At 42.1% G+C, this 106,213-nt stretch overlaps 9 protein-coding genes across 12 annotated transcripts; 5 read left to right on the top strand and 4 right to left on the bottom strand.

Moving 5' to 3' along the window:
• Positions 1-7,295: 7,295 nt before the first annotated feature.
• Positions 7,296-25,611, bottom strand: LOC117725835 (mothers against decapentaplegic homolog 6-like). The gene is made up of 4 exons (XM_034525732.1): positions 24,227-25,611; positions 22,512-22,565; positions 21,998-22,075; positions 7,296-8,302 (listed from the first exon to the last, which is right to left on the bottom strand). Exons 1-4 carry the CDS (start codon positions 24,966-24,968, stop codon positions 7,653-7,655), a joined length of 1,524 nt encoding a protein of 507 aa, XP_034381623.1. The 5' UTR covers positions 24,969-25,611; the 3' UTR covers positions 7,296-7,652.
• Positions 25,612-37,477: 11,866 nt separating this feature from the next.
• tmem208 (transmembrane protein 208) lies at positions 37,478-41,971 on the bottom strand. Its single transcript, XM_034529565.1, has 6 exons — positions 41,738-41,971; positions 40,770-40,865; positions 40,048-40,107; positions 39,824-39,960; positions 38,982-39,066; positions 37,478-38,555 (listed from the first exon to the last, which is right to left on the bottom strand). Exons 1-6 carry the CDS (start codon positions 41,741-41,743, stop codon positions 38,418-38,420), a joined length of 522 nt encoding a protein of 173 aa, XP_034385456.1. The 5' UTR covers positions 41,744-41,971; the 3' UTR covers positions 37,478-38,417.
• A 2,040-nt stretch (positions 41,972-44,011) lies between these two features.
• Positions 44,012-48,225, top strand: slc39a1 (solute carrier family 39 member 1). The gene is made up of 4 exons (XM_034529544.1): positions 44,012-44,287; positions 45,265-45,395; positions 46,130-46,438; positions 47,633-48,225. The coding sequence occupies exons 1-4, from the start codon at positions 44,173-44,175 to the stop codon at positions 47,984-47,986; spliced, it is 909 nt and encodes a 302-aa protein (XP_034385435.1). The 5' UTR covers positions 44,012-44,172; the 3' UTR covers positions 47,987-48,225.
• Positions 48,226-53,610: 5,385 nt separating this feature from the next.
• LOC117725158 (retinaldehyde-binding protein 1-like) lies at positions 53,611-57,035 on the top strand. Its single transcript, XM_034525170.1, has 7 exons — positions 53,611-53,650; positions 53,969-54,126; positions 54,217-54,421; positions 55,732-55,910; positions 55,988-56,146; positions 56,697-56,807; positions 56,889-57,035. Exons 1-7 carry the CDS (start codon positions 53,611-53,613, stop codon positions 57,033-57,035), a joined length of 999 nt encoding a protein of 332 aa, XP_034381061.1.
• A 1,767-nt stretch (positions 57,036-58,802) lies between these two features.
• LOC117749436 (monoacylglycerol lipase ABHD2) lies at positions 58,803-74,605 on the bottom strand. 2 transcript variants are annotated; one of them, XM_034559977.1, is made up of 11 exons: positions 74,433-74,605; positions 72,901-72,983; positions 71,853-72,067; positions 68,711-68,886; positions 67,977-68,144; positions 67,270-67,453; positions 66,002-66,094; positions 65,332-65,433; positions 65,125-65,194; positions 64,934-65,018; positions 58,803-62,535 (listed from the first exon to the last, which is right to left on the bottom strand). In XM_034559977.1, the coding sequence occupies exons 3-11, from the start codon at positions 72,059-72,061 to the stop codon at positions 62,327-62,329; spliced, it is 1,296 nt and encodes a 431-aa protein (XP_034415868.1). In that variant the 5' UTR covers positions 72,062-72,067; positions 72,901-72,983; positions 74,433-74,605; the 3' UTR covers positions 58,803-62,326. The 2 variants fall into 2 exon arrangements, with proteins under 2 accessions (XP_034415868.1, XP_034415875.1); XM_034559984.1 differs by lacking the exon at positions 74,433-74,605 and adding an exon at positions 74,005-74,132.
• Positions 74,606-75,701: 1,096 nt separating this feature from the next.
• LOC117728347 (EGF-like repeat and discoidin I-like domain-containing protein 3) lies at positions 75,702-85,458 on the top strand. Of its 2 annotated transcripts, none has more exons than XM_034529231.1 (10): positions 75,702-75,922; positions 78,480-78,605; positions 78,697-78,828; positions 82,040-82,153; positions 82,479-82,660; positions 82,749-82,904; positions 82,990-83,134; positions 83,630-83,832; positions 83,928-84,083; positions 84,587-85,458. In XM_034529231.1, exons 1-10 carry the CDS (start codon positions 75,847-75,849, stop codon positions 84,728-84,730), a joined length of 1,434 nt encoding a protein of 477 aa, XP_034385122.1. In that variant the 5' UTR covers positions 75,702-75,846; the 3' UTR covers positions 84,731-85,458. The 2 variants fall into 2 exon arrangements, with proteins under 2 accessions (XP_034385122.1, XP_034385127.1); XM_034529236.1 differs by having other exon boundaries at positions 83,648-83,832; positions 84,587-85,374.
• A 1,454-nt stretch (positions 85,459-86,912) lies between these two features.
• LOC117728367 (hyaluronan and proteoglycan link protein 3-like) lies at positions 86,913-90,033 on the top strand. The gene is made up of 6 exons (XM_034529237.1): positions 86,913-86,932; positions 87,486-87,656; positions 87,757-87,979; positions 88,062-88,207; positions 88,688-88,990; positions 89,679-90,033. The coding sequence occupies exons 2-6, from the start codon at positions 87,530-87,532 to the stop codon at positions 89,963-89,965; spliced, it is 1,086 nt and encodes a 361-aa protein (XP_034385128.1). The 5' UTR covers positions 86,913-86,932; positions 87,486-87,529; the 3' UTR covers positions 89,966-90,033.
• A 608-nt stretch (positions 90,034-90,641) lies between these two features.
• LOC117751234 (clumping factor A-like) lies at positions 90,642-93,102 on the bottom strand. The gene is made up of 2 exons (XM_034562928.1): positions 93,012-93,102; positions 90,642-91,871 (listed from the first exon to the last, which is right to left on the bottom strand). Exons 1-2 carry the CDS (start codon positions 93,033-93,035, stop codon positions 91,491-91,493), a joined length of 405 nt encoding a protein of 134 aa, XP_034418819.1. The 5' UTR covers positions 93,036-93,102; the 3' UTR covers positions 90,642-91,490.
• A 7,284-nt stretch (positions 93,103-100,386) lies between these two features.
• mibp2 (muscle-specific beta 1 integrin binding protein 2) lies at positions 100,387-102,839 on the top strand. 2 transcript variants are annotated; one of them, XM_034529415.1, is made up of 8 exons: positions 100,387-100,646; positions 101,231-101,321; positions 101,534-101,582; positions 101,762-101,951; positions 102,044-102,115; positions 102,208-102,314; positions 102,405-102,499; positions 102,586-102,839. In XM_034529415.1, exons 1-7 carry the CDS (start codon positions 100,621-100,623, stop codon positions 102,488-102,490), a joined length of 621 nt encoding a protein of 206 aa, XP_034385306.1. In that variant the 5' UTR covers positions 100,387-100,620; the 3' UTR covers positions 102,491-102,499; positions 102,586-102,839. The 2 variants fall into 2 exon arrangements, with proteins under 2 accessions (XP_034385306.1, XP_034385307.1); XM_034529416.1 differs by lacking the exon at positions 101,534-101,582 and having other exon boundaries at positions 100,620-100,646.
• The last annotated feature ends 3,374 nt before the right edge of the window (positions 102,840-106,213 follow it).

Raw genomic sequence — 106,213 nt, 5'->3', positions numbered from 1 at the left:
GAATGTGTAAATTCAGCATTAATGAATATCAAACACTCTCCAAATAAGGCTGTAGCTCATCAAAAGCCAGGTCCAGTCTTATAGATGGACGTCCAGTTTAAGAGTTGAAATGTTTCTCTCCAATTACTAAAAGTACCAAACTGAAATGTAAAACAATAAAAAAAAAAGGGGCTTGAGTCTCTACTTCCTGACTTTTATTACATTTTTTATTATGTTGGTAATATGAGCGTATACAAACCACTTCTTTTCCCTATTTATCCATCCGAGTTGTCTTTAGTTTTGGCAGTTATATTCTCGTTCATTTCATATGTAAATATTCACTCAAATGTCAATAGCAAATGCATTTAACTGCATTCCCTTGTTGCACCTACACGTACCACAGTCGTCATCTCTGAACCCCATCTTCTAAAATCATGTTCTTGTTACTTGTAACACTAAACATTGTTTTAAGAAACATGCAATATTATAAGATGGTGTGGATGAATTTGTATTGAAGGTATCTGCAAAACATTCACAGTCAACACGCATGCACTCAAACGAAGAAGGGTCGTTTTTTGGCAAAGCAAATTTGTCAAAATATTTTGCCGGAGTCACGCAACCATATTTTCTGGAAGCAACCTTCTCCGTGGACTTCACTGCGCCGCTGTTACGTCACATTTTGGAGGAGGACATCTCCCCTCTTGTTCTACCAAAGAATGTGCAGTCATTATGTTACGCAATCCGTTTCCAAAAGGTTGTTTTCAAACATTCAAGTTGGAAGGAAATTTGGGGAGACACTTGGTGTTGTAGCAAAAGCAGAGTATTATTTTTCAAGATGAAGGGGAAGACGGTATGCTGTTTGCCATCTTTAAAAAAAAAAGTGCTTTGTTTATATAGTGTGCTTATAGAATGGTTGTGGGAGTGACTGTCAAATATTAAATAAAATTTTATGACAGAAGAATGTAAAAGGTCAATGTAGCTTCAGGCAGCAAACAGATTAAATCATAGTATGACGGTGTCTGTAAATGTTTCACAAGTTATTAAAAAGTGCAGAGATGGACATTTTGTGACATGTCAGATAATTACTTATCATTAATGTGATTGTTTAGTTAATGAAAAACCATCTTATAAACTGCACGTCGGTCACTTTCCACGGCCTTCTCCGGTTCGCCTCGGCCTCAGCCTCCGCCACCTGAGACCGCCAGGTGAGTTGGTGAGAACTCGCTGGGTGATCTAAGGGGTTAAAAAGGGAGTCGAAGAGTCTCTTGGCTTCCATTCAAGAGGCGAGCAGCTTCAGGCGGTACTGGTCGCGGCTCACAGCAGCTGAAAGAGAAGTTTGTCTCCGACGCCTCCCCCTCCTGTGTCTCTGTCTCCATATAATTACACTATGGCTGACAGACATGGTGCTTAAAGTAACAAAACAAAAGACGGACTGGAAAATAAACAGCTCCTCAGTCATTCATTGAAAGGGCGAGCCTGAAATGTGTACGTCGCCGAGTTGTATAATAATTTAGCAGAGAGGGGAAATAGTTTCCAGGGAAAGCCGAGCTACGTCCTTGGAAACCAGAAAGGTGACAGTCAGTCATCCTATTACTCATTTCCATGAATTAATGAGGCCACAAGCTCAGCCACAACTAGTATTATTGTTTCATTTCCGGAGACACACGTGAGTCATGTTTATTTAGTCTGTAATTACCTTAGAGTGAGTTCATGTTTGTGAAATTAAAATGTGTGTGTGTGTGGTTGTGTGTGTGGGGGTGTGGATGGGGGTTAAAAAGTGGCAGAATAAAGAGAGGTGAAGGAGTGCAGCTCATAGACTGCAACTGGACAATCTTTGCAGATTAAATTATATATATATTTTGTATACAACACATTCAAATGTAATGAAAAATAAAACATCTTACTGTATTTGACATTTTAAGTAAATCTAATTCAAATAAGACCCTCAGCCAAGAATTATAAAATTGGAAAAAAATTGACACAATGTTTGGAAAATGTATCTGTTAGTTGATCTTAAGAAAATTAGATAGTCAGACAGGTACGGTAAGACATAACCCAAAGACTGCGGTCCAATTGTCTTTTTTGTTACCAACTGTGAAATGACTCAGAAGGTTTTAGGTGGCAGTCATGATAAGAGCTGGTCGAATTCTCTAAATGTTAATGAAAGGAGCTTCAATGCTTCCTTTCTTATATTCTTTGGCATAGGTAACCATCCTTTACAAAACAAAAGGAAATAATAGCGTCCCACAATTCCTTGCGGCAGAAACATTTAAAGTGGTTGCCGTCGCTGTTTAATTGTAGGTCACGAATCCTGCTTCCGAGGTGCGATTCGGTCTTGGACCGGATTCCTTGCTTTAATTATACAACATTGAGTTTGTCACTGATCTCAGTTTCTATTTGTTATAAATAAAGTCGCTTTAAAAGAATTACCTGTAAGCCATTGTGTGGGTGCAATGGGATTTCTCTCGTCCTTCTTTACATGACGTCTTCCATCGAGGTCAAGGGGAAAATAGCTTGTAATATTTTGGTGACTATTCAAACACAGCTATCCAGATATCGTTGTTCAAAAACTCTGGAAAAGTGGATACAAGCCTTTTCTTTTTTGACACGTCGGAGTAGGAAAAACACAGGGGCGTAATTAATACATTACCACAAAGACTAAAAAAAATGAATGCAGCTGCCTCCGTTTCAGGGTTGTGACGCAACAGAGCCGTCGTTACTGTCATTAGTAACACCTGCTTTCCCCACTGGGACAAGTCAAAATGTCTGCCTCGAAAAAGTCCTCTTTAAACCAAAACTGATGACTTCATCCTGACGTTAAATTCACGGAGCACAGTCATCTAGAAGATATAACCATTTTGTCGGGAAAAGTTTAAAAAAAAGAAAATATCTTGATGTGTCCAAAAAGTCAACTTTATACACAAAGTCCTTCATGATCTAGTGGGCAGACTGCCTACATTCATTGTTACCGTCTAACCAGTATGGAATCACTGGACTCTTCATGTGCATTAGTCTGGCCTTTACTTAAAATATCTGAGTTAATCAAATGCATTAAGACATAATCTGCTTATTCAGCCATAAAATCGTATCTTCATTGACGCTTAAGCTTAGTTTGTACTCAAACATAAATTAATTTTGAACTGTCGACTGATGAGATTAAACTGCGACCTCGATGTCATTGGGCATTTACTCTAACTGATGACTCTGCGAACACCCTCCATGTTTACAGGACATTCACTTTAATCTCCGAGTTGGTGGATTCATCTTTGCATCTTCAAGGATTACAAACACAAACTACGTGCGTGTGCTTTTTATGCCTTTTTATGTATGTGTTTATTGGCTGCTTCGGACCTGTCTGTCATCATTTCTTCCGTTGGTTGTGAGGACATTAATAAACACTGACGTGCAATCATCAACGAGTCAGCGAGGAGATGTCTGAGCTGTCTGCGGTTTCACACAAGAGGACTCGCTCACAGCGGAGGTATCGATCCACGTGCACTCTGAGCAGCAAAGTGACAAAACACCGTCAAGATGATGGCCAATGAGGGAAGAAGACTTTAGCGGCTGGACTGTTTCTCCTCCGGTGATCCGGCTCGTGCCGCTTCAGATGTCTGCCCTTGTGGGATAATTCAGAGCCGATCATCTCTACTCTCCTTCTGTTTCATGGATTGGAGTTCCATTCATACATTGTCATATTTATTTGAATGTGTTAACTCTGTAATGCTGTTCATTCTGTACACATGACATCTATTGCTTCTGTCCATCCGGGGAGAGGGATCCTCCTCTGTTGCTCTCCTGAAGGTTTCTTCCCTTTTTTCCCTGTCAAAGGTTATTTTTGGGGAGTTTTTCGTGATCCGATGTGAGGTCCTGGGACAGGGATGTCGTATGTGTACAGATTGTAAAGCCCTCTGAGGATAATTTGTTATTTGTGATATTGGGCTGTACAAAATAAACTGAATTGAATTGAATCTGAAAAATATTTAATTATGGATTGACTTGAAAATTGTATAACTTACGATTATGATTCATTGTTATTTGTTGTGCGCACTTAATGTCGATGTTAATCAGTTTTATGAATTCAACCGAGTAAATAGGATTGTTAAAGGTTGCTGAGAAAGAACAAGTTACTTTCCATTATTCTGTTGTCATAACTTAACAAAATGAATCTAGAAAAGTGCACAAAGTAGAGTACAGATCTCCGCCGGGTGTGTCCTCAACGAGCACTGCTGTATTGTGTGATTGAATAAAGACAGATGTAACCTCCTACAAACAATGGTCTCGAAACTGTTCGAATAATACGTTTGACACAACCGTGCCAAAACACAAAGGTAAACTCATCAAGCTATCTTGCTGCTTAGCAACGAGGACCAGCAGTGTGTGAGTGGGTGGTTGTGTGAGTCACCTCAACCAGGAGAGGCCACATGAGCATGCAGCCATAACTGGGCATCTAGCATTTCATGCACTTTGCTGCAGCAGAATGCGAGATGAGGCGTGGACAAACAGAGGCGCACACCCACTCAGTCACGCACGCACGCACACACACACACACATGATCAAGCACATAACCTCTTCCCCGGCGTGCGCCTGCCGGAGATCATAATACAATTACATTTGAAGTGATCTTAACGAGGATTTAGATATAAAGTAAATACACCTTCAAACTAATATTTACTTATACCTTTCTCATTTAAAATACCCCCCCCCCCCACACTTTGCTGGGCTCAAGTAGCTGCAGTGATGTACAGATGTACTCCAGGACACCGTGACATCCATTGGCATGACATCATCTAACTTGCAGGCCTTGAAAGGGCCCCCACTGCTCCAGACCACGCAGTAGAAAATGACCAACGAAAATACAAAGCATGCGTGATTTGCAGTTAAGGAGTTCAAACTTGTACGCACCCTGGTGTGTTCCCTCTAAGCGATCGCTCATCTCGCTTGTGGCAAAAACAGAAAATGCCTTCCATTAATTACCCATCCCTGATGTATTAATTAACATAATTATAACATCATAATCTGGACGGGGTAATTACACGGTGAAGGGGTGGAGCGCGAGAAGCCAACGGCCCATTTTCATTCAGTTCAAAGTGAGGTCAGCACACACCGCAGCCCGGAAGACGAGGGCCCGGAAACGCTCCTCCGCCGCTCGCCACCCGGGATCTGCTTCATCGTCTCCGCGTCTCCGAATCCTGACAAAGGAAAGCGGTTAAGACAGAAGAAGGTGAGGCAGGGGTGTTTTCAGATGAGAGAACCACCAAAAAAGTAGACGGAAGAGAAACATGGCACGTTTTTTGGACTAGTCCTGCCAGCAACAACTCTCCCACCCAGATCCCTCATCTGAATCCGTCCATTCTATCCTAACCACAAATCCCCACTCTGGAAAATCAGAGGAGACTTGGTTTTATTAAAGGTTTGATCCAGTTCTGGTTGTTGTTAAATGCAAATAAAAGGTTAGAACAGTACTTCCGATACACCAATGTGTATAGTGTCCATAGGATCCATAATGCTTCTTCTTCTTCTTCTTCTTCTTCTTCTTCTTCTTCTTCTTCTTCTTCTTCTTCTTCTTCTTCTTCTTCTTCTTCTTCTTCTTCTTCTTCTTCTTCTTCATACTGTAACATTGTAGAGATGTTTGAACTCTGCAGTTCTCCATGTTCCCTCAGGAGTGCTGCGACTTTGTAATCAACCCCTCTTTACTTTTACAGCTAAAGTTAATTGCAGGTTTCAGCGAGCAGCCTGCAGAGGTTCAGGGTCAAAACAAAAAATGCCTGAGCTGAACGAGGTGCTGCTGCTGCGTCTTAAACACACACTCTCAAAAAGGTTATAGCTTTTTAACTGCTTGAGTTGCTTTTACATTTCACTGTTCTCGCTCTGTAGCCCAAATATGAGTTTCCATAAGTAATTGTGCTGTTGAAAGAGTCAAACAGGATGCCGTTACACTATAAAACAGAACTTTCTCCCATAGCAGAGTCGATTTTGGGCCTGAGTGCCTCGCTGTGGTTTGTTGTGCACTCTCTTAAGTTATGCACTTTATTTTCTCACCACTGGCACCGTGAAGCTTTTTACTGTTTTCATCCCAACTGCTTCCTTTTAATGCCAAGATGTAATATGATTTATGCAGTTTGAACACATTTTTACAACGTATTTCCTCTGTGCAAAATGAAAGATATACAGACAAAGAACACAACATTTGAGCACGAGAGTTACACCTTGAACTTTGGGAAGAGTGTAATCCAAACGAATCTAAGCTCAACGGTCCACTTATTTGCTTTTCAGAGATTTTAATTGCGTCACATATTCTTCCTCAGGGAACAGAGCCTGCTCAGGCGTTATCACATGACCCAGAGTTTTACATGACAAAGGTGTCAGATTGTACAAAGCTGTGTTGGTCTATAATTATATTTGACACACGGTAACTGTGTTTACGTTCTTTCATGTACTTTGTGATAGGAGTGACTGTGAGCTGTACACATACTTTGAGAACTGGAGTTACACCCGATAACCTCCAATTTGCCTGCTCTCTTTACTCAAAAGGCTATTGCCATGCAATCTCTTTGTTTATGTTCTTCCATTCACTGTGGTAGTGGAGATGAAGGTGATGCTGTGTGTTTAATATCTTGTCTTCACTATTAAAGAACTTCAATGGAATTGGTAAACCTGTGAGATACAGTTGAGTGCTCCAAATAGCTGGAAAATGGATCCTTGAATATACCCTCCACCTTCAGGTGTATAAAGGAGAAGTTTGTATTGTGCCATTGTGGAATGAAAATATTCTATACAGATATCATTTTCTCTTTGGATGTTGAGGTGGGCCCATTGTTTTAATTTAACGATGTTTGTCACCAAGAAAAATATCCTTAGCTTACAAATTGAGGTTAGCCCTCTCCACCTCTTACACTTACATCAGTGTTTTCCAAACTGCTTCCAGACCTGAACTTTAAGAGAAAGCTCATAATTTACAGTGCAGTACACATTAAACTCACCTATTAAAAAATACTGTCAAAATAGGCCTTATTTTCTGAAATCGTTAACATTCTGTCCATTAGGACACAAGATAGTTAGCTTAGCTTAGCATAAAGACTGGGCGCAGGCGGAAACGGCTAGCCTGGGTCTGCCCAAAGGCAAACCAGCTTCTCGAACCATTCCTGTACACACTGAAAAGAGCGCCTGTGGTGTAAACAGAAGAATATGTTTGTTTGATCTGGGAGGAAATAGCCAAAGTGTTTATCAAAGATGTAACTCACTACGACGCCATAGGAGTCAAAGAATACCAACCATAGCTTAGGTAAAAGCACGTACGACCACCACAGAAACCTTCATTGAATACAAATACTTTATTGACAACGTGTGTATGGCACACCTTTCGATGGAATCGCTAAACCATGAGAACATAAACCAGGTGTGTCTTATTTTTTTACAGTTTATATTTGCAAAATGACACTGAGAAACTGTAATGCATATGTAGAAGCAAAAGTGCATGTTCTCGTTCCTTTTTTTGTTTTTGTTTTGTCCATATACACATTACACTATACATAAATAATTGCATTGTAAAAATGACTCAAGTATTTACATGTATAATATATTTTATATAATATATAAATTTTATATTAAATCTAGGTAGATTACAATTAGGATACCGGGTCACGACACCTCATGTGAGTCTGCATGTCCGTGTGCTATCTGTGGTTGTTGAGGAGCACCTCCAGCCAGCACGGACAGGAGGTGATGAACTGTCTGGAGTAGCAGGGGCCCCAACCTTTAGCAAAACTGATGCGAACACTGTGGGGGTCCCAGGGCCCCTCCTGGCACTCCGGCTTCACGCCGTGCTCCGCCATCCAGCTGGAGCGCTCATAGTCAAACACTTTAAGGGAGAAGCCCGGCATCACCCTCTTGACGCTCAGCCCCCGGGCCCTGGGTGGGTCCAGAGTGGGCGAGTGGACAAACACCGGATGCTGGCTGCGATTGTACAACCACACTCCGTCCGTCTCCCGGCTCAGCACGATGCCGTAGCCGATTTTACTGCGTATCTGTTGAACGCCACTGCTGCCTCCGCCGCCGCCGCTCCCTCCGCTTCCATGGCTGGGGTGTCCGTGAATACCCGGCGTGCCGTGGCTGCCCGGGTCGTCGCGGCGGCTGTGGTAGGCGTTGGCGTGGAGCTGGCCCAGACAGAGGCCCGTGCCCTGAGGTAGGTCGTAGAAGATGTTGAGCGAGGGCTCGTAGGCGGGGTAGAGGCGACCCACGCGCGTGCGCTGCTCCCAGTAGGCAACGCTGCACCAGTGAGAGCGATGGCCGCCGGAGGTCGAGGAGCCGATGGAGGTACCAGTGTCTGAGGAAAAGAAGAGAGGTGGAGGAGTTAATATTTGCATCTGAAACAAAGAGTGCATATTATTCCTATTGATGCAATCTATACTCAATGTAGAAGGCTTTCATTCAGGCAACAGAAAATAAATGATGTAAAACTCCTTAAATCTACAGACAAGTGACATAACAAAGGACTTAAGGGTATTTTTAATCTTTTTAGTCTTAATGTGCAGATCGCTGTTATGGCTCCTGAAAAGATTTGAGTACAAGATTAATTACATCTCCATGTGGATCAAACCACTCAGTTATGCTCTGTAGGGAAGCATCCACACTCACTAAGTTTCTTCACTCGTGCATTCACGTTTTTCCTGTAATTTGTCACTTGTGAATATTTTTGAAAACGTGGCTAAAACTGTCAACACTGAACAGCCCACTTCCTCCTCATCACCTCCCTCCATAACACTCCTTCAGGTCCCGGAGTTAAAGAGGAGCAGCAGCGAGGGAAGAGGTGAGGGGGTGGAAAGCATTCAGCTCTCTGACAACCTAGCACAACCCCGTGAACCCTTGACCCCCCCAGCCTTCATGCTATCAGCTCACATTAACTCCCACACAGAGTGATGCCATTATTTTGCTCCAGAGACTCTATTGACACAGAGGATTTAAAGACCCATGTGCCCGTGGCCCCATTCCTTTCATATTCCTGCGGGAACCCCCTCTTCATCCACCAGGGGCCAGGATGGCTGCGGCCCTTCTCCTACTAACAAGCGGCTTTTGGGCGAAACCAGGACCAAGATTAGGCTAGGTGTGTATTGTTTGCACAGCGGCCATTTTTGTTTCAGGGAGGAGGAAGAGGCACTGGTGGTGCGGGGAGCAGAGAGGAAGGAGGAGGGAGGAGGGAGGAAGGAGGAGATGTTGGAGTATTTGTACAATACAAGCACGCACGCACACACACACACACACGCAAACACACACACACACACACACACACACACATCCACTAGATGGTGAGATAAGGCCCCACACATGCACATGTACACACACAAATTGCACCTTCTGATCCAAACAGTATGACTATAACACACACACACACACAAACACAAACACACACCAAATTGAACTTCTCATCTGAGGCCCACGTGTGTCATTAGTGAATTCCAGGCTGGCAACTCCTGCGGTCTGGAGTTTTTACAGCTCTCCAATAAGAGAGCAGGCAGCTCAGCTAGCAGAATCTCTCTTTTTCTCTCACTCTATCTCTTTCTGACTCTCACACACACACACACACACACACACACATACACACACTTTTACAAGCCATGCTCTTCCCTGTAATAAGGCAACACAAACATGTCTGGGGAAACACAGGGAGACTTTACGAGCTCACGATAAAATTAATTCCCTAAAGGAGACATAAAACAAACTGGGACTTTTTAGGGTTTTTTAGACTTAGTACACTTTAATCTCCATCATATAATGAATGATGCTGCAGAAAGTATAGTATTAAATCCTTGCTTTTAAGTTTATAATGAAACCTACAGTCAAGAATATGACGCAATTCAGTTTTTATGTCCCACATATCGGGAAGAAACTCCCATAAGTCCCGTTTAACCAGTTGTATTCACTTATTGTATTTAACTCATATTTATATGTCTTTTTATATGGTCTAGCGTTTCTTTTATACCTGGTCTTTTACGTCTCTTGCACTTTGAATTTACTTGTTGTTGAAAGGTGATATACAAATAAACTTGCCAATGCCAAATAAATCTTCAGTACTTCATATTCATGCTTTTCAGTTACTGTTCAGCATTCCTCACAGTGTACATATGTTTTTATAGTTTTCTGCCATGAATATCTGTCTGCACCTCCTCGTGCAAGAGCAAGTTTTCACATGAAGCGTCGGCACCGCCGTCCGTTGAAGATCGAGTGACGCGTCGTGAAGTCAAAACCACTTCATCATGATTCCCAGCGGTGTTTGACGGAGCGAGTGGTACGGCATGTCATGTTTAATGTTTCTGGCACGGCCCTGAGTGTCATCACGCTCAGCCTGGCTACCATCCAACGAAAGGTATCAGGAGCTTGTGCGAGAATGTCGAGGGAGAGCAGGGAGGTAAGGAGGTAAGGAGGAAGGAGGGGAAGGAGCGGGTGGGCAACCCAACTTCTTCAATGGAATTTTAAAAGACGGGTTCAGACTGGAGGTTATCAGTGTGTTTATGTTCGAGCGGAGGAAGTCGAAGAAAAACCGCGTGTCAGAGTGTGACTGTGTGAATGTGCATGCCTACATCTGCATGCGAGGCCTGGCAGCAATTACAGCGTCCTGCAAGCGTTTACGCCAACCACCATTTAACAGCTCTGTTTACCAATTAGATAAGTAGCCTTTGTTATTACATTTCAAAATCACTGTCTCTTAGTGCCAATCTCACGGAAACACCCCGGTGCACTTCACAGTTGTTTTTATCCGAGGCCTGAACAAAGGTGGGAAGAGAGGTGGGATATAAAACAAATGGCTCGCTGTAATGAAATCACAATGAGCCACAAGTTAAATTTATGGACTACTCTTGTTTGTTTTTTCCTGATAAAACGCAGTGGCAATCAAAGTTCAGGAGGTCAGACGGACAGTTAACCCCCACAGACCATTGAACCTGGACTGGAAACAATGACGGCAACACTCATCTTTCCTCTTTCTTCTCCTCCTCTTGACTAGATATTAAAGGAATAGAGATTTTTTGGGGGAAATATCCTTATTTGCTTTCTCGCTGAGGCTCAGATCAGAAGATTTTTATCACACTCATGCTTGGTAAACGTAGCCGGAGGAAAAAGATGGTTATCGTAGCTCAAGTTGCGCTTCCTCATACAACCGCCCGTATGACATCTGAAGAAAAGTAATTCCTCACATTGCATGCAGTCTCCTTCAAAATGTCCAGCAACACGGTTCCATTTTTATTAGTTCACAATTAGGTGGATTACATACAAATGGATTTTCTTGGTATGTACGACGATTACAGTGTATTCGTTACTTTTTGTGAGTATAACACAGTGTATGAGAACGGCATGCTTAGCAAAAAGACTGAAAACAAAGCTGTCCCAAAGGTCACAACATCTGCCTGGTAATATCTATAGCGCTCTAGAAGTAGAGAAACACTTTGTGGTTTTATGTGGCAGATTATTTGTCGCCGTGGAGTCTCCGTCCAGGAAGTTATTTTCCCTAAACCAGCACAATTTTAAACTGTCATCTTTATACTTTTTTTAATTTTAATTTTTATATGAATGGACACACGAGGTTACACAATTACTATACATGTTCTTTAGAGGTGCTGGTAAATGTTTTTTACCTATGGATAGAGGTTGTTTCCCCACCTTTTCCAGTCTTGACGCTAAGCTAACTAGGTTCATTTTTAAAGGACAAACAGGAAAGTAGGATCAATCTTCTCATCTTATTCTCAGCTGTAAAATGAGCAAAGTATATTTCCCGAAATATCAAACTATATCTTTTCCTCTCTCCCTCCAGTCGGAGCAGTGGAGGCTTCTCCTCCTGCTAACCTTAACCTGCACAGAGATGAAAAAAAAAAACTGGGGGGCGAAAAAAAGGGGGAAGTAGGGGAGTGAAAAAAAAAAAGAGATCGAGAGAGACTGGGTGAAAGAGGGAGCGGGAAAATGAGAGGGAAGGAGAGAGAGAGAACCTGCCAAGCATAACCAGCATCCACGGAAAAAATGAAGAGAGAGAAAGAGACTGTGAGAAAGAGAGGGAGGGAGGGAGACCCCCGTCTTTCATCCAGTGCCAAGGATTAGATTCCCCTCCAGTTATTAGACTCTTCCACTGTGCTGAAAGAAGTGGGTGGGTTGGGCAGAGGGTGAGGGAGGAGGGGAGGGGAGGGGAGGGTGTGTGTGTGTGGAGGGGAGGGAGGGGATTCAGCTACTGACCATTGTCGGCCGCCTCTAAGGTGCTTTGTTTTGATTCCACTTCCTTAAATTTCCCCCAAATGCTCAACAAAAAAAAATAAAGTAGAAATAAAAGAAAATAAGGGGGAGTAAAAAGAAAACAACACCCCTCCCCGGCTACAAATGGTAGGTTCTGTGTTGTTTGAGACAACTATCATTACAGGGCAACTTCAATCCAGCAAGCCACATTTAAGCTGGCGTCTCGACTATCTCTGCCATCAGAGGGCGGCGTTATCGCCAGACATGGGCTTTACAATCCAACACAACTGGGCTCTCGCTCACAAACACAAACACACACACACACACACACACACACACACACACAGACACACACATTCTTGCACACACACACTCTTTCCTTCTCCCTCTCTTTCCATTGTAAAGCGGATTTTGTGCTGCAGCCTGCTTGCAGTGTGCGGCTCAACATCTTTCTCTTGCGTCCAAGAAACACATTTCTCTAACATCAATCCATTATTTTTTTAATGCGAACAAACGACCACATTCCTTGAACCTCGCAGGTCAACGGGGCCACAGGAAAGTGAGCATGCTGTAAAATTCGTGTTTGGAGGTAGTTTAGAAAGCTCCTCCAAGAGGAAGAGAGAAAGTAACCGGTTTCCTGCATTTCTGCTGCTACTTCAAAGTGCCAGACAACCTCAGCCAAGGAATGTCTCAGGTTCTGCATCCATCGTTACATCCTAGACACGCTCTGCTGTCACATCTCGTGACGTCCACCAGGCCGTGGTGTCATTGGGGACGTGAAAACCCAGGAAATACAAACGGTTTTCTCTTCAGTTTCATGACTGATGCTCGTGAGACTCATAATGAAGGCGGTCACTTTGTAAATAAGTGGTGGTTTCAGAAGATTTGAAGTATCGATGATATACTCAATTGATTATGCACCATTGTTGACATTTCTTCCTCTTTTGCTTAGCGAAAAATTGCATTTGATCTTTACAGTTGTAACAGTTGAGTGGTTAAGATGAACACATGTGATTGCTAGTAACCTTTGTGGCATGGCATCCCCCGTTTTTCTCTATATACTGTTGGCAGCGCTGTAACAAATAAAGACAAAAACATAAACAAATGTGTGTTTGTTTGAAACCAACATGTGCTTTTGTTCAGACTTTCCATTGCCAAGTTCATAAATGTGTTAGTATGCACAAGTAACGTTGGACTTGGTCCAAATTTAACAAACTCAGATTGAAAATCTGGTCACGGCACATGATAACAACGCTCACTGTCAAGTTTCTCCTCAACAACCTTTGCCATTGGAGAACTTTCTGCAGTTAAATGCTCGTAAAATGTTCCTCGTCCACAATAAGGATCCACACTACATAAGCAGTGAGAGAGATTGCCCACGTGGTCGTTCCCATTTGACAGTGAGCAAAAAGAACCAGCTAAAAACGGAGTAAATCTGAGTGAACAGATCTAACTGTGTGATCGTTTTGCAACCGTTTCTAGTGCAACTCTACCAGCTAAACAGGAGGAGGGTGGGACTGGATCCTAAATCATACTTTTACAGCACATCAAGGTGTCACAACTGTGTCGGCGCGTCGTGATTTATTGTTCTCAATCACCCGTCGTTGCTCCAGGAGGACGGTTTGCTCAGCATTCCTGCTGTTCATGACATAATCGTGTGCGTTCATACACAGGAGGTGAAAACAAGCACATCAAAGTCAACGTTTGCAACGGAGATGGCCTTGATCGATAAGGATCAGCGCATCTGTTTTTGATAGCGTCTGCATAAGGTGCCGCCTGTATAGGTGGCGTCTGCATAGGTGGCGTCTGCGTAGGTGGCGTCTGCATAGGTGGCGTCTGTATAGATGGCGTCTGCATAGGTGGCGTCTGCATAGGTGGCGTCTGCATAGGTGGCGTCTGTATAGGTGGCGTCTGTATAGCCCGTGGCGTCTGTAACACACGCATTCGGGTATCGCAGAGACATAAATCAGGCTCGACTAAAACACTTCAGGGAGAAAGACGGTATATTGCAGCTCGAAAGAATATCGGGATTTTAGTTTTACACAAACGGCGTATTAAAATTAAATGATTTTAATCTGAATAGAGAAACAAAAGGAGATGCAGAGAAGCGGAGCTCTGCAGCTGACAGGCCTCCCCTCCCACACATTCCTGGACAGGCCCTCTTCCTCAACACTTCCTCCCCCCGCTCAGCCAGTCACCGGGGTCAAGTTGACAAGTCTCTCATTGAGCCTCACGGGGTCCCACTATAGGGCCTTCACTCCTCACAACGTAATTACACACATGTATTGGTGGAATAGATCCATTTGTTCCAAATTCCTTCTCAAATTTAATTTGGGAGAATTATCTGAATGAAATGCCAGTTAGGAACGCAACGATATATCAAAAAAATAACTGTGGACTGACAGTACAATACATAACTCATATGTATGTATGGGGGGGGGGGGGGGGGGGGGGGATATGAGACCTGCAGTGATTGAATAGAGTTACCTTAGAAAATGTGTATGAAAACAATTATGAAAAAAAAATCATTTGGTAGTGAAGCAACACAACCTGACGTACACACTCCGACCTCATTGACTTAACATGGCCAAACAGTTTCTTATTTACACACCCAGCAAATACGGAGCAACATTAGCATACATTTGGTGTCTGATGAAGTCAAACCCAATATTCACACATCTCCTGGGTAAAATACCAGCTCTTTAGTTTTGTTTATTAGCTAGTTGCTAACTTTGTCGATCTGTCATTTAGTGCAGGTAACGTGCGGACAGTTCATCAGAGCTTTTAAAAAATGTTTTGCAGAAAGCAGCTCCGTGGCCCGCCTGGAAACAATGCTCTGAGAGCCAACCAAAAAAGAAAGGTTGTGGGCAGTAAAACCAAAACAATGAGCTGACAGATGCTGTAGAGCTGCAGAGTCGGATGATCGGTGGGTCACATGACACACACGACACATATTTCACAACTTCGAACAGATCTTTTGTGTTTGGAGACCTCTCCCGACGATTGCTGTTTTGTTCACGTGGCATTTAAACAACCGATCTTCAGCTTGAGCATTTAAGCAATGCTAATACGGGAGTTAACTGAGATACACGTTAGCCTTCCAGTTTCGAAGAATTTAGAGCAAAAGAAGTGGCAATTAACATGTTTTTCAGAGATTCAATTTTCAGAGATTCAATTAAAAATAAATAAAAATAAAAATGTTTGAGTCTTGTGTGTCTCTATATATATATATATATATATATATATATATATATATATATATATATATATATATATATATATATAGACACAAGACTCAAACACACTTGTATATATATATATATATATAAATATATATATATATATATATATATATATATATATAAATATATATATATATATATTATTAAATAAATAAATAAAATAAATAAAATAAATAAAATAAATAAAATAAATAAAATAAATAAAATAAATAAAATAAATAAAATAAATAAAATAAATAAAATAAATAAAATACATTTACTTATATGGCCTTACACTCCTTATCAAATTTAGATCCCGAAGCTTAAATACAGTAGGCTACTGTGTATGTTTGTCAGTGTAGTTTCCAATACCATGCGTGAATGCCCAGCACAAACACACACTCACTAACAACCGGCAGCTACATCGTCTGAAAAAAACCCCTGAAAATGTTGCTTCGGTCTTAACTGAGCGTTACACTGAGAGCTCACAGCACAGGCGACAGTTTCCTACGTTTCAGAGTCAGAGAGCCTGTCGACATCTGCAAAGAATCTTTAGGTTCAGCGGCATGGCAGGATTCCATTAAAAGCCAAATTGCGGGTTGGCAAAATCTCTGAGGGAACAACGGAAAGCCACAACCAGTCCTGTAATTTAAACCTTATTTTAAATTGTGATGGCTTGACAACATGGACTGAGAGAGAGGGGGCGAGAATAAGAGTCACAAAGACGGAGAGAAAAGAGAGTAACAATGTGTGTACAACAAACCGTGGAGACTGCGAAGGCAGAAGTAGAATTAACTCAACAAAGAGCAGTACAAGTGGACTAAAAGGAGAGGGGATAGAAAAAGAAGGGAGCAAAGTTTGTGTAAACGTGATTGTGATTCGTGACAATAAACGACAGTCTGTTCTCGATGATCAGGATGGTTTCTGATGTGTAACACTTCCTAAATGGGAACTGGGCGAGGTCAAGGGATGAGTCATTCAAAATGGTTGAAAGTATAAACACGCTTCTGTAAATGTCAACACGGACGCGTAAAGATGGAATGGGAGAAGATTCAAGAACAAACAACGTAATCCCTCAAAATAAAATGTTAAAAATAATAACGCAATTAAATAGAAACATTTGTGATTTTTCGTCTTTTTTTTGTTAGTTCCGTGTCGAGCAAACCGCGATGTCATCGGGTTTCCAGTCCTGCCCTCAGCCTTGGCTACCCTCAAGTATTTGGAGCTAAGTATTTTGAAGGTGTGACATACGTTTCTTGTTTCTGTTTATCATGTCGCGCAACGACATGTTTTATTTGCGTCTTCGCTGACAGACAGTGCAGCATCAAGGACTGGGAGGTGAGTTTTACAGCGTATTTATTATGCGTATGATGATTACAAACGAGAAAGACGGGAACCGAAGACACTGAATCTTTGTTTCTTCTAAATTGCAGAGTAAACAAGGAACAGTCAACTTGTTTTTCAAGTCAAGTTTAAGTTAAGACAGGATGCATTGATCACGTTATGAAACAAAAAGGTTTGTTTATTCAGCCTTGCTAAAAGTTCAAAAAGTTCAACTTCACACATCGTTCACACATTGACTAAGACGATTGTAAGAGATGAGCATCCTGCCAATACGTGGAGTGAAGAGCGTGAACATATCTTTCATCTCACCTCTACCTTAATTCTTAAAACCTATATAAGTATATATATATATATATATATATATATATATATATGTATATATATATATATATACATATTTATTTATACTGTATATATATTTATTTATATTTATTTATTTTAATATATATATATAAATATATACATAAATATATATATATATATATATATATATATTTATTTATTGATATATATATATATATATATATATATATATATATATATATATATATATATATATATATATATATATATATATTGGGAAATAAGTAATCCAAACTTACTCTGGTGTTACTGTGATTCTTAAGATAATAACAAATGACGTTTATTTATCACTATAAATAGTGTTTCCAGTGCGCTACACGTCTCCACCACTGGAGTCGGTAGTCGCGGTGGGTGACGGACGCACAAAGAGCGTCACTTTAACGCCAGAAACAGAGGTTTGCTTCTGTGGTGACGTTAAGGCAACAGAAGCTCTTTTGGTTCAGGTCAAGGAAAGATCGTGGCCTCTGGTAAATGTCAATAATCACGCTGTGATTTCGTGATTTAAATCACTGCAGACTTATTTTCGCAGGAAGCCAGACCACAACCTTTCCTTGGAAACAGTTGGCATTGCCCGAGTTCAACCATAAAACGTTTAATAACGAGGTAGTCACTACCAACGGATATTGTAGCGCCAGAGTTGATTTTTTATGGGGGAAAAACAAATCAAACGTTGTCAGAAAACATTTCACTGTTTAATTCAACAGCAACAGTTACTCATAATTTGCTGTTGCACATTCGCTGCACATAAACTTAATTTATAGGAGGCGAGGAGAAGTTTTTAATTACAGTGTTAACATCCTGGCAGTCTAAAATATATAAAAAACGAAACAACGAAAGGACTTCAGAAAGAAATGACCAAACTGACATGAAAGAGCTCTGGGCGAGTTATGCGATGGGTCCTCAGCTCGTGTGCTGAAAAAAAAAGAGCCGTGATGGAAAATACTTGAGGAAATGGTTAATGGGCCAGCACTTGATGTTGAATTCCATAGTCTAATGTGTCTCAGTCAGGCATAAGAGCAAGTGTTGTGCGCATGCCAGCCAACAGACTGGAGGTTCAGGTCACCGAGAGGACCCGTCTCCGACTCAGACGGATAGCGGCACAATGTGGGCGTTTACTTTTTGTCCTTGCACTTTTCTTACACCTCGAGACATCGATCACAATGAGAGCCTCGGCGGATGATTTACAAAACCGTGTCCGACGACTGTGTCGACCCGGAGGAGCGTCACACGCACTTTCTAAAAACCGAATCTTAAAACTGTCTCCCCGAGCTTCCAAGAATGTCGGCTCAGCTCCGTGATTCTTAAGTATTAACGGCGATATGTTCAAACACGTATCAGATGTCACTCTCCGGAGTCGGAGCCCCTTATCCCGCCCCCCTCCTCCCACCTTCTTTCACTCCGAGACCCCTACTCCCCCTCACCTTCCCAATTTCCCAACATTCCTGGGCCGTGCCCCATCAGTCAAAGGGCCAATTCATGGGGTTAATGCTGCCGCGAGTGCAGACAGGGCTTTGAGACAGGATGTTTGGCTGATACCTCGCTCCGTTTAAGCAAACAAGCCACCAAAATATGATTACCGAGGGCAGAGAGGGAGTAGTCTTCTTGTCTTACTTCGGTGCATCCAGGCCACACTAATGTCCACTAAGTATCATTGCTTTGCTTGTTTCCACATGTTCAAAAGCCAGAGCCTAATGACAACAAGGTGGACAAATGTTTGAGGAGTACAATGATGTCATATGATGTAATAGCCTACAAGGACATCGCTATCTCTTTGGGCCTCGTCCTTCGAGACGCTCAACCCCTTTAAATAAGAAATGGTAACTTAAGTTCATACACATTTTTACTCATACATGTCCAAGAGTTTTTCATGACCTGAAAGGTCTGCATGTACATGAGAAGTTAGAGTAAAAGATTGGATTTTTACCCTGTTTTTTCTCAGTTGATCTCAGCTGAACCACATACACTCTATGACACAGGTATTTCCAAGGTTTATTTATTGTTTCCAAACTTCTCTATGCCTGGAAACAACTTCTCTATGCCGTATTTTTTTTTCATGACCGTACGAGTCCCGTTAACTTTGCCCTATCGTCTCACTTCAGTCTCAGGTTGTGTTCACGTGAGCTGGCTTCTGTTTTGTTTTGTCCGGTAAGTCACGCTCAATTCCCGCCTACGTTATCGTCAGTCGGCGTGGGAACCTGCAGTAGCGTTTGCTACGGGAGCAGTTAACTTATTGGTTTTCAAAATGATCAAAATAGCTGATTTGCTCGACCTACAACAACCTGTGCAGCTGTGGCGGTGATTCAGATGTCTGGAGCTGCTTACGTTATAATCACGGAGGTGCACGGGAACTCCTTTCGGAGACTCATCTTGTGTTAACTTTAAGTTTTGATATGTTGGTTGCTTACTAAAAGAAAATACACCAAATTATTTCATCGAATTCAAATGAACAAACAAAAAGTACTTTATGTATCATCGAAATAGAGAAAGTATGAAGCGGCAGTAGAAAATAGTTGAGATTGTCCAAATAATATGTGTTTAGAAAAAAGGTTATACATCAATTGTGAAGGTAAAAAAACCAGAACTGTGCCTCCCTTCCAGCTAATCGCGTGATTGGTGAATGTGTGTGTGTTTGTGTGTGTGTGTGTGTCCGTCCTGAAGAACCCCTATGTGAGTTCTCTGAGACGATCTTATCACTGAGTCAGACAGAAATTCCTCCCTTTCTCCCCCCCCTGTCTCACTCTCTCACAAACACACACACACGCACAGGGACGCTGACAATAAGCAGCTGAATGACTCGTTTTGTTAGAGTCCGAGAGCGACGGTCCCAGCAGATATACTAAACTTACAGTAGACATTTCCCTTTTCAAAGCCTTGCCGCTTGCTGCGGTTTAAAGGGAACGTTAACTGATCGGAGGATAAAAGAGGCCAGGGCAAAGGTATGTATGGACCACACCCTGCTGCCGCCTTTTCCCCCTTTAAAGCTTGGGTAGATTTAAAAGGACTACAAAAAAATAGATGCTGAAGTGCCGGAGCACATGTTCAATGTTTGCTTTTGTTGTAAAGAAAACATCACCGGCTTTAGAGGATCACCTGCGCAAAAAAGATCCATTCACACTCTTGAAAGATCTGAGAAACATCAAGGTTTTCTCTTTCTGAAGCAACAGACAATTCTTTTGATACAAGCTTCGTGTTCAGCTTATTTCCTGCTCATTATACGGGCCGTAACTCAAAAGAGGAGTCTTAAAACCTGACAAAAAACTACACGCAGAATTCCTGGCCGCCTCTGTTTAGTCTCTTTCCTACTCGAGCTCTTGGCCTGAGCTCCGGTTCTCGGCTCCAGCGTTCTTGTGTGGGGGGCAGGGGGATCAGAGACCACACACACACACACACACACACACACACACACACACACGCACACAAATAATTACCCAAACACACAACACATTTTAAGAAAACTGATCTATTTCCACTCATTTCATGAGGCAGACATTAGAAACTTTAAAATCACAACAACTTGATCTTGACTGAACAGACTTTGGATTATTTATCTCAACCCTCTGGTCGACACAAAAACACTCTAAACGGGGCCGAATAGCGACCATTGTCAATTAAAAACATACACACTGTGGGTATCTAATAAAGTCATTTTTACACCAGATGAATTCAATGTATCACCTTTTAGGCTAAACATGAATAAGAGGTTGGAGAAGACTTTAAAGCAGCATTTAGACCCTCATTTTTGGAAATAAATGCTGAGAAAATCAAATCCAAGTAATGAAAGTATCTTCTTTTTTCCTCTCCGGTTAGGTGTGCAGTGGGAGGAGCTCAGTGATTCTAAATGGCCGCCAACGGCCTTGAGCCTGAACGCGGAAAGCATACGTAACAACTCAATAAACGATTTCAACTTGAAAACATAAACTTTAAGAATACGTTTCTGGTCACCATCGAACCAAAGAAAGTGTCATTTGGGTGGCAGCTGAGTCTTCAGACAGCTCCTGTGATGCTGCGTCGACACTACACAGACTTCATAGGTGCACGTTCACCTTTCAACACCGTCCACAAGTGAGCCCAGAGAGGCTTGATGGAGTGGGTTTGTGGGTTTCTTCTAACGCTTACAAGGACCTCTCCACCCGACCCCAGCACGTAAACAAATAAAGCTCCAGTTTCATCATCTAGAGGGGGCTGTTTCCTGTCCAAACGCAGACTTTCGGCCCCCACCCCGCTCTCTTTCCACATATACACGCACACAAAACTCTACACCTCCGCCTCATCAGAGCTGCTCGGCTCCCCCCGCCCCCAAAAATGCCAGCCTCTTTCCACTGCTCAATTGCCAAGAGGAATGGAGGGATTTGAGGGAAGAAAGAGGGAAAGAGGGGGGATGGGTGGATCGTGAGGCAAAAGGGGATTGGGGAGTATGCATGGGGATCTTATTGCAGCTTCATCCCAGGGAAATATTTTGCCGCGGAGAAAGCGTAGGGAAAGAGAGAGAGAGAGAGGGAACGAGAGACAGAAAGGCTACACTGCTGTGGCATCTAGATAGTGAGAGACCCCCAGACCCCCACCGAGCCCCCCATGCCTCTCTGACAATAGAAGCTTTATGCACTGGAGTTTTTGCTTGTCTTAACAGCCTTTGAAAGCACAACATAATAGCACCAGTAAACGTGATTTACTGTTCCACGTTAACGTTCAGAGAGGATGCACGCTACGTGGGTTTGCATGCATGAGTGTGTGTGTGTGTGTGTGTGTGTGAGCCTGTAAGTGCAACTCCAAAGGTTCTTCAGGGAATACAGATCTACATCAGACCTTATAGCTGAAAACAAACATCTGCCCGGTCACAATGTTCATGAAACCTCTGCAGTACGGCGATGCGAGTTCCTCACCTGTGTAGTCTCTCGGCGTAATGTGAGGCGTATTGGGGGAGAGGGGGGGCACAGTTTCAGTGTAAGACAGAGTTGAGTCTGGGGAGGGAAGAAAAAAACACAAGCACACAGTAGAAGAGTGAGCTTTTTTTTCGTGGCCAATCGTTTGTTTTATATGATTGTACATATTTGGGGGTTTTAAACGATTTGAAGGCCACCTTGTAGGCTTTTGAATTACATGTTTTTGATAAATGAATAAGGGGAAAAAAAGAATTACAGCCTTAATAAGTCTCTTAAAATACAGCGCAGACTGTCTGTCTGCACACACACAGCCTCCCTATTATAAACTCTAGATGTCAGGCTCTTCAAAAGGGGAGATGAGCACAGATAAGACTCCACTAACTCTGTGTCGCTTTCAACACAAGCAGCTTTTCAAAGATAATCTGTGTTTCCAGTCTAAAAATATGATGGTGACGACACCCTCTGTCATTTACTGGTTTGCAATGTGGTGGCCATTTTTTTCTTCCAAACTCACCCAGTGGCTTGTGTTCATCTGAACGGGACAGAGAATATGGGGGAGGAGGTGAATCTGGAAATACAACAAAAGTTAATTAAGGTTAAGTTGAAGGCTGTATGGCCTCACTGCTAAATCATCAGATGAGAAAGAAAAGCACGGAGATAATCACTCCTCGCGTTGTATTATTAGCTGCTGAATGAAACAATCGAAAACGTCGAGGCTCGCACGTTAGTGCTACAAACTGTGAATTATGTGAAATGCTTTTCTTTAATGTATCATGAACTTTGTCTTTTGTTCCAAATGCTACCAATAAAATCCTCCACAATAAAAGCTCTTTAACTCCTCAACCAAGAAGAACATTTCAGCAAAAAAACATCTTTAAATTGTATAATGCACAATAAATGGACTTTATCTTCAGTCTCACATAAACCCCATTACATACAAAGCCTTTTCACTTCAGGAAGACCATGAGACCCACCGGTTTCTAACACCAATGATAATCAATAGACTACCTAATGATGGTGGATCTGCATATGTTCTTTTACATGAGGTAATATGTTCACTGTTTTGATTTGTATTGACAGACCATCATTCCTTATACCTAAGGAGCTATTTGAGTGCATAATCATACACAGTCTTTCTTTTGAACTCCTAATAAGTATAATTCCACAAATGCAATCTGAACCTGCAAGTATTTCCTTCTGGTGTTTTCTTTTTCAACGTGTTCAGGTTGATGCTCTGCTTTTATGACATCTTCATAAAGTCCTTTTTATTTCATTGACGCGGACTCACAGGGTGACTTCAACTGTAAAGTAGACGCAAATGCTGCTGGGAGAGTCCCTTCAGTCCAAAGTGGACATGGGTTTGTGGCTGCGGCCCCTTTAAGAGCAGAGCCAGTAATTGCCGGAGTCCTCAGTCAGTCAGATACCCAGCGAGTCAGTCTGGCGCCAGCACTATGCAAACTGTATATTATCGGCACTCCTTCACCTAAATAACAAGAGGAGGACCTCCTTGTCAGAGAAAAAAGAGCCTAAGTGCAACTTGAGAGCGACCTTCAATGGGATGATGTGGGACGCAGCAAAGTTTTTGCGCAAATTTAAATAAATGTGTAATGTGTTTGGAATGTGGAGGGGAAATCAAAGTAATGGTTGACCAGAGTCGAAGCCAGAGTTATGGAAATGTTATAACACTGCAGGGCCGGCGGTGACACGCGAGAAGAGAATACGTGATATTTATTGTCTGGGATTTCAGTGTTGCACAGTGTGCTTTTATATATTATTGCAAATGTAAAATGGCTCCATCAACACCATCTGAGGTGCTGTTTCTTTTCTCGCGACTGTGACGTTGTTTGACACTTCAATCAACAATAACTACATTATTATTTAGGTTTAAGGCTGCAGGCAAAAACAACAGTGTGACAGATCGGAAGCTCTCATTAATTTCATGCTGTGACATCAATAGTCACGCTGCATAAAATCTTAGTAGATCCATGACGCGCTTCACTTTTATGAGAATAACTTTATTCTCGGCAAAAAAAAACCTCCACCTGAGTTTGGACTAGAGGTCGAAGGTGATGGTTAATGTTGCGTTCATGGGACACAACGACAGGAACATATTAGTATATCTCGTTGTAACTCGTGCAAGGGAAAGGTCTCTTCTAGATCGAGTCAGGCCCCTCTGAATTAAAGCCCCCCCTAAATACCCCCCTCCCCATCCCATGTTGATGTCCTTACCTGGCCCACATAAGCGGCTGTAGTGATAGGGGTTGCAGCACACCTTGGCGCCGTCCACTGCGCCGAAGCTCTGGCAGTGGCTGAGCGTTTTGAGCCGGGCTGAGAGCGGCAGGTCGCTCCAGCGGTACACCTTGGACACGAGCCACTGTGGAGATATGTGATGAGCCCCGAGCCGCAGCTCAGTGCTGGGCACCATGACGCACTCGCTGGGTATCCCTCCTTTGGTCTCCACGGCCTTCACCAAGGTGTCCAGAGATCTCTCCTTGAGTCTTTTCAGAAAAGCATGAGCGGTGCTCGCGAGTTCCTCCTCCAGCGCCGCGTGCCTCGGTGCGCAATGACAAGCGCACCCTCCGTCTTTTCTCGGGCCCCAATAAGGGCTCCGGGGTCTGAGATCCCATTCCCCAAACAAACAACACGTCACCGTCCTACTGTCGCCCTCCTGTCCCCGCCGGGAGCCTCTGTGCTCCGGGACGCACATGGCGCCCCGGTCATCGTCAGGCTGCTCCTCTTCCTCCCTCTCCGCGCTCTCTGTCAGGTATCCAGCCTCCCCCGAGAGTCCCGGAGCCGGGTCAGCGTGTGTCACCGACCGCTGCTCGTGTCTGTGGAGCTTTCCTGAGTGTCGGCCACACGGACCGTTCCGTCCTCCCTCACCTCGTCTGCTTCCATCCCGCCCGTCGCTCTCGGTGACCAGACGGCTTCTCCAGAGTCGCCGTACAAGACCTGAGCGTCTCGACTTGAACATACGACAACCTAGACCGTTTCGGATGCGTCCTGTCGGTCCCGTCCGGGTCTCGGGAGATGCCACATCGATTTACGCTCGTCGCGCACTACCGTGGGTTTGTGCACGGTGCGCGCAGCATGCGCAGCCGGTGGTCACCGTTGTCTGGCTCTCCCGCAGCATTAGAAAGTAATATCAAGCGCGCGTGGCGTGAAACATCACTGAGCGTCTGCAGAAGAAGGCTCCGCGCAGCCACTGCGCAGTGACCTGCTGTCGCCAACTCAATTAAGCCACAACTTGTGCCAGCTCGCGCACAAAGCCTTCAACTCTCCAACACTGCGGAGATCCCAATCCACACACCATGGTTAGACCTCTCCGGGAGTAGGAGCAGTTCACGTGAACATGAAAAAGAGCATCCGAAACATTAAAATCCCCCAAAAAAGTTTCCAGAGTTTCTCCTTGAACTTTGTGAAGCTCTAGAACCTTAAAAAAAAAAAAAAAAATCCTTCCTTCACCTCCAAATAAATCCTCACAACACTGAGATCCCGATGATTTCCGTCGCTGTGGTGGAAGGCGATAATCCCGCTGCAGGGTGCCGGGGTGAAGCGCAGATAGTCGGGGACTCCGGTGCCAAACTCCGGGACGGATTCCGTGCTGAGAAGTTGTTTTAAAGAGAGCTGGAATTACTCCACTCTCCACTCCCCTGCAAGTCCCTTTCGGACGCACACACACACACACACACACACACACACACACACACACACGCACACACACGCGCGCGAGCACACGCACAAACACACGCACACGCTGCTGTACACGCCACAGTCAAGCCGAACAGAATAAAAGCAAGTTTATTCCACTGAGAATTTCAAAACAAAAGCGTTAACGGTGAAAAACAGTGCAAGAAAGGATACTTTTAAGATCAATGTAACTTTCTTGTGTGAACAAAACCTCAATATACATATTCTAAAATAGACATGGTTAAGGCTCATTCAGGCTTCACTTGAGGGGTTTGCAGCTTTATATGTGCACATATAAAGCTGCAAACAAGTGAAGTCACTAAAAGCTTATGGTGGCTTTATTCATAAAATAACAATGTCCTGAAAAGTTTAATGGAAAGACATTTTAAAGGGGATTTAACTATTTGTTTAAATGTGAATATATGATTGACCAAGCATAGGAAATTGTTTTCATAATATATGTCAGGACATGTATTATAGACTGTTATTAGGAATAGATGCCAATCAAGCCTATTGAATTGAATTGAATTGACTACTGAGAAAAAAGGAAACATGTAGTTTTCCAAAACCTGAACGTGATGCTTTTATTTTGAAACCCAAATCACTGAGCCTGCCTTCCTTGTAATTCTGCCGGAATTTACGCTCTCTCTCTCTCTCTCTTTCTCTCTCTCTCTCTTCATTTTTCTCCCTCTCTCTCTTCTCTCTCTCTCCCTCTCTCTCTCTCTCCCTTCAACCCCCCTTTCTCTCTCTCTCTCTCTGTCTCTGTTTCTCTCACTCGCTCTCTTCATTTTTCTCCCTCTCTCTCTTCTCTCTCTCTCCCTCTCTCTCTCTCTCTCCCTTCAACCCCCCTCCCTCTCTCTCTCGCCCGCTCTCTCCCTCTCATACCCCTCTCTCCCTCTCTCCCTCTCATACCCCTCTCTCCCTCTCTCTCTCTCTCTCTCTCTCTCTCCCTCTCCCTCTCCCTCTCTCTCTCTCTCTCTCCCTCTCCCTCTCCCTCTCCCCCTCCCCTCTCCCTCTCCCTCTCCCCCTCCCCTCTGCCTCTCCCTCTCCCTCTCCCTCTCCCTCTCCCCCTCCCACTCCCCTCTCCCTCTCCCTCTCCCTCTCCCTCTCTTTCTGTCCCCCCCCCCCTCTCGGGGCCCCAGAGGAGAGCTCTGGAGCCATTGGTTGACTCCCGCATCATGTGCCAGTCTAGACACTTTGGCGGCTGGGAGCCGCTCTGATTGTTGCGCAAACACGGCTGGTTTCAAGTTTCTTAACTCTTAACTCTTAAAGACGCAACATCCTGCTGCTCTGGAAACGTTCTGCAGCGTGGACATCACGGTGAAAACCACCACTTCCACGATGAACATATGCAGATTATGATATACATAAATAAATGCCTTCATGGTCTTTAAATGGGCATGTGAAAAGAAACTCTAAAACTCAACAACAACAATATAATAACTTTAAATAAAAACACATTTAACGATTATAAATGATTCTGGACTATATGATGAGATCCACATATTATTACTGTTGCCTTCATATCATAGATACATAATAAAATAAAATAAAATATATAAAAAATAGCCTAAAATATAAACAACATCTTCCTCTGATATGCAATGGAGTAGAAGTATGAATATACTTCATGATGGTTTGAGTTACAGCTTCTTTTCAGAGTTTAAGCTTTTACACAAACACATTGAGTATTTATATCATGAAGTATTTAACAAAAGTTAATAATAATCACAATACATTGTGAATGTTATTAGACATCACAATGAGTACTTCTATTAACACATTTTACTGCACATTAATCAATTGCAATATAACAATGATAAAGGATTTAAAGAACATTCAGTAAAAGAGTCTGAAAACATAAATAAAGGTATATTGTACATATCAAATCCTGCTGTGGTGAAGGAATGGCACGCCCTACGCTACCTGACTGGCTAGTATTTGAACCTTGGTTAGTTGGTTGGGTTATGGTTTATGCATTAGGGGTGAGATTGGTTAGGGTTTATGCATTAGGGGTGAGATTGGTTATGGTTTATGTATTAGGGGTGAGATTTTTTAGGGTTTATGCATTAGGGGTGAGATTGGTTAGGGTTTAGGCACTAGGGGTGAGATTGGTTAGGGTGGCATTAGGGGTGAGATTGGTTAGGGTGGTATTAGGGGTGAGATTGGTTATGGTTTATGTATTAGGGGTGAGATTGGTTAGGATTTATGCATTAGGGGTGAGATTGGTTAGGGTGGCATTAGGGGTGAGATTGGTTAGGATTTATGCATTAGGGGTGAGATTGGTTAGGGTGGCATTAGGGGTGAGATTGGTTAGGGTTTATGCATTAGGGGTGAGATTGGTTAGGGTGGCATTAGGGGTGAGATTGGTTAGGGTTTATGCATTAGGGGTGAGATTGGTTAGGGTTTATGCATTAGGGGTGAGATTGGTTAGGATTTATGCATTAGGGGTGAGATTGGTTAGGGTGGCATTAGGGGTGAGATTGGTTAGGGTTTATGCATTAGGGGTGAGATTGGTTAGGATTTATGCATTAGGGGTGAGATTGGTTAGGGTGGCATTAGGGGTGAGATTGGTTAGGGTTTATGCATTAGGGGTGAGATTGGTTAGGGTTTATGCATTAGGGGTGAGATTGGTTAGGGTGGCATTAGGGGTGAGATTGGTTAGGGTGGCATTAGGGGTGAGATTGGTTAGGGTTTAGGCATTAGGGGTGAGATTGGTTAGGATAAGAATCTGCAACCACACCACTAGATGCCACTAAATCATACACACTGTGCCTTGTTAAACTACAAATCCAAAATAAGTGACAAAACAGTGACTGTACAGAGTTTAGTAGAGGGACCAAACATTAAAGAGCACAGGGGGGTAGACCGGGGGTAAACAGGGGGTTAGGGTATCCCCAAGTGGCATCACTTGGGGATACCCTAACCCGACTCTGTGCCAACGTGACCACCTCCACCACGGCTTGAGAGTGGCATTTTAACAACTCTGCAAGCATCGTTACGACAGAATGACTTGGACAGCCTCCCCGATGGGGCTCACACCTCGTATGAGAAGAGTTCACCCTGCGGTTCAGGGGCTCTTCCAGTTACAGTATGTGAGCCGGGTATCAGGACCAGGACTGTACTGGGGTATGTGAGGGACATGGGAGTCAAGTTACAATGACAAGAGAAGAGAGTTGTGTGTGTGTGTGTGTGTGTGTGTGTGTGTGTGGCTGCAGTGGGCACCTGTTTAAAATGTGTTTCTCTGTGTAACTCAATCACATCCAGAGAGGGAAGTGTTTTGGAAAAGCTTCGTCCACAGTTGAATGTTTCAGTGGCGACAAAAACACCACTGGGACTGACAGCCACAGGGGATTTATTGGTCGTTAAAACGATATATAACCTTTTTATTCACAATTTAAAAACATATATATATCACAGACACATGAGACGCTTAGCAGCATTGATTAAAACCCTGGTGTTGTTTTCTATTTATTTTTGTTTTCTACATTAATCAAATAATTAAAGTATAGTCAGATGGATTTATTACGCCAGCCGAGTCAAACACATAAATCAAAGTGGGTGTAACATACATTCCTAATAGTCAACACTCAGTTGACAAGCTGTCAAAGAGGAAACACAGCCTTTTTATTACCAGGTCAGGTGTGAACGGAAAGTCTGGATGCATTTTATGATACAAATAATTATTCTTATAATACGTAGTACTTCAAAACACAGTCTTTTCAAAATATCAGGATACTCATGACACTCATTAAAGCAGGCAATGAACAAAACATTAGGATCTGCTTTTTGTCATATTGCTCTAAAGCATATACATATATATATATATATATATATATATATATATATATATATATATATATATATATATATAAATTCAACTGTACAATGGTGTAATAATAACCGCAGCAATGACGTCAACAGACCCAACCCAAAGTTTACCCAAGTGATAATTAGTGTGAGACCGGATGGCAATTACCTGAATAATATTTCATCCCTATCACATCCCTCTCCTCTGGCACTCCGGTGCATTGTTGGACAAATACAGTTCCAAAGAGTGCAATAAAATATGTGCAATATGTGTACATATGGAGTGGCTAATGTACACAGAGACCAAGACCAATTTGTTTATGTATTATTCACAAATAGATTCTTTACCGTATATATTGTCATATTCATATTTCCATATCTCTGTGTGGCTCAGTGCGTGATTGGAAATGCAACTGTAATCACATTAGAGACAATGACAATAAAGCTCTCCTTAAAATGACCTGAATCCTGAATCAATAGTCAGAAAACTGTCTGCATCACTAAAATATAAAGAGGACAAACTGGCCGGCTGACTGGAGGGATACTGGTTATTGGACACTTGACAAAAAAGCAATATTCTGTGCAGCCGCACCATCATTGAATTACCTGCTCGCTCATTATTACTGTTGTGTGTGCATTGATCCCTTAAACAGAAATAGAAGTTAACAATGGAAGGAGAGTAGAAGAAGATGAGAAAACCCATTTTTTTAACTATTCTTTTGGACATTTTTATGTCATTAGATACAGTAGAGCGATGACAAGACGTTAGAGGTCAAGAGTCACCTGATGGATTTGAACCAGGGATACACATTTGTCAAAATAATAAGAGCACTATAATCAAAAATGTGCTTCATTTGGAGTGGATTGGAGACAGATGATTCAAAACCTGTTTTTTTCTGTCGGTTCAACAATTGTTATTGGCGCCATGTCCAAAGCGTAGTGGTTGCGTGTGTGTTGGCGATAAAGTGTGTCCGTGTGTGTGTGTGTGTGTGTGTGTGTGTGTGTGTGTTTTGAGAGTTGGAAGAGGGGGGTGGAGGTGTATAGAGGTCGGTGGGAGTGTAGACAGGGTGTCCGGCACCAAACCACCTCCCAAAATAAACTCAGTCCCTGCGTCTTTGTGTCTGTCCAGCAGCAGACCCGCGGGCTCCCACCGCTCCACCAGAGAGGAGTCTGGGGCCCGGCGGCCTGTCACAGGAACAACATGTCATCAGCTTCATCGCTCCCCTAATGGCTCTGCTCTAGACCAGAGACAGTGTGTTGCCCCACCAAGGCGGCAGTTTACTCTGCACTCACACACACACACGCTCTCACTTACACACACACACACACACACACCCAAACACACGCTCGCTCACATGCGTACATAAACATTCATGCACGCACAAACACTCCTGCTGCTCACTCCCAGCCACTTACAGGCCAGCGCGGGAGAGACGAGGAGGCCCCCTTATCAAAACATGCAGCGGTGCTGGAGATAATGTCTAGCCATACCTCTGGGCTCATGCCAGGCGGCCCTTCTGACGTCCGTAAAGGAATCCCTGGACAGAAATACTGGCACGGGTTAGTAACGTTAACCAGCGGAAATATTCATCTGTTTGGAGCAAATCCTGAGGAATAGTTTTAACATTTTGTGAAAGACACATATTCGCTTTCTTGCAGAGGAGTTAGATGAGAAGATCGATACCGCTCTTGTATTCTGTTGACTTGACTGAAACAGAGAAGCAGCTAGCCTGGCTCTGTCCAATGGTAAAAATGTATATGTATATACCAGCCCACTAATTCATTTTAATTTGGGTTGTTATACAGACTAAACAAACAACGTTTGGACAGTTTCCGGTGTTTATGCTAAGCTAAGCTAAACGGCTGCTTACTGTAGCTTCATGTTTAACTAACAAAGATGAGGGTGGTTTCAATCCTCTGATCTAATCCTCTGCAAGAAAGCAGATAACCATATTTCCCAAAATGTCAAATCATTCTTTTAAATATTAAATTACAGCTAGCAGCAGATTAGCTTAGCTTAGCAAAAAGAAAACAAGGAGAAACTGCTAGCCGGGTTCTGTCTGGTTACATTGTCAGGTTATAACTTGTTGGCTACAGCTTGATATTTAGCATTCACACATGAACGTGGTCTTAATCTTGTCAACCGCTTCAACAATTACATTAAACAGCACCCGATATTAATTTGTGGTAAGCGTTTTTGTGATTTTTTCTGAGGACGCAAAGTTGAATCAATATTCAGCGCAGTCCCAAAATGTTACGCCTGCATGTTTCATAGAGCCGAGTCCTGCTGCGGTGTCTCGTCCCAACCTTCAAGAGAATGAACTTTACACCTTCAGAGAGCAAATGCAGTCAAGAAGTCGCCTGAACCGCTTCCCCAATAACAGTTCTCCGTTGAGCAGCACACACCCATCCCCGTCTGCTGGACCTCTGGCACCAGAGAGGGCGTAATCAAGCCTCTCTCTGCCCTCTCTCTCTCTCTCTCTCTCTCTCTCTCACACTTCAGCTCTAATGTTCCACAATCCCTTTGAAACTGCACTCAGCTACCCTTTCAATGAATTTCCATGCACTTTTTTTTTTTTTTTTTTTTGTCAAGGGCCACATATTTATTTTCTTTGCCTCTCTCTGCGGGCCCGACTCTTCTCACGCTCACCACTGGAGCTAGGCGAGCCGCTGGCTGCACTAGTTAGCTCATTAATCACTCTTCTGCTCTCCCTCTCCGTTCTGAGAAACAGAGTCACTAATTAATGGAAAGCACTTTATGACAGAACACAGGGGTTTCCTGGAAATTAACAATTAATCTAAGACTTCCATTATAGGTCTTAATAGCATGAGGTGGGCGAAGGATGGATGGGATCGAAGTGGTGGAGAAGGGGGGGACAAGAGCTGCGTAAAAAGTGTGTAAAAGCTCATTAATGTTAATGCAAGCATTAGCCGAGTTAACAACTGCGCAGGTTGATGGATGCTGGGGACATTATTCAAGTGTTTATGTGCACCAATGCAGACTCACATGTTGACTACTTCTGAGCATTTATTGAAGAGAAAGCGGGATAACATGCAGTGCTAGTCCTTACCTGAACTCACTCAGTTACATGCCATGTAGACCATGAGGTCATTATTCATTCTCATATAGGATGCATCATATTTCTGAACTGTTGAGCATAAAATTCCCCTCAATTTGATATCCCATTATTTTTTGGGGGTTTGACATTATCCTTCCTTTAGCATTGGACACACTGTTGCTAGAAAACACTTAACAACTCAATAACATTATATTCAAGAACACTTTGTGATAAGTTTGGCCAACAGCTATTTAGACATTGAAGGTTGGGAACAGTGTATGAGATCAGGATTTAAGATCTGATGTAAATCTGTTGCTCTGAAACTAAAGTTAACACACAAGTGGCCGTGCAGCTCTTTTTATTCTGAGGCAAAGCCACCTGCCTGTCGTCCAATCATTAAACCACCTTGTTTCTTTTTGAATCAGCACGCTCACTTGAATTTAGTGAACATATGCAAAAATAATATAAAATAATCCACGTGTCACAAACCACATGGAGTTCCAGCCGGTCCCTAATGTTGCTAGGGATCCTTGTGACTCTGGGTCTGGTTTTAGTAAGGGCCGAGACATGATATGTGTTGCGTTTGTTTACTTTCACAGTATTGTATTTTGTTTAGACTTCCATGGGGGGGGGAAGGGGGAACAGTATCTGAGAAAACGAGGAAGGAAACGGGAGGAAAACAAAGGAAGAGGAAGGGAACCCAGTGGGACGGAGCCTGTCCCTCACTGATCCTGGTTCAGCCGGAGTCATGCGGACAGTGGCGCCACCGCTGCAACTAATGGCTGTGGTCCCTCACGGAGGACCTTTTAAAAAAATAAATAAATGAAGACTATGTACTTGAGAGTTTACAACACAGTCTGTGGATTTGTTATTCAATCGCCTCGAATACACTCATCCACAAAATGAAGCACTTCACGTAGATGATGTTTCTCCAAATCAAGAATAATGTGACGCTAACTCGCACTGACAGTTATAGTATTTCTTCATGAGACTGCAGCTGCATGGCGTTGCTTTAGCCAGCAAATGTCAATGTACAAAACACGACTTTTATGCCCTCAAGTGCAATAACCCTGCCAATGAGGATTTGGCAGAAACAACGGTGAGTAACTTTCTATAAATGACCTCACAAAAAAAAAAAAATTCGGCCCAAAAAAATTCCTCGTTTGTGTAAACATTTCTGATTCTGATTCCGACAATGCTGAACCGAGAGTGATGACTAAAACAAACATTGTGATCCGCGGGATGTTTCAGTCTTGATGTTGATGATTTTGTAACAGTGTTTGTAATATTGCATTGTATTCCCCTTACTCTGGATGTGCTATGATGTTCTAACATCCCGATACATTGATTTGTTATTATATTGCTATGCAGATTACATCTGTAACCCAGTAAGCTACAAGACTTCCAGGTCAGATGTTTTGACGCGCATCACCGATACCGTCGTCAAACTCCACCGAGCAAACAGAAACATCAAATCCATTTATTACACTGTGGAAATATCTGTTACAGGAGGACTCCGCCGATTAAGCATTGCACTCCTATTCCTTGTCGAAACCATGTGCCTACATTACCCACAATACAACTCAACTGCGGACACTTCGGTCTGAGATCGAAGTGCCAGCCTCAACAGAGATGAGGAGCGGACTACAGAGGCCTGGAAGACTCACGTCTTTCTAGCTCCACATCAACATATTTATATCTCTTTCAAACACAGTGCAGTGTCTTTATCCCCCATGACGCTGACTCGAGGCAACTTATCAGATGGCACACAGCTCCTTCTGGAGCCACAAAAGGCTTCATACAAATGTGTTCACATTATGTAATAAAACTCCCCTAGACTTTAAGAAATGTCCCCCTGGGGATGAATAAAGTATAATGTAATCTAATCTAATCAAACAGTCTTTATTGTGTAAAATCGGTGGAGTACCCCTTTAAATGTACTCATCAGGCAAGAGATGTAGCACCTTATATTTAGATTAATATTAACAGGAGACCAAGTGTTGCCTTACAGTGAGGATCACACTTTGGCAGCAGAGCTACATTTGAACTACAATTATTTTTGATTCATGTAACAGCATGACGAGGAGATAGATCGTTTTCCAGGGAGGTGTTTACGTGCAGACACCTAATTCTTATTTAGATATGTTATACTCCAAAAGCATGCTGTTCCATGGAATAAACAAATATAGTATATCAATCTGCTAACGGCTCTTGTGGCACATTAAGAGAAGAGACATTACGTCTGGGCTTTCATGCCTTCAGGTCGTCGTTGGGGACAAACAGGAGCAGATGACCGGCTGCCGAGCGAGATGTTAAACAGAGGTGACAATCTCTGAGGAGGATTGAGCATTTGCCACCAGGTCAAACACACGAGCATGCACGAACACACACACACACACACACACAGTCAAACGCAGCAGGAATTCTTTGAAAAAAAAGCTTCCTTTTAAGGCCACGTCGGGAGCTGTGAACGCCGACTGGCCGGTGTCGTTTTTTAAGTTAAAGGATAATGCTGGAAAAGGTAATGCTTGGATGTTGTTAGCGAGATAAAGCACGACTACTAATACCAGCCGGTCCTTCGCGGCAACCCAAACTGTGAGAGGTGCTTAGGGTCAGTTTGGTTCGAGTCAAAACAAGGCCAAAACTCAGCATAGATCATAAACTCTAAGCAGACTACACCCAGCGCTCTGCCAAACACACTCAGAGAGCTCTGATTCTGTTTACACAGCGAAGGCTAAATGTTCAAGGGAAGGCACTCTGCGTCGCATGTAATTGCTTGTGATTCCCTCTCTTCACTTCAAAGACAGGGAGCGCTGTGGTTCAAGGGTCAAAGGCTCGACGGTTGCCCAAATGTCCCCCAATTTCCTGTTTTGTCTGTCTCAGTGAGTGTAAAGGGATCTAAAATGTGAGGGCCATGATCTGCTGGAGCCAGCGAGACAAAAGGCTCCACTTCAACTCTCTATCTCACGTTTAATGCTTTTTGTTAACTTAAGCATTTATTTTCTCTGGCTTGTATAATGTTTTTTTTTTTTTCCCGTCTTTTTTTCGCACAAAAAAAGCCTGGAAAATGGAATGCAGCTTTGACTCCCTCATTACATCTCGTCAGGATGAACCCTTTTTTTTCTTCTTTTTACTGTTTTTCTCCCACTCTTTTTCTTTTCTCTCCATCTTAAATCAGCAGCCAAGACAGGCACTCTCACGGGCAGCAGGTTATTTTGGGAGACACTTCTCCGTTTTGTGTCGCACCTCAAAGTAACAGCGGAGACAATGCCGTGTTATTGATAAAAGGGAGAAGAAAAAAAAAGGAAAATTTGCATATGAAAAAGTTTCGAACAAAAACAATCGCGTGTTCTTTTTCCACCACAAGGAACTTTTTAAAAAATTTTTTTTTTTTTTAAAGCTTTCACTGGAGAGTTTTATTTGTAGACAAGTGGTTCCGATAAACATGTAAAATCTCCATTTCTGCATATTTCTACTTCCTAAAAAACTGCCAGAAAAACACAAAGTGCATATGTGATTTTTGAGGGGGTGGGGTTACATGCAAAAGGGCCCCAGTGCTAAATTACACTGCAACATGGTCCCTCTCAGAGCCCACATCTGGGATTGGCCCTGACAACTGGATGCCGTGCTGCTCTAATTTTGGTTACTTTGTTTATAACCCTATAATAGAGACAGTATCGGACCACACGGCAGGAATGAAGGAGGGCAGGCCGCTCGCAAAGTAAAAGCAGTCATTTTGAAAAAAAAGCTTTTAGAGACTTTAGGATCAGTTTAAAGTTAGGTAAAAAAAAAAAAAAAAAAGCGCGGTTTGAATTATTGTATGTAATAAATCAAGGCCAACTTTGTAAATGCCTTTCGGCTTTGTTTCCTTTTAACAGGATTCACAGCATCACAGTGATTCCTCTTGAAACCTGACGGCAGGTTTTTGCTTGTTGAGTTGAGGATGAAACAATAATAAGAGAAATCTGTAATTATATCGGGAGCAGATCTGGGCTTTGACAGCCCACTCACGATCTCTGGAGTCGGAGCATGAACATAATCTCTAAATGCACTTTGTCAACACTGGAAAGAAAGAATACTCTTCGCAGACTTGATGATAAATAACATTTTTGCCCCCTGAGGACGAGGCTCAACCCACCGGATGGAAACAGAAACGCGGTTGTCATTTCTATCGTATTTTGGGGATTAAACTGTCATCTAGGCACTGATTTGTCAGCTTTAATCTTAAATCTCTAATCTCAAATATGTGAGCAGTTTTAAGAGCCACTGGAGAAAAGAGACAGGTGGTGACGTCTGAGTTGTTGCAGCCAGTAACGTTAATGTGATGTTCCACTACGTTGTCTGACATTATCTCAAACTGTATTTAATATTCGAATTAATAACAACCTGCTCGCTCTCTTCTGAAGTCTGACGCTGCCACATCGTTCTTTGACTGCAGTGCTCACGTCTTTAATTCAATCTACAATCAAATATTGAGCAGGAAGTTCCAACTAATTATTTAAAAGGATTAAACAAGGTATTGTTTATGTGGACAAACCGCTGAAATCAAAGCAGGATTACTTGATTATGAGAACGTCCTCACAAAACACACTGGATGATGTCCAGAAGTCAGGGAACGCTGTACTATGTATACTATATGATATATGCTGAAACACTGACTTACAACAGGTAAATAGAATATTCCAGGATTTTAAAATGTTAGACTGAAAAATAAATCTACTTTTCGAACATTGTGATCACCAATTTCGTGATATTATACAAAAACTGACGGGTGGAAAACGCATGAATCTATAATGAAAATAACCGTTAGCTGTGGCCCAAACATTACAAAGAATATTCCTCTGAATTGTTTTTAGATTTAAGTGACATTCAGCTTTATAAAACCTGCCCGCTCTTCATAAATAAAATGACAAGAAAACCAGGATGTCAGGAAGATGCATTTATTCCCCAAAATTCATGCGTAAACCAACTCAAATCTCAGTTGATTAAGTAGCCATTTTGGATGAGTGAACTTTTATATGTTGTTGTTGTTGTTGCCAAATCAAAACAGAAGTGTTTATATGATTAGTTTCACTTCAGTAAAGATGTTCACAAATTAAATTACTGAAATTCTTGCAAAAGTTATTAGTGGAATTTATGGATTAAGTCCAGTCTGTCACAGCCTTTACGTTACACTCGACTGAAACATACCTACTTCTGAGTAAGGAGGCTAAAAGTCAACATTTCTCTCTGATAATTACATTTTAACCGCTTACAGTTTGTTACAGAACATTTCAGGTGGACTGGCTATTTTAAAATATGCTCCATTAATATTTCATCAGGGCCCCAGAAAGCACATTTTAGCCTCCTGAGGAAAATGTGAACTATCGCTAAGTACTTTAAGTCGTGACTGAACGTTAATAAAAATACAATCTTGAAACACGTGACGATCGACATTGAATGATTTCTTCTTTTTTTTTTTTTTATTGCAAAAAATTTAATTCTATCAAGTTGATTCTTAGAAGACTTAGAAGCTCTGCGATGGAGAATAATTAATTATTTTACAATCTGCAGATTGTGTGGCGGGTTTGTGCAAAAGCCAACAAATATGAAATCCCTGCATAAGGATAAATGAGATTTGGACCGTGACATTGTCTAAATAGGGAGCATTTCATTTAATAGCTTAGGGAGAAAATTGGATTTCAGAAGAAAGCGGAAGAAAAAAAAAAACTACACAAACAGGGAAAAAAAGGTTTCCACAGTATCAGATTTGGATCGAGTTTAACTTAATAACAAAATGTCTTCCTGAATAATTTATGAGTTCCTTGCCATCTGTATATTAGATTCTGTATATAAAAAAATACTGCTCCGTCTGCCCTGCAGCATCAGAATCTCTTCATCTGTCGGCGCTCTTGTCTTCTCTGCTTCTTCTCATTCACTTCCTCTGGTGCCGACGGGCTTTCTGCCATAAACCAGGGGCCCAGGAAGTTCACCCACAGCAGGTAGAGGGCTCGGAACGGGGCCTGACACACACACACACACACACACACACACACACACACACACACACACACACACACACACACACACACACACACACACACACACACACACACACACACACACACACACACACACACACACACACACACACACACACACACACACACACACACACACACACACACACACACACACACACACACACACACACACACACACACACACACACACACACACACACACACACACACACACACACACACACACACACACACACACACACACACACACACACACACACACACACACACACACACACACACACACACACACACACACACACACACACACACACACACACACACGATCAAGTTATGAGACGAAGAAAGCAATCAGGCAGAAAATGAACAGCCATCTCATTGGACTCATTAGGGACATCGTCTTACCAGCATCCAAAGATACCAGAAATAAGAGGAGAGTGTGCTGAGCACTTGTACTATGGCTGTGAGCAGGACGACGTCCTTCAGGTGCCTAAAACCAGAACACACACACACACTAAAATATCACCAAAAGAAATGACATGTTTCTGTGCACACAGAAGAACAACGTTGTCCTCTTTACTGAGGACTAACAAAGCATGTGACTGCTTGTTTTTACATACTTGAATATCATGCAAAGATATAATAGATTATAATCAAAATAATATCCATCCATAAGCCCAACAGAGCTTCTATGTTATTAATGCACAAAACTCTACTGAACATTACATTTTGTTTCTTTGAAAGAGAAATGAGACAATATACTGAAATATTTAACCACAAATTGAATGTACGCAGAATACAAAACAGCAAAAAGACTCAATTATAATTGGAGGAAGAATTGTATAGGTGTGTGGAGGCTCTTTATATGCTCGGAATTTTGAATTTAGCACCTTTAAATTAAAAGATTAAGACACCGACCACACATTTCTCGGGGGTCATAAGTGATGAGGGAGAGGGATTATTTTAGTAGGAGTCCAGGAACATGTTATTCATTGTGCCTATAAGCATTGTCACCTTTAAACAAAGATATAAATTCAGTAATTTACGCAGTGGAGGAGGGCGAGCCGTATTTACAGCCCCGGGTAATGTCTGCAAAGCTTCTGTGCTCAACCAATCAGGACAAAGCCGATCACAAAACACACCTGAAAACCATGTTGTTTCACATAGTAAAGTTGTTTTTAATGTGACGTAGACCTGCTCTTCCCAGTAAACTTTAACCCTCTTTTTGTATTTTGTATTTTACTTACTCCGCCATCCCCTGCTCCATGTTTAAGTCTATTCCTCCGTCCAGGAGACTTCCGTCCTCAGCGAATGCTGGCTTGGCCATGGCAGACATGGAGCGGTAACTCCCGACATACACTGCTAGTGCGAACACGAGCAGGAGCTGCAGGAGGCATACAAGGCATTAGAGCTGAAGGGTCAGATGTGTGGTACAGTGAGATATTAAATTATATTGATTAGATGCACTCACCCATGTCGAAAATGTAGATGAACTGTAGAAAACCAAAAGATTTACGGCGGCATATATCGCCTGAGAAGGAACAGCAGTATATTTATGGGTTTGGATGGCAGTGTGGTGGTAATCAATTAGTAGATTTGGATCCGCAGATATTAGGATAATCAATCATGTCAATGCTGTTATTTTCACAATTTTCTAACATTTCATTCTAACAATCTAACAATTATTTACAAAAAATACTTTGCAGAATAATCCATTTATATAATAATGAGTTTAAGCCTTACAGTAGATACTAATATTCTAACATTGTTGCAAATCAATGAGCAGGACTGCATTATGGTGATTTTGCTACAAGTACCATCCTTTTTTAGGCATTCAAATTACTGTAGTAGCCAAAAATAGACAGTTTGTTTAATTTCAATATATATATATATATATATATATATATAACTATATTGTATTATTATTCCAATTAAAAAGGACTAATTTCTAACTGATAAGACATACAATAATGTGAAAGTCATAAAACATACTGTGATGATTTGCAGCTAGCGTGAGATTCAACTTGCAGAACTGACGTGTGTTTTTAAAGTAAAGAACAAGCTTTGATCCAGTGAGAGTTATGTTACCACAGACAAGGTGACGCCACTCGGTCGAGGACTGCAGCGTCCCTCACCGACAGTTAAACGTTTCTTTTGACTGCAACAACACAAAGACAGCATCGAGGTTCTCACGTTAGCTCCGAGGATCACTCGGTTGTAGAACTTCAGAGTCGCCTCGTTCTCCTCATAGATCTGCTTCTTTCCTTTTGTGCCAACTTTCCCTTTGGGCTGAGGGGCAAAAACACAGAGAGTAGAATCAGCGTTATCGGGTTATCGGTTTTTTTCAACGAGACCAACTAATGAAAGCATTTAAATAAAAGTGTAAAACAGCTTTTCAGACACATTATTATGGTGCTTCTTGCTCTCAGGAGCCAGTAAATATAACTTAATATCTGACATTTACCTCATAGAAACTGCAAATTGTATGTGTTCTGATATCTTAAGATGTATTAATATACAGTCTACAGCTAATCAGAAATAAAACCTGATTTTTGGGAATTTGGGAATCCCAACAAAATAAAACTGGTGTGATGTTCTTCATTGACATTTGATTATTTGTCCTTAAAGATGTTTAAGATTGGTATCTAATATTAGAAGCTTATCTTTAAATCATCCTATGTTTTCTTTAAATAGGAGCTTCCGCATACTTAAAGCCAATTTTGTAGCTCTAGACCTTTTTATTGTATGTAAAAATGAAATGAAGGCGTATGAGTGATTCATTATTTCCCAAAAATATAAAAATCACAACAACAGAACTACTTTATTTACAGCTTGTGTTGTAGACCTGTCAGTGTGCATGCATCATTTTGCTGTTTGTAGCTATACAAAAATAAATAAACTGAAGACGTGAACTAATGACCTAGAAGTGTTTCACCATTTTGACGCGTGAAATATGGAGTCAATGGGGAGGAAAACTGACATATATCACATTTCCTTTCATGCACACGTCTTCCTCCACACACAGAAACCATTTAGCAGCGCGTGGGGGTCTCGCTGTCACCTCGCACGCCAGCTGTAGTAAACCGTTTAACCGAGGCAGTGACTCCGTCACTTGTTCCCGTCTCGGTGGGTCTCTCTGTTGTGTCTCTTTTTCCTCTCACCGCCATTCCCTCTGCGAGCCGCTGCCGTTGATCTCTTCCGCTGCGTCTCCTCTGACATCGACCCGTGACCCGCCGCCGCTTCTCTCCGTTGTTACGTTAGCGCTGCATCAAGGGAGAAACTCACAAGTCTCCCTGCGGTGAGCTTTCTTGTAACACATCAGCATTTGGGGCTTCTGATCGATGGGAGAGGGAGCCACGTATCCGGCGCACAAAAATGTCGTCACCGGTTATCGTAGCGCGCGCGTGTGCGTGTGTGTGGAGGCGAAAGCGGGTTTTTAAGATTTGGTGAGAGGGCGCCATCTGGTGGTTTAGAAATGAATTAATAAATGGTCAAAAGAATGAGGTTACCAACGTGATTATAAGAATATTTTACTTTTAGGTAATTATTCGTATTTATTAAAGTGATTTTATGTATTATCAATTGGTAAAAACACACTTACATTTTAGAAAACGGTAACAAAAAATCTACATTGGTGTGGTAGTTGACCTCTTCAAATTATTTATTTTGTCAGCCCAGCAGTGCAAAAGTCCCAAAATGTCCAATTCATAATGATGGAAAACAGAACTAAAGCAGCAAATCTTCACATTTGAGAAGCTGGAACCAGAGAAAGTTGTGTGTTTTAAATTATTTTTTTTTTTTAACCTGATCATTTACAATCAATCAATTGTCAGAGTGTTAATTGTTTTTAATCAATAGGTTAATTGGCACACAATGTAAAGATTACATTTGCCATGCAGGTTAAGTAGACTGTGTGTGACTGGGAGCGGTTGTATTTACTGTTTTATTCTCTTCAAGAATAAATAATAGCCATATTTATTCTTTGACATGAAAGAAGGAAACAGCAGACATTTTTCTGTTCTTCATGAATTAAACCGCTATTACTGTTGTTTTTCGACTTAGCACTTTTAGATATCCCATCCTGGAGGTCCTGCTGGTCTTTGTCGACACAATGGAATATAATCTGTTCACAATCAGCGCTTCCTTAATCTTGATTTCAAGGAAGCTTTCTTGTTCATGCACGATTCAATGTTTTTATCATACTGTTCAGCCCAAAACAAGGCTCCCTGGTGTAAACTAAAATGAAAGAAAGAACACTGTTTTATTAGATATTATTAGATTAAATACACTTTATTGTTATTGCACATACTAATGAGACAACGGACGTGTGCGTAAAGCAGTTAAGTACAGAGTAATGTAGTAATGTTAATAATAAGAAGTGAATAGATGAATATGCTCAGAGGACTTTAGTATGAACAGTGTGAAAGGTGCAGCAGTTAGGCAGTGCAGGTATGAGTATGAATAGAATATAGGCACAAACGTGTATTTATATTAATAGTATGTATGATTTATTTGACTAATAACATAAAGATAATTTGAAAGTAGTAAATAAAAACGTTGGAGGGTACCAGTTTAGGAAAAATCCCCCACCTTGACTGTTGTTTGCTCTCCTCCAGTATCCTTGCTTTATCTTTAAAGCTTTAAATTACCTATTGACTACACTTATCTTCTAGAAATTACCATATAATATGAATAACATGCTAACTAAATGGGTTATTAAAAAGCTACGCTATTAATGGATTACCAACATTTTTAACTGTGTTTCTTCTGTCCTCAATTTTTGTGTAGTCGCACAGATATACAACTAAACATACTTTCATTACCAATAGAAGTCAACAATTGGCCTTTTACTGGAAGGAATCACTCAAAATATATTGAACAACAAAGTGAAGAAAACAGTTACACCAAACATATTGTAGAAAAAAGTTACTGGTTTTATTAAAGCATGGACTACAATTTAGTCTTGTGCCCCCTTATTTATTTTACGTATTTAAAAACAGTGCCTTGTTATTCTTATAATGTATAATACGATATCAATCAGAGAACATTATACTGAAGTAACAAAGTAACTTTTACTTTTGATATTTTAAGTACATGTTTCTGATCATACTTTTACTTTAGTCAGACGTTAATTGCAGGACTTTTACTTGTAGGCCTAACATTATTAAGTAATAGTATTAGTTGTATTTAAGAACATCATTTGAGTACTTTTTCTACCACATATTAGTATTAAAGGCCTGACAATTAAAAAAAACCCAATAATAAATGTGTAGAATCCTCTTTCAAGTCAGTACTAACAGAATATTAAACTTTCTACAACAATGTTTTGTCATTATAAGTAGGCTAGAAAAAAGGATTCGCCTTGATGGGGGTTCCCTGTTTTTTCCCCGTTTTTTTTCTTCGCGATTATAATTTTTACCCTTCTCGGCCACCGTAGTCTGAACAGGAGACCTACTCCTAAATAAAAACAGTTGCTGCTCTCTGTGAAAACTCTTATCTTTCGTATCGCTTAGCGAGCTCCGGAACCCCTCATCGCTAATCAAATGAGAGTCCAGTTCGGTCGCGAGCCTCAGTCTTGACACGTTTATGCCGCAACATGGACTACCTGCTGCAGGTGAAAATAGGCGCTCTGGTCGCATTATTGCTCCTAACTCTGATTTTTGGATTCATCCCTGCTCGAGTCAAATGGTTCAGAGACACCAACGGAACAGGTAAAGTACACACAATAAACTACGAAGATATCATTCTTCGCTGTTGACTTGTTTTCATATTTCAAAGAAGCCTGGTTCGTTAAGGTCCTCTACAATCTCAGTTAAACAATGAGGATTGTGGCGAATAAAAACCAATAAAAAAGGTTTTAATATGATTTTTTTTTTACTTGCCGAATTAAAAAGGAAAGGTCGCCGATTCATTCGCGTTTTAAAATTTTTTTTTTTTTATTCTACGATGTACCACAATCTGCAGACAAATAACGGTTCCTTAAATGTTAACACCTTTTTGATTCGATTTGGCGGAAGGATCCCGCCCATGATTAGAGGAAGACGTACGGTCTAGATAAGGGGTCGGTTTCACGAGCCGTCGGTCTCACCGCATCACATGTTGCAGCTGTAGATAGCGCCGTAAAGGCAATGCACCGCTATTGATTTGATCAACATGTGACCCAGAAACCATCGACCCGCTGATAACAGAACAGTGGTGAAAATAAGCCAGATTTTTAAACTAATTCCTGTAACATTGTTATTCATGTCAATCTAAATGTGTGAGGTCACTGCTGCCATTAACAAGCCCTCCTCTATTGTCACCTGACATCAATGTAATCTGCAATAAGAGACTCAGTGGGGGATGAACTTTGACTGGAACTTGGAAGTGAGAGTATCATTTCTCTGCTTCACATCCGCATGTGTTTCAGTGCTCTGCTGATTCAGGCAGACTTTCATGATCACGATGTGTCACATGATCTAACAATTGTTCCAACTTGGGAAGGATAGCAGTGATTTTATTAACGAGTCACTGACAGATGTTCTCCTGAGAAATAAGCACCAAAGCAGAGTTGACGGAGGCTACAATTGGAAGATATACTTTGTTTACTCGTCACTTGCATGGCATTTTATGTCAGTGATAATCGAGCCACTGTGTGTAAATTCATGTCGTAAAATAATACATGTGTTCACTTTTTTTGCGTTTGCAGAGCTCCACCGAACGGTTCTGAGCCTCATCAGCTGCTTTGCCGGAGGGGTTTTCCTTGCAGCATGTCTTCTCGACATCATTCCAGATTATCTGTCCGACATAAATGCGGAGCTGGAGGCTCGGTCGGTGAAGGTACGTCCACGACTGATTGAACTCGTGGTCTGAATAAATCATCACATAATACATACACATGGGCTGCAACTAATATTTATTTTGATTGTAAAAGTATCCCAGTCGTGTACATTTAAGTAAGTATTTTTTCTTGATGAATCTGTTGGTTCTTTATTAGTCTTTTTACATTTTAGAAAACGGTAACAAAAAAAAATCTACATTGGTGTGGTAGTTGACCTCTTCAAATTATTTATTTTGGCAGTCCAAAAGCCCCAAAATGTCCAATTCATAATGATGGAAAACAGAACTAAAGCAGCAAATCTTCACATTTGAGAAGCTGGAACCAGAGAAAGTTGTTTTAACCTGATCATTTACAATCAATCAATTGTCAGAGTGTTAATTGTTTTTAATCAATAGGTTAATTGGCACACAATGTAAAGATTACATTTGCCATGCAGGTTAAGTAGACTGTGTGTGACTGGGAGCGGTTGTATTTACTGTTTTATTCTCTTCAAGAATAAATAATAGCCATATTTATTCTTTGACGTGAAAGAAGGAAACGGCAGACATTTTTCTGTTCTTCATGAATTAAACCGCTATTACTGTTGTTTTTCGACTTAGCACTTTTAGATATCCCATCCTGGAGGTCCTGCTGGTCTTTGTCGACACAATGGAATATAATCTGTTCACAATCAGCGCTTCCTTAATCTTGATTTGATCTAACTGAGATTAATCTCTCTGTCGGTCTCAAACAGACCAGCTTCCCTCTTCCAGAGTTCATCATGGCCGCCGGCTTCTTCATGGTCCTCATCCTGGAGAGGTTTGTCCTGAACTGTCGGGAGATGCAAGGGGCTCCGGAGGAGAGAGCGCCCCTCATGCCGGACAACAGAAACGGCCACGGCCACGGGCACAGAGCAAGCCCCGATCCGGAGGCCAGCGGCCACCACGTCCATGTCGACTTTCAGGCTCACTCGCCCTTCCGCTCCTTCATGCTCTTCCTCTCCCTCTCGCTCCACTCGATTTTTGAGGGTCTCGCAATCGGCCTGCAGAGCACGGACTCGAAGGTATGAAGACACAAACACCTGATGTTTAAATGGGGATTTCCTGGAGACAAAGACATGTTTCGATTCAGTGTTACTCGCCATAAAGCATTTTCTTCTTCAAACGCTTGTAAAACCTCTTTTTGATTTAGTGGAATAATGTAAAGGGGGACTCAAAATCAGCTCCAGAGCCCTTCATAAGGCCTTTAATCTGCTAGAGAAGGTGCAGCATTTGTCATTTTCTCCTCTTTCTTGTTCCACGTTTAAACGCATTTTATTTAAAGGTACCCCTCTATTTCTTCTGGCTTAATTACAAGTTATGCACTTTGTAAACATTTGTCTTTTTAGAAAAGTGCCGCACTAATAAAGTTGGAATCTCATTCGCAGCATTCCTGTGAAGAAAGCAGGGTTTCACTTCATAGCTTCGGGACGCTTTGACGGCAAAGGAATCCGGTCATGAGTCAGATCTCGTGGTCACAAGACCAGCGAAGCAGCCTGAGCAGACTTTTCAATGTCCCCCCCCTGGGGACTTTTCATCTGCGGTTGTGTGTTTTTGTTATGTCAATTGGACATTTTCTTCACTAATCAGAAAATAAAATCTGATAGTTACTTTATGGAAAAAGGGAGTCGGCTTATCGAGTAATTTCACACGTGCAGTGGTTTTATTTGTGGAATAGTCCTCCAGGAAATGAGTTAATGTTCATGCAAAATTGTGGAAGTTGTCCAAAACGGAACAATAGGCTCACATGACTGATATATTCATTATTCAGTCACTTCCTGAAAGTGGGTGATACATTATAATATAGATCCTCTATTGCAGTACATCTAAGATATCCAGATATGTTGTTACATTGTACATTTCATGTAAGATGAAATGAGAAGCAGTTAATGGATGAAATAATGATAATCCAGAAAATGAAACGCCTGAAAATCTGAACACTTTGTCGATAAAGCTAATATAGAAATCTAATTTAGCTATAAAGCAGACCTCCTCTTTGAATTGCATCATTGCCATCAATGCATTTAAATGACTAGAGATATCAAATGCATGGCTACCATGGTTACAGCAGTGTGGCAAAGACCTCCAATGGTTGACAAATGCATGTAGTAGATATTGTCATATTGCCCAATCGTAGCCTTTACATACAAAATGGCCAACATTTTCTGTTTGTGTTGCTATGGAAGCTTTTAAAGGATGTGTCGTTTGTCGTCCTCCAGGTATTAGAGATCTGCATCGCTATCCTCGTCCACAAAAGCATCATCGTGTTCAGCCTGTCGGTGAAGCTGGTCCAGAGCGCGGTCCGCCCGCTGTGGGTGGCGGCTTACATCGGCGTGTTCGCCCTGATGACGCCTGTCGGCATCGCTATCGGCATCAGCGTGATGGAGGCTCGGCTGGCGTCCGGGGCGCTGATCCAGGCCATCCTGGAGGGGCTCGCCGCAGGGACGTTTATCTACATCACCTTTCTGGAGATCCTCCCGCACGAGCTCAACTCCCCCGGGAAGCAGCTTCTCAAGGTGCTCTTCATCGTGCTGGGCTTCAGCATCATGGCGGCGCTGACGTTTTTGGGCTGAGACCGAGGTCGGTCGTCGTCGTCTCAGCCGTGGGGACGTGACCCGAACGCTTTGCGGCAACGACTGCGGCTCACACAAACTTGACTTTTGTACTAAAAGACAAACTTTCTTCACTAAAGAAGAAGTAGGTTCTACTGTGGAGCCGTTACACCCGACTCTGGAGCTTTTAATGTCCAAGGGAGCGTGACAACAGATGTTAATCTTGTATTGCTTTTAATATATTTAAAAAAAAAAAAAAATTCCAAAAGGAGGAGTCTGGAAGATTTATGTTTCTATAATTTCTTTTCAAGAGGTGTTTATGTAAAGAGGAACCACTGACTGCAATAATGGGTTTGTTGGGGAAAGAAGGGGCGTTTCACAAGCCTTGTTTTGAACCTGCAAACAAAACAAGAGCCTATAACCTTTGACACTTTTGAAGAATCTATTGGAAACAGGGTGATTTTGTACATATAATTAACTCCGTTCCACCAGATCTTTAATGTTGACGTTTTACTTGAAACTCATTCCAACTGGAAGCTTCTTATTTCTGGAACGGTTTAGCTGGTTGGTTGGTTTGTACCTTAATGGTGTTTCCTCTGACCCAAGTTTATTTGGTAAAACCTGGGATTTTAGTGCCCTGCTTTTAGATGTAGTTTCTAGCATTAGGCTGTTAATACTTCTCGAATATCAACATGTAATATATTTGTCCAGTAAACTGACTTTATGATGCCTTAAGTTATATACCGCAAAAAACACAAGGGATGCAATGATGTCGGATATATTTTTATACTGTTTGCAATTTCCCTCCTTATCTCCACCAATCCAAAAAAAAATGTAATTTACTTTTAACAATCCACCATTTATATAAGCTGATCCCTATTATTTACATTATGTTTACCTTTTTCCCGGTTTAGTCCATTTATGTCCGTGAATTCAAACAAAATGCTGCTTAATTAAAAACATTTTCTGAATGTAAAGGTGCTTTTAGTTCTCTATTGTGACAAATAAAGAAGCTTTAATTATCAGCACAAAAAGAAGCGAAGATAAAGTATGAATTCTGCAAACTCGTGATTTATCGTATTTGACTTGTGTACATACTTGTGTTTGTGTCTAGAAGTCAAACCAGCAGGACACCACAGTACTTCACATCGGGTCCATTAGTTCAGCCTGCAGTGAAGTCCATATGTGTAATTTAATTATTGTTATGAACCTCTTTTAGTCATGTGATGGTCAGATGTTCGAACAAGTAGGAGGGCGGTGTTGGTTGGCACAAACACTTGCACAGCGAAAAAATAATATTTATTGATTCGTGCCTTATGATTTGTTTATTCCATGAGAGAAACAACTGAGTCGTCTGTTTATGTAATTTTGATCAGAGTAAAGATGAAGGAGGAATTTTCTGTGTGCAAAAGTTGCTTGTATTCTCTCTCTCTCTCTCTCTCTCTCTCTCTCTATATAGATATATATAGATATATATATAGATATGTGTGTATGTCCTCAAATTACTCTTTCAGGGATATATAAATTATATTTATTGTATCGTAAAAGTATATTGCTAGGTTTCTAAATTATATTAGGTAATACAATTTGAATATACTCTATTCTGAAACACTGAATGATGTCCCAAAATATCAGTGTAGTAAAGTAGGTGTTGTATAATAAATTAAACATATTAGTATGTTAGAGACACTTTAGATAAACTAATCAACGATGGAAATGCAGGACAGCAGAAAGTCTCTACATCTTCCATCACAAACTAAAAACACATCTTTCTCGACTGTACCTTGAATAGGGAAGGTAGCGCCAGTGGCACTTTAGCAGCACTTAAATGTCTCTTACTAATAGCACTTTGTAGTTTAACTTTATTGAAGAAATTGTACTTTCTTGATTCTTGTTGTTCTGAGTTTGGACTCATGGTTTAATGCACTTATTGTAAGTCGCTTTGGATAAAAGTGTCAGCTAAATGACATGTAATGTAATGTCAATGTAAAAATGCACATTCACGTTATCAAGGGCAGGGGGTAATTAAAGGGGATACAATGTGGTGTGATTCTCCATTATGTGTGACTACAGAGCACCATCTAAAACCAGCTTATCTTCCTCTACTTGTTATCCAAAGGAAGCTTGAATGAAATGGCAGGACAAGCTGCTCCTGAACGTGTCTGACTTGTGGGGGATTTGATTCCATGTGGTTTAAAAGCGCAGCCAGACGGGGGAAGTGTTGAGCCTCTCGTTGATAAATCCAACCAATGAACGGAGGACTGGAGTATTAGGCCCTCAGAGGGAAAGAGCACAGGTGTAAATGATAAACATGATGATCACAAAATGATGGAGCCATCGTTAATGTTATTAGTAACACCTGCGCTTTTTCCACCAAGTCGACAGGTCCAAATGTCTGCTGTGAACAATGCTGCGTAAAGCATCCCTGTGATTATAAGTCAGAGTCTTCAGACAGGCTCAGCACCACTTGTTTAGGCTAATAATGGCATATTTAATTTGACTTATTTGACAGACAGAAAGACAATCACTGTATTGCACTAATATTGACCTTGAGCTTCAAGCGGTTCGTTGCGTTGCTCGATTCAAATCTTTTTCTCTTTCAACCTAGTATAGCTCATCCGTCATCTGATTGGTAAAATCATATACGGGTATGCTGCACTAATAAAAAAAAAAAAAGGCATCTCCCCCTTCAAACCTTCAAATTATAGATGACATGAATATTTTATTCCGCCAGAACAGTCTGACTCATTTGTATTCATGCAGGCCTGTTTGTTGGCCTGCAGGGTGACATAACTGTCAGGACATCAAAGAACGTAACCGTACACCAGAGACTCGTACGGCCACATGGAGACATTGTTAGGATATAGGAGGTTATTCATGAGCATCTACTAATGAGAGGTGCTGGTAGAGGAAGTCTGTCAGTTTGGGATGATAGAGGCCTCAGTGTGAGACTCAGCATATATATTTTTTATATCTAATTACATTTTTTAAACAAAACAATGTTTTTAAATGTTAATTAAATACAAATAAAAAATGTATTTTATTACACAAAAGAAAATACTTTTTTTTACAAAACAATGTTTAATGTTTTTGTGTTTAAAATAAAAATCTAAAATGTTTCTTTTCACACAAAAAAAGAGATTTATTTTACAAAACCATTTTAAATAACAGCGCAGTACAGTAAGGCCTCAGTGTGTGCAGGAGGGAGACTCAGCATATACATATTTTTACATACAAAAACTGATTTCTTTTTTAAAAAATGAAAAAAGAAACCCAATAAAAGAAATATAATTATTTTTTTTTTTTTTACACTAAACAAATATTTTTCTTTAAATGTTGTGGCAGGACTTCCTTCACATCAAAGAACGTAACCGTACACCAGATACTCGTACGGCCACACGGAGACATTAGGACATATAGGAGGTTATTCATGAGCATCTACTAATGAGAGGTGCTGGTAGAGGAACGTACAGTAAGTCTGCCAGTTTGGGAGGACAGAGGCCTCAGTGTGTGCAGGAGGGAAATCCAGCAGAGCCTCCAGCCTCAGTGTCGGATGGGCGTTTCCTCTGTTCACCCACAGCTCATTAACCTCTTGTCAGCTCGGCGATGGCACCCAACTGTATCCTCCCCCAGTTGCTCTGGTTCATCAGACATGATGCACGGTATATCCTATACTGTTAGAAAGAGCCACGGTTGCTCATTTTAAACTTTTCAGTAACATAAACAATTATATTAATGCTTTATTATAGTATAAAGACATCTCTTGAAAAACTCTCTTCTTAAAAAGAGGTCTGAAAAAGGTTAAAGGGCAATCTTAGCGCGGGGACCTGGAGCACTTAACCCCCCCCATCAGCTGTCACTTACACTTTGCGTTTTGTTCGGATTCATTGATGTACATGTACATAACTGAGGTGCTTTTGGTCAAATCCTTTTCTTCTTTTGCACGGATCTAAGCTAAATGTTAATGTTAAAATGTTAACATTTGCTTTTTAGCTCTAAACACAAAGCATATAATGTTACTGTGATTAACTTAAACTTAAAGTATTTGGTCATGAACAAAGTAGTGGAGATATTAAAAAGTGCATAATAACCAGTTACTGTAAATATTCACTGCATTTGCGCTATAGAAGAGAGGCCAGTCTGTCTGATGTTGCGCAATCATGGATAAGTAATCCATAATGATGGTCCCAAAACAAGTGGCGAGGATTTCAAAGAATGTGCGGAGAGGAATGTGTAACGTGAAGTTGGAAGTGGGAGAGCTTCGCAGGTGGTCGTCTCTCTCGTGTGAGATTCCCACAGACTATCGGGCTCAAATTCCACCTTTCATGTCACGTGTTCTGGGTCAAACATTCCTGTCGGTGTGAAGTGATGTTTACGAGGTAAACAGCTGGAGCTGGAATCTGAACACGAATGAAATACATAAAAATCACCCCAGAAAACTCTAATTATGTGTCATCACATTCTGCAGTTTCTCCATGGGTTGTATTTGTAATTGCTTTTGATTCAAAGTACAATTCAGTGTGATGAAAACCGGTCCAGAGGTGTAAACACACAACACTGGGCAAAACACATGAACAAAAAGGTTTTATTTTTGTCCGTGTGTTTACAAACATTTTTTTTTCTATATGGTTGATTTGTTTTCTCTAACTTTGTTGTGTTTTCTTGTTTTATTTTTCTTGTTGTTTTTTCTGTTTTTTTTGTTGTGAAAAGTGTTTTCTAAATTAACGCGTTTCCATTCTGTTTTTTCCATTTTGTCGATATGATTTCTAAAAAAGTTTTCTTTTGTTCCGTCAAACTTTTTGCCCAACGGTACGACCCCCCCGGTGGTACCAGAGTGACGGTCCAGACCTGCACGCCTCTCCTCCCCCATCCCATCGCGGTTTGCATCATGTAGACCTCTCATTGTAATCCACTGTGTCATTTTAATCCCGCTTTGAGTGTTATAACTCCTCCCCTCTTGATCCACTCTCCTCTTGTTGTGTCCTCTGCCATTTCGTCTGCTCCTCTCCTCCCGTCTGCTTAAAGGTAAGGCTGCTCTGCTCTTTGGTTAAGATAACCCCAACATTGATAAGGAAATAGTGATACATGACGAGCGTTATAAGGATATTGGTATTGTACTGGAAGTAATCAATAAAACAATATTTGTTTTCATGTGAAAAGACAGATAACCATTGTGATGCCTAATTTACACCCACCAAGATTTCATATGTAATCGGTAACAAGTCTTACACTTCAACACACAGCTGGCATCTGTGACTTAACTAATATCAATATCAGTATTTGGCTTTATGCCAGTAAATTTTGTTTTTAATTAATTTTAAGTGCATGGGAAAGTAGCAGTCAGTGGACATCTGCTGTGTTGTTACTGTATTGTGTCTGTAAGGTGGGAGGACGTCTGCTCCACAGGTGAGAAAAAACATATTCACTGATCCAAAGGATGTCTTTGCCTGTTTCATGTATTTATAATCGTCATTTGTGTTGATTTTGTAACATATACCAACAACTGGATTAGTGCCTTTCTGATCCCGTGGCCTCTCCTTAACAAACTCTTGACACGCACAAACAAAATGTCTGAAAGAAAGGTTTCGATGTGCTCATGTTCTGTTTCTTTCTTCTCGGTGAAGCTGCCGTGAGACGCTGCGACCATGGCTGCTGTAAGTCTGACTCCAGAGAAAGCACTCAAGGGTCACGTTGTCTCCGTTTAAGTCGTTTTCTGTCGGAGTCGGGCCTCACTTCACTGGTCGGTGCTCCGGGAGATTTCTCTGTGAGCGCATAGTGCTGGTATAGCAGTGGATGCTTGGCTCTTGGATGGACCCTTAAGCTGTTTTTAAGAAGTGGCCTCGAAGTCTCTTCTGTAATCATGTGAAGCAGATTAACAAGCCGTTCACTGCCGTACATCGCAACTTTAAAGTCATTGTAATGAGCTCCGTATTGTCTCCGTATGGTGATGTTTACCAAAAAGCTGAAGATCGATAAACCGTCTCGTCTTTTAAAAAAAAAAAGAAAAAAAGAAGCTTCTCTTCCTTATTCAGACTGGATCTTTCCGTATGGTGTCAGAGGAGGAGCAGGCCATGAGGTCCAAGCTGGAGCATTTGACAGTGAAGGATCATGGGCCGGTGTTCGGGCCGTGCCACAAACTGCCCGGACACACCGTGCAAAAGGTGAAGCAGTAATAACTGGAAGCCACATAGTTCGCTTTGTCCCCGCAGACCCCAACATTTATGCGATGTGTTTGTCTATATACGTTACAGGCAAAGGATGAGCTGACTGAGACGGTTGAGAGGCGGGCGTCGGCCCTGAAGGAGCTGCGCACCCTGATGAAGGAGAGAGCGGCGGAGGGAGACGACCTGCTCAAGCTGGTGCTGGAGCACTTTGGAGACCAACCGGACTCTCTGATACTTCGCTTCCTCAGAGCTCGCAAGTTCGAAGTCGTCAGAGCCCACGAGCTCATGAAGGGTCAGTCGCTGGTCGACTATTTCATTTCTGTCGCAGAGAGACACAAACCAAGAAGATTCTGTTTCTGCAGAAATTTTCCAGTATAGCTTCATTAATTGAGGGTGAGATCTCTTTTGTGCTCCTGGTTTGCATGAATCCTTCCCATCAATGAAACCGGGCGGCATGTGTTCATTAATTGGGGGCTTTGAGATGCTTCTGATGTCCCACCCCCCCTGACAAAGCCCTCCTTTGTGTCCAAATGAGACGGCAAGTTTGGTTTACTCATGAACTCACCGTGTTCTCCAGAGAGCATGTGCTGAATGTGTCGATCTGGGAGAGGAGATGACAACCAAATCAGAGTGGGTTCACACTCCTGTGAGAAGACACCAAGTGTATGACTCATGTGTGCTTAGGACTCATTGCAAAATTATATTTGTAATTGTACAACCAAAACTAATTAGCAATCATCCCAAATGTAACTTTCAATCAGCCATATTTAATAATAATAATAATAATAATGCATTTAATTTATATAGCGCTTTTCATAATACTCAAAGACACTTAAGACGAATAACCTGCATTTAAATCTAAACCCCTCATTTTAAATCTAAACTTTAGGCTAATACTCTAAACCTCAACACTACTATAGACGTAAACTGTAACCGCAGACTCTAACTTCTCTTTGCCAAAAATAACCCAGAATTCACTTGGTCGAGGCCAATAAACACAGTTTAAGTTTGGATTTCTTTTCTCTTGATATTGCTGTGAGAATATAGGGTCCTCACAAAGACATAAGCCCAAGACACGCACACACACACATTTATGAATATAGAGAAGCAGAACTTGTTAGTGTGAGAGGGGAATGTGAACTTGTTTTTGGGGTTAATTGCTACTTGCAAGTAAATACACACACACACACACACACACACTCCCTCTGGGTTAATTGGTGCATCGGTATGAAGAGGCCTAGAGCAGCCTGTCGATGCATACTGGTGTCATTGTGTTTGGCACATCAACCTGCACTGAACACTCATACTGTACACAAAGGGTTTGGGAACCATTAGCACTCGATAAGAGAATGCAGCTGAGGTTTTAGTTGTGATGTGTGTGTGTGTGTGTGTGCGTGTTTTACCCACATTGTGGGGACATATATCTGATTACACAGTTAGTCCCTTGTGGGGACTTGCTTTCTTAGGGGGGGTAAACCATTTACATTTGGATGAAGACTTGGTTTAGGTGAGGGTCAAGGTTAGGATTGGGCTGAAAATATGTGCCCAAACTGTGTGTGTGTGTTGTGTGTGTGTGTGTGTGTGTGTGTGTGTGCCCTGTAGGTTATGTGCGCTTCAGGAAGGAGTATCCCGAGCTGTTTGAGAACATGACCCCGGAGGCCGTCCGCAGCACCATCGAGGCCGGTTACCCCGTGGTTCTGCCCAGCAGGGACAAGTACGGCCGCGTCGTGCTGCTCTTCAACATCGAGAACTGGGACCTGGAGGAGATCACATTCGATGAGGTACGACACAACTTCAAAAAGGCTGCAAAATAAATTAAGTTATTTGTTGAAGAAATAATTATTTTTGTGTGTCACAGATCTTAAGAGCTTACTGTGTGATCCTGGAGAAGTTGCTGGAGAATGAAGAAACCCAGATCAATGGCTTTGTCCTAATTGAGAATTTCAAGGGCTTCACCATGCAGCACGCCTCGGGGATAAAGCCGGCCGAGCTCAAGAAGATGGTGGACATGCTGCAGGTGAGGACAGACTCTCCAAGGAAAAGAGGATGATTTCTTGATGTGCAGCAGCCCCTGTCCCTTCAAAAGTACATGAATGTATGATTCTTATACAATGAAATTGCATTGTGAACTTAATACGTTTCGGGGGAAACTTATTTTGTCACGGATTACGTTCGCTTTTAACGTATCACAAATAAGTCTCAAATGAGTCTGTGAAAGGCTGAGTGTAGAAGAGGTCGGGTCAAAAACAATAAAGGGCTTCTGTGTGTGTCCAAAGGGAATAAAGCTCTTGTGTTAACTTAACCAAGAGGGTTTGATGGCGAAACATCAGTCATTTTATTGTGTTTTGTCTCAATCATGTAGTCATTTAAAGCAAAACCATGACGTTTTCTAACCTAACCAAGTGGTTTTGTCACATTTTTGTTGTTGTTTTGTTTCAATGTACAACTTGAAGCACGTTGTTTCAAGCTGCGACCGTAATCCGGTAGGATCCGGTAGGAGGGTGCAGTTTAGCTGTAGGGACCTCAGAACTGTTTTTTACCCAAATCTCGCGTGTGTTTCTGTGCAGGACTCGTTCCCCGCCCGTTTCAAGGCGGTCCACGTGACCCACCAGCCCTGGTACTTCACCACGACATACAACGTGGTCAAACCCTTCATGAAGAGCAAGCTGCTGGAGAGGGTACGGATGGAGGACTGTCAACCCTTTCATCTGAATACAACATCGAGTGTCGTCTGAATACTCTTCTTAACTTCCCTTCAGGTCTTCGTCCACGGCGACGAGCTGAACAACTACTTCAAAGAATTTGACGCGGACATCCTGCCGGCAGATTTCGACGGGAAAGCCTCTGCTGCGGACTGCCAGGCCATCGCCACCAAGCTCTTTGGCTCCGAAGACACTGCGCTCTGAAAGTCTAGCCATGTTGAACCCACGAGTCATAGTGTCCTTCCCCACTAGATGCTTCAGATCCGGTCTATTTTGAAGCTGGGTTGACATTTTGTATTATTAATATCATCTAGATTTAGGAGCAGGGGGCAAATTATTAAATATATGGTGGTGTGAATGTGAAAAGAAAAAGGATGTTTAGACGTTACGGAGAGAATAATTGGTGGTTAATGTTCGTTACTTCACAGCGCTGAGTAGCTCATGTGAGTCAGTTTGGTTTAAGAGTTCTTCGCCTTAAAATTCACCGGAGCAGCCTTTTGCCCGTTGATTCAGCCGAATGAGAACAGAGAGGTGTTTCATTCTCAGGGTTCAGAAAGATAAGAGGGAAAACTGATTATTGTAATCGGGAGCGACAGCCTGGTGCATTGCCATGGAAACAGTTCTGTCTCAACAGCCTTGTTCGAGTTGCGACTCTCGGGATGCCTGATGTACCACGAAAATCTATTCTGCAATTTGGGTTTAGATTCTTTTATTTTCAATTAAATTGTTGTTTTTTTCGGTGCGTCTGTAGTTCTACATGAATTGTCATTTCTACTTCACTGGTGGTTTATTTTTCAGCTAATTCTGTTTCATAAAGGAGGTTGAAATTAGTCTGACTTGAGTTAACCGTGGAAACCCATCCCTCTGGACCAATGGTGGAAGTCCTCAGATCATTCACTTAGGTCGCAATACCAGTTTAGAAATACTAGTAGAAGTCCTACACTCAAAATGATACTAAAGTAAAAGTACAAACATCAGATAGTACACTTAAAAAGGACCAAAAGTAAAAGTATAACCATTAAATCCTTTTTAGATTAATTTATGAATCTTATGTTGGATGGTAAAAGTGGAGGTAATTTTAATTACTTTCTACTGCTGTGTAGCTTTATCTATAACAATTATATTTGATTTGTTGATACTATTTTGCAATTAAAATCTGTAAAGTAACTAGTAGCATATCAAATAAGTATATAATGAAGTGAGAAGTATTTGCTTCTGAGATAAACCAGCTCCACCTCAAACAACTAAAATGCAACTTACACAAGTCTGATAATGTAACAATAATATGTTACATGGATAAAATGAGTATTCTTTACTTCTTACATTGTTGCTTATAAGATTTATGTATTTTTAGTTAAGGCTTAAGAACACAGGACTCCTATAATGGAGCACTTTTACTAAAGAAATGATCGGTCACGTTTATAATGTTGCTCAACTGTTTTAAATTAACAAATCCCATACAGTAATAACTTTGAACAATGTAAGCTATAACACTTCATATTAACCAGGTAATATCTTATTCAACAACATTTGTGTTCAAAATGTTTAAAAATCTGAGAGAAACGAAATTTGTTTTTTTCTTTTGAGAAAATAATTTATTTTGGAACACAATAACATATTTCCTCACACAATTAAATCTCACACACACACACACACACACACACACACACGCACACGCACGCACACACCACTGGTTTTCTTCAACAAAAACACCCAGTGTTCAATATCAGAGTACATCATGTGTGACTACGTGTGCCCCGGCTTCTCGTCCTCGTCACATCCCGTAACCATCTCCAAGTAGATGTTAAAGTAAAGCTCTATAACGGTTACTGTAGGTTAACTCTAATAAAAAATAAAACATTATAGAGGAACACAGCACTTAGCAATGCTCATCCCCATCCAATGTTTTGGATCCGTTGACATTTAAAAGTCAAAAAGATGTTTATATATTTGAATTCTTCAGTTTCCAAACATGAGCCCACGATCTTTAATAATAAAATATAACAAGATGACGCACTGGGGATAGGTTGACTACACAGGAGCACGTTCTCATATCAACACAGTAAAGCAACATTTCAGATCCCACACTGCATGAACAAAAGAACATGTTTTGGTCTGACGTACTTTGACACTACATGAGGACACATCAAAATGATAAGAGAATCCCTCCTGGTCAGGTTATTGCCCTTATTTTTTCACACCTGTTCCCTCACATATTTTAATATACACTATACTCATATATTTCTTTAGTTTTTTAAATTGTTAAAGTGAAGAAGTTTTGGTTTTTGTCAATCAGAGGTGGTGACAGTATACATGTACACTATGTTTACTCAACACTCGCACTCTGACGCATATGCACAAACAAACAAAAAACACGAATAAAGTAATAAAAACAGTACAAAATACAACAAAAAAAATACTCCAAAAAATTGACAAGAAAAAAAAATACATCTAAACAATAAATCCAAAACCTGCATTTTTGTGCAAAGTTGGGGGGGAGGGGGAGGCAAACATGTCAAAAAGAACACAGATGGCTCTCACTGCAGAAACTGGGTTTGTGCTGGTGTTTATATTCATCCGATTACTTTGAAGAGCCAGAGTAAAACCCAAACTACAGCCGATTTTGTTGAAATGAGTGTGAACCATGAAAATAATCTCAGTGCAGACGAATGACAGGATGTTTGCAGTTGTAGTTTGGTCTCCAAGACAACAGATGGCGACAGTCATTTGTAGATTGAACGACGCAAGACGACCGTGTTCAGAGGCCAAGATGCACCGACCCAATCGCCATAACGATGTCACTGACCCAAATTTACTACAGTTTGGTTTGGCGGGATTACAGACACATATTGGCCAGATTTTTTAGGAAGAACCTGTTACAATTTGGAGCAGTAGTAGGGCGGATACATTAACTATTTTTCACTTTTGTTAACATTGTGAGAAAGGACATTTGGCCGTGGCTCTCAGAGTTCCCTTCTACTTGTTAGTTTATTTAATTCAGTCATTGCAGGCGGCTGACAACTGTCACCGCTCTCATTTGATCTGAGAGTAAATTCCCCTTAATGCGGTGTACAGATAATAAATGTGAGAAGAGGACACAGGTATCGGCTCGGTGCAGAGCCGTGGGTATTGGACAGACAGCGGCTCGCGTTACCGCAGCTTCACGAGCGTGCCAGAGAACCACGGAGGCCTTCAGGTAACCTAGAACCTTGAAACGCTCTCGCTGGAGCCAGTGTTTGCTTTGTCTGTTCTGGGCTACTTTAGAAACACAGCAGGGACAACATGGAAGTCTCTGAGAAGAGACTACAGTACCATTTACTGTAGATATGATGGGCTGAACCAGAGATAATGCCAGGTCATCATAAAAATATAGTTGTGTATATTATGTTCCATGTCTGCGATTAAATCCCACACTGGCCCGTTACAACCTAGATTTTATAGTATTCGCCCAAAATAATCTAAAAAAAGTGGAGAATTAAATGTAAAATCTCCATAAACTGTGGTTATGAGATTGTCCTCAAGCCAAAGAAGTTTGATTACTGGTGCTTGTTAAATGGTTACGATGTAACCCAAACTACTATTTCCGGAGGTCAAGAATGAACTTTAACGCTCGGGATGATTATCTTCAGTCATAATGTTGCAAATAACAGACAGAAAAAACGAATATGAATTGTCTTGAAATGCCAAACTTTCTGGAACTCAAACAAAAGCCGCTTCTTTCAAATACTATCAAACCCAGATCTCATCAGAGAAAACGTTCGATCACTGCCTACTATCACAGTGTTCAGTGTTGGCTGGACTTAAACCTGGGGAGAAGCTTCCTTAGCCCTTAAACAAGGTCAAAAAAAAAGAAAGAAAAACTCTATTCAAGTCAGGTTTTGAAGTGTCCACAGGTCCCATTATTGCAGTAAGCTTTCATCCAGACACGTTTCAGATAGATTTCAACAAACGGCCAGTCCAAAAAAATAAAAATAAAGAAAAGCTTTTCAATGCAGTCTTTGCAACAAAAATATACCCCTGCGATAAAAATCTGTCTCTTCACCCTAACGTGCAGTGTTCTCCATTTAGTTAAACAATATAACAATCACTTTTAGAATTACCAGTAGTACAAACAATCCACTAAATAAACATTTGGTTCAGCGTCGGTGTCGTCGGCCCTCCTACTCATCACACCTCCCAGCTCAGATAAGAGAATCTGCTTCACACTGCTGAACTTTCCCCTTTTCACAAGACCGCATTTGCCACAGAATCATCTGCTGGAAAAGGCAAAAAGAGTCACGAGATGTTTGAGCCAAAGCAGTGCTCGTGTGGTTAGAGAAAGGTATCACAGTCTTGGCTGCAGCTGATCAAAGGCAGACGAAGAGTAAGAGGGCTCAAAGACAACAAACAACACGGGGAACACTCGAGTCATCTAACTTTTCGTTATCATCCTCGCTCCCTTCGGTCCTTCCTCTCGGTCACGAGGAGAGCTAAACCATCAATAATCTCCATACCTGCGCTTCGGAGGAAAAAAAAATAAATGAAAAAAAAATAAAAGATTGTGTCATACAAGGTGTAAAGTGCACTGAATCAAAGTGATAAAATGCGACCGCGGGAATGTGCGTGGATCCCCTCTGAGGTTGATCCCTGGGCACGTCTTCTAAGCACTGAACACTTTCAAGTGCCAAACGCAAGTGCCATGGGGATGTTATGAGCTGGAAATAACGTGTTAAATCCCACCATAATACTTAACTTTTCTACTGTACATTTTCTACAAACAATGGAACAGTTCACCCAAAAGAAAAAAGGACAACAGAAGGGCCAATAGACCATTGCGGGGAAATTGGATCACACCGATCAAACACAAAGATCACATGCTCCATCCCGGGTCTTTAACTCTCAGTCTTCACAGGCGCACACAAACATACACACAAACATACACACAATCGTACATACATACTACAAAGACGCTGTGTTGGTTAAGACAGCAGACTAGGCTACATGGCCCTGGCGGTGATAAGCAGTGAGCTTCTTACAGGTGCATTAAATGGGCACCGACTGCAGCACAGTCCTCGATTACTATAAGAGGCTTCTTGTGTGCTCTTGTCTTTCACTGTACTACCTTACTTTTTAATGCCAGCTTGACGTCATCACTTGTCATATTTGGTCAATGCCTTCATTAGCCAAAGATCAAAATGTTTCTGCTCGGAAAGTCAAAGTCTTCGGAACGGAAATGAGCACAAAAAGGCAATTAGTCGTTTTTTGTTTTTTTTGTTCCTTTACATACTGTAAGGTGATTGTGATTACAAAGGGGAACTGTGGAGAAGGCGTGGAGACGTGTTTGACCGGTATGTGTGGGTCGGGAGCGGAAGGTAGCACCAGAGGAGAAGGCAGACAAGAGAGAGCAGTTTAAGGTTTAGGTGTCTCCTCAGTGCTGGGGCAGTGGTGTTAAGGGGGAGGGGGAGCAGGAAGAGAACGAGGGAGAGAGAGAGACAGAGATACAGAAGTTCAGAAGTTTACGCTTTTTCCTCTGCGCAGGAGCTCGGACTCAGGGGGCCACTTTGGCACGGCGGTTTCTGTTTCTCCCACTGGCACATGGCGTTGGCGTAGCCCACTATCACCTTGTCCATCCAGGTGAGGGGCTGGGGGAAGAGCACCGCGCCCTCGAAGAAGCCCAGGTGACCTCCGTGTAGTGTCAGAGAAAAGATGACGTTCGGCTTCTTTGCTAAAGGATGACACACGGCACACAGGAATCACTATCTGAAAACCAACACTGGACACATGTCCAAATATGGGTTTGCCAGGAAAAAAAAACGCCCATTGCAGATTGTGAGGGTGTGTTTGCTTGGACAAACAGATAAAAGCATGACTCAACGTCTGGCAGGTGTAGTTAAGCAGCCACTATTATAGCTGAAGGTTTGAACCAATAAGTTACTAAAGATAGTTTCTGTAATGGCCACCAGAAAAAACAGACTTAACTGAATGACAACAAAAAAACAACACAACTTCAATGTTGGATTATTAAATCAGTACAATAGTTCCAAAGATTAGGCTTGAAAAGGTTAATTTAGTTCTTTTAATGTGTAACTTATAGGATATAAATACTTGAGACGAGATCACACACTCAGCCTTGTGCCTGCTCAGCTGCCACAATACGACCAAAAGTATGTGGACACAACAGTCCATGCCTTTGTGTACAAACCATTGTCCATCAAGAATGTGGTTTCCAAGTTCGCTGTGCAAGAACTTGACAGGTCTGCAGAGCTCTGATCCCGAACCCCATCATTCTGTTTTAGAGTGAACTTGAACACCAACGTAACGCCCAACATCAGTGTTGGACCTTCGCCAACGGTCTTTAGGCTGAATGGGAGCAAATCCCTGCAGTCAAAATGCTCCTGCTTTTGGAATGAGATGCTCAACATTCGTGTGTGTGTGTGCGTGTGTGTGCGTGTGTGTGTGTGTGTGTGTGTAATTTTCAAATGTCATACCTTTGGCCATGTAGTGCACTCATTACCAACCGACACGACTGGATTAAGTGCTACACCTACACACACACACACACAAGGTTTAAAAACTCTACTAAGGAGACATATGGGTGATGACTGACGTGACGTCTGTGTTTTTCTACAGTCTCTAAACATCAAATTCATTCATACTTTGTATTATTTAATAGTAAATAAATCCTGACGTCGGGGTAGGCCACCTCCATGTATTATGAATCTCTTCTTTCTAAGCTCTGATGGTATGAACCTATGCAGAGAGACCACCAGCCACAAAGTGGTCTCCTGAAAAGAGACGGCCTGAATCCCTTTATTCTCCTGCTCTTATCTGGGTTAGTGGGGTAGCCCGACGCGGTTGACTTGTGATTAAGATCCCACAGGGCTTCCACCACTCTGCACTCTTCTTGACGGCTGCCGGGACAACCGAGTGCTCGTCCAGACCTGGAGACACCGGCTCAGATCGCGCCGAGTGACCGGTGGAAACGTTCTGGAGAACAGCTCGAACGAAAAAGAAGACGCTCAAGCCTCAAAGACAAACGCTTACGTACAACACTGTTTCATGGTATAAAAGCTGTTCCCTCTATAAGATTTATTTTACATTATACCAAAGCCACATTATGTACATTAATACAGTAATGAAAGAGGAGACTACACTGTGTTTAAGCATTGTAGACCAAATGTAACACTTATAGTTTTACATTACTATATTACTGCCGTAATGGAACGCAGTTGACTCATCATCAAACGTATGTAATCCACGGTAATTACAGCACCGACACAGCAAGTGTATTTCTGTTTAGTCCCACCCTGGTAGACATGGGTCTGAGTCACTGTACATTTTAGGGCAAAGGGCAGCTGATGAACTGTTGCTCTCTAGAGGCGCACGAAGGATAGTCACGTGTACTTCCAGTCAGGAGACACACACACACACACACACACACAAATGATTTTCCTTTTCCAAAAATAGTTAAAGTGGCCAGTAAGTTTAAATATAGTACAGGCTGAGGAGAACTTGTGTGTGCATGCGTTACAGCTGCCGGAACCAAAAGCCATTCCTCGTAGCGTTGACCTCTGTGCCACACCTTGTCCTGTTCAAGCCAACTCGTCATCAGAGGTCCCTTTGACATTGCAGAACCGATTCTGGTTTAAAACCACAGCCGCCATTTAGAAAGAACTCCATAGTGGATCAACGGTAAGTTTACTACTTAACAACTCATGTACTGAGCTGAATTGTATGGAGCCGAGAAAAGACCATTAAAGTTGGTTTGTATTTTTGGTGAAATCTGGGAATTCGTCTGCAGTATTGCATATTCAATATAATTGACTGTTATACTTTTTTTTTGTGAGCAAAACTTTTCTTTTCTTTTTTTACATCTGTTGCAGCCACAGCATGGTAACAACAAGCCCTTCACTGAAATGCGAGTGGAATAATATGAAATAGATGAAATTCAATGTTCATGTAAGCATGTAAATGGCCAATAGAAGATCATAAGAATCTCTGAGTGTAGATTTTGGAGTGCTACAGTGGACATGGTTAAAATATCAGTTTTCTAACACAGGTTTTAGCCAACAGGGCTTTGTGCTGCTGCTGCTGCTGCTGCTGTGACGCATGCGGTTTGTTACCTGCTAGTGTGCGAGGGATGGTGAGCAGTGAGTTATGAACCAGAGGGTCATCTGCAGCATTTACTAGCAGCAGTGGCACGTTGACCTGGAACATAAACCATACAAATTCATACATCAGACACGTGCAAAAACAGAGCAAATAGAGAAACATAACATGAGATGATGTGAGGTGGACAGAGCAAAGTTCTTACGTTGTGAATATAATGGACACAACTCTCCTTCTCATAGTACTCTTTGAGAGAGCTGTGGCCGTGGAATTTTCTGTTGAAAGCCCAAAACAGGAAGTGTCAAAAACATCACAGATAATGAACATTACTGGAAGACTCAAAGACGGAAATCTGCAATGTACCACATTGAAACACTGGAAGCAATCTCCAATGCTTTGCTCCTCCACATACCTCATGATGTTGTCGTCAATCTGCATGAGAGATGTCGCTGTGTACAGACGACCAAGATCAAGTTCTTTCAATTTAACTGGGCTTCCCCCAAACAGACTGTGCCTGTAACATGCAAAGACACACACACAAAGATTAATCATAGAATATGTTGAATATGTTTAAGTAAATTATTAAACACACACCGTGCAATGCAGTAAGGGACTGTGTGAATACTATTGGTTTATGTAGACAGGGCTGAACCTTACGTTTACATTTCTTTTCCAAAAGCAAGACCCTCCCCAGTGATATTAATATTTAATTTGTCTCCTTGACTGAGAAAAAGAATGCAATAGCCTCCAACCAGTATCTCCAAATAAGTGAACAGTATTGGAACAACTTGATTTACCATTCATAACTAAAAGAGGCAAAGCAAAAACTATATAAGACTGTACTTTATTTATTAAAATTATTATTTTGGTACATCATTTTTTTTTTTAAAAAGAGTCAAGATGCACTGAAAGCCCCTTTTCTGCATCTACAGGGTGAGCCACAGTATTTACGAGCAAGTTTAGAGAATTGACAAACCACAGTGTCTGTTATATTGGTGAGAATTTAGAGCATCGTTTTTTTATAAACAACGTGGAAAGAACTTTGCAGAAATAAATAACTATTGTAGTAAAATGTTTAATACTTGTGTGAGAGGATGATTTTCTTCATGTTGTCAGCCATGAGAAAGTTATAGAAACGTCTGAACTGGTCCCACTGAAGGAATGTTTCCTGTGCCCTGAGAGATAAAGACAAACACACGGGAGGTTAGCTTTGTGCAGACTGTGTGTCCTCCAAACAACACACTAATGTAGTGTGTAATCCACTGGACAAAGAGCCTGGTGAAGAGACGCAATGGTGTCAGGCATTAACATGCAGCTCACTAACGGAGAGGATAAACAAACACAGCAACTAACGATACTTAACAATTAACTGACCATTTGATATAATGTTTTTAATTAGCGTTTTAGCATTTCAATACAAATACATCTATTAAAAAAAATCCAAAGTATGCATTTGTTAATCACACATTATTTTTGGATAAGAGGGAGAGGAACGCTGAGAGAAGGGCCATCTTAGGTCTGAACACTGATTAAAAAGCAGAGCATTCATTAAAAAAATAAATAAATAAAAAAAGGGAAAAAACTGCTAATCCAATTTTACAAAAGGCCAGTCTCTACAACACACACCCTTCCCCACTGCCATCATCCAAAACGTGTACAGACCAAGCCTGTCATGTCTGCCAAGAGACGCTGGCTGCATGCAAAACGCAGCCAGAGGTGTGGCTCTAACACTGTCGACATTGGTTTAAAAACACACCAATGTAATTTAAATTTATTTAACCAGGAAAAGCCTCATTGAGATTAAAAATCTCCTTTACACGAGTGTAATACATTTGTTTGTCCTGCGTGATTCACAATGATGTTTATTCTGGACGTGTGGTCGGTCAAAGGGATTTAGGCAAAGATGCATAATATAGAATAAACAGCCTGAACACAAAAAAACATCCACACAACAAGGTTAGAGCAAACTGTGGGGAGGAAAAAAGACTGGATGAACCAGTGCGGAGCAGCAACCAACACCCAAAGCTGATGGCCCGACAAAACGAGTTTGTAAAACGTTGCCTGTCTTGTTGCTCGCATTAAAAAAAAATCTAAATTGCAACTTTAGCAAAAGAGTGCGTGTATAACTGAAGCTGTAAATAAAAACAGCTGAATGATTAAAAAACCACGGGGAGATGTTTAGACTTGTAGACTATCTGTGTGATTATATAACGCAAGCACTAATCATTGTGTGGCATTATGCTGAGCTTCATTTATATTTAGAAATGTGTGCACGTCGAGTGCTGCTGTTGTCAAGGTGCTTTGATGATACGATGCATTTTAATTACGAGATGAGAGGCAAACAACCCACCTGAGAGCGCTGTAGCCCTGGCACACGCTGACACAACACAGCACCCGCTCCTGGTTCATCCTGTTCTCGCCCAGGAACTTGCAGACAATGTTGCCACCCAGACTGAAGCCCACCACCATCAGCTGGGTCTGAGGATACGTCCGCTTAATGTAGCCGACCATGGCTGCAAACTCCCATGTGCACCCTGTGAGGAGAAACAGTACGCTCACAAATCACTACATAACACCTCTGTAGGACGGAGTGCTTTTTCTCTGCCCAGCAGTTCCAGCCGAAGGTGCTTTTAGCTCAGAGCACTAAATGTGCCTCTTTCAGACCTCTTAAATGAGTTCAGGTCTTAAAACTCCAATTATATCAAACTCTGGAAGCTTTAGGTTCACTCATATAGCCTTTTAGTTTTTACCCTGATATTATTATGTGCAGAGATTTGATTTGAGAATACCTTTAACTAAATCACACCATATAAGTTACAGTGCCACAAAAGAATGTCATTCTAAAAAACTGGCGTGAAGTAATGCGTCTGCTGTATTCACTGCTATGATAATGTCTTCTGACCAGAGCTTCTTAACGCTAAACCTCAGCAGAGAGTTTGATGAGAGCAACATTTGATTTGACAAAATCCCCCCCCCCCATCTCTAGATATTCCTATTATGAAAAAAGGATTTCGAGGTGACAGGAGTGTGAAACTGAAGTCAGCCTTTTGGCCTCACCGTAGGTAAACATGCGCGGAGAGGTAAGCTCGATGTTGGGAAGAGCTCCCAGGTGGTTCAGCACAGCACAGCGGTAACCGTCCTTCTGGGCGTGATCCACAAAGGTTCGAATGTAATGCTTCTCACTGTGGTTTCCAATACCAGGGCATATCACCATGGTGATGTCATCTGGTAAAAACAGAAAGATGGAATCAGAGAGATGTTAGCCAGTGAGAAATATGCCAGCGGAGTATGTCACTCTCCTTCACAGCAGATTATTAGATTTAAAAAAGGAATCCATCTCCAAAACTGTCCTCACATACTTCATTACAAACTTGTTATGCCTCATTTTAAGACTTAGTTTGTGAATTTACTTCATGAATCTGTTTTCCATATGTCTCGAGTCAAGTTTATTTTTATAGCACAAGTCGTGCGACGCCCCTCTTTCCCTGGCTCTCGAGTTGGGTAAGGGAAAACACTACGAGGAACCAAAACAAATGGGAGAAACCTCAGGAAGATCAGCAGGGCAGGGATCCCTCCTCCAGGTGTCACATAAACAGACTAAGTAGCATTAGAACAATTACAACACGACGAAACATGATAACAATATAAAAACTACAAAATATATTTATATGTTGGGCATGGCAGTAGAGAGCCTAATAGCAATCGTCTAGTACATATTATCCAACCAGCAGCAAACGACAACTAAATAAATAGTAGGGAAAGAAAAAGTAGATGTTGATCGAAAATATCACCTCCTGTTCTATGGTCCCCCATTGGCTCAAAGAGGTCAAAGGTCGCAGTGGCCCCGTCCTGCATGGGTAAGTACTTCCTGACTCCACTTGGGTGAGGTGAGCTCACCCGGCCAAGTTTACCATAGAGTGCCGTCTGGAGGTGACCACTCTTACCCCACAGTAAGGGAGGAATGTACCTGGAAAACACAAACATTGGGACTTAAATTCGATCTAGAAACACAAGCTTATTCTGCTAATGCACTAGATAGCGGCACAAGGCTACTGCCCAGAAATGGCATTAACACAATTTTATCATGAGCAGATAGATTTGCATCGGTGGTTTATGAAGCAGACGGGAACTTCCCGGTATATATTTTGCATCAGTCACATTTCCTAGCTTTTGAAAGATTGCTTCATGCTCCCAACAGACATCCATGTTTAATGTTAGTCTGTTGCTATGCAAGTGCTGTGCAAGTTATGCTGAATGTGTGTACTTGAATTCCATCTACACGTCAGTAGGAGTTAGCTGTAGGAGTCACAGTCTGCGGATTACATCACATTTCTTTGAAATATTGAGCCTCGAGGTGAAGGCGGTGTGTTGTGGATTATCGTGAATAACCATCTTATTGCGACCAAAAGAATGTGGGCAATTTGACAGGAAACCCCCTGTCAGGCTCTGTGTTTCTCAGCTGCCCATCCCATCATGTAAAGAATAACCAAGTAATGCAGTTTTATAATTATGGCTGATAATAAGAGCTGTATGAATAACAACCAAAAACAGCTATTTGAAGGCTTTTTATGTGGTGCTGCAGCCATAAATAGGTGATAAATAAATGTTCAGTTCATGTGACAATGTTATTGAGTGTCTATTCAAGTTATTCAGTGTCTATTCAAGTTATTCAGTGTCTATTCAAGGGAGAAGTGATGAACATTTGAGTTACACTTTCTGACAATGAGGTGAAGGCGGTGAGTTGAGATAAACAAGATCAGCATAACCGTAAATTAAAGCAGCACAGACGCAACATGGACACCCGTTGTTGTGTTTATAGTACATAGAATAAAAACACAGCGACAGCAAGTAGCGGCAGATCGTAAAGGGTTCGGTTACATCGATAGTTCCACAAGACCTTCAACCTCGTGTTGCCTCATCTCTTACGGTGCCTCCCAACAATTACCACACCTAGAAAATGCACCCTTACGTAATAAGAGAGCTGTCAATCAAAGCGCAGTAATACTTCCATTTGATGATAATGTAATCACTTCCAGCGGTGTACTGTAATTTGAAGCTTAACCAGAGTTTTCTAGATGAGACTCTGCAGGTTTAATCTACGAGTCCAGAAAGAGGATGACCTTGTTGTTGTAATGTGGATAGGAGGATAAACACACTGCCAGGTTAGTTGAGTCCAGGAGGCAACAGACGACTCTAAACGCAAACTACTTTTTTTTTTTCTATGTTTTGTTTTCTCTTTCATTAATATAGTTTTAACCTAATTTAAAGATGTTTGTCGATTCAACTGGTGCAGGATAAGCATTTTGTGTACAACTGATCATTTACAAATATTGATGACGTAAAGTAACCTCAAATCAGAACTTGTGAGATTAAAATAATGTACTTTTCAAATTTCAATAAAGAGTAACAGCAGGTGAGCCTTTTGTTTGATTTTTTAAAGGGGTGAAGACAGTGACGTGTGCTGTGGTTCCTTTACAGCAACGGAAAAGGAAACAGATGCCCCACTGTGGTTTGACGAAGCAAAGATCTTAAGTCCAGATCAAAGTCCAGACATAAAGTCACAGCCCTTTGATTTTAGCAAGCTGGGAAATGCCAAACACTACTTGCAAACATTAATAAAGACTAAATATCTTGTCCTGACAATTTGCTTTTCTAATAAGAAAACAATCTTTATTGTTGTTTAACTTTGAATTTAACTTGTGTTACTGTTTGACCAATACCAGAATAAACAAAAAGGCAGAAACATACCTACAGAGTCAGTTAACTATTGGCTGCTTGTAACATCACAGCTGCTTTAACATCAACACCAAATATTAAAACAGGTTGCATAATACTAAGCAATCAGCTGAGGCTTGTTTCTTTGACAAATTAAACTACTGAAGGCAAGTAAGTTCCTGTCGCTGAAAATAAATCATGCCAACATCAAGAAGTCGTTTCAGAAAAAGGTCTGTTATGGCTTGTTGTCTCCGTTAGCCAACACCCATGTGTGCACGTTCCCAAACACAGCGAAACAAAATTTCTGTTAACTCTGTTAACCTCACAACATCCCTCCTAAGCTTTCCACTGTGTAATTGATCTCTGTTATACAACACAGCAGGTTTACAAACGTGACTTCTAAACAACACAGGGACACAACGCAGACGATGCCAACAGCAACATCAACCACGGCGACATGTTTCCAGAACTTCAGTCATCTCAGTTCAAATATGGCTGTTCAGGAGGGAATGATAATAAGCCAGTCGCAAATGTAAACATCAGCGTGGCCTTATGCTTCACTGACAATGCGGCTGAAAGGCAAATGGCTCCGTAACATTCGATTATATAAGCAGACACTCGTTTTAAAGCCTTGAAGAGAGCCACCCTTCAGAGCTGAACGTATTACAACACCAGCAGACCACAGGGGATGTACAGTGATGCTAATTAATCCAGGAAAATCAATCAAGTTCACTTTGTTTAAAAAGGCAGGTACAGGGTTTACCACAACACACATTAGAGCCCAGCTACTAACCTGGTTTAACGTACACAAGGAAACCTGCCTCCCACTGCCCTGCGTCATCAACAACCACTGGTTTGCATCAGTTATTATAAACCCAGATATTGTATTCAGATTACAAGGAGGCATCGGTGTTGCTTGAGGGGGAGACTTGCATCGTCATATATGCAAATGTCTGTGCCCTGCGGTGAACAAGTCTATATTTGTAAATGTGACAACCCAATCTACCTTTGGGATAATCCCGAAAATAAAGCCTGGTGTTTAATTCATGGTAGAGCCGATGGTACGGCCAGAAATCTCTGGTACAGAAACACTCAGGAACACTGATGACAGATGGGACTACCGCCAGACAGCTACCTTCGCTCAAAGCCCCAGATGGCCAACAAGCGGTCCCGTTTCCATGGAAATGTTTTTGAGTGACAGCTGAAAACGTAACTCACTCTTTGGTCAGCTGAGGACAGGACTTGAGAAGAAAGCGGTTGAGGGCTGTGTCCTGGTAGGTGAGGTCCGGGGGTGCAGTGGGGCTCTTGAGGTTCAAGCAGCGGACGAGGATGTAGAGCACCGTGGCGACCGCCGCCAGCTTCATGCCGTCGAACATCGCCGGCAGCTCCGGAGAGATGGTGTGCACGTCTGACTCGTGGGTGCTCATGATTATCTGAAAAAAAGAAGAAAAGAAACAGTGGCCCACATTTGTTACAGTGCTTTGTGTTTTTCCCTTAGCCTATGTCAGTCGTAAAAAAAATTCACAAGTACGCAGCCAATGAATTAAGAGCTGCAGTTTAAAAACAGTTTGCACTGCTTTTCATCATTTAAATATAAAAATCATTAAAAACACCCCATGAGTAGTACAAAATAATACAATTATTTTCATCAGTATGTGATTCGCTGTGATTAGGAAAAGATTGGATAAAGCAAAGACATGGACATTTCTGATGATGTCTGGCTGACCTAAATATTCCTCTCGGTGCCCAGGGCACTATAGCGACAGATCTGTGGGAATATAGAGTAAGAGCGACCCAGTCAGATAAAGCACAGTGACTTATTTAATACACTCGCCTTAATTACATTACAGTTTACAAAGTGTTAAAAGTAAGTCTCACAACATTAAAGATAGCAGTGCAGACATTACTTTAAATAAATCATTACATCGAGCAGACAGACTGCACATATCACTTCTAATTCAATGTGCCAACATAGTTGTACCGTAAACCTTTTTGCTTCAGAGTCACATATGTAGAAAGCATTAAACAAAGAGCTGTGAAATTCAGGAGAAAAAAAAAAACAGGAACTGGAGAGTTTTCAGAAAGGCCACACTGTATCCTGCCACCACAAAAAAAGGTAAGTTGTGGTACGGGATTTCATAAAAATAGGACGCCGTTTTACATTGTTATAATGAAGTAGCCAAATAAAATCCACAAACAAACTACACATGGTTATCATTGGTACATATTACACAGGAACTAAATGGAAAGCTGAAATGTTACTTACATTTTATGTTGAAGTTAGCCTCCAACAACAACTCCGAAGATTTGGAAATGCAGAGAGATGAAGTCACAGTGATGTGGTCGAGCCTAAAGACAAACACAGAACAATGCAGTGAGCCTCTGATTATAGTAATTGACCAGTATTATTTTCCATTTGTCCTTAAATCATGATTCAAGTCATATATAAATGCCTACTTTCTCCTTATTCCAGTGTCTTGTCACAAAATGACTAGATAAGATGCACCTGGGGGCATGATATCATTCAGTAATTAAATGTATTACTCAAAGGATCACAAGTAATGTATGTAGTAAAACACAATTCAAAGCGTAACTGTGAAGAGTTACTTGCTTTACTCCATTCAGGTCATTCTCAAAAACCTCAATGTATTACTGCTTAACACCAGTGTTTTTTACCTTAAACCCTCTCAAGAGGTACCAGGGGCAGGTATAGTTATCTTCTTAATGCAATTGTGTGTGTTATTAATTTATTAGTGGGGTATTGCCAAAGAGGAAAAGCTGCCACCACTGCTCTTACACACTTTGACTGTAAATTACTACCGACAAAATAGTGCCAGGCTCAGTCCTTTTTAATTAACTTAATTAAATGAACCACCCCGCATCCACAGTCCTTATCCCCGTCTCATGGACTGAAAACAAATCCAGCGAGTAACTGTATCTGTCTTTGCTAATGCCAATACAAAGTGTGAGTTATTATAAGCCACGCTGTGTCACTCAAAATGCGATCCGATGTGGCTTCAGATCAGCTGCTAACATTCGCCCTTCCCTTTTTGTCACGACTCATAACCAGCAAAGATGACTTTACAGACACAATTGCACAAATACGGACGTCGGTTGATCTTTGCGAGCTCACACAGCGAGACGATGGTGATAAAAAAAAAGGCAAATTTCTGGACGGAAAAGACAGGAAATGAACCTGAACATTTTTGTTATGTTTGTCTGAGAGCAGGCCAACAATCCCCGGTGTTACGGTTTAACAAGCGACCCTGTTAACTGGCGACTTTCAGCCAAGCGCGTCTGTTCTCTATTGTTTCCAACGACAGCTGTTCCTCGTGAACGCCGCATTGTTTAATGTGTATACGATACATACCGTATATGAGAGGGCTTGACACTGTATTGAAAAATGCAACAATGCGGCATTCACGAGGACAGCTAGCGTTACGTGTTCTCTTCCCATTTCCAACAGCTGTCGTAACTACGACAACAGACGCGTTTGGATGAAAGTCGCCAGTTAACACGGTCGCCTTATAAACCGAAACACCGGTGCATCTTCTTTCGCCCCGCTAGTTCATGTCGTCTTTTGGACGAGTGAATATTTAGCGCAGTAACAGTAATAAAAAAAAGTATCACCGTTAATCCCGTTTTCCTATTTAATTACCGTTAGATTGCCTTATTTTTCACGGTTTACATTTCGACCGTTAATTGACGTGTTCGACCTCACCCGGTAACCCTAGCTAGCATCATCTGAGCAGAGGCACCAAAACAAAAAAAGCAACATCTTTAATTTACGCTACTTACCTCCAATGAATCAGCTCCTTGCTGCTTGAACGCGACAGGCTTTTTTTAATTTTAATTATCTCATACTCGTGGCATGTCGTTTGTTTGTGTCCGTCTGCGTGGCTGTAAAGCAAAGCGTTAGCTCCTGGACGTGAAGTACGCACTCTGATACAGCAACAGCGGCTCGCGCATACGGGCTCTCATTGGTTGAAACGGACGATGATGGAGCGCTTGAGCGAACTTTCCACGCCCCTTGTCTATGAAACATTACAATGTCGTTTATTTATTTTTTTTGTGATGTATATTTTGGTCGTAGACGATCCTCTTGTTTTTGTATTACATGTTTCATTTTTTATGAAAGTGTTCCAGAGAGTCAGAAACGTTATTTAAAAAAAGAAGCCCCAAACGTTTCCTGAACGGGACACGAACGTGAGCAAAACCCTGTTACATAATATTTCACTATCTACTAATCCGCATATACTGGCATGCTCCAGCAGATGCTGTTATAATTGATAGGCTCACCTGATGGATATGATTTCTACAGCAACAGCAACAAATACAAATTATGTTATTATAATTCACAACTTTAGGAGCACACAAATCCACTACAATGCATGTAATGGATGTGTGTGTTACTTATTGCACGTATAGGTAGATATTTAGACACAGCTTTTAAGTGCCCAATGAGTCTTAAGTCACTCTCACCATTAGTAAGAGGACACACTCGAGAAGATGGGATTCCTATTGCAAGGACAACATAATATCCACGTGATGGCGACAGAGTTTAACAGATTGCTCTATGAAGCTATATTAACCATAGTAATGCATAATGTATAAACAGTCAACTGAAGTGTAATTGTGCGAGGTTCCCTGTGAAAACGGAACAATAATGCAATGTCTAAAGTAAAGCAGACTATTCTTTTTGACAATTGTATGTATACTTACAACCTATACATAAACACGTCTGGCCTCAGAACTGGAGTTGGATGGTGCCAACTGTGTTCCTAAATAGTTGGCAAGGGTCAAATGCGGAGTTTTCCCACGGGGATTGGATTAATCCGAAATACAAAATTGTTATTTCACTCCAATTGTCACGCCTCTCGTCCCAAAATCGGACATTTGGGAGTTGGACCTCACTAATCAAGCCTGTAATTGAAACATGGCCATTATTAAATGTGTCTCTATATGTCATTCTGAGCAAGGAAACGTTCGTGCCTATGTTTACAGCCGAGCTCTCCGCCCATGTAACGTCACATGTTCTTAACCCGGGTATTATCGAAAAATCCCAGCTCCCTCATTCATCCCCTTCGTCCTTCCTTTATATCCCCGTCGGAATTCCAAGATTTCCGACAGCACTTTAAGGCAGCATTAGTTAGAGGTCCAGCGCTGCGAACAAACAAATCGTGCGGAACAAACAAAGTAAGGGTAAACAACCATGAGTCGTCCCGGAAATGTATTGACAGCTACGTTTACGACATTAACTCTCCTACTTTGCCTGTGTTCCGTCAGAGGTAAGTCCTTTTTTAAACAATCGACTCAAATCTGTTTAATCGCGTTCAATCAGAACTCCTGCTGTCTCTTTATGTGGTTGACTAGAGTCTCATAGGTTTCTACTTCTAACACCAGACTTTATTTTATCCAAATATCCCACTGGAGAACTGTTACACAGAACTATGACATCCCTACCTAGTCTTTGTATCCATGCCATTGTGTTAGTTGACCCTTCAGTTCTATTACTTTTACTGACTCATGAGGATCCAGTTTAGTTTGTTCCCTACTGGGTGTCATAGTCTGTTGGTGATGGTAAAAGTGGGTTCTTCAATGACACAACGGGAACTGTCTTTTGTATATATCATAATTACAATTTTCTCTTCTTTATCATCTCTCATCACCAAATTACCCATGAAATACATTCATAAAAAAATATGCATTTCTTTCCAGAACACAGCCAATATGTAATTTGTAAGTCCATTCATCCCAAAATGCCATCTTATTATTGTCACGGTAGAATGCGTGATTACATGTGAGACTACTCTGTTATTACGTGTGAAGCTCTGTTATTACAAAGTACTACTTTACAGAGGGATTGTATCATAAGAGGCAGGTTTGTAAAAATAGACGTTACTCGCAGTGGTGAAATGTAATTTTTTTTCCTGCGAACAAAAGGCATTTTTATTTGAGCTTACATTTAAATGTCTTGTTGTTTTCTTTCTGGTCCCACGAAGAAGTGGGGCCGATGGGGAGGAGAATAACACCATATGTGCTCTTGTCTGGAGCCAACACAAACTAGCTGTCCGCTCATCTAACTTTAGTTCAACCTGGAAATGTGTCCCGCCGACCAGCATCACTTCAAATGCTGCCCAATGTGGAGACTTTGTCCGTCATTGCTGTGGCTGCCCTTCTTCTGATGATAAATGTTTGTGTACATTCGGGGCCTAATTTGCTTTTGCTCACCTGTCAGTCAGGTGGTCTGAGTGTCCTGATCCACTCTGGAGCCGCAACGCTGTCTTGTTGTGTAACTGCTGCCTGCATGTGCACCCTGGCTAATCCTGCAAGCTCTTAATCCTGCACATGGACACATTTAGTTGTCAGGGTTACAGGAAGTAGTCAAGATACTACAGGCTGCATACAAAATGGGTTATTTGTTTACACCTTTTAGGTTTTCCGTTCAAATCAATCCGTTACCTAATATTAATTTCAGTATCCATGCAAGAAATGCTAGCTGTTCTCAAAAAGACACCATTATAGAGCTGAAAAACAAATAACATTCCAACATTTATTCATAGGGCGATTTTTCTTCTTAGGATTTTCTCAACAACGTTCGACTTCATTTTAAACTATTTTATAAAACCACATAACAACTCACATTTCTTTTGCCGTTTGAATTGTTTCCTCTGGTCAATTAGATTGTCTGTCAAAAGGCTCAGATTTGTTCTCATTCCTCAGCAAAGCCAGTCGGCCCTCGTTCTCAGAGGTTTGACAACAACAGTTAGAGAACGGTGACTAAAACCATATTTTAGGCCTCATAGGAGAGTCTGCAGAATTCACACATTTCCTCCAAGAAGGTTCCACCTGTTGTCGCTCGTAGCTTGAACGCCTCTGACTTGGCATCTGTAGTGACTCAACAGGTTTCTTTTTGTTGTCGTTTTTTAAAACACAAAGAATATGAGTTGAGGCTTTGTATATTTGACAGCTTCAGTGTGACTCATATAACTGTGCCTTGCCGCTCCCACTGGAGGTCTTTACCATAATTTCCATAATCCAGCCAGGATCTGTGACTCAGCACTTTGGGCCGAAGCCGCAGCACCAGTACTGTTAAAAACAGAGAAACACAGGAGACCAGATTCTGACTATTAAAACTCTGTATTCTGAGCACCAAGAAGTCAGAAAAGGCCACAAATGCATCCCAAACTCACTTACCAAGATCACTTTTAATATTAAAGGGGCACTCAACCAACTTCACACGTCACGTTCCCTTTCCTCGTCACAGGGAGTGCTATTGTGAGAACCCTGGTGATGTCATCAGGATTATTGGGGCTGGGGCGTGTGGGGGCACGTCTAACCAAATACACTATTGACACTATTCTGTTTTTATAAGTCCCCCAACTTTATGGATGTGCAATACAACATTTCTGGAGGGCACCATTTCAAATGTTTTTCAGGAATGATTTGGTGATGATGCTCTTTGTTTTTGCCTCTCAATCATCTTTATTTTCTCATTTTTAACATACCGAATTCATTCATTTAGCCAGAAAGACTTGGGACAACCTCCAGAGAATGAGTGGGAGCTTGTTCTGTTCATCTGGGGCAATATCATATTTAAGCGATACATAACAACATCAGGAGGCAAAGTGTTTCCCCATTCACAGTGATGCACAACAACAACATGTGTTGTTGCTGCCCTGCACCGACTCGTTCACTGCAGCTACTGCCAAGGGAGACATTGGTGTCTCTGGTATTCATGGTAACAAGTTAATTACCATTATTGCACAACAAAATGGGTCAAATGCAAATTGCATCGGAGGTCTAGTTGGACGAAGAGATTTTATAACCCCCTGTTTCACTCAGGTGACTACTGTGAGGTGAATGTTTGCCATAACGGAGGAACATGCGTGACAGGCATAGGAGAGGATCCGTTCATCTGCATCTGTACGGACGGCTTCGGGGGAGACACCTGCAACCTGACGGAGATCGGTACGTCAAAGTGGAACCTTTTTTGAGGGAAAAGCGCGGGTTACATCGTACGCTTTTACGCCAATTCTCTTCCTTCTTCCATCTTTCCCAGGACCCTGCAGCCCAAACCCCTGCAAGAACGACGGGTCGTGCGAGGTCATCACTCCAACCAGACGAGGAGACGTTTTCAACGAGTACGTCTGCAAGTGCCGGCCCGGCTTCGAGGGAGTACACTGCCAGATCAGTGAGTTACCTGTGGATGTGATTCGTGCTTCTGAGTGGCCTCTCTGGCCCCTGTGGATTCACACGTTTACGTCCTCCATAAATATCTTTGAATTTTGAGTCAGTTGTCCGTTTATTTGCGAGATGTTTTTCTACGCAATTCATTTGGAAAGCTTTTATTTAAGCATTAAGTGCCGACATGCGTCCAGATACAAAAAAAGTAAGTAATGGATTCTAAAGCAAGGGGGAAAAAAGCAAGCAATTGAAAGCGAGTGAGAGTGAGAATGTCAAGTCACATTTTTGTTCCGACAGGCAGAGTAATACAAATAGCAGAGTGGGCTCCTCCACTTTCAGCAGACTTCCCTGTGAACACATGAAACATTTTCCATCCCGTCACGTCATCAGCGGGGAAAGAGGTGTGCAGTCGGTCTCAGCGTTTTCCATGAAAGAGCCTCATTCAGCGGGTTCGGCGGTCATTCTGTTTGGGCTAATTAGTAAAAGACCACTTTTGAGTCTCTTAGCACGCAGACGCCCTCCGCGTAGGTTCAATGCTGCAACTGTTTGTGCTCGAGCTTGACCAAATCAGATGAAGGAGAAACGGATTTAAGGGAATTCTATCACAAGAATGATTAGAAAAAGGGAGGAAATAGAGGATTATTTCCCCCCCAGGTGTGAAACTGATGATCAAAATCTTCTGGAGTGAAAGAAATGTTTCTGACTATAAGCTTTGTGTGAGCGGCTGCTGAGAGAAAAAGGCAAAGGGACGAAAAAGAGTAACTTGCGTGACTTTACTTCTTATTTTTTTTGTGAATGAACAGCTCTCCCACAGCCCGACCACCAATTGTAGTCTTCCTGCAGATGTGGTCGTCTACTCCCAAACCTTTTCTAATTTTGATTCAGACACACGTCACAGGCAGGACTGTTGGAATGAGGTTTAATCTGTATATTACATACAGTAAATAAAGTCACAGTTAAATCTAATGATATGAGAGATGTTTCAATAGTATATTTCAGATGCAAAGTGACTTTGTAGCTATATTTGCATCTCATTTGATTTGCATAGGTGGGGGGGATTGTATACTTGGCACGAATGTCACGTTAACGGTGTTGCCACAACATGTGAAGGCTATTTCCTGGCCCTTCTCTCGGTCGGATCACCTGCTTCTCAGTGTTGTTATTAGCCGTGTTGTGCCAGTCTGGTCACAGTCAAACAGGCATTCGTTTCTAAGTGGTGACCAATCCTCTTAGTGTTAACGGGAAAAGCAATTAAACTGACCCATGTGGCATTACGTCGACCTGCCATCTGCTTTAGTTCTAAAGTCTGGTAGAGTTAGCTAGAGAGGGGAAATAAGGCTGGACGAGTTACATTTAACCTAACATTTTCCTCTGGGATCTTGTTTTGTAGTTTGTCACGAATGTTAAACAGATCTCAGCTCATAATCAGTAGATTCAGACGGTTTCTTTCGGTATCGGGGAGAAATCCAGCTGATTGTTGTCTTTTTGCGATAGGAAAATTAATCTCCAGTAGCCAAAGCAGCGGGACTCTACACGATAGATATGCACCAGAATGTAAACAAAAGAGTGAAAAGCACAGTTAAATAGTCAGACATTGAACGTGGGATAGCTTTAGTGCATTGGGGACATTCAGTGCAGGATCAAGCTGACTGATGTTCCAGATGTGGGACAGTGCGAACCTCGATAGAAGACCGGAAACTGCAGTTAGGCGTGGTCTCAAAGGGGAGCTTAACGTCAGTTTCCTGTCAAGGCGGCTTGGTTCGATTTTAGTCAATAACGCTCTCTTTATTTTTTCTTTTCAATTCTAATCTGTGTCTCCTCCTATTGAAAATAACACAGTATTTGGTGAATTTGGTCAAGCTTTTCCAGCATGCCACCTCCCATTAGATACACAACCACTGGGTTTAACTAAATCCAGTTCTATTTCTACTTTTATCAGGGCAACTAACAGTAACACATTTACACTACTTTCAGCTCACTTCTTGTATTTTTTTGAAGGCAAGGTTAAAATATATTCTGTGGTTGAAATATGATATTATTTTGTTGGCATCTAAATATAAGATACATATATATTTTATATATATTATATATATATATATATATATATATATATATATATATATATATATATATATATATATTATACAAATATATAGAGCTGCACTCTGACCATCGGTTGGGTTGAGGAAAAACATCATAAAAAAACTATAATTTCCAGAAGAACCCCTGTTTTTGACCAGATCATAATGTAAATACAAAAAGACTATAACAACCATTAAATACAGTTCTTCCAGCAAAAACAGCACTGCTGCTATTCTGATCAGCTTTCCTGCAGTTACCCAGTGGACTTTTTGCATAGACAAACTGTATTATATCGCTTGGTCTTATGTCTGAATAAGAGGTTGAACTATCATCTCTCTCACAAATTGTTTTATCATCCCCCTGTGAAAATATGTAGGTCATTTTATCACAATCATCATCCTGAGCCGGATAAGCCGTGAAGACATGCTGTTCCAGCACGCCACCTAGTGGAAATCAGACGGCATTACGTGTTCAGCGTTCAAAAGGGAGACAAGAAAGTGACCACAGACTTGCTTTGTTGCTATGGCGACTGTGGAGGAAAAGAAGGCGTTTGTTTGAGAAACAAGATCTTAAGTAGATCGAGACAAAGCTGGGAAACCGTGCATATGACATTTATTGACTCATTGTATCAGTAAAAATGTATTTAATATATGATATATATCCGTTTATCCGGATATCTGAGCTGTTATTATTGTTATTATTATAATTATTTTTTATACAGTTGCCACAACAGTTTGTGGGCTAACTGATGATGAAGGGATATAACCTCGTAAAATACCCTGTGTATGTTCACATTCATCGAGTCATGGCACAGAATTACAATGATCAACCGTGACCTTTCACCTTTAACTGGCTGAGCCTTTTCAGCTGGTTGCCAAGGTTGTCCCGCCTCCTCAGTGCTGCCCTCGGGGGCATTTCTGTCATCGTGAACAATTTAAAAGAAACTACTTACGTTGGAGACACAGTTCGGCTATTGTGGCCCTCCACCTGCCTCGACCTCCCTCCGCTCTCTGTCTAAGGGCCGTCTGTGGTGCAGGTGTGCACCACATCTCTAACAACCATCTTTTTTTGTGATTCCTGACTGAAGTTAGTTTGAGGAGTTGAAAATAAGGCAATGGTTGTTTGTTTTTTTTCAGATGTGAACGACTGTGCCAACCAGACCTGTAAGAATGGAGGGGTATGTCGAGATCTCGAAGGCGACTACACGTGCCAATGCCCCTCGCCGTACGTTGGAAAGCAGTGCCAGCTGAGTACGTTCACCAACTGTTCGTTTTATTTCACACAAAAAAACAACAACATTTTTTTTAAAAGGTATAAATTAAATTAAAATGTTGTATTTTACTAGTACTACTAGTGGTTAGTCACACATAACTAAATGTTATTTTGAGTGGACAATTTGGAAAAATACATAATAAAGTGCCCAAGTTTTTTTTTTACAGCACTATTCAACTTGATTTAACGTGATTTATATTATAGAGAGGTACAAATATGGTTAAATTCAAGACTCACAAATACTCACAAATGGGAGAAAGTGTAGTAACTTGCTCGATTAACATTTGAGTGGCTGTGTCCCAGGTTGCGTTTCTCTGCTGGGGATGGAGGGAGGATCGATCGTGGAGTCCCAGATTTCCGCCTCCTCTTTGCACCACGGCATTCTGGGTCTTCAGCGCTGGGGCCCGGAGTTGGCTCGACTCAACAACCAGGGCATCGTCAACGCCTGGACGTCGTCCGCCCACGACAGGAACCCCTGGATCGAGGTGGGAGAACCGAGCACTTTGAAATCGCGAGGCCGATGACTGAGAAGGCCGGGAAGCTGACTAACACATGTTCCCTTGTTGACAACAGATTAACATGCAGAAGAAGATGCGTCTGACGGGCATCATCACTCAGGGTGCCAGTCGCATGGGCACGTCGGAGTACGTCAAGGTCTTCAAGGTGGCGAGCAGCTTCGATGGGAACGCTTACACCACTTACAGAGTGGATGGCCAACGGAGGGACAAGGTCAGAAGACCTCCCAAAGAAGTTACCTCCAATGTCTACCAGCAGAAAGCTTCTCATAATATTTCCCTGTGTCGGTGTGCTCCAGGTTTTCATTGGCAACACGGATAACGACAGCACCAAGACCAACCTTTTTGACCCTCCTATCGTGGGCCAGTACGTCCGCATCATCCCCGTGGTTTGCCGCAGGGCCTGCACGCTGCGCATGGAGCTGGTGGGCTGTGAACTCAATGGTAAAACATGGTTTCTATTGTTTTACTGTGTGGATTTCTTCTGGCTGAGGTTCCACTGAAAAGCAAAGTCTGCGTATCATGGCCTCCATAAAGCTGTGGTTAGATAGAAAATGTACTGTATACACAGTATTCTGTGTGGAGACATCTCACTGTTTAACAGTTTTTAAAGCACACACAGAGCAAGAATAACAACACCTTCATGTCTTTGGTCCTCCTTCGAACATAACATGTAGAACATTTACACAGAAACATGGTGGATGGTGGACACTTTACTCTTTCTTCCGCTCTGTACGCCTCTTTCTGCCCCGTCCTCTTGGTCAGTCTTGGGTGTGAAAAAAGGATTTAAAATCAATCGCATTCTTCTGAATATTTTTTCAGGTGGATGAAAGTTGAATTTAATTTCTTCGGGTGTATTTCTCTCTTTCCTCTTCCTCTTTCTGTCACGTTGGGGCTTCCCCGCCGTCCCTCTTTTTTCCGTCCGCTTTTGATTCACAGTTTATTCAAACGCGGCAGGTTGCTCCGAGCCTCTGGGAATGAAGTCTCGCCTCGTCTCCGACGGGCAGCTTTCGGCCTCCAGCTCTTTCCGCACGTGGGGCATCGATACCTTCACGTGGCACCCTCAGTTCGCCCGACTGGATAAGCAGGGAAAGACCAACGCCTGGTCTCCTGCACACAACAACCGCTCAGAGTGGATCCAGGTGAGGGGGGGGGAGAAAAGAAAAAATTCACTACGAGTAAAAGTGTCCTTCAAAGCCATTGCAGAGTATAACCGTGTCCTTTGTTCCCTCACCAGGTCGATCTAGAGAAGACAAAGCGCCTCACAGGCATCATCACTCAGGGGGCCAAGGACTTTGGGGTGCTGCAGTTTGTGACACTGTTCAAAGTTGCTTACAGTATCGATGGAGAGTCCTGGAGTCTGGTGAAGCAGGAGAACACCGGCAACGATAAGGTCAGACACACACGTGAATACTGTGTATGTACGTCATCGTAAACGAGTCTCATTTCTTGCTGGAGAAATGGAGCCGTGGCTTCTTTCTTTGAGGGAACGAGGAGGACATTTTGTTAGCTACATTAGCTGGACCCAGATGATGCAATAAAACTGCAGCTTTGAAGTTTTTTACTGAGCACAGAGCAGCCGACTTGTAACATAATGACGCTGCCCGGGGGGCTTCGTCTGAAAAGCTCTGAACGTCCGGGTGGGGCTGTAATGATCTGGGTCGTAAGGTTGTCAGAAGGCAGCGCAGCTACGATTGATTGACAACCCCCTGATGGTCCGGTCGATAAGACGTTCGGTGGGTGCATTCATTGCAGTGTGCCCACTTCCTTCCTCATCCTTCTGGTCCTTCTTACAACAGAACCGTCAAACTTGGCCCGAACGTGCTTTGTACAAGAACTTCTGCTCAATAGTTCATTATTTCTTACTTTAACCACGACCGTAACATTTATTTGCAGCTTTTCCAAGGCAACATTGACAACAACGCCCACAAGAAGAATCTCTTCGAGCCTCCGTTCTACGCCCGGTACGTCCGCGTCGTCCCTTGGGAGTGGCACGAGCGCATCACTCTGCGCATGGAGCTGCTGGGTTGCGATGATTAGAGCCTCCTCCATCCAACAGTGCTCCGTCCTCATCCGGCCGCTCCATCTCCTCAACCGCAGAGGAATAAAGGTCCTGTAGGCTGCTGGGACTGTGACACTTGTAGCACTTTCTAACTTTAATGTCCATGTCGATACCATTTGTTTTCACACGTTGTTTGACGTACAGAGTCCTGTATGAAGTATCAATGAGTTGAATTTTAATAGCGTTGGATAAAAACTAACTTTGCTCTTGGTTCATTTTATTTACTCCTGATCTCCTGATAGTCGTGCTCTTCACCTCAAAGCTAAATTGCCAGTTTTAACCAGTTAGCAACCCCATCTTTTTGTTTTAACAGTGTTCGGAGGACAGATGACAAATGACGCAGGGCCTGTGCAATAATATTTTTGTATTTTGAACAATCCTGAAAGAGATAATAATGTTCAAGAGTGGAAAATTAAAATGTGTCAAATTTGAACTGCAGCCCACAGATCTGTCAATCAAATGTTGGACTTTTCATGTATTCTTTACACATTTCAGCTGATTTTCTTTCCACTTAGTTCTTACAAATAGATTCGTTGCAATTTAAATAATTTTTACAACAAATGTGAAATGTGTAGAAAGATGTGTAGAAAATTAACATTGTTTTACATTCTTTTTTTAATTATAATTATTATTAGTACTATTATTATTATTATTCATTGTTGGTCTTGAACTGAGATCGTTTATTAAATATTAAAATTGTAATCTTTTTTTTGCTGTTTTAAAGAGACACAACACATGTCTTTCTCATGTTGTAGTATATGAGCTGATATACTAAATGTCCCCAGTTACATAATAGTTTATTTCCCACTGCATACAATGTCCTGTATGACCAAATGTTCTGCATGAGCAGGTCATTGAGGCCACATACAGAATATACAGGGGACAAAAAGGGAGCAGCGTGAAGGAGATGAACTCTCCATTTAGGAAGCATCTCTGCGTTGTTCAGAAATTGATATATCTGTAACATATCGCAGCAGAGGAAGGTACAGTATGACTTTGTATTTCAATTTGAAGCTCTCAGAACATTTCCAATACCAAAAATGCTGCATTCTGCTTCCCAACCACAACAAGATAAGTTGGGATTCTTCTCCACGCTGGACTACCGGGCTTCGGGCCTGCTGTTTACAAGAGTAATTACACCCTGTTAGGCACTCGTCTCCCGGCTAAACTCGCAGTCCTGGTATGTTTGGCCCCTGGCAACGGCTTTCATCTCTATGAAATGAACACGGCAAAGGACACACATCTGCCTCACCGTGCGTGTCCATGCCTTGCTGCATGTAGATATGTGTATGTATTGTATGTTTTGCACAGCATAGCACAGTTTCCTATAAAAGATCACAGGGCCTCCAGGAGAAGATAAAACACATATACCAGCTGGAGTCATCTGCTTTCAGAGAGCTCTGGAGTTTTCTCCCAAGTTATCTCTCCACAAACAGCTGTGCGACTTGAGCTTAAATCTAATGGTTGGCCCTACAGTAATAACAACAATTGTGATTCTATAACTCATCTGTGCTTTAAGATAGTTAGTCATTCACCCGGTGCACTTAAACAGTTTTGCAGTATAAAAATGTTATCACATTTGATCCAATTTATATTTATACTGTGCTCTAAAGCAGATTTAGCCCTCTGAACTGTCTTAAAAAATAAAACTGAATGGTTTGGAGGGATAACATAGTGTTACGTTTTGCAGTATATATATATATATATATATATATATATATATATATATATATACATTATATATATGTATATATATATACTGTATATATTTGTAGTTTTGCAGAATATGCTGTGAAAATGCAACAAAAAAAAAGAAAACGCACATTTGAACAAATCCATGCTAGACTTTTAAAAACAATAGCAATATTTTTTTTCCCCATTCTTAATTTTACTATGAATGTGAAATGCCGACGTATGACATTGGGGGACATCATTGTACTCCTTCACTCTCTGGCTGCAGCAACACCCTCGGGTGGGGTTCCAGTCCGACTGCAGGTCCGCATCGCAGCCCTCTTACGTCACGGACTACAGATGCACCGCTTCAGCTCCTCTGCGACCTCTTGAAGAAACTCATTTGTTCCCAGCAGACTTCTTCTGACATCTGCTCCGCAACATCAAAGCTTTTCCCCTTTTTCGACAAGGATTTAAACCCCGCGAGCAGAATATCAAAGTGTTTTACGGTAAGTGAGGAAAAATCAATCAAATATGTGTCCAATATGTGTTCGGTAATCTTTTAATACACGAGTCACGTTATCGGTCAAATCAGCTTCTGAAATTCGCTTTACGAAATATAATGTGTATTAGACCTTTTGTATTTGGTCATTTTCACTTCGTCCAGGTATTTTACATCGAGTCAAACAATGTCACAGGTGCTGCAATTATGGCAATAACTGAAATAGTTCCAGACGACCTGCAAATGAACACTTATTCTGCAAATAATCAACATTTCTCTCTTTTTAAATCGTTTTTTTTTTTTTAAAGCAGCAGCTTGTGGGGCGTCAGAATGCTTCACACATTATTTTATTATTCTTTTTCTACTAGCACGTGTCAAATGCTTAAAGTTGTTGAAGTGGCCAAAATTACAGTTTCATAAAAAAAATTAGATGGAGCTCAGCAACGCGGTGTCATGCTGACCTCTACTGACACTGTCCGGTCACAACATCGAAATGTACAAACAGAGCAGGTTGTATAAAAAACAGTCGTACAGAAGGCATTATTCAACTGTGATTTTAGGGTCGGAGGAGCCAATCAGATTTCTGTTTGAGGATCAGGATTTGATGATGATCTGTTGCCTCCAAACTCTGCTGCTGTTGGGGGCTCAGCTGCTTCTCTCCCTGGCTGCCCCCACACTCCCAAACAACTTCTTCTACCACGACTACCTCAAGGGAAATGGCAACAAAGAAAGTATGCACAGGATAAATGTTGTGTTTTATATAAAAAATAAAATCAAAGCGTTCTCTTCGTCCACATTCATAGATGTAACTAATGTCTGTATTTCCTACAGTTCATTTCAGTGGCGTGAAGCTCCACGTGGACTCTGCTCAGCCATCAGTGTTTGCGGTCAGAGGGGGCAATGCCACTATGCCGTGCAGGTTTTGGTATGAGCCCGAGTTGAGCTCGCCAAGGGGGGTCCGGGTCAAGTGGTCCTGGCGGCCTGCTGCTGGGGGACATGAGACAGACGTGCTGGTGGCCGTCGGCCTCCGCAGTCGTAGTTTTGGGGCCTTCAGGTTGTTGGAGGGACAAAATGATTCATTCGTGATTTACTCTTTTCTCTCGTGTTTAATTAAACTCAGTGCGTCTGTTGGTCAGGGGCCGTGTGCAGCTCAGACAGGATTCCCCAGGAGACGCTGCGCTTGTGATGAGTAACCTCCTGTTGAATGACACAGGAAGTTACCACTGCGAGGTGGTGGATGGACTGGAGGACAGGAGCACTTCAGTCAATCTGGAGTTACGAGGTACAATGTGTCCATACCATGACTTCCTTTCATTTGACAGGGGCCGGTATTTATTTCTATTCAGAGAAAAATAGAGCTTTGAGTCTGTTTAGGTTTTACTTGTTTTGGTATTGGTATCCACCTGTATGATTGTGAAGTGTATATCTAAATTAAATGTGTTACAAGGGTTTCTTGCTTGCTAACAATGATTCTCACTTGATTCCATTCTTCTGTCAAATAGAAATGTACGGTAATCATATCTGGCAATATTAGTCTCATTGTTATTACGAGTGTGTGTGTAGCAATAGGAGTAACACATTAAAAGGTAGTGGATATTTAAGCTATACAAGTATTAGCTGTAGTTTAATTGAGTTTATTGGCATTTTTCACAAAGCAGTCTTACTAATAACACTAACGATGGGTTTGTTCTATCAAAGTGTCCCAGTGACTCGCCTTTGAAGCCCACATACTGTGTGTAATAATGTCAATTCCTCCACTCAGGGGTGGTGTTCCCCTACCAGCACCCTGGTGGTCATTACCACCTCAGCTTCCCAGGAGCCCAGCGGGCCTGTGAGGAGCAGGACTCCACACTGGCCACCTTCACACAGCTCTTCCAGTCCTGGAAGGAGGGCCTGAACTGGTGCAATGCAGGCTGGCTGGCCGATGGGACGGTCCAGTACCCCATCACCCGGCCCAGAGTGCCCTGCGGCGGCCACGCTGTAACCCCGGGTGTCCGGAGCTACGGTCGACGGCACCTGCACCTTCATCGCTACGATGTCTTCTGCTTCTCCTCTTCACTCCGAGGTGAGGCGGTGTGGGACAAGTTCAAGATCTGGTTCTAGAAAAGGTTTTTTGTTTTGTTTTGTAGCAGGAAAAGCAGGTGTCCCTGATAACATTAACGAGTGCTCAATCAGCCCTTTTCACAGCAGCAAAGTAAACACAGGTGTCATTGATAATATTGATTACAATCCCTTTCTATTAAACGTTACAGCCATTCGAGTGAACCAAGCAATAACAGGGCCATAATTAATGTATTGATGACAGCTGTGTTTACCCTGCAACGCCCTGTCAGAATGGCTGCTGTGAAAAGGGCTGATCAGGACCAGGACCCTGAAACCAAGGCAGCTAATGTCATTATGTACACCTGTGCCTTTCTTACGTTGACGTGTCACATCAATAAGTACTTCAGTCAAACCACTAGAAACATTTCTAAACGTTATACGAGCGCTAGTACACACACTACAAAAAATATTATTTGAACCTTTACATTTCATCTCTAGAAGATTGTACCCACCTTTCCCACCTTATTAATGTTTTCTAGCAAAGGTTTCCCACCGTACAAGCATAATAAGCAGAATAATAGGATACACATTTGAATATATGCTTGAAAACCAGCCAGTTCAAATTAGATGGACTTGGTGTAATGCTAAAGAGCGTCATCCAGCCTGCAGTAGTTTCTCTAAATGTCCCAATAAATGTGTTTCCTTCAAAGGGAAGGTCTACTATCTACAGCCCTCTCACAAGATGAACCTGACTGAGGCTCAGCAGGCGTGTCAGGAGGACGGAGCAGAGATCGCCAAGGTCGGACAGCTCTACGCCGCCTGGAAACTAACAGGGCTGGACCACTGTGACGCCGGCTGGCTGTCCGATGGAAGCGTTCGGTATCCCATCACTAAGCCACGAATACACTGCGGTCCCTCTGAGCCCGGGGTGCGCAGCTTTGGCTTCCCACCTCCTCAGCACAAGCACGGAGTCTACTGCTACAAGTCAGGTGGTTAATTGAAAAGATCCCTCCTCTTCTGTGGAGTCAGAAATGTAAAGTCGCCACATGGTTACTTGAAAACTTGTCATCGCTCATCGAGTAACAAGAAAGATCTGAGGGGTCCTGAGATGTTAAACAGAAGAGGAAAGCTGAAGAAAAAAAAAGCTTTTTTTACGCAAAACTAAATTATATTGAGTTTTTCAGACATTCCTCTCCTTTTCTTGTGATTTACTGGATCCCTTTACAACCTCATGCCTCTAAAACAAAGTAACATGGAGACAAAACCCTCTCATTCTTTGCTTGGCCTGGTTAGTGTTGATGGGTCACGCAGATATAGCTTTCGAGCTATGAGTGCAAAAGGGTGGGAACCACTGGTGTAAACATTAGTCTTCCTTTTATTTCTACATCATATACAGTATTTTTCTCTTCTCGTTTTGTGCACAAGACCAAGGCCTTTACTTCACTGGGATGTTGTTTCACTCGTCGTGCTATTAAGAATAAACATGTAAGCTACATTAAAATAAAAAGCTGTGACATCACAGTTCTACTGTATAATCATGCACCTCAGGTGATGTTCACATCACGATATATTATCACTTATCTTTGTATAACAAATGATTTTTTTAACAATTAAAATTCTTGTGCATCAGATTCTTGTCTGTCTCCACAAATAAATCGGACACCCACACATAAACATATTGCAGGATCTTTATTCGCACAAAAACAATTCTTAACAGATTTCAGACTTAAACAGCAGCTTGATTTGTTTTGTGCATTTGAGAAACACTGGCCCAGAGTATTAGTAATGTCCCACAATGCATCTGTACCTGCATAAATCTTTGCTTATTCGTTAATAACCATACGGTACATCTCTTACAGTGTCAAAAGTATACGTTTAAATGCAGTGTGTGAACCAATTGTTTTAATACAAAGCATTTTACTTTTTGTTTCGAAGTACTCAAACATTGTGGCTGTTCTCATACTGATTAATGCCACATAAAAATAAAAAAAGATTTACGGAGTAAAAGAAAAGCGTCCGTTAGCAGCATGCAGGGCTAAAGAATATTCTTAAGATCCAAAATGGTCAAACCTGCTCATCCTGTGTCAGAAACTTCCAACATGTATACGACTTAAACAAACCAGAGACCCTATTTCATAAAAGGTGATTTGCGAGCACCGCTTACAGGTGATTGTCAAATTGTGGCGTCATTTTTCACAAAAAACTATTGCAGACAAATAGCAGATTTGAGTGCTACCAGCTTTCTGAACGCTAATGTGTGAGCCACCAGCACAACATTAGTTTTGATCAACGACATACTTTTAAACCAACAAAGTCAAGAAATTATGTAATTTAGCTTGTTGCCGATGTTGAGCCCAGAAGGCAAATGGAGCATTTTAACAGTGAATAGTAACAACGCTCCAGAGCTTGTAAACGATCCAGTTTGCACCTCCAATGAAGACTCAGTGTATTTCTTACAAATCTTTCAATAAAACTTAATAAACAGGAAACACAAAAATAATTTGCGTGGATGGAAACGCTTTCTACTCAAACTCGGCTTCGAAGAGGAGTCTCTCGATCTTCATCCTGACCACAGACTTCTTCTGCGGGGACAACTTTTTGAACAGTTTCACAAGGTTCATGAAGTAGTATTCATCGCAGTCCTGTGGTTTTTCAATGTTCGTCAGTACAGTTTGGTCACATTTAGAAGACTCCCTTCTCCTCTTCATCCCCACAGTGTCACATTCAACTAGCTGGCTGCAGCTCGCTCCTTGGCTGAGTTGGTTGTCCGAATCTCTGATGCTGGCGACATCGTCACTGTCGCTGTCTCCTTCGCTGCTACTGTTGCTGCTACTGTTGCTGTTACTGTCACTGTCGCTGTCACTGTCGCTGTCTCCTTCGCTGTTACTGTCGCCGTAGCCTTCCTGTTAGGAGAATACAGATGTTTTTTTGTTTTGTTTTAAACAACGAAAAAAATGTGGGATGTCCATTGTCACAGATTTAACTTTCAGGTGGTATAAGGCACAATTTGTGATATAAACCAACTGTAGCTGGAGTTTGAAATATTTGCAAATGAAAAAAAAAAAAGTCTCCTCTTTAGATTTTTGTAGGCAAGTCCATTAAATCAATCACTGACTAACTACTTTAAGAGGGAAATCCCTCCTTTGGCACCGGATGACTTCACAAACAGGATGTCGATTGTCCATTACACCCTATCGAATGCAACTTATGATGTCTAAAAAAAAAAGTACCTGAAGAACAATGGAGTTACAGAGACAATGATAAATCCCCAAGATCACAATCATAAAATGTGACGCTTTGGCACAGGCCGGTTATATTCAGTAATAAAATACAAAATTAAATTATTCTACTGACGGCTAGAAAAAGCTCCGTTCATTGATGAATAAAATAAGGAGGAATTTCCTTCATACCCAAGCTTTAGTTACATCACAACAACACTTAAACATTAAAGTGCATCATACATGATCACAGGCTGACTGTGCCATGTTAAAGGATGTCATCCATTGCAGGAGAGGTTGATCAGCTCAGAGAAAAGCACAAATTAGTTATTTACACCTGAAGTTCTTATTTAGTTCGAGTCTTATTTTAATGAAGATTAGGTCCCTTTTGAGTCTCTGAAAGTTTGTTTTTACGTCGGTTACCTTTTCGCCGTGATAACTTTAAACGTCCTACTCCTGATCTGTTGTTTCAAAAGGGGGGAAATACTTTATACATTGACCGATATATAAAAATAATAATAATAATAATACAAATAATGCAAAGTAAAAGTTGTTTCTTCGGTTCAGTAAAGCTAACACCAACATATTAGACGTGGTCGTGATTTAATTCGTTAATAGTTACATGACAAAAACATGTGTTGCGTCTCGTTTAGCTTAGCGAGACCATTAACTAGCTAGTTAGCTCGTAGCTTGGAGGAGGTTTTTAACGGTAGTCCACTAACCAGCGTTACATGGGCTGAGCCATGAAAACAACATAACGGTCACGTGTCAATAAATTACTACGAGTATAAAAAGTCGTGGTCGTTCGTTCGAGGATTTACTTACCTTCATGTGTTGATCTCTGTTCATGTTTTCAACTGAAAAGTTAAATGCAGCTGTGGTTGCTGCTTCTTCTTCTACTACTACTACTTCTTCTTCTGCTCCTCCTTCATTGGCGGTGCAGGCGCCCCACCGCCGCCTGCTGGACAGAAGGGGAAATGAACGTAATCGTTTTTGTTAAAACGCGTGAAGGGAAATACCTTTTTTAATGCTAGTTCCCTTCACTGCTCACCATAAACCCAACACACTCCAGAGGTAAACGTTGATTGGGTATTTTTTATGGTCTCTGTGTCCCATCCTTTTTTGTTTGTGTTTATATTGGGATGTCTTGAGAGGTTGGGATCGTGAGGTGAGGCGTGGGTACACAAATCAAGACGACAAGCAGTGGTTTTCTGACACAAAATTCACACACACACACACACACACAGCTGCAAGAACAGCTGAACAAACTGATCACCTGCATTCTAATCTGTCAATCAAGGCCGCCGGCTCGCTTCATCAGGACCCCCTCTGCCAATAATCTCTATAGCCAGCCTGCTTTTCACAAATACTTGTTTTCATCTTACCTGCTTTTCCATCCATCCATCCATCCATCCATCCATTATCACCCGCTTATCCGGGGTCGGGTCGCGGTGGCAGCAGGTTCAGCAGGCCGACCCAGGCTTCCCTCTCACCCGCAGCACTTTCCAGCTCATTCTGGGGGATCCCGAGGCGTTCCAAGGCCAGCCGGGAGATATAATCCCTCCAGCGTGTCCTCGGTCTTCCCCGGGGCCTCCTACCAGTTGGACGTGCCCGGAAAACCTCTAATGGGAGGCGTTCAGGAGGCATCCTGACTAGATGCCCGAACCACCTCAGCTGACTCCTTTCGACACGAAGGAGCAGCGACTCGACTCCAAGCTCCCCCCTGATGTCCGAGCTCCTTACCTTATCTCTAAGGCTGAGCCCGGCCACCCTACGGAGGAAGCTCATTTCGGCCGCTTGTATCCGAGATCTCGTTCTTTCGGTCACGACCCAGAGTTCGTGACCATAGGTGAGGGTTGGAACGTAGACCGACCAGTAAATGGAGAGCTTTGCCTTCCGACTCAGCTCCCTCTTCACTAAGACGGACCGGTACAGCGCCTGTTTTACTGCTGCAGCCGCACCGATCCGCCTATCGATCTCCCGCTCCACCTTACCCTCACTCGTGAACAAGACCCCGAGATACTTGAACTCCTTTGCTTGGGGTAGGCAGTTTGCCCCCACCTGGAGGGAGCAATCCGCCGGTTTCCGGCAGAGCACCATGGCCTCAGATTTGGAGGCGCTAACTCTCATCCCTGCCGCTTCGCACTCGGCTGCAAAACGCCCCAGTGAATGCTGGAGGTCACGGTCCGAGGAGGCAAACAGGACCACATCATCCGCAAACAGCAGAGAGGCGATCCCGAGACTCCCAAACCGGATCCTCTCCGCCCCCTGGCTGCGCCTAGATATCCTGTCCATGAAGGTCACAAACAGGACCGGTGATAAAGGGCAGCCCTGGCGGAGGCCAACACCCACCGGGAACGTGTCTTACTACGTGACTTACTACCGAGGAGACGAACCCAGCTCCTACTGCAGGCGTACAGAGACCGGATGGCCCGTGCCAACGGGTCCGGCACCCCATACTCCCGCCGCACCCCCCACAAAAACCCCAGAGGGACCCGGTCGAAAGCCTTCTCCAGGTCTACAAAGCACATGTAAACTGGTTGGGCAAACTCCCAGGACCCCTCCAGTAATCTTGCGAGGGTAAAGAGCTGGTCCACTGTTCCACGACCGGGACAGAATCCGCACTGTTCGTCCTGAATCCGAGGTTCGACAAGCGGTCGGAGCCTCTTCTCCAGCACCCTGGCATAAGCTTTTCCTGGGAGGCTGAGCAGTGTGATACCACGATAGTTCGAGCACACTCTCCGGTCCCCCTTCTTGAAGATGGGAACCACCACCCCGGTCTGCCAGTCCATGGGCACTGTTCCCGACCCCCATGCGACACTGAAAAGGCGTGTCAACCAAGACAGCCCAACAATGTCCAGCGCTTTCAGCATCTCAGGGCGGATCTCATCCACCCCTGGCGCCTTGCCACCAAGGAGCTTTTTGACTACCTTAGCGACCTCTGCCAGGGATATGGGTGAATCCACCCCAAAGTCTTCCTCAAAGTGCTCTTTCCACCGCCCGACGATGTCCCCAGTCCGGGTCAGCAGTTCCCCCCCCCTGCTGAGAACAGCCTGGGGTAGACCCTGCTTTCCCTTCCTGAGCCGTCGGATGGTTTGCCAGAACTTCCTTGAGGCCAACCGAAAGTCCTTCTCCATGGCCTCCCCGAACTCCTCCCATGCCCGAGTTTTAGCCTCCGCGACCATCGTCGCTGCAGCCCTTTTGGCCCGCCGGTACCCGTCAGCTGCTTCAGGAGACCCCTGGGCCAGCCAGGCCCGAAAGGCCTCCTTCTTCAGTTTGACGGCTACCCTCACCCCCGGTGTCCACCACCGGGTTCTAGGGTTGCCGCCACGACAGGCACCGATGACCTTCCGGCCACAGCCCCGAGCAGCCGCGTCCACAATAGAGGCTTTGAACAAGGTCCACTCGGATTCCATGTCCCCAGCCTCCCTCGGGATTTGTGAGAAGTTCTTCCGGAGGTGGGAGTTGAAGACCTCCCGGACAGGATCCTCTGCCAGACGTTCCCAGTTCACCCTCACTACACGTTTGGGCTTGCCAGGTCTCTCTAGCCGAGTCCCCCGCCATCTGATCCAACTCACCACCAGGTGGTGATCAGTTGACAGCTCTGCTCCTCTCTTCACCCGAGTGTCCAAGACATACGGCCGCAGATCAGATGATACGATTACAAAGTCGATCATTGATCTCCGGCCTAAGGTGTTCTGGTACCAGGTACACTTATGAGCCACCTTATGTTCGAACATGGTGTTCGTTATGGACAAACTGTAGCTAGCACAGAAGTCCAACAACAAAACACCATTCGGGTTCAGATCGGGTAAGCCGTTCCTCCCAATCACGCCCCGCCAGGTTTCTCTGTCATTGCCCACGTGAGCGTTGAAGTCTCCCAGGAGAACTATGGAGTCGGCAGGCGGCGCCCTTTCCAGGACCCCTCCCACCGACTCCAAGAAGGCCGGATACTCCGAAATGCTGTTCGGTGCATAAGCACAAACAACAGTCAGAGCCTTACTCCCCGCAACCCGTAGGCGCAGGGAGGCGACCCTCTCGTTCCCCGGGGAAAACTCCAACACAGCGGCGCTCAGCCGGGGGCTCGTGAGTATCCCCACTCCCGCCCGGCGCCTCTCACCCTGGGCAACTCCAGAAAAGGACAAAGTCCAACCCTTCTCCAGGAGCTTGGTTCCAGAGCCCATGCTGTGCGTGGAGGTGAGCCCAACTATATCTAGCTGGTACCGCTCCACCTCCTGCACCAGCTCCGGCTCTTTCCCCGCTAGTGAGGTGACGTTCCACGTCCCTAGAGCTAGTCTATGCTGCCGGCGATCGGCCCGCCCAGGTCTCCCGCCTGGCCCGCCGCCCGGTCTACATAGCACCCGACCCCGATAATTCTCCCTGCGGGTGGTGGGTCCACAGGGTGACTGCTGCTCCATGTTGTTCTTTCGGGCTGAGCCCGACCGGGCCCCATGGGCGAAAGCCCAGCCACCAGACGCTCGCCGACGAGCTCCCCTCCTGGGTCTGGCTCCGGGAGGGTGCCCCGGTTTCCCTTGTCCGGGCAAGGTGGCTACAATCCGTGGGCTGCTAAGTAGTGCTAAGTAGTGCACCTGCTTTTCCAAAGTCTGCAATTGGGTTCTGCCTTGTGACAAAAAGGGACCATGGATGAAGTGCAGGGAAATGAAAGCAGCACCCTGACACTGATGCATAAAGGAGAAAACCAAAGGAAACTTGGTAATGATATCTAAAGATATTTAACAATGTTCATTAGCCATTCTTATTGAAATACTGAGTGATGCCAACCAAATATGTGGGCAAAGGTTACTCCTATTGGTGAAAGCAGAGCTGAAATTAAATCAAATGAACACTATTGTCTATATTTGTATTATCCCTGTTCAGCACTGTTATATTGTGTGTGTGTGTGTGTGTGTGTGTGTGTGTGTGTGTGTGCGTGTGTGTTTGTGCGTGTGTGTGGGCGTGCATGTGTGTGTGTGTGTGTGTGTGCGTGTGTGTGTGTGCGAGCGTGTGTGCGTGTGTGTGAGCGTGTGTGTCTACTTGTCGTTTGGTCAAATCAGAGAGAGGGAGAGAATAAACTTCTCAAACTGAGGTCTGATCAGCCAGCAGATGGCAGCCAGCAGTTCTGAAGGTTTGACTCAACAATAAGAGCAGAACAAAATGTGCAGAAACTATCAAACTGCATTCATTTTCTGAGTCACATAACAAAAAATGCACAACCTTTTGAGGGATACGAGGATGCTATAGCCCTGACGCACGCCTTGTTTTTTTTTACGTGACTGTATCACACGGGCCAGATCAGACGGTGCAGTCTTCATATTTCCACGAATACAGTGTGAAACAAAAGTCATGCAGAACATCTGGAATTTACGGAATACGATCAGATTAAATGTGAAGAATGCAGGACGACACAAATGCGACTGCTGAAAAAGATCCGAGATGAAATGTAAACAGCTGAACAAGGGGAGAACGGGACACAGCGTACCGGACCTCGCTGTATCTCTCAGGTTCATGAGACATTCGTGTGGGATGGGGCGATATTTGCTGCGCAGCTGATTCAGCATCTAAGATCTTCATGTCAGGAAACATTGTGGCGAAAATAAAAACCAGCCACAGCTGACTTTCCACTGAAAGATTTAGATTTATGACACAAAATGACCATTTACAGATTTAACATCTCCATTCTGGGTAGAAACATTGCGCTATTACGCACAGCACTGGAAATAAACCTGCACAATGACAACTGGAAGTCATTGAAAGGAAGCAGATTCATACTCTGGCCGACACACCCCGTGACAGAAAGTGCGTAACACGGTGTTTGTGTGAGTGGACACACTAATGGAGACTAAACTCAGGAAAGAAATACATGATGATGGAAAAGAGAGCAGCAGTTGTTTTTTTTTACAGCTTCGTTAAGATGTGTTTTAAAAGCCACTACATTTAGCAAAACTGGAACAAAATTTAAAAAAGCATGCAAACAAATATTAGACTGCAATACCATTTTTAGGTTCATGTTGGTTTTAGAACATATAAAGCATGTTTAGCTTGTTGTACTTATTAGTTGTTGTACTTTAATCTCATTGTGTTGAGTTTAATTATTAATTTTCTTACGGCATGGTACAATTGATCATGTTGTTACTTCATACTGACTTACCATTTCATGTAATTTTGTACTTTTACCTTGATACTGTCATATCTGATGCAATAGTTGTTTTCAGATGTACTTTTTTTTCTTTTTTTTTTGTGTAAACAAAACAGATAATCAGGTCATAGAATATGATAAATTATTATAGATGCAAATATCCAGCATTCTATATAAAATGTACTCCACCTTCTCCAACAACACTGGCATATACTGTACGGTGATGCATCAGCATTAATAATGCAATATACATTTTAATATAACACAAATTCTTTTAAAGTTAAGTCTGTTTTGATGTTAATACTTCCAAGTTGCAAGATTATTAATTAAATCTGTGTATTTTTACAAGTAAGAAATCAGAGTATTTCTACCACCACTAGTGTGTGATATATCTAAAAAAATGTGTGGATTGTTTCTCTTACAGGTTATACAACTGCTGAATAACCCAGCATTCGAACAATCATATTCAATTATTAACGCCATCACACACAAATGTGCAAACTAAAACTGCTTTGTTCAAACTTAAAGGACACATCGAATCTGATGAGGCCATAGCTTTCCAAGTAACTGAAATATTCTAATAAGATCAAGGTTGAGTTGTGAAATACATCATCAGATACGCCACAGAAAAGGCTTCCTTCCCCACTTGCGTGAAAAACATGATTTGAGCCTAATGTGTTGCGCTTTTCAGAACCATAATCTCTCAGTCACAGTATAAAAGTGATGGTATTGTCGTTGTATCACGTCGTTGCCAAATGAGAAGCATGTCAACCTTTAAGAAATCAACATAGTTATTACTTTATTTCAATGTTACTCATCACAGCTTGACCCCCTTACACCATCATATCAGTCTCATCCATTAATATAAAAGCTCTGCGCAGTAAATGTGTTGTATACTTTAAGAAATCCAAAAAATCGCCCCTTCAAATTGGCAGAATGAAGCCGAGTCAAACTATGAATAGAAATCTTACAAACTGAGCTGAGTTCTACTTCTCTTGGCGACTTCCTCCTCATAGCTGAGGTTCTCGAAGGGTGTAAACCCCATCATAAGTAATATTTTGGTGCAACCTCAGGAAACCGTCATGGAGTTTGGGAAGTTTCAAAACAAACCAGAGAGAGGTCAGCTGCAGGCTGGTGAAATAAACACCACAGCAATGTGAGTGCGTCAAGAAATGTTGTCCTTTTTGTTTGTGTCTCGGATTCAGACACCAATATGAACTATTTTCTTGTTGCCCTATAATTAACATGTGTTGGTTAAGGTCCCCGTGGTAAAGAGAGGCCCTTACATACGTTAAATGCTTCAAACAATGGACTGCAAATACTCTGTTCACAGTGTTTTGCTTCTTTTTGGTGATTTTATTTCATGACAGACAATATTCCAGAGGATAGCGGTCTTGTCGCACCAACACAATTGTAGAATACTATAAATAAAGGACCCAAAGTAAAGAGCAAAGTCATTTTGCTACAGAGTTTATTTGTTACAGAAGTTACTGTAAGGACAATTTTGAGGAATTTGTACTTTACTTGTGTATTTCCACTTTATACTTCTACTCAACTACATTTTGGAGGCACATATTCTACATTTATTTGACCAGCTTTAGTTACTTTAAAGATTTCTAATAATTATGAAAAAAGTAATTATTATTATTATTACAACTTTAAAGTGAGGACCAAAATAATGCATAAATAATTATCCAATAATATCATAAATATTTTTCAGAAACAAGCCATTTTGCATTTCACTTTTGGTAGTTTAAGGAATATGTTTTTATTTAAGTGTAATTTGAATGTAGACATTTTACTTTTAACAGAGTACTTCTACCTTATGGTTTTACTACTTTATTGGGATATCGGAGTACCAATTCATACTTGTTATTGTACTTTAATTTTTCTATTTTTTTTCATTAAAAAAATTCAAAGGTGACATCATGGGTTAGGTTAGAAGGTGTGAAGTGAAAGTAGGGAGGAAGTAGGGGAAGTAGCTGCGGTAACACTCGCTCCTGATTGGCTGAGAGTCCTTCAGTGAGACCCGTCGTGCTTAAATAGCCAATCACGTCGCCTCTCCTCAGTATGTGTAGAAGCGACTTCCAGCTCACGGCCCTCTCTCGGTGCAAGACCGCGTCCGAGTGACACCTCGTCTCTGCTCTCGCCTAACTCACTTAACTTAAGTGCCATGGAGGAATCAAGTAGTTGACGTTTCCTGTAACCTTCTCTTTTTAAGCTTTCTTCCCGTCTGATCACTGTGATCCTGAAACCGGTTTTACTGACGTTTTTTGAACTCTCCCTCGACCCGGCATCATGAAGTACATCATCGGCATCGGCGGGTGAGTTTCGACGGATGAATGACCTGAAGCTAACGCTAAGCTAGCTAGCTAGCTAAGGGTCCACGTGGGGAGGGCGGTCATGACAGACGCAAGATTGTCGCTTCCTTTTTTCTTTTTTACTCGTGTTCAATGACTAAATATGCCCGTGTTGATTTCTGTAATATTTTCCTTTCGAGCGAAGTATATCAATAAATGGAGCGTAGATATTCATATCTGTAGATGTGAGCAAATTCGCCATTTGTTTAGTTAAAACACGTATTTCCTTACATGTGACGTTAGATAGCGACACCTAAAATCTATTAAAAAATGTACTTGTGTGCTTGCGTGCTACAAACTGCTCCGACTTGTCTACTTGTGGTATACCACTTTGTTTTATTGTGGAGATAAGTAAAGATGTAGAGTGTAATTACATATTTATCATGCCATGCTGACTGTAGGCCATAACTGCACTTCCAAAATGGACGTGCCAGAATGTGATGGTCAAACATTAAGCCGTCAGCTTTATCAGGTGGTTTTTTTTAAATGTATTTTTTGTATGGGTCCCATTGTCCACCATTCATTACATTTGTATTTGTTCCATTCAGCGTAACCAATGGAGGAAAGACCACCCTCACCAACCGACTGATCAAGAAACTGCCCAACTGTTGTGTGGTACATCAGGATGACTTCTTCAAGGTGAGCCACGTACACACACACCTCTTTGCCTTGTGGGATGTAGTTAAACAAGGGGATTGCTCTGAGTAATCAGTTGGTGGGGTGTTAACACTTGCTTGTGTTGCTCTATACCTTTGACCTAGTGAGTTAAAAACACTGTCAGAGCCTTCCGTATAGCAGAGTGTAGCTCTAGTGGAATGTACCTTGGTACATCTTATCAATGTATGTTTCAGACTCAAGATCAGATTGAAGTTGGTGAAGATGGCTTTAAGCAGTACGATGGTAAGCCTGGGTTTTTATGAATGCATATGTGTGTCTGCTGCTGTAACACATCGTCTATATTGCATGCAGAATATAAATTGAACAAAGTGTAAAACTGTTTTCTGACATTTTTCTCTTTTTTGCGATTTTCTATACATTTCTTCCTTCGCCTTCCTTTCTTCCCACCTTTTGCTTTTCAGTCATTACTGCCCTGGACATGGACGCCATGATGAGTACCATCTACGCATGGCTGGACAACCCGGTGAAGTTTGAGAAGTCTCATGGCGTCAATAACACCCTGGATACTGAGATTGTCCCAAAATCTCACGATAAGGATGAGGAGGAGACTCACATCCTTATCGTAGAGGGCTTTCTGCTTTACACCTACAGGTAAGAACATGTGCTCTTCACGTTGAGTGAGTCTCACCATAAAAGAAATGGGACCGGTAAGCTGTGACATTCATTCGCCTCTTCCCTTGCAGACCTTTGATCAACGCGTTACACCAAAGTTACTTTATTTCCATCCCATATGAAGAATGCAAAAAGAGGAGGTGGTAAGTGCCTCAGCGTTCATACGCTGTTCTTAACTGGTGTTTATAGTCTGGTCTTTTAAAAAAATGTTTGTAATTGGTGCATCTCTCTGCAGCTCTAGGAACTACACGGTGCCAGACCCCCCCGGCCTATTCGATGGTCACGTCTGGCCCATGTATATGAAACATAAGAACATTATGGAGTCATCAGATGTTGACGTCGGTAAGTTGACGCACTTTGGAATAATCATTTATCAGTCATTTACAGACAAAGTTTCCAATATTTATTTTAAATATGTCTTTGCTATTACAGTGCAGCTAGATGGAACCAAGTCAAAGGAACAGCTGTTCAACTTTGTCTACGGTGACATCCTGAACAACATCCAGAAGTCTCTCTAACAAACAAAGGTACATTATCATCAGACCTTTCCTGTAACATAATCTGTGTCCAAATGTGAGATTCTGACGGTTTCTTTTTTTCTTGTGTATTGCAGGTTTTACCATCAGCTGAAAGGAGCATGTACTCAGCCTGCAAGCAGAACACCGCCTCGCCTTAAGTTTCTACCTGGCAGCTTATTTAGCTGACTGTTACAATTTTTCTAAATGTTTAACTGATGGCATCAAATGTTGGCATGTTTTTATATCTACCATATTTATTGCTTTCTTACAGCTGACCTCAAAAGAGATTTTGACTGATATGTTCAGAGGAAAGTTGCACTTCTGTGTCAATAAATAATCCTACAGTCAACTCTGTTGCGCTCTCCTGATTATTACTCTGAAGGTAGTACAAAGTGAGGGCCCTGTCCCCCTCAAAAGTAAAGAACTGTGAGGAGTCTTTGCACGTGTGTGTGTGTACAACATTTTGTAGACGTTTATAAATAAAGTCCCCAGTTCAACACTTGTAGCTGCTAAGGTCGGCGAACAGACAGCTTTCACTATCTTGCTCACCAAACAGTTGGTGTGAGCGATAAGTGGAATCACAAGGCGGGATGGAGCACAGCCCTGATCTAAATTGAGTGTTTACGTAAGACTACTTCAAAGGAAACTTTACTTGGCTTCAGTGTAACGGTTCTGTGTAGTAATACAGATCACATCAATAAGTTTCCATATAGTGTTTTTTACAAAAACTCATTGTATACATTGGGTTGATGCCCATTTGCTGTAATCACCAAGCTGTCCTTTTTATGGGATGGAAAGTTGACAATCACTTAGAGCACAGTGGTAGAAAATATTGCAAGCACTGCTTAATGTGTTAATCTTGTAGTCACAAATATACTATCTGTATAATCCTATGGTTTGTGTATAAACACAATATGGAGTTATTGAACTTGACACTCATCTTTGCCGGCAGAGAGCATGTGACTCTACCAACTAGTGCAGTTATGCAATGCTTTATTAATGCATGGGGCACATGCATTAAAATTGTGCATCTGTGCCAGTAAAGTTTTTATTTATTATTATTTTCCTGAAATCTAAAAAATCCAGCTGGTGAAATCTAAATCTAACATCCACAGGCGTTATGGGTGTGTCAGACCCTTCTGAGGAAGGGACATCACTTTCATGCTGGCCCCTCTAGAAGCACACATTATGTAATGTTACGATAGACATTAGTGTCCATCGTAACATGACTTGTCACACTTGTTCATTTACATAGGAGCAGCCACTTTGTTTCCCCCTGCATGAGGGTTCTTGCTATGTTATGTATTCATTTTAGAATACGAAATTCCTGCTGTGCTCTTTTTTTTTTGTCATTCAACCTAACTTCCTTTGAAAACAAACCACACACATGCATGGTATCTTAAAAGTGATATAAACAAGATTTTGAGCATTTTGATTGGCTCTCAACATTGCGACCGCTGACCGAGCAGCTATTGGCGCTAACGATGCTAACAGTGCGAACTACGGCATACATGCCGACAGAGCTAACAGTGTTTAGTCTTTTAAAACGACCCCATCAGTCAGCACGACTTCACCAGCTTTAACTGCCATATGAGCACGTGAGCTAGCCAGGGAGGCAGCCAGTGGGGCACGGTCACATGCAAAAAAAACATGCACTAAATATATGCACGGCCGTCCCGGCTATATGTAACAAAAGCAAGGAGAAGCTTGGATAACAACACACAGAAGGGGAGCAACTGCATTCTCTGCTGAGGTATTACCGCAAATAGTTGTTCTGAATCCCGTATTGCACCTTTAAATCTGTTTCCATTTAACAGTCACTGTTTTCCCTCCGTCATTCAGGAATGAACCGATCCTCAAATGTTGATATTACACTGCATGGAAGACAAATGGAGGTCTGTATTATCCAGAGCACAGCATACATCTGTCTTAAAAATATAGTTTTCTTTCTCAGCACCTTTTTAGTTACAGTTTATAATTGAGGTTTCATTGTCACATTCATGCATTCCTCAAATGACTTTCCAGTATTCACCCCACCCAGTTCCTCTGTGGTACATTACAACATATCTGCCGTGTGTCCTCACACACATAAATGTCCACATCTGCCTCAAACTTGCAGCTCGTCACAAGAGGCTTCATGCAACTCATGCTCATCCGTTAGCTGTAAAACTGTACAAGCCTCGGTTAGATGTAACGGGTCATGGGTTGTTGTACGGATTGAGTTTGCATACTTCAGACTACCAGTACATTCAAACGTATCGGGGGTGTCGAGAGAATTTGTCCGAGGGAGATCGTATTACAATCCTAGCCATCTTGGGAATTTACTGCAGCCTACTTTAGTTTCGAGCAGGACAAACACTAAAATACTTCACCTCATTCGTTAACAACACAACGATTTTTTTAAACCTTGGATCGCACGTTACAAAAAGGCAGAAAGTTTCACTTGCAAGGTCACAAACGGATACATCATTTTTTTGAGCGTGCAAAAGCAGGTGTTGTGTGAGCCGACGTTCTCATGTCTCCGAACATTGGTGTTCATTTCCTCAACTAGCTAACTCTTTTTAAAATGGGTGTTACTTCACAACGTGTGCAAGCTGCTCGTATGTGAATGTGAGAGATAAGCCGTTATGTAACCTCGACTAGCTGCCGGCATGGCCTCCATTGAATATAGCATCTCTTCTACTATTGTTATAGTTTACCTCGTCTTACGAGGGTTGGCTTGAAATGTTAAAGGTAAAACAGTACTTTTTACTTTGTTACAGATACATAATGACTAGGAACTCATTGTACTCAAATACAATAATTCACAATTTAAGAGCACTGTGGTCACAGAAGGCATCGCCTTCTGACACCCGGAGCCTCTGGACTAAGACAAACCCTGCAGTTTTCTAAACCGCACCGACCACCACACTGGCTTGAGAGTTGCAGTATTGGCTCTTAGTGGCTGTTTGTGTTTGTGAGTAAGTGTGTCTGTCTGTCTGTCTGTCTGTATGGGTTGGTGTACGCGTGTCTCTCGGCTCCCTCTCCCACGACACATCTCTCCCCAGGGCCTCCAAGAAGCAGGAGGAAGCAACAGTCTGCTGTGGTTGACTCAAATAGACCATACAAACAACACTATAAATCCTCCCTTCAGGCCTCTAACTGCACACAGTTATTAAGGTTTGGATTATCACATCTCCACCTCACACAGCTCAGACAGGACACGGCCGTGAATACCACTAACCGTCCTGGCTGCAGAGGTGACTGTGACTCTGTGGGCAATTTCTTTGTCTCGTTCGCAGCTTTGCAACGCGTCCTTTAGCATTATGTCCTCCTGTTTTCTTCTGCTACCCGACCAATGAAAACAACAAGGACATTGCGCATTCATTTAATCAAATCATCCTTTCCCCTTCCACCACAACCTCAAAGCCCAACGAGTTTGTTTTCTATATTTACTGCTTTTACTACAGTCTGAGAGGAGCCCGTGAAACCAGCCGTGGGTGCCATAAATCCTCTTGTGACGATCAGGGATGTTGTGAGGACTTGTTTTTTGACAATGTAGGCGTTCCGAAGCCGACGCGGCCCCGAGCTGACCACCTGTGGGGCTGGTGAGAGGAGGTGGGAGGACAGCCTTTCACCCACTGTGGTTCACTGGCTATGTCTGTGTTTACACGCAGTGCAACTGGTCTGACCGCTGTGTAGACACAACAAGAGCCTCTGTAACCAGACATGGCATCAGACACC

This window comes from Cyclopterus lumpus, chromosome 3 (genome assembly GCF_009769545.1).
Source record: "Cyclopterus lumpus isolate fCycLum1 chromosome 3, fCycLum1.pri, whole genome shotgun sequence".
In the NCBI taxonomy this organism is placed as follows: Eukaryota; Metazoa; Chordata; class Actinopteri; order Perciformes; family Cyclopteridae; genus Cyclopterus; species Cyclopterus lumpus.
Note: the sequence above shows the minus strand (reverse complement) of the source record. Positions and strands in the feature narration are given on the sequence as shown.

Excerpts from the sequence above, each read along its gene's own strand:
- slc39a1 (XM_034529544.1), top strand. The coding sequence starts at position 44,173 with ATGGACTACCTGCTGCAGGTGAAAATAGGCGCTCTGGTCGCATTATTG. Across the intron at positions 45,396-46,129 it reads TGGAGGCTCGGTCGGTGAAG|ACCAGCTTCCCTCTTCCAGA; the intron begins GTACGTCCACGA and ends GGTCTCAAACAG. Across the intron at positions 46,439-47,632 it reads TGCAGAGCACGGACTCGAAG|GTATTAGAGATCTGCATCGC; the intron begins GTATGAAGACAC and ends GTCGTCCTCCAG.
- LOC117749436 (XM_034559977.1), bottom strand. The coding sequence starts at position 72,061 with ATGAGCACCCACGAGTCAGACGTGCACACCATCTCTCCGGAGCTGCCG. Across the intron at positions 67,454-67,976 it reads TCCGCGCATGTTTACCTACG|GGTGCACATGGGAGTTTGCA; the intron begins GTGAGGCCAAAA and ends TTCTCCTCACAG. Across the intron at positions 66,095-67,269 it reads CAGGGCTACAGCGCTCTCAG|GGCACAGGAAACATTCCTTC; the intron begins GTGGGTTGTTTG and ends TTTATCTCTCAG.
- LOC117728347 (XM_034529231.1), top strand. The coding sequence starts at position 75,847 with ATGAGTCGTCCCGGAAATGTATTGACAGCTACGTTTACGACATTAACT. Across the intron at positions 82,154-82,478 it reads TGGAAAGCAGTGCCAGCTGA|GTTGCGTTTCTCTGCTGGGG; the intron begins GTACGTTCACCA and ends GCTGTGTCCCAG. Across the intron at positions 82,661-82,748 it reads ACAGGAACCCCTGGATCGAG|ATTAACATGCAGAAGAAGAT; the intron begins GTGGGAGAACCG and ends TGTTGACAACAG.
- mibp2 (XM_034529415.1), top strand. The coding sequence starts at position 100,621 with ATGAAGTACATCATCGGCATCGGCGG. Across the intron at positions 101,322-101,533 it reads ATCAGGATGACTTCTTCAAG|ACTCAAGATCAGATTGAAGT; the intron begins GTGAGCCACGTA and ends TGTATGTTTCAG. Across the intron at positions 101,583-101,761 it reads TGGCTTTAAGCAGTACGATG|TCATTACTGCCCTGGACATG; the intron begins GTAAGCCTGGGT and ends TTTGCTTTTCAG.
- LOC117725835 (XM_034525732.1), bottom strand. The coding sequence starts at position 24,968 with ATGTTCAAGTCGAGACGCTCAGGTCTTGTACGGCGACTCTGGAGAAGC. Across the intron at positions 22,566-24,226 it reads CAGCCGCTTATGTGGGCCAG|ATTCACCTCCTCCCCCATAT; the intron begins GTAAGGACATCA and ends TTGTATTTCCAG. Across the intron at positions 8,303-21,997 it reads TACGCCGAGAGACTACACAG|ACACTGGTACCTCCATCGGC; the intron begins GTGAGGAACTCG and ends TCTTTTCCTCAG.
- LOC117751234 (XM_034562928.1), bottom strand. The coding sequence starts at position 93,035 with ATGAACAGAGATCAACACATGAAG. Across the intron at positions 91,872-93,011 it reads ACAGAGATCAACACATGAAG|GAAGGCTACGGCGACAGTAA; the intron begins GTAAGTAAATCC and ends TTCTCCTAACAG.
- tmem208 (XM_034529565.1), bottom strand. Across the intron at positions 39,067-39,823 it reads ATGGAGCAGGGGATGGCGGA|GCACCTGAAGGACGTCGTCC; the intron begins GTAAGTAAAATA and ends TTCTGGTTTTAG. Across the intron at positions 38,556-38,981 it reads TCTGGTATCTTTGGATGCTG|GCCCCGTTCCGAGCCCTCTA; the intron begins GTAAGACGATGT and ends TGTGTGTGTCAG.
- LOC117728367 (XM_034529237.1), top strand. The coding sequence starts at position 87,530 with ATGATGATCTGTTGCCTCCAAACTCTGCTGCTGTTGGGGGCTCAGCTG. Across the intron at positions 87,657-87,756 it reads GGGAAATGGCAACAAAGAAA|TTCATTTCAGTGGCGTGAAG; the intron begins GTATGCACAGGA and ends TATTTCCTACAG. Across the intron at positions 87,980-88,061 it reads CGTAGTTTTGGGGCCTTCAG|GGGCCGTGTGCAGCTCAGAC; the intron begins GTTGTTGGAGGG and ends TCTGTTGGTCAG.
- LOC117725158 (XM_034525170.1), top strand. The coding sequence starts at position 53,611 with ATGGCTGCTGTAAGTCTGACTCCAGAGAAAGCACTCAAGG. Across the intron at positions 53,651-53,968 it reads TCCAGAGAAAGCACTCAAGG|AAAAAAAGAAGCTTCTCTTC; the intron begins GTCACGTTGTCT and ends AAAAAAAAAAAG. Across the intron at positions 54,422-55,731 it reads AGCCCACGAGCTCATGAAGG|GTTATGTGCGCTTCAGGAAG; the intron begins GTCAGTCGCTGG and ends TGTGCCCTGTAG.